This window comes from Zingiber officinale, chromosome 5A (genome assembly GCF_018446385.1).
Source record: "Zingiber officinale cultivar Zhangliang chromosome 5A, Zo_v1.1, whole genome shotgun sequence".
Classification (NCBI taxonomy): domain Eukaryota; kingdom Viridiplantae; phylum Streptophyta; class Magnoliopsida; order Zingiberales; family Zingiberaceae; genus Zingiber; species Zingiber officinale.
This window is the reverse complement of record NC_055994.1, coordinates 141,818,258-141,962,436: the sequence shown is the minus strand read 5'-3', so window position 1 is coordinate 141,962,436 and position 144,179 is coordinate 141,818,258. Positions and strand designations below refer to the sequence as shown.

Here is a 144,179-nt window from a genome sequence, read left to right as displayed (position 1 = left end):
AATCTGATCAAATACATAGCGTCACATTTCCTCAGGAACAGCCAACCTCAAATAGATAACAAATATTACAAACATAAACTCTTAGGGCACTTAGAAAATTTTGGTCCCACTAGATTCAAACTTACCATGGAGCGGAGAGGGAACTAGCCCACTTCGTCCGAGCTTGTCAAGGCGCACAAGAGGCAATATTTTGCCCGGGACAAAGAAAGCAACGAAAGACAAAGGCTCAAGGGCGATAAGAAGGGGAAACATGGATTCATTCCATCAAGGAAAAATAAGTATAGAAACCACTTCCCCTCTCAAGCCGTATGAGCTCAGCAAGTGGAGCAACCAATCTTAGCCCAAGGGTATCATGTGTTATGCCCTTCACACAACACCCCTGGGTCATTTGGCTGCCCCTCTATAAGTAGAAAAAATTTCTCTGAAGTTTCTTGAGTCCTTCAGAGCACCTACATCTTTAGATAGAAGATTTGAACTGTGAAGCTTCATCTCTTAAGACGATCCCTTGTACCCCTGGAATAACCGGAGTAAAAATCCCAATAAACTCATATATAGATCTCACCTGGTCCAACAAAAGTTGCCTCCAAAGAGGAGGATCCACGACCATGGCCTTAGCAACAAAAAGTGGCAAGGAAGAAAAAGAACTAAGAAAGGTTGTGGGTGAAGAGAAGGTTGTAGCCCTATTTAAAGGAGAAAAAGGCTTACAATATGGCCACACTTAATCTGTTAAGATAGTGGTACACAAAATCTGTGAGGTCATTTCAAAATCTGGAGCAGAGTCACGGGTAGGAAAAGACAAGATCATACTTCTGTCTAGTCAGTTGTCTACACCTCCTTCGACTAGACTTGGAGGGAAGGCTAGTGATATGGGTAGGTTTTATGGGCCTTCAGATGAGGAAAGAAAAGGAAGAAAAAGTCAAAGGAGGAAGGCCAATATCGGTCGATACATACCTGCCGAACGAAGGTAGGCCAATATCGGTCGATACATGCCTGCCGAACGAAGGTATAGTAGGCCAATATCGGTCGATACAAGCCTGCCGAACGAAGGTAGGCCAATATCGGTCGATACATGCCTGCCGAATGAAGGTAGGCCAATATCGGTCGATACATGCCTTCCGAGCGAAGGTAGGCCAATATCGGTCAATACATGTTTGTCATATGAAGGTAAGTTAATAACGACCGATGCACACTCCAGAACAAAGATAAACCAATATCGGCCGATACATGCCTTCCGAGCGAAGGTAGGCCAATATCGGTCGATACATGCCTTCCGTATAAAGGTAAATCGATATCGGTCGATATGTGCCTTCCGAGCGAAGGTAGGACAATATCGGTCGATACATGCCTGTCGTATAAAGGTAAATCAATATCGGTCGATATGTGCCTTCCGAGCGAAGGTAGGCCAATACCAGTCGATACATGCCCGCCGTATAAAGGGAAATCAATATCGGTCAATACATGCCTGCCGAGTGAAGGTAGGCTAATATCGGTCGACACATGCCTGCCGAACGAAGGTAGGCCAATAGCGGCCGATACATGATTGCCGTGTGAAGGTAAGCCAATAAAGACCGATACATTGTAACGACCCGCCTTCTACTACTAGGTTGTAAGGTCGAATTGCTACGGTTTTGCTGTGCTATACTGTGCGGAAAGCTGTGCTAATTTAAATTTTTGCTAACTAGGAGTTGTACACCTGCTAGGGGAGGTATTTACCGCTGATATCACACTCCGGATCAATCCACAGACCGATCTACTGGTACTGGTACGGTTACAAGGCCCTGGATCGGTCGGCTGTCCGACCCCGAAGCTACGTCGCTTCTGTTCCCAGCTGGATCGGTCGGCAGACCGATCCAGATAGGTCTGGATCGGTCGGTAAACCGATCCAGGAACCTAAAACTTCCTGGAACGCTACTGTATTGAGCTGGATCGGTCGGCTGACCGATCCAGGAGGATACAGTAGCATACTGTACCTGTCTGGATCGGTCGGCAGACCGATCCAGCGGCACTGTCCAGGCTCTGATCGGTCTGGAGACCGATCAGAGTTCTGATTTCACCCGGGAACTCTGATTTCAGCACTCTAGCGTGCCAAATGCTCCAGCTACATTCATGGATCTCATGAACAGGGTATTCAGGGAGTATTTAGATAAGTTTGTTATTGTGTTTATCGATGACATTCTTATCTACTCAGGAACTCAGGAAGAACACTCAGAGCACCTGAAACTAGTATTGCAGACCCTTCAGCAGAACCAGCTATACGCCAAGTTCACAAAATGTGAGTTTTGGATAAATCAGGTGTCCTTCCTGGGTCACGTAATCTCAAAGGATGGTATTATGGTAGATCCCAGCAAGATAGAAGCAGTAAGTAACTGGAGGAGACCTAGGAACGCCAGCGAGATCAGGAGCTTTCTGGGATTAGCAGGATATTACAGAAAGTTTGTAGAGGACTTCTCCAGGATAGCCTCCCCACTGACAGCTCTCACCAGAAAGAACAAGAAATTTCAGTGGACAGAGGACTGCGAGAACAGCTTCAGCGAACTCAAGAGGAGATTGACTAGTGCACCTATTCTGACACTGCCAGAAAATACAGACAGCTTCGATATATATAGTGACGCCTCTAAATTGGGATTAGGAGCAGTGCTGATGCAAGATGGCAAGGTAATCGCCTATGCCTCCAGACAACTCAAGGATTATGAGAAGAACTACCCTACTCATGATCTTGAGCTTGCAGCAGTAGTGTTCGCTCTCAAAATTTGGAGACATTACTTGTATGGAGCTCAGTGTATACAGATCATCAGAGTCTGAAGTACTTCTTCACTCAGAAGGATCTGAATATGCGACAGCGCAGGTGGCTAGAGCTAGTCAAAGATTATGACATAGACATCCTCTACCACCCAGGGAAAGCCAATAGGGTAGCAGATGCACTTAGCAGAAAATCTAGCGCTACCTTATTATCTCTAGCAGCCATGTCACCACCCCTACAGAAGGAGATCACAGATTTTGGTCTCGAATTCATCGTCGGACAGCTCTCTACTATGACCTTAGAGTCTACCTTGCTTGGTGATATTCAGTCAGCTCGGGACCAGGACCACGAAATTCAGAAAATCCTAACAGAATCAGAAAGTAGAGAATTCAGAGTGTCCAATAGCGGGGTGTTGTATTGTGGTGATAGACTCTGTGTTCCATATCAGGAGGAGCTACGGAGACAGATTTTAGATGAGGCTCACAGGACTCCCTATGCGATGCATCCAGGCTCCACCAAAATGTATCAAGACCTGAAGAAACGTTTTTGGTGGCCAGGGATGAAGCAAGACATCGCCAGATATGTTAGCACCTGCCTCACCTGTCAGAGGGTCAAGGCAGAACATCAGCGACCAGGAGGAGTTCTGCAGCCTATACAGATTCCAGAATGGAAGTGGGAGGATATCTCGATGGACTTCATAGTGGGGCTACCCAGAACCACGAATGGTTTTGATGCCATCTGGGTAATAGTCGACAGGTTGACTAAATCAGCCCACTTTTTAGCTATCAAGATATCCTACTCCATGGAGAAGCTAGCTCAGTTGTATCTTCAGGAGATCGTCAGACTACATGGAGTCCCACGAACCATCATTTCAGACAGAGACAGCAGATTCACATCACACTTCTGGGAGTGTGTACAGTCAGCATTGGGCACCAAATTGAAATTCAGCACAGCCTTCCATCCTCAGACAGATGGTCAGACGGAGCGAGTAAATCAGGTACTCGAAGATATGCTCCGAGCGTGTGCCCTAGACTTCAAGGGAAGTTGGTGCAAATATCTGAGCTTAGCAGAATTTGCATACAACAACAGTTATCAGGCCACTATCGGCATGGCACCTTATGAGGCACTCTATGGGCGGAGGTGCAGATCACCAATCTGTTGGTATGAGAGTGGTGAACAGAAGGAGCTAGAGCTTCAGACAGATCTAGTGGCAGATACCACAGCAGCCATACAACAGATTCGCCAGAGGATAGAGACAGCACAGAGCCGCCAGAAAAGCTATGCTGATACACGACGCAGACCCCTAGAGTTTTCAGTTGGGGATACAGTTTTCCTCAGAGTAGCTCCCATGAAGGGAGTCATGCGTTTTGGGAAGAAGGGCAAGCTAGCTCCCAGATATGTGGGACCATACCCTATCACGAAGAGAGTGGGCAAGGTAGCATATGAGCTAGAGCTACCTCAGGAGATGTCAGCCGTCCACAACGTATTTCATGTCTCCATGCTGAAGAAGCATATTCCAGACGCCACCCAGGTGATTGAGCCCCAGTTGGTACAGGTCCGTGATGATCTCAGCTATGACAGTCGGCCTATTCAGATAATAGACCGAGCAGTAAAGAAATTACGGAACAAGGAAGTACCATTAGTCAAAGTCAGCTGGCAAAATCACACAGCAGCAGAGGCGACTTGGGAGACAGAGGCCAGCATGAGACAGAAGTACCCAGAATTGTTTTAAGTTCGGGGACGAACTTTTTATAAGGTATGGGGGATTGTAAAGCCCGAAAATTCTCAAAACTGTTTTAGAAATATAGTATGATTTTTCTGGGATTTTTAGATATTATTCTGGAATTTTCCGAGTAGCGGAAGTAGCAAAAATAATTAGGACCGTAAAATAGCTTAGGCGGAAATCGAACCCGAGACCTATGGTTTACGGATAAGTTTAGTAACCGGTGAACCCAGTAGGGCCGTGCTGAAAGAAAGAGGAATCAGTTATATTTATATTAGAATTGGGCCTAGTTACCCACTCAATATAAATAGAAGAACTTAAGTTGGGTTGGTTTATTTTAGGATTGGTTCGGCACCTCCTCACCTCACGTCACTTTTCCCTTCCAAAACCTCACCGCCGCCTCTCCCTCCTTCTCCTCTTCCTCACGCACGGCACACCAAGGCAAGGGTCCATAGGTTCAGCTTCCGGCGACGACTCCAGCACGAAAGAGGTTCTTCTCCGCGAGAGGAACGCGAAGACGTGATCGGATCGTCGAGAGGATCATCTCCACCGGAACTCTAGCGAATAGAATCGTAAGAAATTACGATCAAGAGGTAAGAAACCCCTCACCTGCAGTATAATAGCTCCGTTTGGGATTTTCTATGCATTAGATTAGTAATATGCAGATTTTGTTGACATGTAGGGTGTTTTAACCCTCCTCTCAGATTTAGGAATTAGTTGAGCACCTTTAGATGGGCCGGACACGCCTATCCTCTTCAGTTGGGGTTGTAGACGTTGTCGGGTGCCTAAAGGTGGTCTCCCTAATAAAGAGGAGAGTTGGGGCACACTAAGTGTTCGATAAAATAACCCGATCCGTAAAAATGCAACCTAGGTATTTTAATACTACAGTTAAATGCATTAGAAGCGTTTAAAACAGTAAATCAGTTTATTTTAGCTGTATGGGATTACGGTCCAATGGGTGGGCTCCCATAGTCGCCTCTAGGTTCAGACAACCTAGCTCTAGGTTCAGATAACCTAGAAACAGCATGTTATATCAGTTAGCTATAGTTATCAGTATTTTATTTTCAGTGGCACTGTACTGGATTAGATATCCATTGGGTTGGACTCCCACAGTCGTCCCTAGGTTCAGATAGCCTAGACGACCCTGCTAAATTCGGGACTTGCAACCCCGGGTCTAGTAGGGATGCGCGCACAGCAAGTACAGTTGCCGGGCCCAACAGCATGTTTAGTATTTTCACTTATTATGTATTAGTTTTCAAAACTCAAAATCTGTTATACTAGTTGAGTTTGATTGCAGCTTCAGTTTAGTTAGCTTAGCTCAGCATTATGCTTCAGTTCAGTTTTCCATGTTAGCTCTATGTTCAGTTTATGTCTTCATGCTCAGATCACCGTATGCCATGACTAGTTTTCGATTGCTATGTAGCATGCCATGATTAGTTTTGATTGCTGTGTAGTATGCCATGTTTAGCTTAACCTGTTCATATTTTCAAATAGCATGTTTTAAAATCATATCCGCATCGTTGCATGATTTTGTGAGGTAAATGGTTTCTTACTAAGCTTTTTAGCTTACAGATACTATTTTCCTTATACTGCAGATTCAGGTAAAAGGAAAATGGACTAGCAGTGGAGGCTGGAGGACAATGCGAAGATGGTGTGTGTGTGTGGAACTGGAATAAAAGGTCTTAGGGGACTTAGCAAATTGAACCTCAGACTCTTTAGCATTTACTTTAGCATTTATTTATTGGTTTTGATTTTCATGTTCTATGCACTTGTAGTTGTGTGTTGTCATGAATTCCTAAACTATGCTCTATGTTAAGTTAGGTACTGGTTTATGTCATTAGAATGTTGCTACATGTTATTAAAATAGTTTATCAGATATTAGATAGTTGTATGAGGGATTTTGGCACGCCAGAGTGCTGAAATCAGAGTTCCCGGGTGAAATCAGAACTCTGATCGGTCTCCAGACCGATCAGAGCCTGGACAGTGCCGCTGGATCGGTCTGCCGACCGATCCAGACAGGTACAGTATGCTACTGTATCCTCCTGGATCGGTCAGCCGACCGATCCAGCTCAATACAGTAGCGTTCCAGGAAGTTTTAGGTTCCTGGATCGGTCTGCCGACCGATCCAGCCACACCTGGATCGGTCGCTAGACCGATCCAGCTGGGAACAGAAGCGACGTAGCTTCGGGGTCGGACAGCCGACCGATCCAGGGCCTTGTAACCGTACCAGTACCAGTAGATCGGTCTGTGGATTGATCCGGAGTGTGATATCAGCGGTAAATACCTCCCCTAGCAGGTGTACAACTCCTAGTTAGCAAAAATTTAAATTAGCACAGCTTTCCGCACAGTATAGCACAGCAAAACCGTAGCGATTCGACCTTACAGCCTAGTAGTAGAAGGCGGGTCGTTACATACATACTCTAAAGCAAAGATAGACCAATATCGGCCAAAAGGGTTAATGAATACCTCAGAAACATGTTAGATAGAATATTATTTTGACACAATAAAGATACAAATAGAAGTCACATGAAGAAGAATCATACATGAATATACCGAATGAAATAATTCATGATAGAGAATATATATTTTGGCGGGAAATATGCTTTCAGATTGTCTTGCAGGCATTAAACGACAAAGAAGGTACATTTGGGGTACAAAAAAGATTCCTTAAAAATCATCTTCCTCAAGTACGTAGCTGATGTCATAACGAACTCTAACAAACCGGGGTCTACTTCATGACTACGGAGGTTATATGAAGTGGTATAAAATGGGGAATCCTCTCCGTTGGCTGGGTAAGTTCACATCTCTAATTCTGGGGCTACTGTTAATCTTCTTTCTTCTTCTTTCCTCGGCATCAAGAGAGATCGCTAACTTGAGCGTCGGAGGGCCTAGCCAGGGATTCCCACCCCGGTCTTAGGTCACTGACGATAGTGTTGGTTGGTCTCTTGTGCGCAGGGAGCCTCGGGAGCTTGAAGGTTCGACTTTCTCCTATTTGGACGGGGATTTCTTCCTACTTAACAGATTTCTTTCGGTGACTCGGGTTTTCTTCCGATCCGCTTTGGGTTTCTCGGGTCGAGGTTTCACCGGCATTATTCTTCGTCATTACAGTGGGTCTCCTTCTTCCGGATCTCCTTCACGGTCAGCTTCTCAGACAGGATCAGAAAACAAAGTTAAAATGGAGTCTAAAGCCTCCAAAATGACTTGGTCGTACCTATGAGACACAACCATATAAATATCCAATTTTTCCCGAGCTCTGGTTGTGCCTCTTAGGCACATCTATGTCTAAAAAGAGTCATGGCCATGTCTGAAAAAATCATGGTCATGTGGATTTTTCTACATTGCGGATCGAAAGTAAAAAGACTATAACTTTTTTTTCAACTGGAGTTATGAGCTATTCCAAATATCAAAATGCAAATAACTCCAAGATCTATGACTTTTATGAAGTCATTAACTGAAAAAATCACGTCTAGATGGTTTAAAAGATGTTTCCATAAGATACAGCATGTTAGGGTCATGTCAGGGTCAAATTTTTTCATGGGGCCAAGAGACACGACCGTGTGAAATCACACGACAGTGCCAAAAGGCACGACCGTGATACGACTAAGTGTTATAAAAGGAGTTTTCCTCCCCTTTTCACTCATCTTTGGCTTGGGCTCCGCCTCTAATCCTTAGGGAAGGGTTTTCCCCCTTGGGTGTCCTAGATCTTCCATCTTCATCGATTCATCTATCTCCGGAGCAAGGATTGCAAGCAAGAAGACCGACACCGCATAGATAAGCATTCCTCCCTATTGGATCGTTAGTGCAAATTAAACCAACAATCTCTTCTCTATCTTGTGTTTTGGATTGTATGATGTTTCGATCACCCACTTCGATCACTTCCTACAACTTGTTAGGACGTAGCGGAAATACAAACAACACTAACAAGAATAAAGCTAATCTATAAGACAATGAACAAGAAGAAAACACACAAACGTAACACGTTTATGTAACATGATTTGGAGATAACTTACTCTTACTCTACGACTTATTCGTAAAGTGGACAATCTCGATCCGTCGGTGGATGAATCCTCGGAAAATCCCTGCTAGCTCAAACTTTCTTCTTGGTGGAGAAACCTCACCATAACCTTGATCCCCTTAGATCACAAGAAGAGCTTAGAGCACTTAGAAAACTTCTAATATACTTTAATCAAGTCTATTTCGTTGACCCAAACCAAGCTCTAAAGTCTTGGTTATATAGGTCACGGGTTGAAAAACCTCGCCTACCAGTCGACTGCCCTCTATAGAATTCGACTGTTATATACCAATGGCTTGATATCAGTCGACTAATGAAAATACTTGTCGACTACTATAGTAACTACTACAGTGCCAATTTGGCTGCTATAGTCTTATTTGATTGCTATAATACCGGTTGATTGATTTTCACAACCATCAGCCATAGAAATATTATGTGCCCTGACCCAATTGACTGGTCTAGTTGCTAGTCGACTGGTAAACCCTAAATCTATGATTTTACCCTGAGTACAATCTCTCATACACTCATCCTTGCCCGCACAACCTCGACCTTACCTTCTAGCCTTCTCCATTAACCTTGCGTCCCTCAGATGTCTCCCCATCCTTCACGTCTTGCCTTCAGGAGCTTCCTTTGGCCTTGTCCTTGTTGTTGGATCTTTCATTGCCAAGAGACTCCTCACCTTTGGGACTTCATGATTTACCAAGAGTTCCTCACTCCGAGACTTCAACTTTGCCAAGTTATAGTTGGACTTACGTTACCAAGATTATATACTTAGACTTAAACCGCCAAGAATCCACTTGAACTTTCACCATTGTCAAGATCATACTTGGACTTTTTCTTGTTATACCTGCATCCTGCACACTCACAAGCACATATTAAATACAATAATAATTCTAACTTAAATCTTTGCCCAAATATCAAAACCTAGAGGATTGCTTCAAAAATGATGTGATATATGAACTATATATTTGGACATTTTCTTATTCAATGAAGTATTTATGTCATGTTCTATGTATGTTATGTCTTCTATGTCTTTGATAAAATGTGTGAATAATGTAAACATGTAGATGTGCATTGATTGTTCCCCTTGTATAGAGGATACTCTAGATTGTATGACCGGGGGGGGCCCTAGTGACAAGGGTATCCCTTTAACCGGACATCTAGAGTATCACCTTGAAAAGGAAGGTAATTCTTCACAAGAAAACATCTAATTAGGCTTAATGGATTATCTCTAATCTTATATTAATAAGTGTCTTGTGTAATCTAGCGATTGTATGATCGAGAGATCCTAGTGACAAGGGTATCCCTTAAATCGGACTTGCTAAGTTACTTCTTCTATTTAGTGGCATCAGATACCAATATAGGTATCACTCCAAAATAACCCAAGATAGTGTCGGTATTTAGTTAGACTTCCTACATGTGCATAAGGATTGAGGTAATGAGATGAACAACGCATTGAGACATTAACTAGTATCATAGTGAAACCAAACTCCTAGAATCATTCCCCTAACCTGTTGGGACCGAAAATGGAGCTAGAGGGGGGGGGGGGGTGAATAGCTCAGCGCAATCTCGTGCTCGTTGCTTGTTTCTTCAAAAATATACAACGAAAAATACAAAGAAACAAACACACAATGCTAACTCTAGGATTTACTTGGTATCCACCTCAACAATGCTAACAAGGTGACTAATCCAAGGATCCACACACTCACGCACCCTCCACTATGAAATCACTCCTTCTCGGTAACTACTGAAGGCAGAGAAGCCTTACAACCTCACAATACAACAATGAGAAAGAAAGAAGCAAAATACAAATGAATCTTATAAGATTACAATAAAAACCCTAGCTTCTTCTTCTTCTTGTTGCAACTCGCCTCTTGACTTGGATGAGCCTCTAAGAACCTTTAAGAATTGGCGGCGAGGAAGAAAAGATCGCTGTGGAGGTTTGTTGTGATCGCTTGTGGAGAAGGAATGAAGCACTATCGAAGAAAACGCTCGCCAACGTCTATATTTACGCCAACGGTCAAATCCCAATCGATTGGATTGCTCCCAATCGATTGGGGAGGCTTTGGATCGATCGACTGATCGATCTAGAGTGCCTCTGAGCTCTCTGGAATGCCTTGAATCAATTTCCCGATCGATTCAAGGTTTCTCGAGTGATTTCCAGCGCTCCAATCGATCAACTGATCGATTGGAGGTTTCAATCGATCAATGGATCGATTCAGAAGCTCACTGTTCACTCAAAAACTCTCCCAATCGATTGACCGATCGATTGGGGAAGTTTCAATCGATTACCTAATCGATTCAGCCCATTTCTGCATGAATTCACGTCACCCAATCGATTGAACCCCCCAATCGATTGACCAATCGATTGGAAAGTAGAAAACTGGGTAGAACTTGAAATTAGCTTCGTCTCGCATCTGAGATCACCTCATTCCGATATCCGAGTCAAAAGTTATGGCCTTCGAAAGTTTACTACGTCCGAACTTCCTAGTTCCATGCCAACTTCCTATTGGACTTACGACCGCTAAGAGTTCAATCAACTTTTGACCCATCTAGACTTTCTCCTTGTGCCAAGTGTTCGGTCAACCTTGACCCACTTGGGCTTATCATCTCGTGCCAAATGTCCGGTCCTCCATGACCCACTTGGACTTCCTTCTACCAGATATCCGGTCACCCTTGACCCATCTGGATTTTCTCGTGCTTAGCTTCACTCACCGGGTCTTTCCATTGCCCGGCTTCACTCACCAGGACTTTTCCCTGCCTGGCTTCACTCACCAGGACTTTCACTTGCCTGGCTTCACTTACCAGGACTTCTACCTGCCTGGCTTCACTCACCAGGACTTTCCCAACTGCCCGACTTTACTCATCAGGACTTTCACCTAGCTTCACTCACTAGGATTTCTCAACTGTCCGGTTTCACTCACCGGGACTTGCACCTAGCTTCACTCACTAGGATTTTTATCTGCCTGACTTCACTCACCAGGACTTCCCACACGGACGATTGCACTTGCAATCTCCACGACTTGTCAGTCTCCATGTATTGTCTCAATGTATTGTCAAACATCAAGACTTAAGCTTGAGCCAACTCAAGCTTAGTCAACCAGGTCAACCTTGACCTAGGGAATATTGCACCAACATAACCAACTTCACCTTCACTCACTTACGCTTTTTACTCTCTCTCTCCCTCACTCTCTCTCTTTTCTTAATCTCTCTCTGTTTTCAAGTATTAGTGATTGAACCACCTTTCGATTGTCTAGATAACTCGCCGTGTGAAGTTAACTAGTGCTTAATTAACAACCCTTGTGGAATTGATATTTTTATTACTTAACGATAATTGTGCACTTGTAGATTGTACACATCATATGTGCAACGTAAGGTGGGTAATATATATATATATATATATATATATATATATATATATATATATATATATATATGTTGGATTGTGAGCACGTGAGAAGGGGGAGGGGTGAATCAAGTGTTTTTTAAAACCAGAATAATTTTAAAAATTTAAAATAAAATTACAGCGGAAATATTAAACTTAAAAGAACACACAAGAAAATTTAGTCGATTTTACTTGATTTAGAGCATTCAGCGACTCCTACTCCAAGACCTAAGTCCAACAAGCCTATCAATCGGTAATCCACTAAATACCTTTTTTGGAACTGCCTGAAAAGGTAATCGAATACAAAAGATAGGGACAATGTAACAACCTAACTTCCCCCTTTTAAAGCAATAGTTTAAAGAATGTAATACTCATAAAATGCTACCAACAAGTTAAAGCGCTCAGTATGTTGTTGTCGGTCTACCGAAGATGACTCATAATATATATTATGAGCACGTGAGGGGAGTGTTTTTTTAAACCCAGAATATTTTTAAAACTTAAAATAAAATTACAATGGAAATATTAAACTTAAAATAACACACAAGAAAAACTTGGTCAATTTTACTTGTTCAGAGCCTTCGGCGACTCCTACTTCAAGACCTAAGTCCAGCGGGCCTATCGATAGGTAATTCATTAAATACCTCTTTCGGAACTGCCTAAAGAAATAATCGAATACAAAAAATAGGGACAATGTAACAACCTAACTTCCCTTTTAAAGCAATAGTATACAGAATGCAACACTCATAAAATGCTACCAAAAAGTTAGAACGCTCAGTATGTTATTGTCGGTCCATCGAAGATGATCAAATGACTTGGAAAGACAATTTGGTGGCAGAACGACTTCTTTGAAGCGGCAGCAGTAAGCCAGAGTAATCAGAACTTCAAACAAATACGTAGTAGATCATAGAAGTGATGTGTGATAACCTTGGTCAAGATGCTCTTTTATTGAGCATGGAAGACGCCTCCATGTGTAAAATCTGATCCTTTATAGCTCGCTCCTTCTCATTGACGAAGTCTAATTTTATTCAATGGAAGTCGCCTTTCAAGCCTTCAAAGGGCTTACATGAATAACACCTTGGTTTGATATAGTTGGAGCATGCATGAATAGTTGCTCCAATAGATCTTGAAGTAACTTGCTAGAGGATATAAATTATCTCGTTGGATGTCTGACTTTTTCCATGTGAAAGATTATTGCGTTAGATAAATATTCCTCATAATTTACCTCTTTCCAAAAACATATGAGCATGTTTTAAAAAGGACCATTTAACTTACGACTTCACCTTTTACTCGTGAACACACTTATTATACCATATGATAGAAAAATAATTTTGTATATAAAACTAAATTTTATTATTCAATACCAACACAAAAGTAAAAAACTTTTAAAAACCGCTGGTTAAATTCAGCAAACTTTGCTTCTTTCAAAAAATGAGTATAATTCCTCTTAAATTCAGCACTTTTCATTAGAATCGAGTATATTTTCTATTAAATTGAGCATATTTTTTTTCCTATTTCCTAAACCCTAAAAATGAGTATAATTCCTATTAAATTCAGCATTTTAAAATAGAATTGAGTATATTTTCTATTAAATTGAGTACGACGTTTTTCCTATTTAATATAATTCCTCCTAGATTCAGTACCATTTGAAAAAAATGTAGTATATTTTTCATCCAATTGATTATTATTTAAAGAGAATCTAGTATATTTTTCATCAATTGAGTACCATTTAAAGAAAATCTAGTATATTTTCCATCGATGAAAAAAGAATCGTACTCAATTTGATAAAAAATATACTAGATTCTAATTTAATATACTGAATTTAAGAGGATTTATACTCATTTTTAGACTTTTTATACTTAAAATATCATGGACAATTAGGTAAGTATATTAGATTAGGGAGTGAAAATAATTTTTTTTTTCCAATGAAGAGTGCATACAAAATTGTGTTTGACAATGGAAATTACATGCAAATTTACCCAAAAGAAAAGGGTGGATAATATATATAAATATATATAATTGATTCTTTTATTTACTTGATCACTGGTCGTACATGCATCAAAAGTTTGGCGTTTAATACTGATATTTTAGCAACGAATCTATGTATTGATTTATTTCGGAAAGAACGTGTGTTCGAGTTGTTAAGAATAGGATGGATCCGTTCATCTACACTTATCGTATTTATAAAGTATTAAGGGAAAAAAAGTAAACAAATGTACTATCAATTCCTTCTCAATAAATTAAAAAATTATATACAAGAATCATAGCATTTCATGATTTACTTATAAATTCACTTTAATTCTCTATCAACTAATCAAGCGAGACCTTTAGCCATTGACATATGAAAGACTTGTAGACAATTCATATGTATATGGTTTTTGATTGAAAAATTAAATTTAAAATGATTTTCAAAATATTTTTGAAAACTTAGAAAATAGTTTTTGAGGGACAATTAGGTCACAATATTTGTATGAGGAAGTTGAAGCAAATAAAATTTTACATGTAGAGAGTGGAAATAAAATTTTTTATAAATGAGTATTGCATGCAAAATTTAAATTATGATTGAAAATTTTTCTCTATTTTCCCATTCTTTTTTAGGACTCCGATCGTCTTTTTTTTTATGGATTTCTTTGTTTTTAGATCATTTACTTAATGATATTTTGACTTATGTGATGCTTCATAACTGACGTTATAAACCAAAAGCACGCACAAAGCATCTCGCATGGTTTCTATGTATCTTAATATATAAATTAAGTTATCATAGGTTTTTTGTGAGATGCAAACAATGTAAAATCTCAAGTGATTATGTAGGTGTATAATACCTATTTTACTTACAAAACACGAACCCCTTTGTTTTTTTTTTCTTTTTTCTTTCTTTTTGGTTTCACATAGTTAAGCACTGTGTCGCTATTGCCATTAGAGGTGATGTTTCACTTTAATATGTTTTATTCTAAAGTATTGTAATTTTTTTTTTTTCAAATTGATGATGCTCACATTTTTTTGTGGTGGGTTGTAACATAGGAATTTAACATTTCTATAATTAATTAAGTATATAACTTTGCAAGGTGTGCATATCTAAGGTAATTATGGGAGACACCCACCAATAACCACGTACTCAATCCCAGTTGAGGATAGGGTAGCACAATGCTATTTCCAACTAATTCAACTAACTAGGAAAAACCTAAAAAAATCCTAGCCCCTGCTAGTATTTTTCTTATTCAATTTGCATTCCATATAATTGAAATCAGAGTAACTAACCAAATTGAGTTCCTCGATCCTTGTATATTTAGTACATTGAGGGCCCTCGAGATATCTTGAAATTCTCTTAATGTCAATCACATGAGACTCTTAGGTGAGAGAATGACCTCTTATACATGTACCTGCCGCAAATAAATATTTGGTTTATTAGAGTTACTGTCGAGCAGACACACTTCTAAACCACTAAGGTCAACTTTGTCTATCCTCTGAATCATAGTCCATCTTACTATTTGTAGCCATTGGAATGGGCAACTCTTTGACACTTTTCATACCAAACTCTTTAATGAGTTCCTTCGTATATTTGTTTTTGGTTTATTAGAATTAATGTCGAGCAGACACACTTCTAAAACACTAAGGTAAACTTTGTCTATCCTCTGAATCATAGTCCATCTTAATACTTGTAGCCATTGGAATTGGCAACTCTTTGACACCTTTCATACCAAACTCTTAAATGAGTTCCTTCGTATATTTGTTTTGATGGCCATGTATTCTCTCCTTAATTTGTTTAATTTGACATCCTAATAAATTCAATTTATCTAATAGATTTATCTCAAAATCACTATTACGTAAGAGGTAAATTTTGAGAAAATCCATGTTTATTGACCAAAAATTAATATAATCAACAGACACTTTAAAGGATCAAGAAAGTATGATAGAGGTCCCTTCAGATGGGTCTAGTGACAAGCGCATGAGGTGTTGTCATAATGAGATCTAGGGTTCGAATTTCGACAAAGCCGAGGTAAATACCTAGCTCCCTTATGTGCTAGTCACTATTCCAAAGGCTAGTAGTCGCCCATGATTTACCTCCTCCGTATTGACCTTGGGATGGATTGGCGGGGGCGCTGGGGGCGAGCGTATTCACCTTTTGCCACAAAAGAGAAAGTATGATAGATGAAGGGGGGGAAATATCACTTTTTAAAAAACTTTTTCCTTTTTAAGTGTTTAAACTAAAATACTGCAGCGTAAAATAAAGAATACGATTCGGTTACTTGGTTCGGACCGTAAGTCAACTCCTACTCCAAACTCGCGATTCTTGATCGCACCGTTGGTTAATTCACTAAAATCCTTCTTTCCAAAACCTTCGGAAAGAAGCAATTCGTACAATGAAATGTATAAGATAGTAACAACCTACTATCTTACTTAAAATAAAGTACAAAGAAATAAAAATATACCGACACTAGATGTAGGATAAAACTCGGTTGGTACTTCTTGGATGGAGTAGCAGCTTGCTTGGAGATGAGTAGTAGACTTGTTGTACGAACAGCAGCTTTGCACAGAAATAGACTCAGAACTGATGCTCAACCTCGAACTTCGAGCACCACTTTTATAAGAATCGTCAACGTTCGGTCAACCGAACTCGCTCTCTTCCTTCTTTGCTAAGATCCGATCTTAGAGCATTAATTGATCTTTAATGGTTCGATCGAACGATCCCCTTGTTCGATCGACTGAACAATGTCCTTCCTCGTTTGCTGAGATTTGCTCTTAATATGCCTTTAATGCAATGATCATTCGGTCGACCAATCCTATTGTTCGGTAGACCAATCAGTCAGGTTTCCTTCTTTGCTTTGGCTCGGTCTGATCTGTACCACATCATCAAGGTTCGCTCGACCGATCAGACTTGAATCGAACTCTACTTTGTTCTACTCTGATTTGATCTTTGGTCCGAGTCCACCTAGTTTGTTCGACCAATCTCTACGTTCGGTCGACCAATCAGGCTGGATCTGTAAAACAGTGTTAGACAATATAATCCTGCAAAATAAAGGTTAGCACAGTAATATTATATTTGATGCATGAGTAGTATTAGACAGTAGAACTATCTTGATCTCAACTTGGAAACTTTTCCGATTTCTTCAGTTTGATCAGCGACCTTAGGTTGTTCCTTTCAGGAACACGACCTTGCTATTGCTCCCCCAGTTGCTTACCTCAACCTACTTGCCAAATGTTGGTCCTTCAAATTTGTTTGGACTTTGCTGTTTAGTATTTGATCGGCCACCCAAGACTTTCTCTCCATCTTTAGTCCTTCAAACCTATCGAGCTTCCCTGCCAAGTGTCGAGTCCTTTCAACCACTTAGACTTTCCGCATGGCTTCCATGATCTGTTAAGTCCTTCCTGCTTAGCCTTCAACTAGGACTTTCCCGATTGAGTAAATAGCCTGCACACTTGGTCAACTTGTTATATCACAATAAAACTTAACTTGAACCTTTGTCAACATCAAAACTTAGGTTTGATTCTAGTACTATCTGCACCAATAATTTTTCCCTTTTTGATGTTTGACAACTTAAAGTTCACAATTAAGTATAACAAACAAAGTTAAATAAATAAACAAACATTTTAACTCTTTTCTCCCCCTGAATTATATAATTCTCCCTGAATTCATTATCTCTTTGTCTTTGACACACATCAAAACTAGGGGAAATAAGCAGACTTGACTAAAATTAGATTTCGAAATCTAGTGAAACATTAAACCAATGAAAAAGTTTTCAGATAATTAGCATAGAAAATTAATAAAAGGAAAATTTGAAATTTTGAAAATTTAAGGATAAAATTGGAAGAAGATTTAGAGAATTTAAGTAAAGACAAATTTAAAAAATTTATAAAGAAAAAATATGAAAAATTTTGTTAAGTGAATAATTGAAAGATTTTAGTAATAGCAAAATTTTGAAAAGTTGATAAAGGATAAATTTTAAAAATTCGTAAAAAATATATTTTGAAAATGTTTGTAAAGGCAAAATCTAGAAAAATTTAAAATTTTGTAAAGTAAAGAATATAATTTGAAAGTTTTCAGTAAAGGTAAAATTTTAAAAAACTTATAAAGGAAAAAAATTTGAAATTTTAAAAAGTAAAGAATTTGAAAAATATATTTTGAAAATTTTAGTAATGATAAAATTTTGAAAAAAATTTAAAAGAGAGAAAAAAAATTAAAATTTGTGAAAGATTAAGTTTGAAGCTCTCCCTGTTAGTAAAGGCAAAATTTTGAAAAATTTTAAAAGAGAAAAAAAATTAAAAATTTGTGAAAGATTAAGTTTGAAGCTTCCACTAAAATTGATAAGTACCTAAAAGTCCAGACATGAGTTTTAAAAATTAGAAAAAAAATTCTTATGATGAAATGTCTAACCTTTATACTTACCTAACTATCACAAGATATCAACTTTAGATTTAGGTTGATCAATTTGAGCATGTCATTCTAACTAAATTAATAGTTAAGTTTGGATAAAGTTTCGAGTTAAATTTAAAATAAGTTTTTAATTAAATTTTAAATAAGTTTTAAATTAAATTCTAAATAAGTTTTAAATTAATTTCAAGTTTTAAAATAAATTTTAAATAAGTTTTAAATTAAATTATAAATAAGTTTTAAATTAAATTTTAAATAAGTTTTAGATTAAATTAAATTATAAATAAGTTTTACATTAAATTTTAAATAAGTTTTACATTAAATTTAGATTCAATTTTAAATAAGTTTTAGATTAAATTAAATTATAAATAAGTTTTAAATTAAATTTTAAATAAGTTTTAGATTAAATTAAATTATAAATAAGTTTTAAATTAAATTTTAAAATAACTTTTAAGTAAGTTTTAAAATAATTATTAATTAAGTTATAAAATAAATTTTTAAAATTAAGTTCTAAAATAGTTTTTTTAATTAAGTTATAAAATAACTTTTAAGTAAGTTTAAATTTAATTAAGTTGTTAAATTAATTTTAATTCAATTTTAATTAGGTTTTAAATTAAATTTTAAAATAATTTTTATAGTCGTATAAATTAATTTTAATTAAATGTTTAATTAGGTTTTAAATTAAATTTTAAAATAGTTTTTAAGTTATAAAATAAATTTTTAATTAAGTTTTAAAATAATTTTAAGTAAGTTTTAAATAAATTTAATTAAGTTGTTAAATTAATTTTAATTAACTTTTTTAGTTAGGTTTTAAATGAAATAAGTATTTTGAAAAAGGTTGTTGAACCCATGTTAGATTCAAACTTAGTTTTTGGTTAATTATGCAACCATTCTAAGGATAAGTTTTTAGTTCAACGACGAGGTATATGACCTTCCTGTGTATCAACGGTGGACCACTTGCTGAATACTTTCTAAAATATTCTTGCCCAAAAAAACTTAATATTAAGTTTTAGTCTAACTAGCTCATGTTTGACGAAGGTGGTTTCGGTCAGATCCACTAAGTCTAGTGCAACATGTAGAATACAAAAGATTCAGCCTAGACATGCCTTCAATAAAGGTTCCTTGACATACTATCATCCCAATCCATTCTGATGTTATGTTATAGGGTTTGGTAAATATTTTTAACTAACTGTTTTAAGCAGAAAGTAAACTAATCCTAAGCATGTAAAGTTGGTTGAACCGTTTTTTAATTTGCTCCCCCTGAGTTATAGCTTAGATATGGTCTATCTAACTAATGAATTTGACTATTAGGGATCAAATAGTTGTAAGATCTGTCAGGGTTGATTTGTAGTTAGAGGGGAGGGGGTGAATAGCTTGTCGCACTTCGTTTGCTTGCTTCGGTGTTGTTGATATGCAGCGGAAAGACTCGAAATAAGACTCATAACGCTAACACGGAGATTTACTTAGTATTCACCTCAAGAAGAGGTGACTAATCTAAGGATCCGACCCTCACTCATCCACTATGAAAATAGTCATTCTCGGTAACTATCGAAGGCGGAGAAGCCTTGTACAATGCTCATAATACAATAAGAAGAACAAGGGAGGCAAATACAAGTGAAATCTTACAAGATTTACAACATGAAGTCAAAACTCTAGCTTCTTCTTCTTGCTTGAATACACTTCTTGACTTGCTTGGAAGTGTACCAACACTCCTCTCTAAGCCTCCAAGATCTGGTGTGTGTCTGTGAGTTCGGTGGAGAAAGTCGCGTGAGGTTAGGGATGAAGCTCGCGAAGAATTGCTGAAGAAATCGCTCGCTAACGACTTTAGCCTACGCAACGGTCACAACCCAATCGATCGGCTGATTGATTGGGGAGACTGAATCGTTCGGCTGATTGATTAAGCCTTCTTCTGTGCTCTTGCATCTGCACGAGAAAACTAGCCCCAATCGATTGGGGAGCCCAATCGATCGACTGATCGATTGGAGAAGCTGTTGTGTGCGCGATATAAGTTCCCAATCGATCGGTTGATCTATTGGGCTGCCATTTATCACAGTATTGTGCCTAATCGATCAGCTGATTGACTGGAATCGATCGATTGGGCTGTCATTTATCGCAGTACTGTGCCTAATCAATTAGCTGATTGACTGGGCTTGATTTAATTTGATCACTTGATCAAATTAACTTACCCTAACTTGCCCGAGTCAAGTCTAGGGCTCTCAAACCCAACATCTTGTCAACCGTGATCTTTTATGACTCCTTGTGCCTAGCATACGGTTAACATTGACCTGTTGGGACTTCTTCACGAAGTGGTTGGTCAATACTTTGACCCACTTATATTTTTCTCCTCGTGCCAAGTGTCCAGTCAACCTTGATCCACTTGGACTTACCATCTCGTGCCAAGTATACGGTCCTCCATGACCCACTTGGACTTCCACCAGATGTCTGATCACCCTTGACCCATCTGAATTTCCTCATGCTAAGTATCCGTCAATCCTTTGACCTATTTGGGCTTTCCAACACTAGGTGTCCGGTCAACCTTGACTCACCTATATCTCCATGTGTCTAGCTTCACTCACCAGGTATTTCCATCTGCCTAGCTTTACTCAGCAGAACTTTCCATCTGCCTGGTTTCATTCACCAAGACTTTCACCTAGCTTCACTCACTAGGATTTTCATCTGCCTGGCTTCACTCACCAGGACTTTTCATCTGTTTGGCTTCACTCACCAGGACTTTCACCTAGCTTCACTCACTAAGATTTTCCCACTGTCCTGCTTCACTCACTGGGACTTTCACCTGCCTAGCTTCACTCACTAGACCTTTCACATGCCTTTACTTACTCGAATTTTCAAACTGCCTACATTCACTCGCTAGGTTTTTCACCTGACTTCATTTACCAAGATTTTTCCTTACCTAACCTTCAGTTAGGACTTTTCCAGTCAAGTATCTAGTCAACCTTGACCTACTTGACTCTTCTTCACATCAAACTGGTCATCCCTTGACCAGAGGGGAATTGTATCAATAATCTCCCTAATCAAATGATTGCATCAATAATTTATTGCATCTACAATCTTCATGTATTGTCAAACATCGAAACCCAAACACCAAGACTCAAGTTTAGTCAACCAGGTCAACCTTAACCTAGGGATATTGCACCAATAGGATTGAAATGCGCTGGGGGGGGGGGAATAGCGCTCGTGATTTTTTCACGCTTTTCAAAAAACATAGAGTATCCTAGCTGAAGATAGAAATAGAGTGGAAGTAAAACAATCGCTAACCCTTTTCTTTTACTTGGTTGGGAGCCGATGATGACTTCTACTCCAAAGCCCACGATCGTCGATCACTTTCATTGGGTAATCACTATAGATTCAGAGAATTACAACTTGAAATACAATTGCTATATAAATTAAGAGCAACAATTAAACATATACCGACAACTTTTGAGGATTTTAGAAGGTCGTGCTTTCGGTCGTCGGAGTCGCGCCACTTGGTCGTTGGAGTTGTGTCAAAGAGTCACAGGATCATCTTTTAGAGCAGTGCTCTGTAGAATGATTGCAGAAGTCAATGTTTTTAAGGCTCGGCTCGAGACTGCCTTATATAGGCTGTTGAAGGTGCCTTCAAGCTCCATTGAAGGAGCCTTCAGCTTAAATTCAATCCCCAACTTTGATGTGATGATAAGCTCCACTTTCTACGAACTTCATCTGTTCGAAGGTGCCTTCAAACTCCATGGAAGACGCTTTCCATCCAGCATCCAAGGAGCCTTCAAGCTCCTTAAAGGTGCCTTCGCGCCTTGCTGCGTGAGGCCTTCAACTAAGGCACCCGAGGCACCTCCAACAGCATCAGAGGCGCCTCAGATACTATTCATCCAAGTTTTTCCTTGTACAACTCTCTCCCTATAAGGCATATTAGTCTACAAATAAAGTATACTCTGCAAAACAAAGTTAGCACAATAAAATATGAATAACATAAGTGATTGATAGTCTTCAGACTGTCTGATTCTAACTTTTGAATTTTTCAAAAAGCATAGGTCGAATTAATGTCTACTATTTTCTCTTCGGGAAACGCGTCCTCACCTACTATAAGATATGACAAATTTAATAATAAGTATTATTGGATAAATAATCTTATTAGATTTTTTGTAAATTTTTATAATTTTTTTGGAGATTTAAATGGAGTCCGTATGACACGTTTGGGAGGATGGACATATCGGGGTAGGAGAAAGCCTGTTTGAATTATCCAATAAGTGGGAGTTGATTAGGAAATAACCTAGGATTAAGTTAATTAAATCCTAAGTATTTAAGACTCCCGATTTCTTTCCTTTGCGCATCACATTTCTTCCTGATACTTTCTTCCCCGACACCGATGCCACAAGGGAACTGATTGCACTGATGTCGTTCGATCCTCCGTCGGTTGAGCATCCCTTCTCCTCCATCGATCGAGTTTGTTTGACGATCGTTCCTCCTCCTGAGTCGTCACATCTGCGTGGGTAGTCTCTTGGTCGAGGGAGGGGGAGATTTGAGCCATGCCAACCTCTCTTCCCCTCTCCTGATCCACCACCGTTGGTACTGGAGTGCCACCCAACACTGTCACCCCTTCGTGTGAGGTGAGATCGGTGACGCCACAACCACTGCTGACCCCTCATCTTTCCTTATGTCTGTGCTGCCCGATTTGGCCGATGTTGCTGACCACACCAGAGTTCACCACGGATCGCGTGCTGCTGACACTGCAGATTCATTTGATCTCAGCTGATTTCTTCCTCACGAGATCTTAGGAAATCATCCGTTGTGTCCTCTCCCTATCCTTTTCGGGCCTGAGCACGACACTGGCTATGCCTTAGTGTTGCTGTGCGGCTTTGCACATGCCACCACTGCACTATTTTCTTTATCGGAATTGGATCACTGCCACAGGCGTCAACCAGTTGTAACCTCTGTATACCCCAAGTTTTCAAGTCTTCTTCAGCCGTGAGTGCACTACAGAGTATTTGGTGTGAGTCTTGCAATAAAATGGATCAACAAGATTTGATTTCATGTTTTGTATTGGAACATTGAGCTTAATTGGTTGTCCAACCCTTTATAGTTCTGACCATTCCTGTTAAGGATGATGCACAGATTGGGCTACACGTTTTCAGTCATGGATTCTTTCAATTGTGAGCTATCAGCAACTCACTTGAATTTGGGTAAGTTGTAGTTTGGTTCATTCATGAATGTAAATTTAAATTGTATAGTGTAGCTGTTGGGATCATTGAATCTATTTTAACTATTGTTATGGATAGTTAGTTGATATTGATTAGTCTAAAGGATGAATAATTTAATTATGGATTAATTGTTTTGAATTAAGGTACAAATTGGGTTGTGGGATTGATCCGGATGATAGGTGAGGGCATAGAAGGGATTAGGGAGAAAAGAGGGGGCAGAGGCGTCATTTGGAAGGGGGAGGGTTTTAGGAGCCGGTTCGTGAAAAGTGGTGGGGGGGCGTTTTCCGCTGCCTCTAGGAAAAAACAGAGGGGGCAGCCAACCTTCTTCCTCCTCCCTCGTCGGCACCGGAGCTGGTCGTCGGCTGCTCCTCTCTTCTACCCCTTGCCCTCCGGTCTCCGAAACAGTATCGCCGTCGCGTATAGCGTCCAGCACCGCCTTCTCTTCCGGCGTCCAGCGCTGCCTCCTTTTCCGGCGGTGTATCCAACAGCAAGGAGGGCGTTTTTTTGGCTGCTGCCAGCCTCGCACAGGCGAGAGGGGTCTCCTCCTCCATGTGTTGTAGCCGCCTACATGCGCTGTAGCCGCCTCCATGCACCACAGCCGGCAGGATCCGCCATCAGCGCACGCTGTCGCCCCCAACGAGCACTGATGCCTCCTCCAGCGACCGCTGGCACCTCCGGTAGGCCGCTGGTGCCTCCCCTTCCCGCTGTACGCCAGCGACATCACCGCCTTCGCCGACCACCACTCGCCGGACATCGTCCTTGTTAGAGTGTATACTCCATGCCTTCCCGGCAGCCGCCGTCCAAGTGCTCTGGTATCATTCTATTTGTATATTCGGCTTGCGAGCCGATAGAGTATTCGGTCTTCGGGCCATTATTGTATTCCGGCCATCGTGCCCCTAGTCCGGCCTGTGAGCCGATGATGCGGTCAGACCGCGCGCCGTCTTGCGGAGTCGTATCACATTCAACTCCGAGCCATCGGATTCAGCTGCTCAGCTGGTGGACATCTATCTATTCGCCAGGGTCACGACGACTCGACCCGCATCTTGACCAGCTCACCGATCCATCCGAGGGCGCCCCCCTGGGCCAGGGTACGTCATCCTGCTCGTTCTTCTTGCATTTGTTGCACTCTTATATTATTATCTGGATACTCATATATTTGTGGAATTCGCCTCGAGCACCGAGGTACCAGAGGCCGGGGCAACCCGGTCGATGGATACAGGTACAGTTGACCGGAGGAGGACTCCGACTCGGCCGGCGTAGCGGACGATCATCCACCGTGGGGATGCGATCAACCTTCCGACATCACGCCCGGTTCGTCTTCTCGCTTCGACAGATCGAAATGGCGCCTGCGGGGAACGCTGATCCGAACGTGAAGATGGACGGCGGGAGAATTCTGCTATCCTCATAACCTAGGTCGCTCTTTCACGCCCTGTAGTCCTCGTCCGAAGAAATTTCGACAAGATCTCCCTCAGGGCCACACATGAACCAACACTATAATATATATCATATACCAATAAAACCACCACGCAATTATAATAAAACAACCACTATTATCATATAATCCAAAAGAATACGAAAATATATCTAACCTTAGCTCTGCTATACGATATGTACATACCAAATACAACTAAGAAAACAAAACCACCAGTAACTGAAATACAACCATACAAAAACAAGGGTAGCAAACCCGAACAAGTCCAAAATACAACACAATACAATATAAACAGAAAGCAAAATATAATCCAAAGAAAATCCTCGCGATAACGGGGCTAACAGATCAATCTCCGACGGCTTCAACCTGAAATGGGAATAAAATGGGTGAGTTCAACGAACTCAAAGGAATCCAATATACATGCATAATAATATATAACTACCAAGAATCATCATGCGGTATAGTTTTCTGAACAAAAGTAGGAAATGCAAACTGAAAAGGCTGAAAAAAAACTGTACTCACCAGGACCTCCTATCTGAATATAAGGGTCATCAGACTAGATACAAAATGTCACTTATATTCATGTTAAACATATGCAACCAAAAAACAAATGCAGCATCCAAAATACAGCAGTCACAAACAATAAATGCAATCTATGCATATGGTGCAAACATGACATGTGTCAGCCCTGACACCAGTCAGCCATCTCACATGCGATGGTGAGACTGAGTGGGTAGGGCTATGACAATTGTGCACTCTGTCATCACTGCTACTGAGTTACCGAGTGGACAAGATCTTGTCGGAGTACACCTATCCTCCTACCTCAAACATAATGGGGGAGCCTAAGCTCTCATCTCCCTGTATCATAGGGGAGGGATCCTTGCCCACTACACATTGCAGTCATCGCTACCCAGGAGTGGACCAATGGAGCCCTGATAGAGCAGACTGCACACACCCTGCCTGATGTACCACTAACTCATGAGTAATTGTGTGTGCAGATCATGTAACTGGCGATACACTCAACAATAATGGAGCTGACCATCGTCAGCATGTAATAATGTAAGATGGTGCATGACACTAAACATGTGGATATAGACAGTATACACCTTAATATAAAATGCACTAGAAAGAAATAAATCATACCCTGGGCTAGGTAACAAAACCTAAGTACACGAATCCGAGAGCATGCATCACACATGTAAAGCAACTAATCCAGTAGAGTAGAGCACTATAGATATGCATCTCTATGAACATATATACACATGGCAAGAGATAAACTATCCAATCCTGAAGTAAAGCAACTAGCAGATGAAGCATGTGATAGGTATCAACTAGCTAAGCCCAAGAGAGAGAATAATCTACTATCTACCACTAGTAAGTATATATAAGCTACACATATCATAAGACATTATCAAAAGATAAGTCAGAGGGTACCCGCCTCAAATAAAAGGTACAACCAAGCGATCCAAGGTCGAGACGCCCGTCTCGAATCAGAGTCCTGTGTCAACAAACAATATATATATATTTTATTTAGCTAAATCCAAATGAATAGCTAAATAAAATCCCTAAACCTAAATTAGGGCAAAGCCCTAATCACAACCTCAATCTACATAATTAAATCTAATGGTTAATTAGGATTAGTTACCTAATCTCTAATTACCAATTAGATTAAAAATCCAATGATTGACTAGGGTTAATTACCTTAACCCTAATCATTCCATTAGATCAATATAAACAAATAAATCTAAACCTAATCACTAACCATCTAGTAATCATGTAATCCAAATCATATCTAAATCTACACATAACCTAATTCAATTCTACACACGATCAAGTAATACAACCATAATCCGCATGTATCAAAATCCCTACACCTTACCTCGATCGAGCTTTTGGAATGGGGTTGCTGCCGAAACAGGAACACACCACAGAACAGAACAACCTACTGGAATCAACTCCTCTGTTCGGATCAAACTTGCTGCTGGCAACAAGGAAATTTGCTGAACCATAGAATCACCACAGAGCAAGCATATCTCTGCTAGATTCCAGTATACTATTCGGTTCAAGGTGAGATCACGGATCAGATCAAGGAATAAACATCACCAGTTAAACAATAACCTAATTCCGGAACCAAATCTTACCTCCAATCTGAGACTTCAATCGGCAACCATGAAGAAGTCCATGATCTGATTAAAGGAAAACCGATTACAAGATCCTCCTTGATCCCCCTCAAATTTCCAAATGAAGTCTTACCTCAAGTCTCCAGAAGATGTCGCACAACCCGATCGAATCTGTGAAGCAACGTACCAAAGATTCCTCCGATCCTCAAATCAACAATCAACAAGGGAATCCAAGACCTGACCTAGGATCGCCAACAATTAGGGAGGCAATCAGCAAGAATCGGGAAAGAAGACTCGATCTAGGGCACAAACCATAGAACAGGAAGATTCCGTTAGGGCTAGCTTACCCACGCCGGCAAATCGAGTGGCACAAATCCAAACTAGGGCATCACTCCAAGCTTCGGTGGAATGAGACGCGAGATTTGGCCCTTCACCGTGCCCTAGCCGCAGCATCTTCGGCCATCTACCGCAAGATCCGCCGAACCGCAACTCCTCGGCCGATTACAGTCTGGAAAGGAGAAGCATCGATCGGATCTGACCTTAGGGTGTCGACGGCGGTAGAGGAAGGTCACCGGAGCTAGAGCCTCGCTCCTGTCGGCGCCGCTCGTCTGCGAGGGAGATCAGAGAGAGGAAGAGGAAGAGGGGAGATCGGGGAAGGCAAGTAGGGATCGGCGGTTTTGGGGGAAAAGAAATAAGGAAAAAGGAATTATATAAATAACCATTTCCTCATTTAAACGGGTATCTCAACTCGGCTTTATCCGTACCCGAAACTAATCCCCGCAAAACCCGTCGTACGAGCTCCGAAAAATTCCCAGAAAATTTCTAAAAATTCCGGAAAAATTTTATAAGGCTATTTCTGCAATAACCCTATTTATTTAAATTTTCCGAGATCTCACACTTTCCGTTATCTGTTCTCGGTTAGTTATGTGATTTGTAGTAGTTCTTCGAGCCGAAGGCCCCCGAGCCGTTCGGCCGGGAGGTTTATATCCGAGCCATGGGCTCGAAGACGAAGGCCCCCGAGCCGTTCGGCCGGGAGGTTTATATCCGAGCCATGGGCTCGAAGACGAAGGCCCCCGAGCCGTTCGGCCGGGAGGTTTATATCCGACCCACAGGCTCGAAGACGAAGACCCCCGAGCCGTTCGGCCGGGAGGATTATATCGAGCCACGGGCTCGGCCCAAAGCCCCCGGCCGAGAGGTTTATATCCGAGCCACGTGCTCGATGACGAAGGCCCCGGCCGATCGGTAGGAGGTTTATATCCGAGCCACGGGCTCGATGGCGAGCCCCGAGCCGTTCGGTAGGAGGTTTATATCCGAGCCACGGGCTCGATGGCGAACCCCGAGCCGACTAGGAGGTTTATATCCGAGCCACGGGCTCGATGGCGAAGACCCCCGAGCCGATCGGTAGGGAGGTTTATATCAGCCACGGGCTCGATAACGGCCCCTTCGGTAGGAGGTTTATATCGAGCCACTCGAAGGCGAAGGCCCCGAGCCGTTCGGTAGGAGGTTTATATCCGAGCCACGGGCTCGGCCCCAAAGCCGTTCGGTAGGAGGTTTATATCCGAGCCACGGGCTCGATGGCGAACCCCGGCCGATCGGTAGGTTTATATCGAGCCACGTGCTCGATGACGAACCCCGGCCGATCGGAGGAGGTTTATATCGAGCCACGGGCTCGATGGCGAACCCCGAGCGATCGGCCGGGAGGTTTATATCCGAGCCACGGGCTCGATGGCGACCCCGTGCCGATCGGCGAGCCAAGCGCTCGACGCACGAAGGCCCCGAGCCGATCGGTAGGGAGGTTTATATCCGAGCCAGGGCACGAAGGCCCCCGAGCCGTTCGCCGGAGGTTTATATCCGAGCCACTCGAGGCGAACCCCGAGCCGTTCGGTAGGAGGTTTATATCGAGCCACGGGCTCGGCGAAACCCCGGGGAGGTTTATATCCGAGCCACGGGCTCGATGGCGAAAGCCCCCGGATCGACCAGGAGGTTTATATCCGAGCCACGTGCTCGATGGCGAAGGCCCCGCGTCGGTAGGAGGTTTATATCCGAGCCAGGGCTCGATGGCGAACCCCGAGCCGATCGGCCGGAGGTTTATATCCGAGCCACAAGCTCGATGGCGAAGGCCCCGAGCCGATCGGTAGGAGGTTTATATCCGAGCCACAGGCTGGCGAAGGCCCCCGAGCCGATCGGCCGGGAGGTTTATATCCGAGCCACGGGCTCGATGCCGAAGGCCCCCGAGCCGATCGGCCGGGAGGTTTATATCCGAGCCACGGGCTCGAAGCCGAAGGCCCCCGAGCCGTTCGGCCGGGAGGTTTATATCCGAGCCACGGGCTCGATGCCGAAGGCCCCCGAGCCGTTCGGCCGGAGGTTTATATCCGAGCCACGGGCTCGATGCCGAAGGCCCCCGAGCCGATCGGCCGGGAGGTTTATATCCGAGCCACGGGCTCGAAGCCGAAGGCCCCCGAGCCGTTCGGCCGGGAGGTTTATATCCGAGCCACGGCAAGGCCCGATCGGTAGGAGGTTTATATTCGAGCCAGGGGCTCGGCCCCCGAGTCGATCGGTAGGGAGGTTTATATCTGAGCAGGGGCTCGGCCAAAGACCCGAGCCGTCGGGAGGTTTATATCGAGCCAGGGGCTCGGCCAAGGGCCCCGAGCGATCGGAGGTTTATATCCGAGCCGGGGGCTCGAACCCGAGCCGATCGGTAGGAGGTTTATATCCGAGCCAGGGGCTCAAGCCAAGGCCCCCGAGCCGAGGTTTATATACGAGCCCGTGGCTGTCACGGGCTCGATGGCGAAGACCCAGAGCCGATCGGTAGGGTTTGAATTAGCCGGGGCCGCCGAGCTCCGACGTTAAATATCGAGAGTCGAACCGCGACTATAAAACCCGGCTTGAAGACCGTCGAGCTCGACGTAAATTCTAGAGTCGAACCGGCGACTATAAAAACCCCGGCTTGAAGACCGTCGAGCTCCGACGTTAAATATCGAGAGTCGAACCGGCGACTATAAAAACCCCGGCTTGAAGACCGTCGAGCTCCGACGTTAAATATCGAGAGTCGAACCGGTGACTATAAAAATCTCGGCTTGAAGACCGTCGAGCTCCGACGTTAAATATCGAGAGTCGAACCGGCGACTATAAAAACCCCGGCTTGAAGACCGTCGAGCTCCGATGTTAAATATCGAGAGTCGAACCGGCGACTATAAAACCCCGGCTTGAAGACCGCTGCATGGACTAGTTATCAGATATTCTATCTCCCCCGTTCGGGGTTGAGCGGCCTTCGCTGGTCACGGACCAGATTCATGATCATCTATCTCCCCCGTTCGGGGTCGAGCAGTCGTCGAGGCCAGGTATCTATTCTTCCGATCGACATTATTTCGGTCGCACGCGCGGTATCGTCTGCCCGGCATTTATCCGACCGATCGACATCATTCCGGTCGCACGCGCGGTATCGTCCGCCCCGCATCTATCCATCCGATCGGCATCATTTCGGTCGCTCGCACGACAGCGTGTCTAGCATCTATCCATCCGATCGGCATCATTTCGGTCGCTCGCACGACAGCGTTCGTCTAACATCTATCCAGCCGATCGATAGCACTTCGATCGTCCGGTCGGTATCTTCGTGGCTGCGCACTCGGCATTGGACCGATTACAGACTTGGTCCGCTCTGTATCGTTACCATCTCCTACGACACCATCATTATAGCGACCGCTCGAGCTACATTATATTATTGGTTTAGCAATTTGGCTTTGACATCGAGAGTGATTCAACTCTTTGCAATAGACTGTCCAGTCAGTCGGACTCACGCCTCCTTCAACTAGACTTGAAGGGGAGGCTTGTGATCCGGATGATAGGTGAGGGCATAGAAGGGATTAGGGAGAAAAGAGGGGGCAGAGGCGTCATTTGGAAGGGGGAGGGTTTTAGGAGCCGGTTCGTGAAAAGAGGTGGGGGGGCGTTTTCCGCTGCCTCTAGGAAAAAACAGAGGGGGCAGCCAACCTTCTTCCTCCTCCCTCGTCGGCGCCGGAGCTGGTCGTCGGCTGCTCCTCTCTTCTACCCCTTGCCCTCCGGTCTCCGAAACAGTATCGCCGTCGCGTATAGCGTCCAGCACCGCCTTCTCTTCCGGCGTCCAGCGCTGCCTCCTTTTCCGGCGGTGTATCCAACAGCCGGTGCCGCCTCCTCCAGCACTAGCTGGTGTTTTCAGTCGCCTCTGGCAACCGCCGACGTCGGCGATCAGCATCTCAGTAGCCTCCTCGAGTGTGCATCGTGGCAGCCTCAGGCAGCGCCGCCGCCGGCAGGCTCCGTCTCCAGCGGGCCTCCGTTACCAGCGGGCCCAGTCGCCAGTGAGCCTCTGCCGTGAGCGGATTGCTGCTGGTTAGCGCCCGTCGACATCTCTAGCGGTCGCCGATGGCACCTCCAGCCGTCGACGTCGTCTCCAGCCGTCGCCACCGCCGTCTTTGCTTCCAGTGACCACCACAGCCGCCTCTAGTGGTTGCCGTCACCTCTTCCGGCACACGCCGCCACCTACAGCGGCTGTCGCCGCTTCTCGTGGCTACTGCTGCCTTCGGCGGTTGCGGAGGTCGCCGCCGACACCTCCGGGCAGCCGCCGTCCAAGTGCTCTGGTATCATTCTATTTGTATATTCGGCCTGCGAGCCGATAGAGTATTCGGTCTTCGGGCCATTATTGTATTCCGGCCATCGTGCCCCTAGTCCGGCCTGTGAGCCGATGATGCGGTCAGACCGCGCGCCGTCTTGCGGAGTCGTATCACATTCAACTCCGAGCCATCGGATTTAGCTGCTCAGCTGGTGGACATCTATCTATTCGCCAGGGTCACGACGACTCGACCCGCATCTTGACCAGCTCACCGATCCATCCGAGGGCGCCCCCCTGGGCCAGGGTACGTCATCCTGCTCGTTCTTCTTGCATTTGTTGCACTCTTCTATTATTATCTGGATACTCATATATTTGTGGAATTCGCCTCGAGCACCGAGGTACCAGAGGCCGGGGCAACCCGGTCGATGGATACAGGTATAGTTGACCGGAGGAGGACTCCAGACGACTCGGTCAACGTAGCGGACAGATCATCCACCGGGTCATGGGGATGCGGTCAACCTTCCAGACACATCACGCCGGCAGGTTCGTCTTCTCAGCTTCCAGACAGGATCAGGGATAATAAGGGTTCATTAATTGAGTTAAACTTATCTGGATTAATATGATTGGTTAATTGATGAATCATGTATAGACCTAATCTAATTAGGTTATAATATGATTAAGGTTAATTAGAGAATTAATCCATAATCATGTTTGATTAGAGTTACTCTAATTAGGTGGGGAGTTTATTTAGCCATTTACTTCATATGTAATTAACTAAATACATTATGTGATTGCAGAACTTGGATTCAAGATGAGTGTCTCGAAGTGGGATTTATTTGGCACTATCAACATATAAAGGCAGGTATTACTTCCTTGGTCTCTTTAGTTCTTTGAACTTAGTGCATGATTATTTTGATTGATGGATTAGGTTGGTTTATCTTAAATCTATCTGTATTGTTATCCTGCTTGAAACTTATGCTTGACCTTTGAGATGATCTATTTATTTCATATACAGTCATAAGCTTTGAATATCTATACTATGTTGTGTATTCACATGTAATGTATGTATGGTAGGATACGTCTTATTGATTGAGTTAACATTATGGCAAAAGGCGAATACGCTCGCCCCCAGCGCCCTCGCCAACCCGTCCCAAGGCCAATACGGAGGAGATAAATCACGGGCGGCTATTAGCCTTTGGAATAGTGACTAGCACATAAGGGAAGTATTTACCTCGGCTTTGTCAAGATTCGAACCCCAGACCTCATTATGACAACACCTCATGCGCTAGCCACTAGACCTATCCGAGGGGACTTATTGATTGAGTTAACATGTTGATTATGTAAATGGTGTTATGTGCACACATGTTTGGTATGTGCCGTAGGAGTTATCATGTTGACCGTGCATTTATATATTGTATATGTACACATGTTCGGTGTTATCTATTGGAGGTTTCATGTTGATTGTATCTATATTGTGTGTTCATGTGTCTGATGTGTACTATTGGAGGATCATGTAAATAATGTCTATGTTGATGATCTTATGTGACTGGTGTGATTTGGAGGTATCATATTAATTATACATATGTTATAGGGTGCATATGTGTATATTGTGTGTGTGTCTGGTGTTGCTACTTATTATGTTTATGGTTTAGTAGACATCAGTTGGATCTACTCATACCTATAAATATAGGTGTTAGATGGATCATTGTACTGGAGATATTTATAATGATTGAGGGGTTGCTTTGATGATAATTGTGACAATATCATGATTACTACATCATGTTCATCATTGCACTGCATGCTGATGACCATTGCTCCTTTGTGGTATGAGTTAGTTGACAGTCATATATACATATGCATGCTGATGACCAGTGCTCCAATGTGGTATGGGTTGGGCCTTCGACCATTACTCCCTTTCGGTATGAGCTAGTTGTCAGTCATGTTAGCTAACCATTTGACCACTGTGGGAGCGTGGTAGCTAGGAGTGGAGCTAGTCCTGTCATGCTCACTTGACCACTTAATGTTATACTTTATCAACCTTGGTCACTCATGAGTAGTGGTATCTGAAGGGTACAATAGTCAGGGGGCTAGAGATGTGAGTAGTCAGGGACCCTGATGCTATGTAGCTAGATAGCTACTTAACGAATTGTCCGCCTCGACCACTCTATTGTGGTATCTGGAGGGTAGTACAGTTGTTATGGAACCAAGCCTCTCGGTCATACAGGGGTCGTGGTGTATAGAAAGGTGGCGGGGTGACCATGGAACATGCATGCGCATTTGCATATCATGCACAGTGCATCTTGTAGAGATATTTGCACACATGTCTAGTAGATACTGTTAGGACCCTCGGCGGGCAGCTATAGGGGGGTGAATAACCCCTGCACAAATCAAGCAAAAATACCTTCCTCGACTTATAACTTAAATAAAATAATTACTTATATAAAAGAATAATAAATAAACTAAAAAGAAAGAGGCACAACGAATTATTTGATTACAACCGGGGATGTTGTTAATCTAAGGTGAAAAAGCGCACTAAAAAATCTTCTCTGGGCTGAGAAGCGTCTTACAGTAATGAACGCACAGAAAAGAAGCTAAATAAAAAACTAATAGCGCACAAGTGTTGTTTCTTTGTATTTCTCGTTGTTTTTTTAGGTTTGGGAGCAAGACTGCTTATATAGCCTTGCTCGGGGCGCCTAGAAGGGTTCCAGGCGCCTGAAGGGGAATAAAACTTTATCCCCTTCTCAACGGATCGCGGTTAAACGCGATCTGGATAAAATTTGAATTTGGGCGCCCGGACCAAGAAAGTCAGCCAAGTTGACTTTTTCCAGTCCAGGCCTTCCGCTCCGGTTTCGCTCGCCTCGGTCCGGATCTTCCGCTTCGGTTCTTCTTGCTTGAGTGATCTCGACCATCCAGAATAGGGCTCACCAAACCCAACTTTCGGCCTTCTCGAGCAAGCTTCCACTCTTGGCTTCTCGTCCCTCGGAAACACCGTGCGCCTCCTTCTCGTCCGCCCGCGTACTCTTCCGCAGCACCTCGTCTCTCAGATGCACCGAGCCCGTCGGCTCTCTCCTGTTCCGTCCTTCTGGTTAGCTGCGTCTTTTGCTCAATATCTTATGCTCCTAAGTTCCTACACACATAGACACAAGATTAAATACAACAGGACATAACCTAACTTGTTTGATCACATCAAGACAACCTTAGGGTACCAACAATGCCCCCCTTTTTGATGTGAGCAATCCAAATTAAATTAGGGTAAACTAACATAAAGTAATAGAGATAAATTTTGCAGTAAAAGTGAAAAAAATTAAAAAAGGTTAAACTACCTCCCCCTAGACTTAATCTTCCCTTCTCCTCCTTTGATCACACAAAAAATGAGGTACGAAAAGAAATCTAAGGATAAATTTTTCAAAAAATAGAAAAGTTTTTAGTTAAAAAATAATAATTTTCAACATTTTGAAAAACTTATCAAGTTTTTGAAAAATTTGAAAATATTTTTGATAGCACTTAAAAAATTACAATAATTTTAGAAAAACTTTTCTAAGTAAAAAAAATATTTTTAATATCACCAAAAAAATTATAACAACAACAACAACCAAGATTTTTCCCACTAGGTGGGGTCGGCTGTGTGAATCCTTTTACGCCATTGAGCCCTATCTCCTATTATATCATCATCTATATTTAAATAAATTTTATCTTATTTTATTGTTGCTAACCAAGTCTTTTTTTGTCGTCCTCTTCCTCGTTTGATATGCATGTTTATCATAGTTTCACATCGCCTAACTGAAGCATTTATTGGTCGTCTAAGTACATGTACGTACCATCTTAAACGTGTCTCTCAGAGTTTATCCTCAATAGATGCAACTCCGACTTTCTCTCTAATGCTCCCATTCCTTATTTTGTCCATCTTCGTATGGTCACACATTCACCTTAACATCCTCATCTCTGCAACTCTCATCTTATGCATGTGCTCGAGTCATAGCCCAACATTCAGCTCCATATAACATAGCAGGTCTAACTGCGATTTTATAGAACTTACCTTTAAGTTTAAGAGAGACTTTACGGTCACATAAAACACCCGACGCTCCCCTCCATTTCACCCATCCTGCTTGTATTCTATGTAAGACATCTCTCTCAATCCCTCCATCATTTTGTAAAAATGATCCTAAATATTTAAATCTTCCGGTTCCGGACAACTCGTTCTCTCCTATCTTAACAATTATTTCATTACTTCTAATATTGCTAAACTTAAATTCCATATATTCTATCTTTAATCTACTAAGCTTAAAACCTTTCCCTTCTAGTGTTTCCCTCCAAGATTCTAGCTTAGCATTTACTCCTTCACGTGTCTCATCTACCAAAATATATCATCTGCAAACAACATGCACCACGGTACTGTGTCTTGAATGTGCGCAGTGAGTTCATCCATAATTAGTGTAAAAAGATAGGGACATAGGGCTGATCCTTAATATAACCCTATCTTTATTGGAAATACTTCAGTTACTCCGCCTGAAGTCTTTACTCTGGTCGTTACATCCTCATACATACCCTTAATTAGTTCAATATATGTTACGCTAACACCTCTCTTTTCTAAAATTCTCCATATAATTTCTCTTGGGACTCTATCATAAGCTTTTCTAAGTCAATGAATACCATGTGTAGATCTTGTTTTTGCTCCCGATATTTTTCAATTAATTGTCTAAGGAGATATATAGCTTCTATTGTCGACCTTCCAAGCATGAACCCAAATTGATTTTCTGTCACTGTGGTCTCCTTAATCTTTTTTTCTATTACTTTTTTTTCCAAAGTTTCATATTATGACTCATTAGTTTAATACCCTTATAGTTTGCACAATTTTGTTTGTCTCCCTTGTTCTTATATAAGGGAACTAGAGTATTTATCCTCTATTGATCAGACATTCTTTTTGTTTTCAATATCATGTTAAATAATTTTGTAAGTCATTCAATACCTTATTTCTCTAAGCACTTCCATACCTCTATCGGAATATCATCTGGTCCAACGGCTTTTTCATTGTGTATCTCATTTAAAGTTTGTTTTACTTCTGAAGTTTGAATTCTACGATAAAAATTAAAATTTCTATACTCATTTGACCTAATTAAATTACCTAAGTTAAGTTGGTCACCTAAACCTTCATTAAAAAGTTGATAAAAATACATCTTCCACCGCTCTTTTATTTCTCCATCATTTACTAATACCCTATTACATTCATCTTTAATACATTTTATTTGACTAAGATCTCTTGTTTTCCTTTTTCTCACTTTAGTTATTCTATAAATGTCTCTTTCCCCTTCTTTTGTATCTAATTTTTGATATAAGCGTTCAAAAGTTTCATTTTTTGCTTCACTCACTACTCTCTTAGCTTCTTTCTTGGCTATTGTATATTTTTTTAAGTTTTCCTCGTTCTTATAAATATATAATTCCTTATAAGCTATTCGTTTTTCTTTCACTTTCTCTTGTACTTTTTCATTCCACCACAAAGATACTTTACTTAGTGGTGCATGTCCCTTTGACTCACCGAGTACACTCTTAGCTACTATTTTCAACTTTGATACCATCTTATCCCATGTTGTATTAGAGTCATCGTATATTTCACCTAATGCTTGTACTTCTACCTTCTCCTTAAATATATTTTGTTTCCCATCCTTTAACTTCCACCACTTAATTCTAGGAATTGTATATATTTTCTTTCCATTGATACTATGTTTGAGGCGTATATCCAACACTACTACCCTATGTTGGATAGTTAAGCTTTCTCCAGGGATGACTTTGCAATCTTTACAAATCTTTCTATCCTTCTTCCTAATCATAAGAAAGTCAATTTGTGATTTATTATTCTCACTTTTGAATATGACTAAGTGTTCTTCTCTTTTCTTAAAAAACGTATTAGCTAATATAAGGTTATATGCTATCGCAAAATCTAATATAGTTTTTCCTTCCCCATTCCTCGTTCCAAACCCATAACTCCCATGTACTCTCTCATATTCCTCATTTTTCACTCCGACATGCCCATTTAGATCACCTCCTATTAAAATCACTTCATTTGGTGAATATTTTGTAGTATTTCATCTAAGTCCTCCCAAAACCTTGATTTGGTAGCTTCATCTAATCCTACTTGTGGTGCATATACGCTAATTATGTTCATAGTTTTTTTCGCCACTATTATCTTAAGGGCTATAATTCTATCCTCTTTTCTAACTACTCCTACAACTTCATCCTTTAACAAACTATCTACAATGATACCCACTTCATTTCTTGCTTTACTCTTTTCAGTGTACCATAACTTAAAACCCGAGTTCTCTATCATCTTTGCCTTCTCGCCTATTCATTTTGTCTCTTGTACACACAAAATACTAATTTTTCTCCTAATCATCATATCTACTACCTCCATTGATTTACCAGTGAGAGATCCTATATTCCATGTTTCAAATCTTAGATTATTAGTTTTTCTATCATATTTGTTCTTATCTAACCTATGGTGTGAGAACTTTTGCCTATTTAATACTACACCCAAGTTCTCATGGAGATGTAGCGTTCCTTGCTGAGATGTTACAGTCAGACCCTGTAACGCAAACTCTTGCATATTTATCACTACACCCAAGTTCTGGAGATGTAGTGATCCTTGCCGAGACGTTATAGTCAGACCCTGCAATGCGTTCCTTCCGGGGAGCAACCTAGCATTTGTACAATAGTTTAATGGATTCATTCATTGAATATTTGTCATAGTTTGGCGCTGGCTGGCAACTTAACACAACCCTCCTCCTTTATCCGGGCTTGGGATCGGCCATGATCGGTCATCATGGGCGGAGTTTCACAAAAAAAAAAATTATAACATCAATAATTTCCTAAGTTAAACAAATTTATAAAAATTAATTTTGTAGAAATAATTTTGGTAAAGTAAAGTTGATACTTCTGATACTTCCAAAATAAAACTTTAAGTCTCTTTTTTTTTTTAATTTCTAAGTTAAAAATACCAAAAAAATGTTTGAGTAACTATTTAAAGTATTATTTAATTACAATTAAATACTTTATCAGTTATTTAATTAAATATTTTATTTCATTAATTGGCTTCCAGACTGTGGCGAGACACTATGCCTTCTTGGTTATTGGAGCAACAACCACTTTTCAGACAAAGTCTATTAACGAAATTCAAACATTTAATTTTCTTATTGAAAGCCCTAAGTATAATTAAAGTTCAATTTAGACAAGACTTTGGAACTCAATATAGGTTATAGCCAACTGGGTTAATTAAACATCTCTTAGGAATATATTTCTGAGAAAATTTCTTAATTTGTCCCTTGTGGTAATTAAAATACCAGTTCAAATTATTATATTTCCTAATATTTTGATTTTTAACATTTAAGCATGCACGATTTTTCAAGTCTTCTACTTGTATTTTCAATTCACCATTTTCCAATTTTAATTTTTCAAAATCTTTTAATAAGCAAGATTTGGCTAGAATTAACTTTAATTATTTATTTTATTTTTTTAAGTTTGTAACAGTCTTTAGATAATAATTTAACAAATTTAAATAACTTATCGGGAGGAAGAGATCATACCTAACTTACCTTGTCGATCTCGTTATCCATAGCTCCCCTTGAATTGTTGCTCTCTTCTGATGTCGCTCCCCCTTCATCGATGATCTCGCTGCTCATTTCGGATGAACTTGCTTCATTTTTATTGTCTTGATAACTTGCCATTAACATAAGTCCAGCAACAACTTCAACTTCTTATTCGGACAATGTTTCATCCCACGTCGTCTTTAGCGTCTTGTACTTGTTATATTGGACAGGCTTCTTGTTCTTTCCTTTATTCTTGTCCTTGATCTTTAACTTAGAGCAGTTATCTTTAACGTGTCTTTCTTCATTACAGTGGTAGCATCTGATTATTCTGTTCTTTCTACCCTGCAGAAGGTTAGTTTTTCTAGATTTAAATTTTTTTAAAAATTGTCTTACCATCATTACCGTTTCTTCATTATCGAGAGAGGATTCTGAATCTTGTTTGTCCATCCTCGCCTTAAAGGCAATGTTGTGCTTCGACTCATTCTTCATATCTACATATCTTGTTTCATGGACTTCAAATGTTGAAAACATTTTTTCTAATGTGACAGCTTCTAAATCTTTAGAAAAATAGTAAGCATCTGCTGGGGTTGCAAGGTTGCAAACGCAATCCTATATTGAAAACACATGGGAAATATCATGGGTTTATAAGAGAAAAGATATCTCCATTGGCATGAAGCCTTTTGAAGAGAGTCCAAGAATAAAACCATGAGTGCTTAGGCCCAAAGTGGATAATATCTTACCATTGTAGAGATATTTAAATTCTTTTCGATCCTACAATTAATATAAGAGCTCAGACTGCCAGAAGGTTTAACCGCTGACTATGCACAAGAGCTATGGTATGATTGAGCCATGTGGGTATAATATTGAGCTCGAACAAAGAAAGTAGGGGCTCCTATGTTCGGATCAAGAGGACCAGACACCAAGAGGACCAGACACCAGGCAGGAAGTCCTAGTTGCTACTAGGCAAGGAAGTCCTAGTAGGTCAGGTGGATCGAGGGGCAGGAAGACCTGGTGGGTCGAGGATCGGACATGGGAAGTCTATGGTCCTTTGTTTGAGGGGGGATTGTTAGTGTTGCAAGGTTGTAAACATAGTCTCATATTGAAAATACATGGGAAATATCATGATTTTATAAGAGAAAAGATATCTCCATTGGCATGAGGCCTTTTAGGGAGAGCCCAAGAACAAAACCACGAGGGCTTAGGCCCAAAGTGGACAATATCATATCATTATGGAGATATTTAAATTCTTTTCAATCCTACAGCATCTACTAATGATACCCACTCAGTAGATCTAGGAAATGTATTAAGCACGTACCTTAGCAAATCTTGATTGCTTACCTTTTCTATGAGATTCGTTAGTCCGGTAATGAGTTCCTTCATTCTCGAGTGAAGATATGCAACGACTTCTTCTGCTTCCAATTTGATGTTACTTAACTGGTTCCTTAGCATATCCCATCTTACGAGCTTGGCTTCGGACGTCCCTTCGTATAGCTCAAGGAACTTCTCCTAAAGCTCATTTGCTGAGTCATAGGCAAATTAAGTTAGTTTTTGATTAAGTTTAATTAAGTAAGTTAGTTTAATTACGTAAGATTAAGTAAGTTTTAATTAAGTTTAATTAAGGTAGTTTAATTAAGTAAGATTAAATTTTAATTTAGTTGAATTTTAATTTAGCTTAATTAAGTTAGTTAGTTTAATTATATAAGATTAATTAAGTTTTAATTAAGTTTAATTAAGTTATCAACTAATTTAAACCTAGATCCATCTCACTTTTTTTCTAGATTATCAATCAAGGAACCTTATCTGTTTTGTAAGATGGTTAATTTTATCTTTGTTTTAAATTAAAATCTATGGATTTATTCACATTTGAGTTAAACTACGGTTTAACAGTTAGTTAATTAAATATTCATTTCAATAATTAGCTTTCATGTTGTGACGAGGCACTAGGCTTTCTTGGATATTAGATCATCAATCACTTCTTGACAAAGTCTTTTAAATAACTTAAATATTTAATTTTCTTTCTGAAAATCCTAGGTCTAACTACTTAAGTGTAAATCAAGCCAAAGTCCCTATTTATCCTAATCTAAGTATGAATAATAGAAAGCAGAAAAAACATACATCAAGCAAGTTTATCTAATGAATATGGTGTATTTATTGTTAGAGTGTATACTAAAAGCCTAACTTTTGTATAAACATTTATTTAGAAATAAAAGAATCACATTGGTCAATATTTACATTTATTTGTTAAATGTAATTGTTCAATTAATTTATATAGTAGATAACATGATGTGTGGTGTCATATATAGAAGATCATGTTGCCGGTTCTTTATGAATTATAAACAGTTGCTTACGACTAAGATGGAAAGGAACAAACCATTGAAATAGTCGTAGTGTAATTAGGTATTAGTTTATCTTGACTAATAAAATACACTAGTACACTCTAAGTGTATTGAGTAGGATCATTTAAGGTAAGTTATTTTTATACTTACTTGATAAAAGAACTATACCTTAGTTATTATGGAAGTGTGTGCTCTTAATCCTAATATAATAACAAGCCAATATATTTAGTATTTATTTCTTTGACTTATCAAAGGGTGAGATTTAGCTCGATAAATCAATAGGCCTGATAAGTTAGGAAATGATAATACTTATAGTGTGTGTTGTTGATTATAGAGGAAACTGTATCCTAGTTATCTAGGTTGAGAATGCCTCAAGAGGAGCTCATAAGGATTGTCATGTTAAACCCTGCAGGTGGACTTAGTCCGACATGACGATAAGGTTAAGTGGTACTACTCTCAGACTAAGATATTAATTAAGTGAGTTGTCAGTAACTCATTTAATTAGTGGACATTCGACATCTTAAACACAGGGAGACTAACACACTCATAATAAGAAGGGGCCCAAAACGTGATTTGGGATTGGTGCGGTAGTTCAATAATAATTCTTTAGTGGAATGAATTATTATTGATGAAATTAAGTTGTGTGTTCAGGGCGAACACGGGAAGCTTAATTTCATCGGGAGACCAAAACCAATTCTTCCTCTCGGTCCCTATCGTAGCCTCTTGTATATAGAGATTTATACCCACCACATCCCCACCTTCTTACCCACTTTTTGGTGGCCGACCAAGCTAGCTTAGAACCCAAGCTAGGGCCGGCCAAGACCCAAAGGTTGAGCCAAGTTGGTGGCCGACCAATGCTTGGAGTCCAAGCATGATGTGGCCGGCCACATCATATTAAAAAGGATTCTATTTATAATTTTTCTTTCTTATGTGGATTCCATGGTTTTAAAAGAGTTTAAAATTTAAATCTTTCCTTTTATAGCTTTCTACAAAGGATTAAGAAAAGATTTGAAATCTTTCCTTATTTATAGATTAAAAGGTGGATTTTAATTTTAAGAAAACTTTCCTTTTTTAACCATGTTCATGATTTAAAAGAGAGTTTAAAAATTAAATATTTCTTTTATAAAGCTTCTACAAAAGATTAAGAAAAGATTTGATATCTTTCCTTATTTGTAGATTAAAAGAGATTTTAATTTTTAGAGATAACTTTCTTTTTATCCACATGTTTAAAAGAAAGATTTTAATTTATAAAAATTCTTTTTTATAAACCACCATGAAGGGAAAATTTATTGGAGAATTTTTTTATAAATTTTCGGAAGCAAATTAGGAAGTTTTAATTCTTGTGTGAATTAAAATTTCCTTGATTGGGAGAAAAGGTGGCCGACCATTATTATTTAGAAAAGGAAATTGTTTTTAATTAAAATAATTTTCCTTTTTCATGGCAAAGGAATTAAGGAAATTTTTATTTAAATTTCCTTATTTGCCAAGACCAAGGATTATAAAAGAGGGGGTAGAGGTGCCTTCATGGCTAACAACTCTATTCTATTTCTTCCTCTCTTTTTCTTCCTTGGTGTGGCCGACCCTAGGGCCTCTTCTCCTTCTCTTTTCTTACTCCTTTGTGGCTAATGTATTCAACATAAGAGAAGTCCATGGTGGCCGGTTCTAGCTAGGAGAAGAAGGAAAGAAAGGAGGATTCATTTCTAGCATCCTTTAGAGCTTGGTGGTGGTGGCCGAATCTCACATCTCTTGGAGTTTATGTGGTGGCCGAAACTTGCTTGGAGAAGAAGGGCTTGGGTGGTTCTCATCTCGGTAGATCGTTGCCCACACAACGTCCGGGATAAAAAGAGGAATACGGTAGAAGATCAAGAGGTCATTGCATACAAAGGAAGGTATAATTAGAAATTAATTTCTGCATCATACTAGTTTTCAAATTTGTTTTCGAGTTTGTGTTTTTTTTTACTTTATCGAATTTGTGATTCGATTGTTCTTTTTGGTTAACCTAGAGTTATTTAAGGAAATTAAATATTAGCTTTCCTTAAAAGGCTTTGTTTAGGCGGTGGTGGTTGCTCCCATATCCAAGAAGGCCATGTGCCTTGCCATGCAGTCCTGGAAGTCAATTTTGAAAATTAATATTTAATGGAATTAATAACATAGGTGGATTTGGATCAATAGTGTTAAGTTCCGCTTGCGATCCAAATCTAAACCATCAAGAACAGATAAGTTAAATTTGGAATCAATGATGTTAAGTTCCGTCTGCGATTCCTAATTTAACTTCTAAAGAACACAATAGGTTGTTTAGGAAAGGTTCGACATGTGTACAAAATTTTTGTACAGTGGAACCAGTACGATCTTCCTAGGACCAACCAATATCTATTGGCTCCCCCTGGATCATATCCTCGATAGGATCTATCAAGATAATGGATTTGATTCTTGGGGATCCAATATTGACTAAGTCCAACTTGATTAATTAAGTTAGACTTGGGGATCCATGCTTGGACTATTCTCTTATTTGTTTGATTCACAAGTGATAAATAGGATTTAAATTTATACTTAGCCTTGTATCCAAGTCCGGATCGATTGAATACGACTCTTTGTTTTCCAAGAATCAGATCAAGATTCTTATAACCTAAAGTGAACCGTTCCAATGTATCCTTTAGTTCCTTGACTTGACTTTTCAGATTGAAATTTTCTTCCTCGAGTTTTTGGACTTGAGTTGAAGTTTCACTATGAACTGATTCTATCAAGGAGCTTGGGATAGTCACTTCCTTGAGGGCTTTCACCTCCTCTTGGAGGGACTTGACCCGGATGTTTGACTTGACTAACTTTCTTGACAGGTAAGAAATCAAGTTATGCGATCTAATTAAAGAGATACTTATATTGGTTTGGGAACCTTCTGAAATGGATACAGATCTGTGGCTTCGCTCGGACTCAACATCCGATTCTGTCTCGGACACTGATTCAGCAACTTGCTCTCGGGTCGGAAGTGTGAGAAAACTTTTTTGTTCGACATCTTCAACAGAGTCTTCTAATGATGATTCATCCTATGTTGCTTGTAGCACCTTTTTTTTTTTGTTGCTTCTTTACTTCCTTTTGATTTGGACAATTAGCCTTGATGTGCCCCTTCTTGTTGCAGCCATAGCAGGTGACTTCAAACTTCGTTTTAGAGCTTGGGCTTGGTTGCGTCGTCTTTGACTGAATCACCTTTTTAATTTCCTATTTTGTGAAGCCCTTCTTTTCCTTGTACAATTTTCGTACAAGGTTGACGAGTTCGGCGGTGATCTCGTCATCGTCCTTTGAGTCTGACTCATCTTTAGGTTCAGGTTCAGTTCGGCGCTTAACTTTTGGTTCCTTTGTTCTATTTGTACCTGCAACAAGAGCAATACTTTTCTTGACCAAAGGTGTATTAGTCTGTTCATGTAATTCAAATTCAGAAAACAATTCATCTAACTTAATTAAGGAAAGCTCCTTAGAAACTTTGTAAGCATCTACCATGGATGCCCACAACGTGTTCCTCGGAAATGTCTTGAGTGCATACCTGATGACGTCGCGATTTTCCACCTTTTGCCCAATTGCGTGGAGATCGTTGAGGAGGTCTTGAATCTGTGCATGAAGTTATTCACCTTCCTATTTTATATTATAAAGTTGATTTAAAATTAGATCTTTTTTACTTACCTTAGTATCAGAGGTCCCTTCGTGCAGCTCGATTAGTTTCTCCCACAAGTCTTTGGCTCTTAAGAAAGGGCCTACTCGATTTTTAGCTTCTCTTTTATTAATCCACATTGGAGAGTGCATGTTACTTTGGTGTCGGCCTCGATCTTCTTCATCAGTTTTGTGTCCCAATTCTAGCATGACACTGGTTTTCCAGTGCAGTCGAGAGAGAGCACGAAGCCGATTTGGATGATTATCCGCATCTTGACTTGCGTCTTGAGGTGGTCCTTCATTCGACTCTTCTAATAGCCGAAGTCTTCGCCAGAGAAGAGGGGAGGGCGCGCAGTGTTATACCCTTCTTGGTGAGCCATTTAGGAAAAGTCTCTTACAAAGACAAAAAAAAGATAAAACTTGTTCCAAGACTTAGTTTTGGATTAGCAGTACTGGAGAAGAGAAAATAAGTGTTGGTGCAATATCCCTCAGGTCAAGGCTGACCTAGTTGACCAAGCTTGAGTCTTGGTTTGAGTTTCGATGTTTGACAATGCAGTTGTGCATTTGGGGAGATTGTTTGGTGCAATTTCCCTCTGATCAGGATCTGATCAGGTTGGCTGAAGAAGAGTCAAGTAGGTTAAGGTTGACCGGATACTTGACTGGGAAGTCCTAACTGGGATGTTAGGCAGTAAGAAAATCCTAGTGAGTGAAGCTAGGTGGAAGACCTGGTGAGTGAAGCCAGGCAGAAGAGAAGTCCTAGTAAGTGAAGCTAGGCAGAATGAAAGTCCTGGTGAGTGAAGCCAGGCAGAAGGAAAGTCCTGATGAGTGAAGCTAGGCAGAAGGAAAATCTTGGTGAGTGAAGCCAGGTGAAAGTCCTAGTGAGTGAAGCTAGGTGAAAGTCCTGGTGAGTGAAGCCAAGCAGAAGAAAATCCTAGTGAGTGAAGCTAGGTGAAAGTCCTAGTGAGTGAAGTTATGCAGTTGGAAGTCCTGGTGAGTGAAGCCAGACACGGGGAAAATCCAGATGGGTCAAGGTTAACCAGATATCTGGTGAAAGTCCTAGTAGGTCAAAGGGTTTGACCGGATACTTGGCATGATGAGGAAAAGTCCAAGTAGGTCAAAGGGATTGATCGGATACTTGGCATGATGAGGAAAAGTCTAAGTGGGTCAAAGGGATTGACCGGACACTTGGTGAGGGAGTTCTAGCAGGTCAAGGATGACCGGATGCTAGGCATGATGAACCAACAGGTCATGGATTGACCGGATATTGGTTTGGGGGCTTTGGGACTTGGTTTTGGACAAAAACCAGCAGCTGGATCGATCAACCGATCGATTGGCTGGAGCCCAATTGATCGGTCGATTGATTAGGGTGTCCCCGCGAGAAGCCTTCGTCCCAATCGATCAGTGGATCGATTGGGAGGAAGTCGCGAGCGCACAGAACGCCTCTGGATCGATCTGGATCGATTGGGAAGGTGCGTCTTGTCGCGGTAAGACCTGGATCGATCAGCCGATCGATCCAGGCAAATTCCTAGAGCACAGAGGCACTCTGGATCGATTCATGGATCGATCCAAAGCCTCACCGATCGATTGGGAGCAATCCAATCGATCGGGATCCGACCGTTGGCATCGATTTAAGCCGCAGGCGTTCGTTTCCTTCGGAAGAACTTCACCGATTCATCTCAGATCACTTCAGCGCTTCCACAGCTTCTCCACAAAGATCAGATCGCCAGTTCTTGAAGGTTCTTGGAGGTTTTCCAAGTCAAGAGGCGGATCTACAGCTGAAGAAGAAAGCTAGGATTAGGGTTTCTATACTCATTGTAAGCTTTTGCTTGTATTTGTGTATCCTTTCCCTTTCTTCTTGTAGTGTGAATTTGTAGGGCTTCTCCGCCTTCGGTAGTTACCGAAAAGTAGTGTTTATTAGTGGAGGTGTGTGCGTGTGCGTGGATCCTTGGACTAGTCACCTCTTGTGAGGTGAATACCAAGTAAAATCCCAAGTGTTAGCGTTGTATGTTTTTATTTCTTATATTTCCGCTGCACATCTTCAAAGAAACAAGCAACGTCAAGCACCGAGCATGCGACGAGTTATTCCCCCCCCCCCTCTAGCTACTTTTCGGTCCCAACAATAAGGACATTTCACGAATTTTGAGAAAAAATAATAAAATAATATTTAAAAAATATTGTGACAATTTTTGTTAAATGTGATATTTCACCAATTCTAACTAATGGTGAAAATCTGAGAATAGATTTTTAAAAAAAAATTGGAGGGGAAAAAAATGAAAGACGTAAGAATTTATTTTTACCAAAAAATAAACTAAAAAGCAAAAAAAAAAATGCTCGAATGGTAGTTGTACCGATGTAGAGCAACCCCACTCTGATATCAATTGTAGGATCGAGATGCGTTAGATGGGGTGCGAATAACACTCGTGGCTTTTTCACGCTTTTCGGAAAACATAAAGTATCGTAGCGAAAGATAAAAATAGAGCAGAAGCAAAACAATCACTAAAACTTTTCTTTTACTTGATTTGGAGCCTGTGATGACTTCTACTCCAAGGCCCGCGATCGTCGATCGCTTTCGTTGGGCAATCACTATGGATTCAGAGAATTACAACTTGAAATACAATTGCTATATAAATTAAGTGCAACAATTACACATATATTGACAACTTTTGAGGATCTTAGAAGGTCGTGCTTTTGGTCGTCAAAGTCGCGTCACTCAGTCGTTGGTGTTGGGATGTATACTATAAGCCTAGCTTTTGTATGAACATCTATTTTTGAGATATTTTGAAATGAGAATCACTTTGGTCAAATGTCTGCATTTTATATTTATATATATGTCAATGCAGTTGTCCATTTAATTTATATTATAGATAACATGGTGTATGGTGCCACACAGAAGATCATGTTATTAGTTCCTTATAAATTATAAATAGTAGCTCACAACCAAGATGGATAGGGACAAACCATTGGAACGGTTGTAGTGTAATTTGGTATTAGTTTGTCTTGACTATATAATTACACTAGTACACTATGTAGGACCGTGATCGTTCGATAGAGGGGGGGTGAATATCGATTTGAAAAGTCGAGTAAAACTACGCAGCGGAAAAGTAAATAAACACAGTTGTTTTTTCTTCGTTCGGAGCCTGTGACGACTTCTACTCGAAGGCCTGTGGTCCTTGACCACTTTCGTTGGGCAATCACTAGCAATTCAAATATAATTACAAAATGAATACAGGAAATGCAAGTGAAACAAAGTAATATCGACAAAGAAATTAACTAAAAATCGAAGGAGCACTTTGTCGGAGCTTTGTTGGTGTCGCAGGCACGTAGAGCAGCAAGACCAGCAGTAGAAGAGTTCTCAGATTGATTGTTGAAGAAGCTCCATCCCTGGGGCTTCTTTTATATGCTGCTCCGGGCGCCTGGATCCCTTCCGGGCGCCCTGGTGAGACGTGGCAGGTCTAATCAGCGAACTCCACGTGGCGACGACTCGGCCTGGATAAAGTTCACCTCCGGGCGCCCGGATCCCCTCCGGGCGCCCGGATCCCTTCCAGGCGCCTGGACCTCTGGGCGCTCAGATTCCTTCCAGGCGCCCGGACCTCCTGTTTCCAGAAACTTCCTTTCCTGCAAAACAAAGTTAGTCCGAGGTACATATGTATTCTGCAACACAGATTGTTAGCACAATTTATGAAATAGAATTAACAGGAAAAATATTACTTAGATTCCGTCTTTCCGAGACCGGAATCTAGTCACGATCTCGACTTAGATATCCGAAATGGATCTAAGCCGGATCGATGCCTAATGTTCCCTTCCCGGGAACGCATCCTCGCAGTCACTCCCCTCCAGTGACTTACCTCACTTACCTGCCAGACGTCCGGTCAGCCCGTAGACCCGTCTGGACTTCTCGTCAGCTATCTAGTCAGCCCGTCGACCTAGCTGGACTTCTCGCCAAGCGTCCGGTCAGCCCGTCGACCCGCTTGGACTTCTCGCCAGCTATCCGGTCAGCCCGTCGACCTAACTGGACTTCGTGCCAGACATCCGGTCAGCCCGTCGACCTGTCTGGACTTCCCCTGCTGTAACGCCCGAAAATTCTCAAACTTGCATTAGAATTATTCTATGATTTTTCTGGAATTTTTAGATATTTTTCCGGAATTTTCCGAGTAGCGGAAGTAGCAAAAGTAATTAGATAAGCAAAATGGTTTAAGCGGGAATCGAACCCGGGACCTCTCGGGTCCGTTAAACCTTTAGTTAGCCTTAGTAACCGGTGAACCCAGCAGGGCCGTGCTGAAAGAAAGAGGAACCAATTATATTTATATTAGAGTTGGGTTCAATAATCCACTTAATATAAATTAAGAACTTAAGTTGGGGTGGTTTAATTTGGTTCGGCAGCCCTCTCCTCACAAAACCTCACGCCACTTTCTTTCTCCAAAACCTCACCGCCGCCCACACCTCTTCCTCCTCCTCTCTCGGCGCCCAAGCCCCAAGGACTCTCGGATCATCTTCCGACGACGACTCCAACACGGAAAAGGTTCTTCTCCGCGAGAAGAACGCGAAGACGTGAGCGGATCGTCGAGAAGATCATCTCCACCGGAATTCTAGCGAATAGAATCGTAAGAAATTACGAACAGGAGGTAAGAAACCCCTCACCTGCAGTATAATAGCTACCGTGTGATTTCCTGTGCATTAGTTTAGTTATATGCGTATGTTTTCGACACATAGGGTGTATTTAACCATCCTCGCAGGTTTAGAGATTTAGTGAGTACCTTTAGATGGGTCGGACACATCTTTTCTCCTTCAGTTGGAGGTTTAGATGCTGTTGGGTGCCTAAAGGTAGTCTCCCTAATAGAGAGAGGAGTTAAAGCGCACTAGGTGTTCGATTAAAGAACCAGCTTAGAAAAGAATGCAACTTAGGCATTTTTATTAGCACAATTGAATGCATTAGAAGCATCTAAATTAGTAAATCAGTTTATTCTAGCTTATATGGGACTACGGTCCAATGGGTGGGCTCCCACAGTCACCTCTAGGTTCAGACTACCTAGCTCTAGGTTCAGATAACCTAGAAACAGCAATTTAGAACAGTTTAGCTATACTCAGTATTTTACTTTTCAGTTGGCACTGTACTGGATTAGATATCCATTGGGCTGGGCTCCCATAGTTGGTCCCTAGGTTTAGATAACCTAGTAGCTCTACTAAATTCGGGACTTGCAACCCCGGGTCTAGTTAGAGATGCGCGCATAGCACGTACAGTTGCCGGGCCCTCAGCAGCATGTTTAGTATTTTCACTTACTATATGTATATGGTTTTCAACACTTCAGAAATTAGTTCGTGAATTCAGTACAGTTCTAGCAGTAGATCAGTATTAGCGTAGCTCAGTTCTTAGTATCAGCTTAGTTTTTCCCTGTGAATATGCATGATGACTTTATGTTCAGCTTTAGATATGCCATGATTGTATGCTTATATGCCATGTCATGCTTAGTTTATTCAGTATATCCAGCATATGTTTTAAACAGCATGATTTAAAATCATGTTTGCATCGTTGCATGTTTTTGTGAGGTAGATGGTTTCTTACTAAGCTTTTTAGCTTATAGATACTACTTTTCTTATACTGCAGATAAAGGTAAGGGAAAAGTGGATCAGTAGCGGAGGCTGGAGGGCAATGCTATCAAGATGTGTGTGGGCAGGAGTTGGAATAAAGATCTTTGGGATCTAAACAGTTTTACTTCAGTATTAGCACTTTGCGTTTTTAGTTTTCATTATTCAGTTTTGATTGTTAAGTGTTATGAAATAGTAAACCATGCACTATGTAGTATGCCAGGTTTAGAATGTTAGTAGTTCTATATTAGTGTGAATTGCATTGGTTTAGAGTTGTTGTGTGAGGTTTTGGCACGAACTTGAGCTCAAATCGTCTCACCCTACGGTCGATCGGTCTCGAACCGATTGGGCTCGGATGCCTGGATCGGTCGGCCGGCCGATCGAACAGATCTGATATGCTCTGTATCCTCCTTGATCGATCGGTGGCCAGACCTAGCCTGATCTGATGGCGTTCGGGAGAGTTTGGTGCTGGATCGGTCGGTGACCGATCCAGATTCACTGGATCGATCTGCCGACCGATCGACACACTGGATCGGTCTGCCGATCGATTGGGCCATGGGTGGATCGGTCTGCCGATCGATCCGTGGATCATCGGCGGTCTGTAGGTAGTTGGGAAGTTTAGTTTCTAGTCCCTAGCTCCAGTTGGGATGTTCGGTTTCCCCTCCTTAGCATGTGTACACCAGCAAAGAAGGTCTTTAGACCTTTCTTATCAGTTGTATCCGTCCTTAGTAGAGTAAAATTTTAATTAGCCCAGCTTTCCGCACAGTATAGTTAAGCATTACAGCCAGTACCCAGAAGGTGGGCCGTTACAGAGTGGTATCATAGCAGTGTTCCATACTTCCTACACACACATCAGCATTGTGCCTGCAGCTTCCAAGTAAGAATACCTCTACTCTCTTTATTGTTCTTGCGTTCTAGTTACAGTTCATGTTTATATGCCTATTGCTTGTTAGTATGTGATAGTTTTAAACATGATATCAGTAGTTATATAACTGTGATTACATTAGTTATGTTATGTTCTCTATGTCTTTAGAAATGGCACGAGGACGCCTAGCTAGAAGGGTACTAGCTCTGAGCCGACAAGGCGGGCGATTCGGTGCCTCCTCCGGACCTTACGATTAGTGGCTCGATTACAGCGGCTAGGCGAGCGACAGAAATAGCCACCTTAAAGGCTAATCAGAGAATACCCCCACGGTCACCCCGGAACCGAATTTGACGACTCTAGTGGTCTTAGAGGTTCCACCACTCCAGCCTATAGCCAGCCCCAGCAGGTGAGCCAAGAAAGGAAGCCTATCGGATCCAGTGGCAGAGAGAAGCCAGAGAACTTCTCGGGCACTAGTGAACCATGGGATGCACAAGCCTGGTTCAAAACACTGGAAACGATGGAGCTTCGGACTGGCCAGAACACGAGAAGGTGAAGTGTGCCTCCTTATGCGAGACGCGCGCATGTGGTGGGAAAGAATCGAAACGAAGCACCCAGTGAACGATGTCATGGGTGACTTGAGAAAGAATTCTTCGAGGTTCTTTCACATCTGGGTTCTGCGCCACTACGACGAGTTCAGAGTTTCGTCGGGCAACCTTTCGATTGAGGAAGCCGTGAAGAAATTCAACGGTTGGCTCGTCTATGCCCGAAGCTAGGCACAGAGAAGGAGCGAATCCGGTTGATGCTCAAGATCCCGAGGCCAGAGATAGCAGTGAGCGTGGCTGGTGGCATACATAGGCCACAAACCACGGAGGAGTTAGTGAGCGGTGCCTTGACCACGAGCATTACGAGCAGCATAAAGCGTGAGCTAGTCTCCTCGAGTCAAGGCCAAGGAAACTCCACACTCAAAAGCAGAAGGCCACAACTCTAGCGGAAGGGAACTCCAGCAGCGCAAATCGGGAGTGACCCAAAAGGAGGACCATCTAGCAAGCGACCCAGTTATCCAAAGTGTGCTACTTGTGGGAAATTCCACCCAGGGGTTTGTCGCAGGGGCACACGAGGATGCTTTGAATGTGGACAAGAAGGGCACATGGCCAAGCAGTGCCCGAACAAGACCGGTCTTCCTCAGCCACAGCAGATTCAGCATGCAGGCCAGCCAGCTCAGTTATATCAGATGCAGGCCGCTCTAGAAGGTCCACTTATCAGCCAGGGCAGATTAGAAGCCCCTCCAGCTATGGCGAATGCGAGGATCTACTCACTCACCAGAGAGGACGTAGCCAATGCCTCGACAGTTGTTACAGGTCAGCTTAGCATTTTTCAGCAAGTAGCAACTGTATTATTTGATACTGGGGCAACCCATTCTTATATAGCTAGGGCGTTCGCCGCAAAGTCAGCAATAGCTCCAGAGGTACTCAGTGGTCAGTTTCTGACGACACTACCTTCGGGAGAAGTTATGGCGTCCACGCACTGGCTCAGGGCAGTGCCAGTCATTATAGCAGACAGGGAACTCTTTTGTGATCTGATCCTGCTAGAAATGACTGACTACGACGTCATCCTTGGAATGGATTTCCTGATCAGATACGGTGCTTCCATAGAGTGTCGTAAACAGAAAGTCGTGTTCCAACCCGAAGCAGAAGCACAGTTCGAGTACATCGGAGAACCAAAGAGAAAAGCCAGAAAATTTCTCTCAGCTATGAAGGCACAGAAGTTGATGGATTCAGGATGTACGGGGTACCTAGCACATGTAGTCAATACCAGCCAGGACAGGGACCAACAGCTAGCAGAGGTCCGAGTTGTATGTGACTACCCAGCAGTCTTCCCTGAAGAGTTACCAGGCCTAGCACCAGTCAGGGAGATTGAATTTGAGATAGAGCTCTTCCCCGGCACCAATCCTATTTCCAAAGCGCCTTACCGCATGGCTCCAGCCGAGCTGAAGGAACTTCATGAGCAACTACAGGAGCTACTTGACAAGGGCTTCATACGCCCTAGTCACTCACCATGGGGAGCGCCTGTACTGTTCGTGAAGAAGAAGGATGGAAGCATGCGGCTATGCATAGACTACAGAGCACTGAATCAGGTCACGATCAAGAACAGGTATCCTCTTCCCAGGATAGATGACATGTTCGACCAGTTAAAGGGAGCAGCAGTGTTCTCTAAGATTGACCTCAGATCAGGATATCACCAACTCAGAGTCAAGGAGGGTGATATACCGAAGACAGCATTCAGGACCAGATACGGACATTACGAGTTCGTAGTCATGCCTTTTGGCGTGACAAATGCTCCAGCTACATTTATGGATCTCATGAACAGAGTATTCAGAGAGTACTTAGATAAGTTTGTTATCGTGTTCATCGATGACATCCTTATCTACTCAGGAACTCAGGAAGAACATGCAGAGCACCTGAAGACAGTACTACAGACACTTCAGCAGAATCAGCTATATGCCAAGTTCACGAAATGTGAATTCTGGCTTGATCAGGTGTCCTTCCTGGGTCACATCATCTCAAAGGATGGTGTCATGGTAGACCCCAGCAAAATAGAAGCAGTAAGTAACTGGAAAAGACTGAAGAATGCCAGTGAAGAGTGTAGAGTTATTGTAAAAAAAATAAGCACAGCTAATCTTGAAAAAATATCTGAGTTTGGTTCAAAATTCAAAGATAAAAGTACAATTTTTAAATAAAAAAAAAATCAAGTTGACTGGGGAGACAAGTTGAATTTTGAAAAGTCTAAATTTAAAGTTAGTCAAGTTTTAACTTTTCAAGCGTGTAAAATTAAATCAGGTTTTTTTTTTAATTTTCTTTTCAAAAAAAATTTTCAACTTCAATTTTTCAAAACAAAGCAAAAATTAATCAAGTAAGATTAAATTTGCCAAAATAAATTTGATAAGAGCAAAATTTGGAAATTTTAATTTTCAAGCATATGTTACAAAGCTGAATTTGCAATCAGATTTAAAAATTAGGTGGGATTAAACTTCCAAGTTTTTCAAACACTTAGTTAAATTAAACTTTTTGTAAACTAATGTTCAGACATAAGTTAGTTTTAAAAAATATTTTTCAAACACACAGAATTTTAATTAATTTCTCCCCCTAAACTTGATACTTAAATTTAAACAGCTGTCTAACCAATTAGGTACTAACTAACTATCAGAAGATAGTAGCTTTCACTTGGTTAGTCAGATTAAGGTGATTATAAACAGTCAGTGTTTGACTTGACTGATGATCTTAATCTGATTACTGTCTGATTTGTATTTAACGTCCAGACTTATGCGAAATAAGCATCTTAAGTCCAGACAGTTGGCCTATGCATCTCACCCCTTTCTATGTTTGTCAAACACAAGCAAGGTAAACCTAAGGTGTTGGTGAGATGCTCAAAAACTAGTCCTATGGGTACATGCTTTCTAAGGATTCAAAACTAGTCTAAGGCCAAAACTGTTTTTGAAAAACTAAAAATAGGAAAGTTTTGAAAACAAACAAGTTTAACTTATAATTTGAAAAAACATGTTTGAAAATATTTTTGGAAAAAAAATCCTAGTCTATCAAGATTAAACATAATCAATGCAAGTCTGAAATGTCACTAGATAGATCCAAAATATTTTACAGGTAGTGTAGCTATAGAAGTCAGTCAAAACTAGAGCTACTGAGATGATGAAGGGGGTGGTCCAGATCCCAAGGATCGGAGAAGCGCCATCAGCTCAGTGTGTCGGGTCTCTCCGGCAGCTCGTAACTCAGCAACCTCTCGCCGTATGTCCCGATGAAAACCAGAGTTCTCCTCCTGGAGACTCGCCATAGCTCTCTCTAGTCCGGTCATACGGTCGGCTAGAGTGGGCGAGGTGTGCTCGGTGGTGGTGGAGGTGGAGCGACCTCCTCGGGCTTGTGGTGGCTGAGGAGAAGTCTCTACATGTCATGGGGTGGCCCCCTCATCAGACCTTAGCCGCATCACCATCTATCGTCCAACTCAGCAATATCCGGTTTGTCCGCTTGTCCACATGTGCTTGCCTCTAGTGACATCAATGTGCAACGAGGACATATAGGCTGTCAGAATGTGACAAAATGGCATGTGGACTCGTCTATCAGTCACGAATCCAGCCGAGTAGATAATGGTGGAGAAGATATGTAGGCTGATGTCTATATCTAATCTATGACTCAGGGCATAGAGTAAGAACGAATGGAATGGGCGCATTACAGCGATGTCCCGAGTAGTCAGTGGTAAAATGCAAAGGACTAACACCCTATAAAGAGCGTAATCCTGGACCCGAAGTTCTACCGACCTAAACTGTGTCACAGTGGGATCTCGCTCTCCCCCAAAAAAATACGAATAAATCGTATCAAGAGTAATATGTGAGTAGGGATCTCCGAATGGTAGATCCCTGGGAGGATAGCACAAAAAGGAACAAGTAGATGGACGCAACTCTAAAAACTCTCGGATAGTCGTAGGGGAAAATGTGATATCAGTGCCTGCTGCCCTAGTGGTATAGGTGAGATCGTCTACTTTCACTAGGTTATTGCAAAATTCAGCACACAGACTTATGTTTATTGGACTGGTACATTCGACAAGGTTCCTTAAGTTATAGTGGTCTATAACCTCTAAAACGGAAGGACATGACCCTAGAAAGAACGATCTATCTATGCAGGCAGTCCTAATGGCCTTATAAATGGTTGACTCAAACTTAATCCTTAGTTCATCTGTGGGAAACCAAGGGTCAGTGCTAGCATTAGAGGGTCCAGCACCAGTATTTGTTCGTTTCCTACTGTTTATAAAAAATATTCTAAGAAAGGATTAAAAGATAAATTTAAAATTTTCAGATAGGGGAAGAAGATTTACCGAGGGGCCATTGACAAAATATAGATCTGACGACCTCGGTTGAACCGCAACAGCGTCTTCACCGCAAGAAAATTTGATTTAAAATACTCTCGCACTGAGGTTCGAAGTGAACCTTGGCAAAAGTGAAGTTTTTGTGGGGCAAGGATTGGGGGCGCCTGCTGCCCCCTATTTTTAGGGAACTCCGGGCGCCCGGGGTTGATTTAGGGCGGGGCGCCCGGATCCCCTTCCGGGCGCCCCGGAGGGGAATACCAGGGGCGCCCGCCCCTGGTTTTTGACCTTTTTTTGTTTTAAGTTAAGTTTTAAAATTAAAAGTTTAAAATTAAAATTTTGAAATTAAGTTTAAAATTGAAATTAATTTTTAAGTTTAAAATTAAAGTTTTGAAATTAATTTTAAGTTTAAAATTAAAGTTTTGAAATTAATTTTAAGTTAAAAATTAAAGCTTTGAAATTAATTTTAAGTTAAAAAAAAATTAATATTTTGAAATTAATTTTTAAGTTTAAACTTAAAGTTTTGAAATTAATTTTAAGTTTAAAATTAAGGCTTTGAAATTAAAAAAAAATTAATATTTTGAAATTAATTTTTAAGTTTAAAATTAAAGTTTTGAAATTACTTTTAAGTTAAATTAATATTTTGAAATTAATTTTTAAGTTTAAAATTAAAGTTTTGAAATTAATTTTAAGTTTAAATTAAATCTTTGAAATTAATTTTAAGTTAAAAAAAATTAATATTTTGAAATTAATTTTTAAGTTTAAAATTAAAGTTTTGAAATTAATTTTAAGTTTAAAATTAAAGTTTTGAAATTAATTTTAGGTTTAAAATTAAAGCTTTGAAATTAATTTTAAAAAATTAATATTTTGAAATTAATTTTTAAGTTTAAAATTAAAATTTTGAAGTTAATTTTTAAGTTTAAAATTAAAATTTTGAAGTTAATTTTTAAGTTTAAAATTAAAATTTTGAAATTAATTTTTAAGTTTAAAATTAAAATTTTGAAGTTAATTTTTAAGTTTGAAATTAAAATTTTGAAATTAAAATTTTGAAATTAATTTTAAGTTTAAAATTTTGAAATTTTAAGTTTAAAATTTTGAAATTAATTTTAAGTTTAAAATTTTGAAATTAATTTTAAGTTTAAAATTTTGAAATTTTAAGTTTAAAATTTTGAAATTAATTTTAAGTTTAAAATTTTGAAATTAATTTTAAGTTTAAAATTTTGAAATTTTAAGTTTAAAATTTTGAAATTAATTTTAAGTTTAAAATTTTGAAATTAATTTTATGTTTAAAATTTTGAAATTAATTTTAAGTTAAAAATTAAAGTTTAAGCCTTATTCATCTCACCCGATCTATATTATCAATCAGGGAATCCTATGATTTTGCGAGATGAAATTGGATTTTTAATTATGGAGTTTTGGTTTAACTTGTGTTAGATTCAGGTTTAGTTTTGGTCTCTACAAATATGCATTCTTCGGATAAACTTCTAAGCTTGGTGAGTCACACGGACGTCATTAGAAGTAACCAACCTTTCGAGGTTTTCCGAATAGTCCTATCCACGGAGCTTAGTACTAAACCTTGGTCTAACTGATTAGGATCCATTTAAGGATAGCTTCGGTCAGTTCCACTTGGCCAAATGCACCAGATTGAAACCATATCTTTCTAGACATGCGATGCCCAAGTTTTCCTAACGTACTATCATCCAAAAATTTCACCAGTATTATGATTCAAGTTAAACTTGGTTTCTAATCCTAATTACCCTGCCGGGTTAGTTTGTTTTGGGTTACCCTGTCGGGTAAGTTAGTTTTGGAGGTGCCAGTTATTCTGGAGCCTCTCCCTTAATTATTGGCCATTAATTTAAATTTTGGTTTTAGGTTTGTGTCGATTCTTTTTATAGTTATGGTTAACTTGGTGATAATTTTGTTGATTTTTAAAGTGTTTAAATTTTGAATTTGATTTAGGTTTGTATTTTGGATTTTGGTTTGGTTTATTCGATTTTATATAATATATTTTTTTCTTTAGGTATATAATATTGATTTAGTCCTATTTGCGTGGTTAAGCACGCTTTCGGAACCCAAGCTAAATTGGTTGATTTGTATTGGGTTATTAATGATTTGAAGGTTTTATTTGAATTCGACTTATATCCTAGTCCGGTTTTATTATAGCATGCTTTTTGATTATTTAGGATTAAGTCTAGATTTTTTGATCTTGTTGTGAATTTTTCTAACATCTCCTTTAAATTGTTTATTTCATTTTTTAATGATAAATTCTCCTCCTCAAGTGTTAGATTTTGAGTTGGATTCGAATTTTTCATTTGTTCCTTGAGGTCTTGATTTTCCTCAAGAAGTGATTTGTTTTTATTTTCTATTTTAATTAATTTACTATTTAAACAAGAAATAATTCTAAAAATTTTTTTGTTTAAATTAAAGTATACCTCATTCGGGCCTTCGGAAACGAGTACGGACTCGTGGCTTGTTTCGGGTTCAGACCCGTCTTCATCTTCCGACTCATCTTCTGTTTCAGCTTCGCGGGCCATCAGTGCGAGGTGGCTCTGATGTTTCTGCTCTTCTTCCTCTGATTCGTCCGAGGAGTCGTCCCATGTTGCTTTGAGGGCCTTCTTTTTGGTTGGCTTCGGTTTATCGAACTTCAGTTTTGGGCATTCGTTCTTGTAATGTCCCTTTTTGTTGCAGCCGAAGCAAGTCACGTTCTTTTGATCCGAGGAGAACTGATCTTGAAGGTCCTTTATGCTGAAGCTCCTTTTTCTCCTGGTGAACATTTTTCTTACCAGGTTCACCAGGTGTTCTTCATCTTCGGAGTCTTGGTCGGGATCTTCTTCATACTCAGGCTTGCTCTTCTTTTCTTTGGAGGAACCTGCAAATAAAGCTATACCTTTTTCGGCTCCAGCATTAGTTTGTTCATGTAATTCTAATTCACAGAAAAGCTCATCTAATTTTAATTTAGAAAGATTTTTAGAAATTTTGTAGGCATCTACAATTGATCCCCACAAACTATTACGTGGAAAAGCATTTAATGCATACCTTATTAAGTCTCTATTTTCCATCTGGTGGCCTATTGCATGAAGCCCGTTAAGGATGTCCTTGATTCTTGCGTGGAGCTGATTCGCCGTTTCACCTTCCTGCATTTTTATATTAAAAATTTTATTTAAAAGCAGGTCTCGTTTTGTTACCTTGGCGTCGCTCGTTCCCTCGTGCAGTTCGATCAATTTGTCCCATAGCTCTTTAGCGTTTTTGTGTGGACCGACTCTGTTCAGTTATTCTCTTGTCAATCCGCACTGTAGAGTGTTGATCGCTTTATTTTCTGTTGATGTCTTTTTCTTCAAGTCTGCTGTCCAGTCTTCAGGATCCAGTAGATTCCCGGAGTTGTCCACTGGAATTTTGTAGGGTCTCGTAATGCTCATCCATTGGTCGAAGTCTGTTTTGAGGTAAACCTCCATCCGCTTTTTCCAGTACGGAAAATCGTCTCCGTTGAAGAGTGGAGGTCGTACTGTGCTGAATCCTTCTGTCTGAGACATTTTAGTCCTGCGCACAGACGAAAGAGAAAAAACAAAAAAAAAATCCCAAGACTTGGTCTTGGATTAGTAGTGCGGGAAGAGAGAAAAAATAGTAGTAAAAATCTATATTCGTGTTGCACCAATTTAGATTAATTAAAAAAAATATTAAAGTAATGATACACCGGTTTTAGAATTAAGCGTCGAACTGAAAACAAAAAAGGAAAAAAAAATTCACCCCCAGTCTGGTTGTGGCAGTCCAGGCTCTGATACCACTTGTAGGACCGTGATCGTTCGATAGAGGGGGGGTGAATATCGATTCGAAAAGTCGAGTAAAACTACGCAGCGGAAAAGTAAATAAACACAATTGTTTTTACTTCGTTCGGAGCCTGTGACGACTCCTACTCGAAGGCCCGTGGTCCTTGACCACTTTCGTTGGGCAATCACTAGCAATTCGAATATAATTACAAAATGAATACAGGAAATGCAAGTGAAACAAAGTAATATCGACAAAGAAATTAACTAAAAATCGAAGGAGCACTTTGTCGGAGCTTTGTTGGCGTCGCAGGCACGTAGAGCAGCAAGACCAGCAGTAGAAGAGTTCTCAGATTGATTGTTGAAGAAGCTCCATCCCTGGGGCTTCTTTTATATGCTGCTCCGGGCGCCTGGATCCCTTCCGGGCGCCCTGGTGAGACGTGGCAGGTCTAATCAGCGAACTCCACGTGGCGACGACTTGGCCTGGATAAAGTTCACCTCCGGGCGCCCGGATCCCTTCCGGGCGCCCGGATCCCTTCCGGGCGCCTGGACCTCCGGGCGCCCGGACCTCCTGTTTCCAGAAACTTCCTTTCCTGCAAAACAGAGTTAGTCTGAGGTATATATGTATTATGCAACACAGATTGTTAGCACAATTTATGAAATAGAATTAACAGTAAAAATATGACTTAGATTCCGTCTTTTCGAGACTGGAATCTAGTCACGATCTCGACTTAGATATCCGAAATGGATCTAAGCCGGATCGACGCCTAATGTTCCCTTCCCGGGAACGCGTCCTCGCAGTCACTCCCCTCCAGTGACTTACCTCACTTACCTGCCAGACGTCCGGTCAGCCCGTCGACCCGTCTGGACTTCTCGCCAGCTATCTAGTCAGCCCATCGACCTAGCTGGACTTCTCGCCAAGCGTCCGGTCAGCCCGTCGACCCGCTTGGACTTCTCGCCAGCTATCCGGTCAGCCCGTCGACCTAGCTGGACTTCGTGCCAGACATCCGGTCAGCCCGTCGACCTGTCTGGACTTTCCCTGCACACTCGATCAAAGTGTCAGACAACAACAAAACTAACTTAACCTATTTGTCATTCATCAAAACCTAGGTTAGACCGTTAGTGCTACCCGCACCAACAAACTATGTGTGTATTGAGCAGGACCATTTGAGGTTGTTCGATTTATACTAACTATATAAAAGAATATAACCTCTATTATTATGGATGTGCGTACTCTTAATCCCGATATAATAACAAACACATATACTTAGGGGGTGTTTGGTTAAATGATGAGAATGACTATGGGTAAGAGTTTGATAGTAGGGTGGAATGAGAATAGGAATGGAAATGCAACCCATCAAGTTATATGAGTTTGGTTGATTCCCATAAATCTGGTAATCATTCCCAAAATGTGATTCCCAAACTCACAATCCAAACACTATCTTTTACTATCATTCTATTCTCTCATTCCCAAACTCATCAACCAAACACCCCCTTAGCTTTTATTTCTTTAATTTATCAATGGGTGAGATTTATTCGTTAAATCAATAGGCCCGATAAGTTGGGAGATAATACCATTTATATGGTGTGTTGTTGATTATAAAGGAAAACTGTGTCCTATTTATTTAGGTTGATGATGCCCCCTTGAGGAGCTCATAAGGATTATCATGTAAATCATGCAGGTGGATTTAGTCCGACATGATAATAAAATTAAGTGGTACTACTCTTGGAGTTAGATGTTAATTAAATGAGTTATCAGTAACTTATTTAATTAACAAACATACGATATTTTAAACACAGGGAGATTAATGCACTCATGATAAGAAGGAGACCATATTGTAATATAGGATTGGTGCGGTAGTTCAATAATAACCCTTTAGTGGTATGAGTTATTATTGATGGACTTGAGTTGGATGTTCGGGGCAAACACGGGAAACCCAAGCCCATCGGGAGACCTAAACCAATTCTTCCTCTAGGTCCCTATTGTAGCATCTATATATAAAGCCTCGCATCCACCCATCCATAATCGGGTTTGGTTTAACTTAACTTGGTTTGGTTTAACTTAACTTGGTTTGGTTTAACTTAACTTGGTTTGATCTAACTTAACTTGGTTTCGTTTAACTTAACTTTGTTTAGTTTAACATAGTTTGTTTAGATTGTTTCTAAACAAAATTTTGTTAATTTTTTTTTCCTTGTAACCGACGGCAAGTCTATAAAAAGGAATAGGATGTGGCCCCTAAAACCTAACTTTCTAATTTTCCCTTCTCCCTTGCTTGTGGTTGACTCCTCTTCTCCACCTAGGGTCGGCTCCTCTTCTCCACCAAGGGTCGGCGACACTTCCTTGTTCTCCAAGGGTCGGCGACACTTCTTTATTCTCCAAGGGCCGACGGTTCTTCTTCTTGGTGGCCAACGGCTTGAAGAAAAGGAAGAAGATGAACGCAAGGAAGAAGAGGAAGGAGAGGAAGAAGAAGAAAAAGATTAGAAGGCACCACATCCTAAAGACTCCTTTTTATGGCTGGCGGTTTTGGAAGAGAAGAGAAGGAGGGTGGTTTTGTTCTTGGTAGATCGTCACCCACACGACATCCAAGAAGAGGAGAGGAATACGGCAGAAGATCAAGAGGTCTTTAGCTACAAAGAAAATGTGCAACTAGTTCTTTAATTCCACTGCGTATCTAGTTTCGATTTTCTTTGTATCGATTTTGCGTATTGATTTTGAATATCAACACAAGAGGCCAGCGATCTTGTATTTTGATCAAGGTGTACTTTGATCATTCAAGAACTTACTTGATTGATCGAACACATCTTTGATCGAACATGCAGGTTGCTAGGAAGAGTTCTGTTCTTGTATAATTTTTTTGAATAGAGAAATTAAAACAGAACGAAATTCCAACGTCCTTCAGTTGGATTGCATCACAAATTTACAGGATCATTTTTTAGAGAAATGCATTATAATAGAATGATCGTTAAAGTCAGTGTTTTTAAGGCTCGGCTCGAGACTGCCTTATATAGGTTGTTGAAGGCGCCTTCAAGCTCCATTGAAGGTGCCTCTAGCTTGAATTCAATCCCCAACTCTGCCGTGTTGACAAGCTTTGCTTTTTGCGAACTTCATCTGTTCGAAGGCGCCTTCAAGCTCCATGGAAGGTGTCTTCCATCCAACATCCAAGGCACCTTTAATCTCCTTGAACGCCCCTTCGCGCCTTGCCACGCGAGGCCTTCGACTAAGGCACCCAAGGCACCTCCAACAGCCCTAGAGGCACCTCAGACACTGTTCATCCAAGCTTTTCCTTGTGCAACTCCCTTCTTGCAAGGCATATTAGTCTATAAATAATGTATGCTCTGGAAAACAAAGTTAGTACAATAAAATATGAATAACATAACTGATTGACAGTCTTCGAACTGTCTGATTCTGACTTTTGGATTTTTTGAAAATCTTAGGTTGAACCGACGCCTACTATTCCCTCTTCGAGGAACACGTACTCACCTACTTCTCTCAAGATAGTTACCTTTTACTAGATCGATTTTTCAGACCGACTAGACTTTTGCTCAGCGTCCAAGACTTCAAGACTTTCCCGTTGGACGCCCAATCTCTGACTCACCTAGTCTTTCACTTGGTCTGTGACTACCAAGATTTTCACCTAGAGTCCTTGATTCTAGGATTTCATTCAAAGTGCTCAACTGCTAAAACTTTTCACCTAGGGTCATCACCCTCTAAGACCTGGAGTTACCTCCCCCTATGACCTAGGGTTACCTCCGCCTAAGGTTTTTCCACCTGCCTAGAATACACTAGGACTTTTGCCTAAGAACACTTAGGACTTTCCTACAAACTCATTCACACTTGCTAGATAACAAGACATCTTAACTTTGGACCCTTTGCCATAATCAAAACTTAGATTTGATCGTCTAGTGCTCCCTGCACAAACAATAGTGATTTGGTTTGGATTTGTAACTTAGATATAGATTTTGTGAGTTGATAAAATTATTAATAATATTTTCTAGTTTATTAATTTTATTTTTTAAAAGATTATTTTGCTCTTCTAGTTTTCTAAAATTTAATTTTGTATTTAATTTTAAATTTTTACAGTTTGGTTTCTTATTTTTATTTTTAAAAATTTTCATTAAATTTTGTTTATTATTAATTAACTTTAGATAATTATTATTTTGATTTAAATTTAAATTATCTTGAGTTAATAAATTTTAATTAACTAGATCTAGGTCTTGATTAAGGTTTGAGTTGATTTGATCAATTTTAGTAACATTTAACATTTTATTACTTAAATTATTTTTGTTAAGTAATATTATTGTAGGATTTTCAGGTTTGTTCATAGTACAACAGGAAAGATGTAAAGCATGCAAATTTTCAAGTAAAATAAATTGATTTACCTTAATTGCTCCCCATAAATCCTTAGGTATTCTCTTCCGGCATTAAAATTTGTAATGTCTCATTCTTTTGCACTTGAAGCATTTGATATGGTCCATCCTTTTCTAGATTCTAAGCATTGGTTCCTCCTTTGCCTCCGGTTATGTGGATCGATTCATAAAACATTTACATTTGTAGTGCCCTTCTTTACTGCACTTAAAACAAGTTATGTGATTTTTAAATTTTGAATTGACAATGTTACTTTTTGAATCCTCAATAGGATTCTGCCCCTTGATTGCTTCCATCTCAGATTTGGGCTTGGACACTTGTTCTGACAAGAGTTTGGATCCATCTGCTTCCTCCTCAGTCATTAGCGCAATGAAGTTAATTTGATCTTGCTCTTCTGTATCTGACTATGAGGATAGCTCTCCAAATTTGAACTCTGGTTCGAACTCACTTTTACCGTGATTTTCTAGTTTTGATAGAGTCTCGTGAAGCTCAATCACTTTGGTCCACAACTCAAATGCATTCTTGTAATTTTCTAATTGACACAAATTTCATTAGGAAAAATATTTATTAATATATCCATTACCTTTATGTTCGCTTCTGAGTTTCGAGATGATTATTTCATTGCAATCCAGCTATCAAAATTATTGCTTCCCACAAAACATTCCATCATTTGCTTCCAGGAATTGAAATAGACTTGATCGTACAATGGACGTTCATATATGCTTCACCCTTCTTGATATGTCAATGACATTCTTGCACAAGAAAATTAATAAAAGAAATATCCAAGACTTTCATCTTGGGATTAGCAGTGCGAGATAAAAAATTAAAAACGAAAAAAATCTTTAGAAGAAAAGAAAAAGTTTTTTAAAAATTGCTTTGAAAAATGATTAAATCTTTTCAGAGCTACCAGACTCTGATACCAATTGAAGGATCGAGAAAGTACGATAGAGGGGGGGTGAATATCACTTTTTTAAAAACTTTTTTCTTTTTAAGTGTTTAAACCAAAGTAGTGCAGCGGAAAATAAAGAACACGATTCAGTTACTTGGTTTGGAGCGTAAGTCGACTCCTACTCTAAGACCCGTAATCCTTGATCGCACCGTTGGGCAATTCACTAAAATTCTTCTTTCCGAAACCTTCAAAAAAAAGTAATTCGTATAATGAAATGTGTAAGATAGTAACAGTCTACTATCTTACTTGAAATAAAGTATAAAACAAGCTAAATAAAAATATACTGACATTAGATGTAGGATGAAGCTCGGTCGGTACTTCTTAGATGGAGCAGCAGCTTGCTTGGAGATGAGTAGTAGACTTGTCGCACGAATAGCAGCTTTGTACAGAAATGAACTCAGAATCGATGCTTAGCCTCGAACCTCGAGCACCACTTTTATAAGAATTATCAACGTCCAGTCGACCGATCCTTGGGTTCAGTCGACCAAACCCGCTCTCTTCTTTTTTTCGTCGAGATCCGATCTTCGAGCATTAATTGATCTTTAATGGTTCGGTAGATTGAACAATGTCGTTCCCAATTCGTCGAGATTCACACTTAATACACCTTTAATGCAATGATCATTCGGACGACCTATCCTATTGTTTGGTTGACTAATCAGCCAGGTTTGCTTCTCTGCTTTGGTTCGGTCTAATCTGTGCCACATCATCAAGGTTCGATCGACCAATGCACTTGTTCGATCAACCGATCAAACTTGAATCGAACTCTGCTTTGTTCTGCTATGATTTTTGGTTTGAGTCCACCTGGTTCGGTCGACCGATCCTTACGTTTAGTGGACCGATCAGGCCGAATCTCGATCCCTGCGTTTGGTCAATCGATCAGGTCGGATCTATAAAATAGTGTTAGACAATATAATCCTGCAAAATAAAGGTTAGCACAGTAATATTATATTTGATGCATGAGTAGTATTAGATAGTAGAACTATCTTGATCTCAACTTGGAAACTTTCCAGATTTCTTCAGTTAGATCAGTGACATTAAGTTGTTCTTTTCAGGAATACGACCTCATTGTCTCTCCTCTAGTTGCTTACCTCAACCTACCTGCTAAACCTTGGTCCTCCAAACTGTTTGGACTTTACCGCTTAGCATTGGATCAACCGTCCAGGACTTTCCCTCGATCTTTGATCCTCCAAACCTATCGAGCTTCTCTGCCAAGTGTCGAGTCCTTTCGACTCACTTAGACTTTCCGCCTGGCTTTCACGATCTTCTAAGTCTTTTCTGCGTAGTCTCCAATTAGGACTTTTCCGGTTGAGTAAACAACCTGTACACTTGGTCAACTTGTTAGATCACAACAAAACTTAACTTGAACCTTTGACAAAATCAAAACTTATGTTTGATTCTGGTGCTACCTGCACCAACACACTTAACTTAAATGTATCATTTCCACTAGGCTTTATAAATAAGGCAAGTGTTCTAAAAATAGACTTAAGTGGCTGCTTAGGCACTAGACATTAGCCAGTCGTATTAAAAATATACTAGTCGGCCAGTTTAGGCGGCCTTGGTGCCTAGGTGGGATTAGGTAGTCTTAGGTTCTGACTAATCAATTGAATAATTTAGGCATGGTGGAAATAGTGTAGAGTTTTCATAATTTTTTTTAGTTTGAGCTTTTAAATTTAAAGTCGAATTAGAAAAATATTGTTAGAGTTTGTGACCCAAATTCTATTTGAGTTCGACTCAATTCGTATTCCATTTGGATCCGACCTGATTCGTTACCCTATTATTATTATTATTATATATATATATATATATATATATATATATAGTGAAAGTTTCTCCTCTTCTTGTGATTTTTTACCCACAAGGATTTTTCACGTAAAATCTTGGTGTTCTATTCGCTCTATATTTCGTTAAGTTTTTTGTTAGATTCTATCAAACTAGTATCAGAGCCTGGTTTATTTTATTTTCTTTCGAATTAATGGCAACTATGAAGTACGATATTCCGCTATTGGATTGAAACACCAGATTCTCGTTATGGCAGGTGAAAATGAGAGTTGTTCTGGCGCAGAAGGATTTAGATGATGCGCTATTAGGGATTGATAATATGCCATCATTATGGACTGTTAAGGAGAAGAGTCGCAAAGATCACAAAGTTCTCTCTCAGATTCATTTGCATCTATCAAACCAGATTCTTCAACACTGCTTGAAAGAAACATCAGCTGCAGCACCGTGGAGAAAATTGGAGCAATTATGTATGACAAAAAGTCTCACCAGCAAGTTGCATTTGAAGCAACTCTAGAAGATCACATCGAATGTCATAAGGTACAATTCTAGAAGATCACTTGACAATGTTTAAGGAAATCATCTCTAATTTGGAATCCATGGAAGTGAAGTATGATGAGGAGGACTTGCCTTGATTTTACTATGTTCGCTATCTACTTTGTATGCGATTTTCAAGATACAATTTTATACACTTGTGATTCCTTAACATTGGATGAGGTGTATGATGCTTTGCTATCTAAGGAGAAGATGGATGAACTTGTAGGTGGATCAGAGGCAAAGAGCGAGAGTCTAGTTGCTTGAGGGAGACCTCATGAGAGAAGTTCAGGTGGTGATTCCTAGGGTAGGTCGAAGTCCAGGAACAACAAGGATAAGATGTATTGATATTACAAGAAGAAGGGTCACATTAAGTCAGGTTGTTACAAGCTGCAAAATAAGAATAACAAATCTAAGCAAAAGGGAAAAACAACTAGAGAAATCTGGCGTTGCTGATATTGTTGAGGACTATAGTGATGGAGAACTTCTAGTCGCATCTGACGGTGACCCTAGATCTAGTGAGGAATGGATTCTGGATTCTGATTGTACGTTTCACATGAGTCCCAATCGGGACTGGTTTACTACATATGAAACTGTCTCAAAAGGCATTGTGTTGATGGGAAACAATTCCTCTTGTAAGATTGCTGGTATTGGATCAGTCAGGGTAAAGGTGTTTGATGGAGCCATTCGAACCTTAGCTGATGTAAGGCCCCTTCCAGATATGAAGAGAAATATGATCTCTCTGAGTACCCTTGATTCTAAAAGGTATAAGTACACCGGTGAAGGTTGAGTTCTAAAGGTCAGTAGAGGATCTCTTGTAGTAATGAAGTGGATCAGAAGAACTGCTAGTTTATACGATCTTCATGGCTGCACAATTATAGGCGATGCTGCTGTTGCTAGTTCATCTATGTCTGATTTTGATGTCATGAGACTTTGGCATATGTGTCTCGGTCACATGAGTGAGAATCGAATGATGAATTGAGCAAAAGAGGACTTCTTGACGAGCATAGTATTATGAAGCTGAAGTTCTGTGAGCAGTGTGTTCTTAGGAAGCATAAGAGAGTTAAGTTTTCAGCGGGCATCCACAACACAAAGGGGACGCTTAGACTACATACATTTTGATCTTTGGGGGCCATCGAGAGTGCCATCTAAGGGTGACGCACTTTACATGTTGATGATTATTGATGATTTCTCCAAGAAGGTTTGGGCATTTTTCTTGAAAAAGAAGAGTGGCGTTTTTACTACTTTAAAGGTGTGGAATATCATGATTGAGAAGCAGACAGGGAGACAAGTGAAGCGTCTTCAAACTGATAATGTCTTGGAGTTTTGTTTTGATGAGTTCAATGCCTTATGTAGAGCTACGAGAATTGTAAGACACAACATAGTGTGTAGCAATCCTCAACAAAACAGCGTAGCAGAGAGGATGAATCGAACTTTGATGGAGAATGTGCATTGTATGCATCTCAATGCTCGTTTACCAAAGTCTTTCTGGGTCGAGACAGCTGCCTATGCATGTCATCTTGTCAACCGCTCTCCCTCAACTGCGATCGATAAGAAAACTCCACAAGAGGTATGGTCCAATTTTCCTTCAAGTTATTCTTACTTGAAGATTTTTGGATGTCCAGCGTATGCTCATGTTGATAATGAAAAGTTGGAGCCTCATTCAATGAAGTGTATGATCATTGGCTTTAAGCAAGGAATGAAGGGATACAAGCTTTGGTGTCCAGAGACTGGAAAGGTCATCATTAGTAGAGATGTCATTTTTGATGAGATTAATATGCTTCATGATTCTCCGTCCAAAACCCCATCATAAACAAGCAAACTTCAGTCGAGCATGCAGCTGGAGCTTGAGGTTGAATCAGAATCTGCAGTAGAGCCTACCTCAGATTCTATGGATGTTGCTAGTTCCTCCTCGCAAGCACCTCCACCATATTCCATTGCAAGAGATAGACCTCGAAGGGAAAATATCAAGGCTCCATAGAGATTTGCAGAAGTTGATTTGGTAGCTTACGCTTTGAATGTGGCTGAAGAAATCAATTCTAGTGATGAACTTGTGACGTATTCAGAGCCACTTAGCAGCAACAACTTTGATAAGTGGATGATTACTATGCAGGAAGAAATGGAATAACTTCACAAGAATGGTACATGAGATCTAGTGAAAATACCCAAGGATAAGAAGGCTGTGAGATGAAAGTATATGTTTAAGATGAAAGAAGCCACACCAGGTGTCGAAGATGTTAGGTACAAGGCGAGACTTATTTAAAAGGCTGTAGCCATATTCTAGGTATTAACTTCACTAACATGTTCTCCCCTGTTGTGAAGCATGGTTCAATTCGTGCTTTACTTTGTATTGTGGCCCTGCATGATCTTGAGCTTGAATAGTTGGATGTGAAAATTGTGTTTTTACACGGAGAACTCGAGGAAGACATCTACACGAAACAACTAGAGGGTTTCGTAGTTTCAGGAAAGGAAGATTGTGTTTGTCAGCTGAAGAAGTCCCTTTACGGCTTGAAATAGTCACCGAGACAGTGGTACAAGAGGTTCGATGCTTTTATAACCAGTCATGATTTCACGAGGAGCAATTTTAACAGTTGTGTTTACTTTAGAAGAGATGGGTCGCTTGTTTATCTACTCTTGTACATGGATGATATGTTGATTGCAGCCAAGGATTTGAGAGAGGTCAAAAAGGTGAAGGCACAACTCAATAAAGAGTTTGAGATGAAAGATTTAGGTGCAACAAAGAAGATACTTGGTATGGAGATTAGAATAGATAGAGTAGCAAGGAAATTGCATCTAAGTAAGAAAGGGTACATTGAAAAGGTTCTTCGCCGTTTCAATATGCAGAGTGCAAGCTTGTGAGCACTCTTCTAACTGTTCATTTGAGACTCTCGTCTTCTTTGTCACCAAAGTCAGATGCAGATGATGAGCACATGTCCAGAGTTTCATATTATAACGTGGTCGATTTCTGATGTATCAGTAGGGGTGTAAATGAATCGAATCGAGCCGAATATGTAGAAAAATTTAAGTCTCTAATTCGGCTCGAAATAGGTATATTCGAGTTCGATCTCGATTCGAAGCTTGAAAAATTCAAAATGTTTGGTTTGAGTTTGGTTCGAATTAGGGCTCGGGTTCGAGTTCGGCTCAAAATATTCGAACATGTTCGCGAACTATTCGAATTATTAGTCAAAAATAGGTTCGAAAGGCTTGAAATTTATTTATTTAATATATATTTAACTTATATTAATAAATATTAAGGCTCGTGATCGGCTTAAACAATATAATTTGGGCTTGAGTTCGACTTGAATTTGATAAATTCGAATACGAATCGAATATTTTTCGAGCTGGCTCGAAAAGCTTGCAAACCGGCTCAATTCATTTGCATCCCTAGATGTATGCCATAGTCTGTTCATGCCCTAAATTAGCTTATGTAGTGAGTTCCGTTAGCAGATATATGGCAAATCCTGGTAATGAGCATTGGAAGGTAGTTAAGTAGATTTTTAGATACTTGTGAGGTGTTGCTGATGTGTGTCTGCATTTTGGGAGGACTAGAGATGGAGTTGTTGGATATGTCGATTCTGATTTCACCGGAGATCTAGATAAGAGAAGATCACGGGTTATGTTTTCAGTGTTGGTGGTTGTGCTATTAGTTGGAAGGCAACATTACAAGCTACAATTGCATTGTCAACCACAGAGGTCGAATACATGGCAATTTAGAACATTGCAAAGAAGCTATTTGGTTGAAGGAATTATTTGGTGAACTTAGTAAAGACCTGCAGATTACTACGGTCCTTTGCGATAGTCAGAGTGCTATTTTTCTCGCAGAGGATCGGATGTTTCATGAGAGGACCAAACACATTGATGTGCGGTATCCCTTTGTGCGTGATGTGATTGCTCGTGGAGATATTTTATTGTGCAAAGTCAGTACGCATAATAATCCTGTAGATATGATGACCAAGTCACTTCCTCATTTCAAGTTTGAGCATTGCTTGAACTTAATTGGTCTTCATTGTTGAGTGATACCCCTAAAGGAGGTTTTGAGGAAGATATGGAGTTTCTTTTGCTTTCTTGTGCTATCGAAGATTATAATTAGTGTCAAGGTGGAGATTGTTAGAGTCTGTAACCCGAATTCCATTTGGATCCGACATGATTCCTATTCCATTTGGATTATATATATATATATATTGTAATGTAGGGTTTTGTGGCGTGAGGTGTTTTTGAAGATTCTACCATCTTTATTTTTCGGCCACCATTATATCAATTTTGATATAGTGACACTACAAGAAAAAATATCTATTATGACATTTTCTTTATGACACTTATTAAAAAGTGTCATAAATATTGTATAATAACACTCTTTGCATCTAATTAATTTTTTATAAAAATCATCATATTAGACGTTTTACTGTGACATATTTTATAAATGTCATTACATTATAAACATATTAATCAAACCTTTTCCTTTGACCCTATCATTTCCTTCCCTCTCCCATTTCTTCTTCATTCCTTTTCTTTATCGTTGCTAGGTTTCTTCCATCTCCCACCTCTTCTTTTCTTCCCTCTCCACAGCGCAGCCAGGTTTTTCCCTCTCCGTAGCAAGCAAGTAGTGGCTCAAAGGTAACCCTATTTCTCACTTCTTCCTTTTCCGCAACACCGCGCACAACCTCGCCAGGCGACGAGCAACCATTTTACAAGCGATCACACTCGAGAGGGCTGCAACCTCGCCAGGCCGCTGGTTCACTAGCGGCATATTCGCGAATGGCTACACGCGAAGGGGTCGATGCCTCACTAGGTAACCCATTCACAAATAGGCACATACGAGGGGGACGATGCCGGGCAGTGACCTATAGCGAGGTAGCGACATTGCTATCTTCTTCTGAAACTCTCACCCTTTTCCATCTCCATATACTAGTAGGAAGCTTGCCCTTTTCCTCACGCAGCACCGAGTCGAATTGATCGGTATTTCCTTTCCCGACATTCATCTTCTCACAGGTTTGTGTCTTAATCCTCGATTGCCCCTCCCCGCTTTTCAATTCTTCCCCTCATGGCACGGTCTCGTAGCGCTCTTGCTGGAGCACGTCCGAAGGATATGTTGCGAGCACTGTATTCTTCTCTTTTTCTAACTATTTTCCTTGTTTGTTAGTTGGCACATGTTCCCCTCCCCTTTTCAATTTCTCCTCTCACGGCATAGTTGTGATGGCGGGTGTTGGTCTTGATGCTTGTTGTCATTGCGCTCATGTTGGTGCACAGTTGAAGGATCAATTTTCTTCTTTAGACGTGTTCTTCAAAGATCTGAAATCCTTGAAGAAGGTATGATGCTCAATTTTGTTTTGTTTTTTCTATCTCCTTGGCTTTAGAAATGTTTGAGTAATTAAATTGTGCTATAGAAGACATGAATGGAAGAATGAGAATGAAATAAATCAGTCTGCATGCAATACCAGTAGATTTACCACCAATAAGCACATCTCCCATATTAAACTATCAATTCAATTTTATATAAAGGAGTGTGAAGAGGCATTGGTTTTGGATCCTGCTTTCAGGCATGCACAGCAAAGGTTGGCATCGTTGCTTATAAGGTTATAACACTTTAAAAATGTTCCATTCTTTCTAATTCAAGTTTGCAAATTGATTGCTATTGGTCCTAGTGTTATGCTGAGATATTGATATTGCTTAATTGCATATGATTCATTTCCTTGGAGCTAGTCACCCACTACTGTTATTAATTATGACATGTAATTTATTTATGAATACTTCTATTACATAATTAATAGGAATAATCGAAGAACTATCTCAATTTTATCAAATTTTATTCTGATTGATAAGGTTGCATCTTTTTTTTATGGTAGAGTTGTCTTATGATTTTTGCATTGTTTATATTTGTTATTCAAAGTTGCAACATCAATCCCTTGTCCTTACTACAGTCATTTTGCTTGATCACAATTCTAAATTGTAAAAGAGATCTTTTTGTAGAATTGTGATGGAACAACTTTAAATAAATTACTACCCATATATTTGTCTTACATTCTTCTGTTTTAACTCACAATATTGGTAGATAGCCTTGGAGTGCCATTAATTGCAGTAATTAAAATGCATCCTTGTGTTGCTCAATAAGAAAGCAAAAAAAATAACATTGTTATTGCCATATATTAATGTTGCTCCGGATGCACTTATATATGATTAATTGAATTCTAGACATACAATCAAGTGTATGTTTTGTTTACTATGATTAGTATACCACACTACAACAAATATTGTGATCAGAAATAAATAATAACACGTGAAGTTTTTTATCATGTTATATGAACTCAAGAACTTGAGAAGAAAAAGAAATTGTTGTTTTTTGTGCTTAGTTTGTTTTAGCTTTTAAATTTCATTGTTCTTTCTTTTGACTCATTGTGATAAATGATGTTGATGAGTAAATCTTATACTAAAATATGCATTCTTCTAAATAAACTGTTTATTTTGGTCAATAGGTTAGGTTAAGTTGAGAATGCTAGGAAACATCTCTTGCTAGGTTAAGTTTACATTATGTTGAATTTAGGGAGCTTCAAGCAGTGGAAAGACATTTGGACATGTGTGCAGAAGCCCGAAAGGTTGTAGATTGGAAGAGTGACCTTAAGGAGAGTGATGCTGCCTTCATTGAAGGAGCAAATGCTTCATCATTTGTAAATTCATACTAGCACTTAATCTCATTAGTTTAGATGTCATGTTAATGTTATTATAAGAGAATACAATAATGTATTCTTATAATGCCCACAATTACAGGTAATGGCTTCAAAATGTGAAGCGTAACTTTAACTTCATCAACTTGAAGAAGCTGATATGGTCATATCCAATGTATTTAAACTTGATAGTGTAAATTCACCATCCTCAAATACTAAGTTTTTTGGTATGCTGGCAAATTCATACTTGTATGCTGTCAATGTCGAAGTTGACATGGCTCGAGGAAGGTAATGTTAAAGTGTTATATTGCATATTAAGGTAGTTTTCAATATTTTTATGTTCATTGAAAATGTGTAATGAATAATTTTCAGGTTTGAAAATGTCTTCACAATAAGCAAAGCAGATTTATCCTAGAAATGTGGAGATATATACATTATTGAACAACACAAGAGCTATATCTCGAGCACGAGCATTAGGCAATGAACTCTTTAACTCAAGAAAATTTATGGAAGCAAGCTTAGCTTACGGGAAGGACTCAAGTATGACCCTGCAAACCTTGTTCTTTACTGCAACTTGGATAATACGAAAAGACTGTTGAGGATTGCAACAAAGCTTAGTATTCAAGTCAACTACATGAATGCCCTTCTTAGTTGTGCTACCTCATATTCAGAGGTGATATGATTCCCTTCTAAAATTTAATATTTTGAGTATAGTGTATAACTAGTTTTGGATGTAAAAGACTCATCATTAGTTTGCATTTGTAATTTTGACCCAAATATTTATAGGATGAATTTAGATGATCTACTTGCATTTTAAATTATATTTTATAATTTTTTTTCTATTTTAAATGGTGGATGAATTGTGATGATATATAAATATTGAAGTCATATTATATATTCTAAATTTATATTAGTGATTATTTTAAATATATTTATAAATTATTATTGATCCTGTCCGAATGCTGAACCAATGGACGCTGGACACGTGGCACGTGGCGCTCCCCGGTTGCTAGTGTGGATCTTCGACTGGTTGCACGAAGCTCCGGCGAACCTGCACAGAAGTCGGGCCGGGAAGGGGTTCCCGGCGGCGACCCTCCGACGTTCAAGTCAGGCAAGCAAGCAGTGAAAAGTGGCTCTCGAAATATTAGAACGCGTACCTCCGGCGAAGGATGAGGGCCTTTATATAGGGCAGCGGAGAAGCGAGTGCACACATATCGAGGTGTACACGTGTCCGGAGCCCATACCCCAGTAAGGGCTTGTCAGTGAGCTTACCTGACCCATACTGCTACAGTCCAAGCATGTCCTCGATGGGACAGCGGAACCTCACGTCGCGTGATTTGGAGTATGATCATATCACGAAGCATGCCAGCTGTCAGAAGATGTCCCTTGTCTTTTTCCCTGAACTCCTGCCGGGCGTCCGATCGGCCCACGTCCGCCTTCCGTCCGACCGGTCATATATGATGGTCCACTTGGGAAATTATCGGTAATGTGTTTTGTGGCGACTGTTAGCAGTATGCTTCATGTCTTCGGCCGAGCCTGTTGTCCGCTCGGCCCTACGATCTTGCCCAATGAGCGTCGGAACCCCGACTTCCATAGGGGTGCCTTTTGCCATCGGCTAAACACCGGGCGACCGCCCGGTCGGTCAGACCCCTTTCTCCGGTCGGCCTAGCTGGTCCGACCTTCTTCGATGGACCGCCCGGCTCTTTTACTTTCACGTGGCGTTGACCCCTTACAACGAGGGTCCCCTGTTCTTATCGCCGGATCAATTATAATGATATTTATTAATGTTATTATAGATTAGTTAATGTGATATTTTAAAATGATTTTATAAATTATTTTTATTGACACTTTTTATTGTCCTTATAAAAAATATAAATGTCATAATAAATGAGTTTTGGTGACATTTAACTTTGTCCCTATTATAATCATAACAAGACAAATATAAATATCCTTAAAATATGATTTTTCTTGACATTTTAGAGTGTCATTATATTTTAAAATTGTGACACTTTTGACGTTAGCATTGATATTGTATAACGACATTATAAAATGTCAGGAATGTGAGGAAGGTCTAAGACGACATCACTATATAGGGCATTTTTTGGAGATGTCACTAAAACGTTAGTGTCACCATAAATATACTATAAGGACATTTATGTGTGTCATAATAGATTATTATTCTTGTAGTGTGAAAATTTCTCCTCTTCTCGTAATATTTTATCCACAAGGGTTTTCTACGTAAAATCTTGGTGTTCTATTCGCTTTATATTTCATTAAGTTTTTGGTTGGATTCTATCAAATATAAACGTAACCTTTTTTTATTGGGCTTAAGTTTTATAAGCCCTAAACTTTGGTCTAACGAGAAAATCAATTTGTTGGCTTATCCTAGTGATTAACACCAAATTTTATCTTCATCGTACTGAGTAACTAGAGCTGGAGAAATCAGAGCAAATGAAGAAGCTCACATTTATAAGAAATCAGAGAGCTAAAAGGCTCAAGAAATTGATTTGGAAAAAAAAAATTATTGTTTGATTTTTTCTAATTGAGCGACTTGAAAGTAGAATTGAAGATTGGCTAAAGCCTTATCCTTTGGAAACATCATTTCATTAGACAACTCCCCTGAAACTATAGAGTGAGAGAAGTTCACGAGGATGATTTTGCATTCGAAGAAGAAGAAGAAGAAGAAGAGGATCATAGTGATGATATTGAGTTTGTATCCGACGAATAATAAGTTGTTGAAAATTATAGAGAATAAGTAGAATAAATTTATGATATTTTAGTAGTTGTGTAATTTTGAACTCATTTTAAATTTGATGTTATTGTGTTAGAGTTATACAATATGATTTATTATGTAATTTATGTTGATATCGTGGAATCCGCACGTTTAGCGGCGCCCAGTCTCCGCCTAAGCGGTTTAAGTGTTGATTTCGTACCCGACTAGCTTCTAATGATTTTTAGAATTTTGAATAAGTATTTGGACATGCGGAAGGTTAGGAACCTTTCATACCAAGTCCATAGTACTTATTTCTTTTTTATCGCCATACTATACTAATCTTGTCCGAAATTAGTAAAGGTGGTTGGCTGGGAACATTACTTTATATTGACCAAACGAAGACTCCTCGCTGTCTTGTGTAAGACAAAAAAAAGTCAGTGCCGAGCTAGGGAATGAGTCTCTGGTGTTGTCCCTTTGATGCTTAAGTCAGTGATCGAGTTGTGTAGATGAATAGTAGCAGCAAGCGTGTAAAATTACAAAGCATCGCATACCCTCGCCCGAAAATAGAGCTCCTTTTTATAGTGTCATTATTGTGTTTATGCATGTATCCCAAAATATTCCTAAGAAATGATAAATCATAAAGTGTCTTTGACATATATCCCTAAAATGAGCTTGCAAGTCTCTATGATTTGACAAGTTGAAAACTTTGAACGTGCTATTTGTCTGCAAGATATTCTCTGTCCTTTGTGACACAAATCTCCAAAAAAAAGAGTACGAAATCACGTGCCCTTAGGACCCACATTAGGCCGGCCGACCATCACTCAAAGGGGCCGCTAGCTCGGCCTCACCGAATGTAGGTAGTGAGCCAGTGCACATTCAACCATTTTATTTGTCATAAAGGAGTGACCTATTCGACCGGCCTATCCGATCGACCTAGAGATCCGATCAACCTACAACCTCGACCAGCTGAGGCAATCTGTCAATTTACTTAGTACACAACAATGAGGTTTATCTGCTTATCCTGGGATGTGACACGAAATTCGATCGGTGGCTCCAGACCCGATTAGGCATATTGTCGATTTGAGCATGCCTTTACTTTTATTGATAATTTTAACCGTTTCTTGATTTTGATCGCCATGTTAAGAGATCTTCCATGCTTTGACTCGTCTTTTAGGAGTACACCTTTATCCATTTACTATAGGATTTCAACCTAGTCATTATAATTTCAATACATAGTCGAGGTTATATGAGATGAGAGAGGTGAAGAAAAAAAACAGGAGATAGTTGTTCTAATATTTCTCAAACTATATTAAAGTTTAGCACTTGTTTAATTTGAGGATGCCTTCATTTTAATCTACACTGTATTTATATTTCTAGACTCATCTCTGGTCATCAAAACTTCGTGAACAAATTAAAACACAACTTCGTGAACAAATTAAAACACAGGCGATTTTTTTAAGGTGTCTTAAAGAAAATTACTAAAAAAATAGCAAAAAGATATAGGACTAAAGAGCTTATTAATATTTGGTGTAATATGTTTATTCTTAAAATTATTAGCTACATTAAATTTATCACAAAATGACTAATTGTGGGTTGAAGTATAACTAAATGTCTAATGTAACATTTATATATTTTATTATCTTTTCCCTAACATATTTTAATAATGTCACGAGGACCTTATAGCTATGGTACCGTAATAGAACATTCAAATTATCATCTAGATATTCACAGTTTAATCTCAGTCATGATGTATCTGTAGAAATTTTTCTTTTAAATGAGGTGCGCAATAAAAAATATTAGACTTTTAGATTGACCACCACGCGAGCTTTCCGCAAGAATAAACACATAGATGATTTGAAAAAATTTTATGAGACCGGATTAATCATCATACAATTAGTAAATGAATTTAACAATGCCACGAGACTAAATGTAGTATAATAATGTATTGTATTACTCTTAAACTAGTTTTTTTAATATTTATATTGATATGTGCTAAATTGAAAGAATATATGTCAGATAGAACATATTTATTTTTTATTGTGTTTGTTTAATAATCTAGATTAATTGAATATTTCAGTATATGTTGTACTAAACATTTAAATTTTGTTATCAGATTTTGAAAAATTAATGTCTGTGCTAGGTGGATTGCAAGGAATAATTCGTGAATTAATAAATACATTTAAAACTTTTATCAGATTTTAAAAAATTAAAATTGTGCTAGGTTGATTTATTATTTTATTCGCCCCTAGGGAAGAATAATTTATGGATTAATAAATATTTATATTTATTTAAACTATTTTTATTGAAAATTTCTGAAATTGCACAACGATGATATACAACCGCACGATTTGCCGATGAAGCAGCGGTAAGTCGGTCGGACTGCTGCTGACCTCCTCAGACGTAACCTAAACTTTCTACCGTTACCCGACGATCGCATGCCCCTTCTCCTACCTCTCTCAGGCCGCCGTCTCCCGTCTCTCTGCTTTGAGTTCAGCAAGTACTTTGAGGTAAGTTGACGTATTATGCGAATTGCAACTGTCGGTTTGTTCGAAGAGCATCAAAGTTTGGCTTTGTGATTCTTTGGAAATACACGAAATCTTTGATCGAACACTTTCTGAGTTTTTGAAGAGGTTTATGTGGATATTTATTTATTTATTTTTACTTTCCCGTTATTTTGTTGTTGAGTTGGAACTGTATAGTTATCCGATTTATTGCTTTCCTCAAATCGGGAAAAACAAGATATATCATTGCCGATGGAACCTTAAAAATGTTTCATCTGGCAGGACAGATGCCTTGTACGCACTTTTCACGACGTTCCTTCTAATATGCTGGGAAAATTCCTATTGTCTAACTTTGCGCCCATGTTCGCTATATAATCGCTGTTCTTTCTCCTCTGTTTTCCTGCGCCATTGTTGAGGAAGTAAGGATTTTTATCTCACATTGCCTTTGTTTTTCTGTTTTATAGCTTGTTGGTTGTTTTCCTTGCGTTTCTTGATCCTCACTGGGCCTATTTTATACATGCGTTGCACGAGCCATTTATAATTGTGTAAGTTGGGTTGTCAATGTGACGAGGAAACTTTTGTCATTTTGGAAAACAAGAAATTTATGTTTATTTGGCAAACGTTTCTATTCTACTTAGTAAGGATGACCTACTATGTTTATTTATGTATTTTTGAATTTCCATGTTCAGGTTTCGTCCCCAGAGCTTTTGATTAATATTGATGTACAATAGAGTTTGTGATCACATTTAGGTTTGTACCCATAGAATAACATCACAATGTTTTCAAGGAGATTAAAATTTAGCATACACAAACAGGGTTCTTTAGGACAAGAATATTGGTATTTGTTCAGGTTAATAAGAAGGTGTAATGACAGATGTAACATTTGTACCTATCCACTACTGAGTGATTCTTTTGTTAGACGGTTTAGCTCAGTTTCACTTCCTGACACAACTTCGCTTTCCTCATGGAGAAGAGAGGTCAGAATAAGCAATAAGCTTAGTCCTAGCATGCCATATGCATGTTGTAGATTTTACAGTTCTGAAGGCGATGGAAATAATGCCAGCAGGGGCAAACATGTGCCTGTTAAAAGTGCCACTAGCTTTGATAAGGAAAAAGTGAGCAAGGAAGAGTCTATTTCTGTTTCACGTCGCCATGCTGAACATGCTTGGCTTGGGGAACAGGACCAACTTGATTGGCTTAGCTGTGAGAAAATGTCAATTGATAGTCAAATCAAAGAATCCCTTTTTCTAACTAAGCGACAGCGATTCAAGAATGAATTCATGAGGAGGGTTGTTCCATGGGAAAAAATCAAGGTGTCATGGGATAAGTTCCCGTATCATATTCGGTAAGGCTTTTTGAGATTCTTTTAGGTGATATCTTTTGAGCTTTAACATATTTTATTTTATCCCACCAGGGAGCACACAAAAAATTTGTTGGTTGAATGTGCTGCTTCTCATCTGAGACACAAAAAATTTGCATTGTCTTATGGTGCTCGGCTGATTTCTTCAACTGGAAGGATACTGTTACAGGGTTTTCCAGGTTTTTTGATTCAGTAAAATAACAATGCATGGACAATTTTGCTCTTTTCTTCATCAATAACAATTTGTGAATGCAGAATGATTGAAGTCTGGTTAATGCTTCCAGGAACTGAGCTCCTGAGAGAAAGAATGGTAAGAGCTCTAGCTCGGGATTTGCAGGTCCCACTACTGGTGCTCGACAGCAATATTCTCACTCCATATGTAAGAGCTGCATATATTATATATTTTCACACCATTCAATCAAGATTTTGATGATTGATGAGAGATCGAACAACTCTTGTTTCTCATTCAGGACTTTGGTCAAGAATTTGCTTCTGAAAGGGAAACAGATGATAGTCATGTGGAATCAGGAGAAGAATGCACATCTGAGTCTGATGCTGAAGATGAAAATGCAGAAAGCAATGATGAATGGACTAGTAGTAATGAAAACAGATCAAGTGAAAGTGATAGCGATGATATACCAGCTTCTGTTGAGACTTTCGAGAAGCTTGAACCACGTAGCCTTGAGGAATTTGCAAAGGTAAGTGAACCACAACAGACTGCATGCTGTCATGCAGGATTGCTGATCGTCTGAAAAACAGAAGTTTATTTTTTTTCCTTTCTCTCCAATGAATGTTTGGATGGTAACATTTTGTAGCATTCATTTTATACTAGACTATGTAATTCAGAATAAAAACCTTCCCAGAAGTAGAGGAAGGTTTCTGTTGTGTTTGCTGCAATATTCTTTGATAACAAATCAGTCAATGATCAGTTGACGCTTTAGTAAAATGCATCTATTGTCAAATTAGATGAAAAGCAACACAATTAAAAAACTGTATACCTCCTGTATAATAGAAACATTCGCTTGCCAACTTATTGATCTAAACTGTGATGGTCGTATCCCTAGACTGCATCATTGATTTTCAAAAATGTCATATTTAAACATCCTTTTCCCCTCCTTTATTTTGTTCTTTTTCTTGCTAAGCACGTGTTAGCAAGTTAATGTTTTGACCCTAGGTCTATGATTCATTGAACCAAGTGATTAAGTAAAATGGTGGGGCATAGAACTACATATTGAAACACTTAATATTCGTATAAAAATTTGATCCTTGCTTAAATGACTGTTATTGCTGTCACTTTCTGACAATTTTTTGTTGGTGCTATAATCCGTCTTCTCATTTGTGATTTTCCAACATAGTACCTGTTAAGATAAAAATAGACACAAAGTTTCTAAAGGGATTAATTTGGTGGACTGAAGTATGAGATTTATATAATTCTTTATCTATCATTCATAGATATTTCACATGTTTTACCGCCTAAAGAATATATATGTGTCTTTAGTTTCTAATTTACGAACTATCTGGCTTTACTTGATCTTGGAGTACATAGTTCTAGGTGGTTCATCAAATTTTTGACTTTAGATCTTTATCCTTTTTATAAACTGCAGAGAGTTGCTGGAGAAGTCGAGAGTGCCTCTACATCAAAAGATTCAGGTGCTGCTACACCACCTGAACAATCAAAAAGGCCACTTAGTAAAGGCAATAATCCTATCTTTGGCTATGTTTATTACTTCTAGCCTTTTTGAAGTTTCTTTATTAGATCTCTAGCTTGCATCTTTTTGTGGTTTTCTTTACTGTGTGTCCATTCTTCATATCTTCTGAGTTCTGAGGCTCTAACCTGGTAAAGTGGATTATTTTCCTCTACAAAAGTAGTCTAATTATGCCATTTCTTGATGTACTCTTCAACTTAAGAATGATGCAAAAAGTAGTCATGGCTAATGTATGTCATGCTCTAGTGACTAGTCCTAAAACATGAACAAAACACAAACAATAAAAAAATCCTCAACGGTAAAGGAAAAACAGACTATTGCAGATAAAGATATGTGAAGGGACTTCTACCACTAAATTACACACAAAGGAATAGATTTAATAAGATATTGCAAGGTAGAAGCATCATTGTTCATGCATCAAGAAGAAAGATGAATTGGACAATGATCTATTTTACCGATAGTTGGTTCTTGTGCTTGACAACATAATTTTGCTGCAATACAAGCATAGATGTTTTTGATAATTGATGTCTCGTTAAACATAGAAACAAATGGATAACTGAGACAACAATGCCAATAGTGGTTATATAAGTGGTATAGAACATTAGAAGAAATCAATCAATTAGGTAATAGACTCCATCAGACTCATGATTGCGACTAATCATTGCTATCAATCACAAATCTTAAAAATGTACATTTATTACTATAAAGCATGATATTTCCCTTAGTATTTTGATAATACTAAGGGAAATTAGTGACAAAAAGTGGACGAAGCTGAGTACTTTGAATTGGCCTACAAATAAAACAAGATTTGGAGCAGGGTTAGAGGAAGTTGGAGTGACATGGATTTTGTTGTAAATTGCCATCCAAATTTATCACAATAACCGATGGTTGATGTGTCCACAATGAACCATGTCCATGTCCATTTCCTTGATGTCATCCAATACCATGAACAACTTTGGAAGTATACATGGAATTTACATGTATACATGGAGGTTATAAGACCATATGCAAATGTGGCTGAATGGCATTGTGGGAATATGCAAGTTCACACAAAAAATTTAACAATCTAAAACTCTTCATTTTGGTGTTTTTGGTCCATGCCCATTTTAAATTTAACAATCCTCTTAGAAATAGAGAGAAACATCACGGAACCAATCTTGATATGTTACTTTATGAAAAACCATGTAAAGTTTGTACTCTCCATTATGAATAAGTAGCATCCTTCTAGTTTGGAGCTAGAATTGTGAAATGAATTTCCTTTCCACGAGAGGCAACATGAATTTCAGATGTCCTTGCTTATAGGAGATCATTGGGACTATTAAGTTTGGCGTTGCTTTAGATGACACCATTATATCCGATAATGTTAAAAGAGAATGCAACAATGATAAGGTGATAAGAAGGATTAATAGCCTATGGTTTAGTCGACCTAAAGATTAAGAAGTAAGCTTACGATGAATATAAAAGAATAGCGTAAGGATTAGGAAAAAGAAACTTGCATATAAAGGGTAGCTCGGTATATGAAACTCCTGCCAATGCGGGATCAAGGGTCTATTATATGCAGTCTTATCCTACTTTGCAAGTGACTCTTTCCAAGACTCGAACCCGTGACCTCTCGGTCACACGACAACAACTTTACCATTGGGAATAAGAAACTTGCATATCCAAACCTTATAAATATGAGGAGAAAATGGTTAGATAAAAAGTGAGATGCAAATAGAATAAACACATACAAAATGAGTGTGTATCTTCTCAAATGCTCTAGAAGTGTTGTGGACTTGGACGAAATTGATAAAACGAAGGGCATAATCATCTCATAAAGCGAAAATCTCACTTGGAGTATATTAAAGAAGAAATCTTTTTAATTAAAACTTACTTACAGAGGGGGTTGGGTCTTTTTAAAGGCTCTAACCTAATCAAAATTGGAAATTTGAATAAAAAAGTTGGATAAGAAATACCCACTTAATCAGACTCAACAAATTAGAAAATAAATGATATTCCTATCAAATTAAAATATATCAAGTTTTACCAAAATTGACTACAATTTAAAATTTAAAAGGAAAAACAATTCCTAATTTGCATCAATCTTGGTCTTCTAGTTTACAAGGAGCAATCTCATATCTGTCGCCGGGGCTCCTTTATTTGTCTTCTTAATTCAATTCGGAAATCAAATGTCAGATTAAAGAAATAACAAACTATTATCCTATTGACTTTTGTCAAGTATGACTAAATAGATATCTGTTTTATAATTGTTTTGTTCAGGCTGCTATTTGTTATATTCCTTTATATCTACCTAAGTCAGGTAACTTGAGATCTTGATTTCTGGAAGCATTTTCGCTAGAATTTAGTACATTGTATCTGGACTATTTACTAAACTAGGATTTATTGCTAGCTTTTATTATTCCTTCAAGAATATTGGTAAGCTTAGCCAATTTATTTAATGGGGCTTTGATGGGAGTAATAGATTTTTGTGCATGACTAGTATATTTTGCTATTTTTTATTTCAGGAGATCGTGTGAAGTATGTTGGTGCTTCGGTTCAAGTCAATTGCGGGTGCTTATTAAATTTCTTAGCCTTTTTTCTATTATTGAAATATGTGTAAAATGCAACTTTTCTAGTCTTAGATGGATTGTCTGAAATAACTTGGTTGTTTTTGGTTTTCATTGGATTATGGTTGGACGTCAGTTAACTCGACATCGGTATAAACTACTGTGCCATGCTAGTCGGCATGGGAGGAATTTTCCATTCCGCCTACCGACACACACCAGCACAACCTCGTGAGGATGTGGAGGAAGCTACGACCTTGGAGCATTACAGAGGATGCCATGAGGTCGTAACTTCCTTAGTTTTAAAATTATTTTTATTTTTAATTTAAGACATTTAATTTAAATTCCTTTCTCATTTTTTTCCTCTTGATTTGTTCTTTTTTCCTTCTTTATGGTTAATTTTTTTCCCTTCTTCATCTGTCCATGAGGGTTAGCAGAGGAAAAAATCTCTTTACCGCTTTAATGTGGTTAATTTCTTCCCTCTTTCATCTGTCCATGGGATAAACAAAGAAGAAAAAATCCTTCTTAAAGGATGCCTAATTTTTTTCCCTCCATCTGTTCATGAGGTAAAAAGAAAAAAATAAACCTCTTTAAGAGAACAAATTGTTAGAAAAAATTAAAAATTAAATATAATATAATTTCTAACCTTATAAAATATACTACTATGAATTAAATTATCGTATATGTAAATTTAGTTTAATTTTTAACTAATCAAAATAAATCCAAATTTAATCCAGTTTAAACCTACTTGATCCTACCATGTTTATTTGGTGAACTTTAGTTAACTCTGAATTGACTTTTAGCATCAAACATTTATAATATTAAAACTTGAACTCAACATAACCTCTAAAGTATAGCTCAATAGTAAGCATCCATAACAATTAAATTAGTAAAAATATTTTTTAATTAATATATTTATATTTAAAAAAGTATCGAAACCATATCGACACAACAAAATATAGAACTGAAATCATATCATTCTAGTCATAAATTGAAATTTCGGCACAACTCGAAATTTTAAACCTTGCATGACATTTTGTAATATGGGGAGCTTTGGTGCAGCAGTAAAGTTGTTGCCGTGTGACTGGTGGTCACAGATTCGAGTTACTGAAACAATCTTTTGCAATGCAGGGTAAGTTGCGTATAACCCCGCATTGTTGGGAACTTTGTGCACTGAGCTTGACATTTTGTAATATGCTTTCTTCAAGGTTTTGATAATCTTCAAGCTTTAATTAACTTTACCTTTATCTAAGGAAACCAATTTTATATTAACTGATCATCAGATATCTGGAAAACATCTAGGTAACTTAGATGGAGAGGATATTAATGACAAAAAATTGTTTCTACTGGAGCCTGTACTGCTACTCCTGTATTGAGTTTGATTAAAACACACATTATTTTAGAAGATATCAACTGACATATTGTTTTAAGTTGGCCGAAGAAACTAAATCTGTTTGATGTAGGAATTTGTACAATTAGGAATTTGCTGGTTGAGATTATGAATCTGATTGAAAGAAGACACAATAAATAATTGGGTGGTTTCTGTTTTTTTTTAAGTTTGTTGACTTTATTTTTCATTTTGTTCTTGTGGTTTGTAACATGGGAATACAACTCTAAGTTTGACATGGTTTGAACTTTGAACCAAATACCAGTAGCACTTAATGTTAAATTCTGCAATGCATATCGAAAGTTCATATATGCATCCATAAATAGGGCAAAAGTACTAGTTTTATGAATGATTTTAATAGCCCTTTTTAATTTTTCTCCATTTATATTTGGTCCCTATGTTCATTGGCACCTCTTTCCTCAGTTTACTTGTAATTGCTGTTTACACAATTTTTCTTTATTAACATTTTTACATTGTTTAGATAATTGTTTTTGTACCGATCTGGTAGAGTTTTTATAGTTGACATCTGGATGTAAAATTTTTGATTCTTTTTTTGATCATTGTGATCTTGTGAAAGAATGCCAGTCTGGCTACTGCATTCATTTTTTAAAATTGTGTATATGATGATGGCAATGGTAATGCCAAGAGTATTAACAATATATGTAGTTTGAGGTGCTAATTCATTTTCTTCTCCCTTTTGATGTGATAATTATCACACTTGTCTTTGTCTCTATTAGTAATTGAATGTAGAAAATGTTACATGCATCTTTAACATCTTCATGCAAAAACCGTGGAGATGAACTTCATTTATTTCCAGGAACGGGTATTTAAAATCCCCTCCTTTGGTACTGCATCAATACTAAAGGGTCTCAGGAAATTGCCTTATAGAATGTAAATAGCATTCCTATGTGTTAAAAATAAAGAAGGGAAAGTGCTACTATTTTTAGAGAGGATGGTATTTAATTGTCTACATGTTTGAAATGAAATCATTTCTTCATAAATGTCTTTTGTTGACTGTCTTGTTTGTTCCTGCAAATTGAGTTTGAAAATTTATAATGCTTTCAGAAGGTCAACTACCTCTCACTAGAGAGTATTGCTTAATGTGAGAATATGTTTTTCATTGGAGATATAGGAAGAACTAGTTATATTGGATAGGTCCTTATAAATAAATATACTCAAATTCGTATTTTCCAGGTGTAAACTCAGATCATTTAACCTCTTTTATTTCCTAAATCATATTGTTTTCTTCCAACCTTTTAAATATTCATCCCACCTCAACGAGCTACATCTTTCTAAGATTCTAATCCTAGCAATATATTTGGTCACAGGGTGTTACTGGGGGATGTACCAACTTCTGATGGCTCAACAAATGTCTTTACTTTTCTTAGTGGCACGTCAGTGGGTAAGTCTTTCCCATATAGCTTAGGTTAACTACTGGACTTCGTCTAGGTGAACCCTGTAATAGTCATATTTATACAACTATGCCATGACTGCTGCCTCATTGTAGTTTTCCATGAATTGTTCATGGTAGAATGCTAAATATCTTCCTTTTATCTATTATCCTTGTCCTCAATTAAACCATCAATTCTTCTTGGTCATTCGTTATTCTTATGCTGCCAAATAGTTTCCATAATTTATCATAAATTCATCATTTAAAAATAGGATTTGAAATGAAGAGCGGACCATTAAAATGCAGTATCACTTTTGAAGTCATATATGGTCATTATATGCCCCATAGGCCAAGAACTATCAAGGAAGAATCTGTAAGTCACTTTTATATTTCTCTATTCTTCATGGTTTAGAGTATTGAGCTATAAGTAAGTTCTATATCTCTCTATGCTTCATGGTTTAGAGTATTGAGCTGTTAGGAAATAACTCGTACAAAAATTAATATATCAAAGATGAGAATGTTAAGATGAACATGTATGTTTACTAGAAAAATAATAAATAAAAAATAGTATCTCAAAGCAAATTATGTAGAGCTTGATATTACTACTATGAGTGATATTACCTTGCATAGAGATGAAGGGAGAGATTGGATCCATGTTGCTGATCCTAAATACTTGGAATAGACACAACTTGATGATGATCATAATAGTGATTAATTAGTTTTTTGGAAGCCTTTGATGCTTGAATTTGACAATTCCCTCTCTCATACCCGTGCCATCATGACACAAGGAAAGGTAGAAAATACTAGTTTGACAAACCAAACTTGTTAATGAGCAAAGAAACAATCTGAGGATTGGAGGGGAAGAAATGGGGAAGTAGAAAAAGCGGAGAAGGAAGAAAAGAGGAACAAGTGAATGAGAAGCCTTGCTAGTTACCTTTGTTGTTGATACTTCGAGTTACCTCCGTGGTATCGCAGTGGAAGAAGGGATAAGCGAGTAGTGCACCTGGTTGTAGATGTTGCTGAGTCATGTAGGAGGATTTGGATAGCCAAAGGCATGGTTGGCTAGAATGTGTTAGGATCTGGATAGTTGTTCACAGTGGTTGGGAGGGCTGGAACATTGCAGGCCGATTTGGATCACAGTTCAAAAAAGGTGAGGGAGTTTGGAATCAAGCTCTCTTTTGGTGAAGTAGATGGGCTAATAATAAATTAGAAGAGTTTTGGGCCTCCAGCATTGAAGAATGTGTCTACCTGTGTCCTAAATTTGGTCTCTTTTCAGCAGAACCACGCCTTCATCTCACTTTGAGAAAATCAATTGTCCAAAGATTCATATCCTTGTTGGACACACCTACCTAAATTTGAGTGGCGTAGTTGGAAACTGATATTTTTAACTTGTAAGTGCTCAACCCAAACACGGTATATTTCTTTTTCTTCCTCATTTTAAACATTGCATTAGCAATATCTCATAGACAACCAACATGAATTAGGAACCTACTGTTCACTATACATGATACGATCTCATATCAGATAGTTCTTGAACGACTGATAGTTTTGTTTAACACTACATATAGTATGTCCTGAATCAATTGGCAATATTTCACTGGATTTTGTGGTAACTGCACCACTTTTTGATGCTTATGAGGTTCTTATATATATAGGCTACTCTGGAATGGACTCTACATTGGCTGGAGATTCCCTAAAAGACATACTTATAGACATAGGATTCTTGTCCTTGTTTGGAATGAAATCCATATTGATCTGGGATCCCCTAAAACAATGGATAGTAGCTTTTGGCCTTAAAGTCTCAAATTTTTTTCTTCTGTTTTTAAAACTTACCAATGTGGTACCTAAGTATGTATGAAGACAAGGTTGGGAACTGCCTCATGCTCTGACAAATAATATATTGTTAAGAATCTTACAAGCATGATTCTTAACAGTAGTTAATGACATGATGTTCAATACAGTGGAACCATTAATGGATTGTTTGTTTGTTATGTTTTACCTTTTTTTTTTGTTGATTTCTATCACTATTATTATTATTATTATTATTATTATTTTTGTAACAGTTAAATGTTTCTACCTATAAAAGATTCTGATTTTAAGTTGCAAGGTATTAATTGTTGTCTGATCTTCTTTGTGAGCTAAGGCACAAATACTTCAACTGGAAGTCCCTCACTTGCCTTTAACAATGTATTAGGTAAGTGCCTTACCTAGGCAACTTTTCAAAGCCCTGCTATCCCACAGTGTTTAAAATACCAATCTGATGTCCATCTCAATGACTTGCACCAACTATTTTAATCATTGTGACTTGTAGTGTGACGTGTTGTTGCTTTTGACATGTTGAAAGTGATTGATAGATTCTATTGTCAAATTATTGAATCAATTAAGGAGTTGAGGGTGAGTGGATTAAATGGAATTGACATGGTATTTACTTCTCTAGAAATTGGGGGAGATAAAATCAAAGTAGAAAAGTATCTTATTTTCTTTCTAGATGAAAAAATGTCGAAAGAAAGGAAAGGAAATTTGGACTAGTTTTCCATTGGAAGTTTTCTTCTGAAAAGTGGGTGAAAACAAATGGAACAACTTAATGTGCCATCTTTGTTACTGTAAAGACGCAGGTCTTCTGTTTCCACATCTAGAACTTGTTCTTGATCTCACCATATAGCATAGAGTTACTGTGTTACAGTTTTCACTGATGCTGCATAGTTCAGAATGATATGGCAGAGCTCATTCTATGTTGCACTACTCACATGGCCCTACATATCTAGCCACAACTAACAAAGCTCTTGTGAGGGAGCTCACCACAGTGGTACTTATGCTAATGTTGCATAGTTTGCCACAACTAGCAAGGGTTGCAACAATCAAAGATCTTGTGGTGCAATGGAGAATTGACATGGTGTGGGAGGAAGGTTTTAAAGTCGAAAATGATTGATTAGGTAGGATATCAAGGTATTCTAGTAAACTTATTTTCAAAGGTCTAAAATTTTGTAATGGACCTAGCAATGCAATCAAGATTCACTACTTTGAGAGATGACTGTTGGTTGGACTGCCTTTTCAGGCAATAGATCTTGTATATGCAGTACACTGTCTTTACTACACAGTATAGGTCATTTGTCTTTTTTATTTGGCATCTTTTGTTATTTCTATTTTTGGATACAAGTGATATGGTAAGCAAGGTACTGCAAGTGCAAACACCATTTTTTTATACACACATTCCTTTGATCTTTCTATTGTCCAAAGTAACTAAACAACACCAGAAACTTCTCTGTCATTCCTCCATTCCCTTGCAGCTTATTTTGTATCCTCATGCAAATTGTAAACCTAAAGATTTATATTATGACAGGCTATTGTTGAACTCCTTTTTCTAAAATTTTCATCTTTAGAAGATCTTGCTTGATCTGAGATTCCTCATTTTTGTTTCTGAACATGTGCAATTACTTGGTCCTTTTTCTTTTTTGGTTTGTACATTGTGATTCATGCTGTTTGTTTATTCATTGGGTGATTATTAGACAAGCTATATTAATGTACATTTGTTATTTAATTTTTATCTTAAGAATTTGGCATATATGCTAATATGAGTAGCAACTATTAATTGCTAATCAATGCTTAATTGTTGCTGTTATATGTGATTATCAATGCTTAGTTGCCAATGCAGATGGAGTAGCAACTATTAGCAAATGAATTGAATATTAATTTATTGCTGTTTACTAAAAATTTGAGGTGATATAATTTTTTGTAGTGTTTTTATTTTTAAGTGAGGCTATGTTATTCATCCAGCAAAATTGGATAAATGGTTTTCTTTATTTAAAAGCAGCATCTTGACATTCAAGTAGTAAATGCCTATTAGGATTGATTCTTTGGTTTATTCTATATTCAACAATTTTGTATCCTGCAATTTGATTTTAGGTTTTTTGATATTTGTCTTTTGACATTTCATTTTTTTTTTGTACATTAGGATTTTAGTTTAGGTCCCCAAGATTTCATCTTTAACCACTTTATTTTGCAGGTCTCTATCCACTGGAAAACGTGGAGAAGTGTATGAGATCAATGGTGACCAGGTGGCTGTTATTTTTGACAATGCTGAAAGCAAAGTGGAGGAACTAAATGTTTATGTTGCTAAGGAAGAAGATGCAAAACCATCTATTTATTGGATTAACAGTATGTTTTATTCCACTTCATGTCTTCAACATAAAGTCTGCTACTCTGCTTAGTGATGATTATCAATTGTTCTTGCATTGTGTATAAGCTTGCATTTTTTGATATTTTTTCAAATTTTTTATCCATTAATTGGACCAAAATACTTGAATGATTTTAGAGACAAAATATCCAAATTCCACGTGCAATAACCTGCAATAGTTAAAAATTAAAATAGTTTGAGCCTTAGTGGTTACACTCAAATGAAATAATGCACAATGAACAATTAAAAAACTTGTAGGGATGCCCATTTTTGAGTGTTGATGCCCTGTATGGGAGATGTATCAAATTATAAATATTGGTCTGACAGTGAACCTGTCATGGTCGGATTGGTATACTGCCACTTGTGGATGCACCATGCTAAAGTTTAACGCCACCTGGCCCTGAATCTGCCAATATGAATTGCCCTCTTCAGACAAACCTCACAACTCATTGTCCTTTAGAACAGACTTGATTAGTTTGAGGCTAATTAAGGAGTTAAATTACAATCAAATGAAATAAGGACCAATAGAGCAGTTAATTCAAACAATGTGTCTAAGTAGATTATCATGTTTTTTATTTTTTTACAAATTTATTATTGTTAAGATGGGGAAATTATTGGCATTATTCCTTAGGTAGTCCCCTCTACCATCTGAAGTACCTTGAATGTGATTTTAAATTTACATGCATTTTTACTACTAGGTTCCTACATTTTGCTGAGTAAGGCTATGTTCCTAGCAAAGAAATGCAACAGATAGGGAAAGGAAAAGAGAGGTGAAATTTATAAGAAAATAATTGTGAAATGTGAAGAGAGGTAAAAAAAAAATATAAGAAAAGAATTGAAAAATATATTTTGTCTAATCCTTCCCTTACGCTCTATTTACTTCGAGGGGTGGATTGAAGAAGGAAAGGAAATCAAGTTTGAAAAAGATCTTTAGGGAAAAGAAAAGGAAAAGAAGGGAAAGACGAAGGAAAGGAGAGGGGAAGAAAAAAGGGAAAAAAAAAAATGAATTCAAGGAACCTCATGGCCGCGAGGGAGGCTCGTAGCCTTGCGGTTGCCTGTGTGCCCACTAGTGGCTCCACAGCTGTGAGCGAGGCCTCGCGGCCTTTGGAGCTACGAGGGAGGCATGTAGCTGCTCGTGACTCCTTGGCCACCCACGACGTCCTTGGTCTCATGGATGCAAGCAAGGCCTCGCGGCTTCGCGATTGTGAGCACAACCTCTCACAGCTTCACAATCGGACTTGAGGCCGTGAGCAAGGCCTCCCTTGGCCAAGAGCTATCTGTCTTGAGGCCATGAGCAAGGCCTCTCTTGGCTGAGAGCTATCTCTCTACTAGCTGCCTCCAACATGTGGGAGAGATTCAAGACGAATGGAAGGAAATATTGTTCTATTCGATTTGGGTGGACAAAAAATACTCAAAAAATGATCCACGAATGGATTTGTTAATCCGTTCGCCCATTATTTTACAATAGGTAAACAAGAGAAAAGGATATGTAAATTTGTCCATCTATTATTTTATAATGGGTAAACAGAAGAAGGGATATGTAATCCATCCTTTGTTTAGGCACCACCAAGTAAATAGGGGGTTAGAGGGAAAGGAGAGAAGCTTAAATTTTTAACAATTAAAAATAAAAAAAATCCAAAATAATTTTATGAAATAATTTTGAATTTCGTAAGGTGGGATTTTAGATTAATTGCATGTGAAAAATGAGTTTTCTCCTCTTGACTCAACAAAATCAATACTGTGGGGGAAAATGTTGTTGGGAAATCTATCTCTGCCCAAGGTTCCTTACTTTATAGGAAACATGCCTTAATATTTTCTTGAAAATGGTTTAAACATATTGAAAAGGCTAAGCTTGTTATACCAACTTTAGGACCATGTTGGGATTTGCTTAGTTAATGGATCTCCCAATTGACCTTTGAAGCTTATTAATAAGTGATGTCTCCTTGAATTAACCCTTTTTCTTGACAAAATGACAATCATCTATATTTGTTTAGTCTCTCACGAATACTATGTTTGAATATTTATAGCAATATGCATGATAATTTGACTATCATCGAATAATTTTATTGGCTCGGTTGGAGTATGTCTCAACTTAGCTATCAATTGCTCGAAGCAGATTAAGCTTGCATGGAGCAAGAGCCATTAACCCAACTACCTAAGGTTTGAAATACCGAGCCGTGCTGTCCGAAATGGGAGATATTTACCATTTTGACGCAGGACTAGCACCAACACCGCGACCACAAGGCGGTTGCGACCTCGCAAGATCATGGATGGTGTCATGACCTTGTGCCGACCTTCGAGTGGGTGCGACAACTGCGATTTTTTTGAGTTAAATTTTTTATTTTTTAAATATGTATTTTTTATTATAAATAAATTGATATATATAATAGTTATAATTTTTATTAATAATGATTTAAATAATTTTAAAAATTAATTTTTTTATAAAATAATTAATTTTTTAATATATATTGAAATTCTAATGTAAATTTAAAATATTTTATTTTTTTCTTCAAAATATAATTCTTAAACATTTCAAATAAAGCTTAAAAAATTAAAAATTTACAAATGCATTCAAAAAATAATTTAAGACCTTCAAATAATTTTAAAATTATCTTTAAGTTTTTCAAATGATTTTATAATTTTAAATTTAATTTTGAATTTTAAGAATTATTTATTTTTTAAAATAAATTTGGTAAAAATTTAATCAACATTATATTATAAGAAAATATTGGAATATGAACTCAACACCTTAAAATATAATATCAATAGTGACCCTATTTAATAATCAAATATTAATAAATTAATATATGCTTATATTTAAAATTTTAAAAAATAACAAAATTGTATGGGCACGATACGGTAGCCAAACCGTATCATTCCTGTCTTGGACTGAAACTCCAGAATGGATCGAAATATTAAACCTTGCATTAACCTATATTCTTCTGCATTTGCAATTGACTTGGACACTATTTTGCCTCTTGGTTTTTCTCGGATTATTCATGTAGATCACCTATCCATGGGAGTCTGTCCAATCATGATCATATAGTCTACATTTTGGAATGGCCATAACCTTGATATATAAGAGCTTTCAACTGAACACTTTTCATATATCATAGGATTCTCAAATCTACATCCTAGTCCGAGGAATCATGCCATGAAGTTGTAAAAGTTAACTAACCACACTCGTAGAAAATTCATTGTCATGTTTGATGTAACAATGAGATACTTTAACTCTCCAACTAGCCTTTGATAGTTCAATGTGTTAAATAATAACTTTCCCTTGTCTTGGTATCAATGTGATATTAGAATCCATCTAAGCATCAAGTGGCTTAGCTTCTTGTATACCGACTTCCTTAAGCATGTCAAATACATGTCTGTGTGAGATTAATCTCTCCCCTTGAGTGAGCAACCGAAGAAATTGATGATCTTCCTTATTTTCTCATCCTCCAAGGAAAAAATTTACATCCTATATATATATAGAGAGAGAGTAAATATATACATCTACTAAACTGGGAAACTAAATATCTACAAATTAGGAAGACAATCAATTAGTTGATTGTAATTTCCTAAATTCAATACTACCAAAGATAAATAAATCTTAATATTTTCTAAATACAGAAATTAAATCTCCTATTTCTACACTCCCCTTCAAACTGAGTTGTATATGTTATACAAACCAAGCTTGGAATTCAACTCATTGAAACTGACTCTTGGAAGTGCCTTGGCGAGGACATCAACAATCTGCTGTCTTGTAGGAATGTAGCTAAGTTGAATGATTCCAATGTTGACCATTTTTGAGATAAAATGACGATCAATCTTGATATGTTTCGTCCTATCATGATGCACTGGGTTTTTAGCTATACTGATGGCTACCTGGCTGCTAGTAAACATCTCCGCCAGGGCTTGAACTTTAATATTAAGTTCCCTTAGCAATCTTTGTAACCACATTCCTTCGCATATACCAAGAGCTCGATATTCCGATTTTGCTCTACTGCAAGAAACCACAGCTTGTTTCTTGCTTCTCCACGTGACAAGATTCCCCCAAACATAGGAGTAGTAACCCGTAGTTGACCTTCTATCAGTCTGTTCTCCTGCCCAACTTGCATCTGTGTAAATCTCAACTACATGACTTCTACTCTTTCTGAAGAGTAATCCATGACCAGGAGTCATCTTCAAGTATCTCAAAATTCTGGTCACACTGCATCTAAATGATCCTTAGTTGGATTATTCATATGTTGGCGGACTACACTCACCGAATAAGCAATGTCAGGTCGAGTGTGTAATAGGTAAATGAGCTTTCCAATCAGCCTTTGATACCTACCCTTGTCAACTGGCTTGCCTTCTTCACTTCGATTTAGTTTCTTTGTAGAATCCATAGGTGTATCAGCAGGTTTGTAGTCAAGAAGGCCGGTTTCATTCAACAAGTCTAGTATATACTTCCTTTGTGATATAATAATACCCTCCTTTGATTGAGCCACCTCTATTCTGAGAAAGTTTCTCAGTGTCCCGAGGTCTTTGATTTCGAATTCGGTTGCCAGCAATTTTTTCAGCACAAGAATTTCCTCTGAATCATCTCCAGTAAGAATGATATCATCCACATAGACTATAAGAATTGCCATTTCCCCCCCTATTAACCTTTAACAAACAACGTGTGATCTGCCTGATACTGTGAATACCCATTGGCTGTCAAAGTCTTAACAAATCTCTCAAACCATATGCGAGGAGACTGCTTTAAGTCATACAATGACTTAATTTGCACACCAAGTTTCGGTTTCACCTATTTTCTAGTAGGTATGATCATGTAGACTTCCTCTTCGAGATTTCCATTCGAGAATGTGTTTTTGACATCAAGTTGATATAATGGCCAATCTTGATTTACTGCTAAGGACAGTTAACACTCGAACTGTGTTTAGTTTGGCCACTATTGCGAAGGTCTCTTGATAGTCAATTCTGTAGGATTGAGTGATCCCTTAGCTACAAGTCTTGCCTTGAACTTGTCTATACTCCCATCAGCTTTGTACTTGACAGTAAAAATCCACTTACATCCAACCTGATTTTTTCCCAAGTGGTAATGTTGTCAAGACCCAGGTGTTGTTTTTTCTAATGCCCGAACCTCTTCTTCTACCGCTTTCTTCCATTCTGGTCTTATGAGAACCTCCTGAATAGATAGGGGCACTTTAAAACTGTGCAGATTTGTGACAAATGCCTTGTAAGATGGAGACAACTTTTCATATGCAACATATCTATGAATTGGATGTTCAGTGCATCCACATATTCCTTTCCTATGAACAATGGGTAAATCTGAATCATCAATTATAGCAGGAGTATAATGAAGAGAGGAATCCATACCATCGTGTCAGATACAGTGGGATTTGGTTCTTGTGTTTGAGAGTACTGAGTTTGCATAAGTTCTCCAATTTGCTTGGTTGTTCTCCTTCTGTAGACACGAAGCTCAGTGTTATTGGTATCAAGTTGCAACGGATTTTGGGCTTCTGTCAGGGATGGTTTGAAGAGGTGTAAGGACAGGAGTAGTACTGGAATCAGGTGTAGTACTGGAACTTAAAGGCTAATCGAATGGAACAAAAACCGATTCAGTATCTTCAAGTAGATCCCAAATTTGATATTCTTTGGAACTATTCTTCCCTTGAATGTCGGTTTTGGAAAAGTAGGATTGACTCTTGAAGAAGGAACATCCATGGAATTGTAGACTTTCTTGGTAATAACATTTATAACCTTTTTGATGAGAAGAGTACCCTAAAAAGATACACTTGAGTGATTTTGGATTGAGTTTGGTATGATGACTATGATGAATATGGACGAAGGCGGTGCACCCAAAGATTCGAAGAGGAAGATCAGAGGTGAAAGCAAGAATTTGAGGATGTGTTGTGGTGAGAACATGATGAGGTATTTTGAATATTAAAACACGACTTGACATCCGGTTGATGAGATATGTGGCTATAAGTATAGCCTCCCTCCAAAATGTTTAGGAACATTATTAGTGAACATATTAGCACAGGTGACTTCAAGCAAGTGCCTATTTTCTGTTCAGCCACTCCGTTTTGTTGTGGAGTGCCTACACAAGAACTTATATGAACAATTCCATGTTTTGACAAGGACGGAGAATGGAGTTGAAATAGTCCTTTGTGTTATTAGTTTTGAGAACTTGGATTTGACTTCTAAACTTGGTTGAAATTATGGTATGAAAGGATTGAAAAATTGTGGCCGTTTAAGATTTTTCTTTGTGAGAAATGTCCATGTGGTTCTTGTGTGATCATCGATAAATGTTACAAACCACCAACCTCATTGATATTTTTTCACATGTGATGACCCCCAAATATAACTGTGAATGACTGAAAATGGATGTGACGGTTTGTATGGTAAACTTTAGTATACATGTCGTGTATGCTTTGCTAATTGACAAATATCACACTGATAATAACTGAAATCCTTATTGATGAACAAATGAGGGAACAATATAAGCAAAGTTTGGATGACCAAGGTGATAGTGCCACAACATGGCTTGACTCTCTACTGTGACAAACTTAGAATTGGGAACAGACAGACTTTGGACTTTGACTCGGAATCAGAACTTGATTGATAAACTTGTCTTCTTGGGAGGTTCTTTGTTGGAGCAAATGAAGTCCTCCATGCATATTAGCACTGCCAATCACCTTCCCTGAATCCAGTCTGAAAAACACAAGAATTGGAATGAAACTTAGTGAAGCAATTGAGATCCCGAGTGATCTGACTGATAGAAAGTAAATTGCAATTCAACTTTGGAACAAAAACAACAGATGAAAGATGTAAGTCTTCTGTAATATGTATAGATCCTGTTCTTGCAGCTGAAGAAATTGTGTCATCTGCAATTTTTACTCCTATTTTTACTCCTAAGTGACTAGAACAAGTTTGAAAGTTTGCGAGAATGCTAGAATCTCCCGTCATATGGTCTGAGCCTCCTGAATCAACAATCCACATCCTTGGTTGATCAGTTCGAACACAAAAAACAGGAGACAGAGTACCTTGTTGTGCAAAAAAGCTAATATGTTGCTTGACCGGAGAAGCATATTTTTGGTTGGAACTAGGAGTCTGACTAAACATCTTTTATAGTGCTTCAATTTGCTCCCTTGTAAACGGAATATTTTCTGCACTCGTTTCTGTTGATGTAGTAGCATTGACATGGGAATCTCTGTCCTGACTATTGAAGGACTTCCAATCAGTGGGTCTTCCATGCAATTTCCAACAAGTTGCCTTAACGTGTCCAAGTTTTTTGCAATAATCACACCATGGACAACCTTTTCCAGCCCTATTGTTCTGTGAAGGGCTATGAGTAAATAGGGTTGAACCTTCAACTGCAGGGGTGATCGTGGCTTCGGGCAACATTAATTTCTTCCTGCTTTCCTCCCTTTGAACCTCTGCAAAAGCTTCCTGAATCATTAAGGTTTCATCCCCATAACTCTCCCCCTCACTTCATCTAAGACTCTGTTCAGGCAAAGAAGAAACCTTATAGTTTGTTTTTATTCAACAATTTGCCGATAGATGGATGAATCATTAGCACACTTTCACAGATGTGTCTCATACAAATCCAATTGCAGCCACCAGCGAGCAAGCATGTTAAAGTACTGTGTCACATTTAGGTCTCCTTGCTTTAGATTGTATAGCCGTGTCTCAACTTCAAATAATTTTGAGGTATTCTTTGTGCTGGAATAAGTCTCACGGGCAACGCCCCATATCTCCTTGGCTGTTTTATGAAGCAGATAATTCTCTCCAACTTTAGTGGTCATAGAGTTTATTAACCACGACATCACTAGATGATCATTAGTTTTCCATGAGCGAAATTTTGGATGGCTTATGGAGTAACGATTTCACTGGTGAGATGTCCATCCTTGCCTCTGCCACACATGAACACAGACAGGGACCATTATAGAAAGTTTTGGCCATTCAGTTTGTGATTGGTAACGTGTAGAGAAAAATCGAGAATGGTGGAAACCACAGTAGTGGACTCTGATTTGGAAGTCACTTCCGAAAAAGTCGAGGGAGACGCCATGCTGCCAGAAAACAAAAGGTACAAAAAATTTGCCCAGAAAAAAAACGAACGAGGAATTCTTACTCTGATACTAGGAAGAAATTGATGATCTTACTATATATACGGGTAGACTTTTAATGTTCATTAAATTAAAGTTTTCTCCTTTTTTTTCCTCGTGAGAAGTAGAGGATTGATAGTCATTAAATCTGACTATTGTTTTTCCATATCTATTTTTGTACATAATAGATTCATTTGGTCTTAGCGTTCTTTGTTGTGTATTGAGATCTAGATTTAGATCCCAATCTAGTCCTGCTAGGCTTTCAGAAGAGAAATCCTTTGGTTCCAAAAAGGATATCCCTTTTGATGTTAAGGTTTTTACGATGACTTAAACGAATACTATGTATACCCCAACCGGATTAACATCCTATAAAAATACAGATGAACTGTTAGAATTTGAACACAACGAAAAAATATTGCATAGATTAGAATGGGATTGGGAGCTATATTTTGATTATGAACAAAATATAATTGCTAGAAAACAACTCCCACAAATAAATCTTATGAATCCAGCAGAATCAACAGGGACATCCAGACCATCTGGACCAATACCCTTAAATATACCTCCATTAGCCACACATTATCCTGAAAGTTTTATGGGAACAAGGGACTATGACCAAGGGCATCCCCCTAGAACTAGGATTGCTCCATACACCAACAATAATCCATTACTTAGAACAATAGGAAAAAGAAGATCATCAGAAATTACTTACTGTGGAAAAAACTCTGTACTATTAAATATAGCAAAATGTGATGATCCCCAAATGTATGACACATATCTTGAACAATGGATTGTCTCAGTCCAAAGGGACTATCAAGCCAAAAATGAACTTGACATTGAATCAGGCGAAGCTATGATGCGGATAGGAGAAAATTACTTAGGAGATGTAGCAAGAGCAGCATGGGAAGCATATAAACAAAAATTTCCAGAAGATATTGCTAGAATAGCAGCTCAAGGAAATAATATCCTAAATTTTTGTTATACTATACACCGTCTGTTAACAGCTAAAGATGCTAACACAGGCCTAGACCTAAGACAGAGAAGCAATGAGAGATTTAGAGCAATTACAACTTCTAAGTTAGAACTGGATCAAATCATTTTGTAATGATTTTTTTGGCCCTAACAGTAATCTCAGGAAATTATTGTAACCTTGAATTAGGAGAAAGATCGTTTAGTAAATTACCAGGGGATTTAGGAAAAGAAATCCATAAAGCATGGGCAGACATGAAAGTACCCCCACAATACGATAACATAGGAATAAGAATACAACACATTATAGCAGTATTGAAAGAAAAATGTACATATATATAAATACAAAAATAACTTAAAAACCAACATTATGGTTTTTGTAGCCAAATTTACACTCCACAGCAATATGGAGCCATTCCTCATAAACAAAATAAAAGAAAAGGAAAATAACCCCCTAGACCTATTATACAAACACAACATAGGGGAAAACCAAATAAAACATATTTTGTTCGAAAAAGTAATGAAAGGAAATCTTACTTAAACAAAGACAAACATGTAAGAAAATATAAACCTAAGAAAACATATGCAAACACCATTACATGTTTCGCCTGCCACGAAGCAGGACATCTTTCTTCAGCCTATCCTACAAAGAAAAACCTTTACACAAGAGAAGCCCAATTAATAAATAGTACAAACATGGATTTAGTAGAAATCCAACCAGACGTTTCAGACACATCTTCAATATACTCAATAATATCCATTGACAACATAGAAGAAGTCTCATCTTCCTCAGACTATACATTAATAAATTCCTTCTTACAGCCACCAAGACAAATTGATAAATATAATTTCCCGATAGATATATTACAAGAAGATTTAAATGACTTAGAAGAACAATGGGAAGGTATATATCAACCATTTGATATGATGCTACGACGGGTATTATCACCTACTTTGGATACATATCAGTGGACTTTAAAATCAGGAACCACTAATGTACCTTGTTTTCTCTGTGGTTATTATCCTTCTATAGACAAAAGAGGAAGGTGTACCTTCTGTAAACAACAATGTTGTACACTTTGCCTAGAGCAAAATTTCGGTACTTCTATACCAACATCTATAAGTTCAGGACCCTAAGAAACCTACTTCTTGAGACAAGAATCGCAGTATTAGAAACTAGACTTAACAACCTAGAAGATGAAGTCAAATTAATTAGGCCAAAGGCCCAACCACATAAGATGCACCAAGTAGATAAAGGTAAAGAAATAGTCGTCACAGAACCTCAACAAAACTAAGACATGGTATTTATTAAAACACCCCGTTTTGCAATACCGGTTGCACCATGGACATCCGCGTCTGCTGTTTGGCTAATATCCATGGTCATGAATTTACTCTTCATGCCTTTTTGGATGGTGGAGCTACAAACTCCACAATTGACGAAAATACTCTTCTAGCAGTCCTGCCCTCTATATTCATCAAGACTACTACTCATCCAATGGTGACTACTCAGTTTGATGGCCAAACCCTAACTAGTACAAAGTTTTTACAAATATACACCTCCGCTTTTATAATAACTGTCACACTTTTAGTCCACCCCTATCCCTATCCAAACTCTGTATGATACCTTTACTACACTCAGATATCCACTTAATACTTGGACTCAATTTTCTAGTCCAACCCGACCGTGCCCTCCTATTGACCAAAGATTATGCTCTTTTCCTCTCCACTCCTATTGTATCTCCTATTGTCTCTGACTATTCAGCTATCAATACAAAAGTAGAGGTACCTCCAAAGTATAATTGTCATTGCAAAAGCCAAAATACTTGTAAAGGCTCCTGCCTAATATACCAACAACCCATTTATAACTTAGCTTTCCAAGAATTTCAAGAAGATAACCTTTTTGATAACTTATTAGATGAGGATCTTTTCAATTCTCTAGAAATACCAAAAGACTTTTTAGCACAAAAAACATTACTTCAGTTTATCTCAAAACAAGAAAATCTAGAAGATATAATTTCTAGGCTAGAAAAGCTAGTATTGGGATAGAGATAAGACATACTGTCACTTATCAATAATAAACCCAAACTTAACCATAAAAGCACAAGAATTGCAATATACAAACGGAGAAGCTAAAGAATGTAAAACCCACATTCAACAACTATTAAAAATTGGAGGTATCCAACGTTCTACCTCTAGACATAGGAGCCTTGCTTTTATAGTAAACAAAAGAGCTGAACAAAAATGAGGGCAATCCAGAATGTTCTTTAACTACAAACGGCTTAATGATAACTGTCAAGAAGATGGTTATAAAATCCCAGACAAAGATCAACTATTAAATAAAATACAAGGCTCAAAGTAGTATTCTAAGTTTGATATGAAATCTGGATTCTGGCAAGTAAAAATGCATCCAGACTCGGTACAATAGACAACCTTCTCCTGTCTTGAAGGGCATTTTGAATGGCTAGTAATGTCTTCTGGTTTAAAAGTAGTACCACAAATATTCCAAAGAAAAATGGATAATATATTTACAAATTTATCCAACTGTACATGTGTATATATAGATGATATCTTAGTATTTTATAAAACAAAAGAAGAACATTATGCACATTTACATCTTCCTTTTAACTTATTTGAAACTCACGGATGTAAATGTGGTTGTAGAGATATCTTCCCTTGTCCAATTTCGGCTTCTAAGAATTCAATATGGTTTGCCGCTAGTTTCATTTTACTTCTAGAGATAATTAATCCGTGAGTTTCAAATAAGTTAAAAGGAAGATGTAAATGTGCATAATGTTCTTCTTTTGTTTTATAAAATACTAAGATATCATCTATATATACACATGTACAGTTGGATAAATTTGTAAATATATTATCCATTTTTCTTTGGAATATTTGTGGTGCTACTTTTAAACCAGAAGACATTACTAGCCATTCAAAATGCCCTTCAAGACAGGAGAAGGTTGTCTATTCTACCGAGTCTGGATGCATTTTTATTTGCCAGAATCCAGATTTCATATCAAACTTAGAATACTACTTTGAGCCTTATATTTTATTTAATAGTTGATCTTTGTCTGGGATTTTATAACCATCTTCTTGACAGTTATCATTAAGTCGTTTGTAGTTAAAGAACATTCTGGATTGCCCTCATTTTTGTCCAGCTCCTTTGTTTACTATAAAAGCAAGGCTCCTATGTCTAGAGGTAGAACGTTGGATACCTCCAATTTTTAATAGTTGTTGAATGTGGGTTTTACATTCTTTAGCTTCTCCGTTTGTATATTGCAATTCTTGTGCTTTTATGGTTAAGTCTGAGTTTATTATTGATAAGTGACAGTATGTCTTATCTCTATCCCAATACCTAGTGGGGTTGTCTCCTATAATTGCTAGCTTTTCTAGCCTAGAAATTATATCTTCTAGATTTTCTTGTTTTGAGATAAACTGAAGTAATGTTTTTTTGTGCTAAAAAGTCTTTTGGTATTTCTAGATAATTGAAAAGATCCTCATCTAATAAGTTATCAAAAAGGTTATCTTCTTGAAATTCTTGGAAAGCTAAGTTATAAATGGGTTGTTGGTATATTAGGCAGGAGCCTTTACAAGTATTTTGGCTTTTGCAATGACAATTTGTTTGACTATGTATTTTTGGAGGTACTACTTTAGGTGGAGGTAATGTTGATAAGGCAGGAACAGTTTGAGGGGTGACAATAGGAGATACAATAGGAGTGGAGAGGAAAAGAGCATAATCTTTGGTCAATAGGAGGGCATGGTCGGGTTGGACTAGAAAATTGAGTCCAAGTATTAAGTGGATATCTGAGTGTAGTAAAGGTATTATCCAGAGTTTGGATAGGGATAGGGGTGGACTAAAAGTGTCACAGTTATTATAAAAGCGGAGGTGTATATTTGTAAAAACTTTGTACTAGTTAGGGTTTGGCCATCAAACTGAGTAGTCACCATTGGATGAGTAGCAGTCTTGATGAATGTAGAGGGCAAGACTGCTAGAAGAGTTTTTTCGTCAATTGTGGAGTTTGTAGCTCCACCATCCAAAAAGGCATGAAGAGTAAATTCATGACTATGGATATTAGCCAAACAGCGGATGCGGATGTCCATGGTGCGACCGGTATTGCAAACACGTCTAAGTTTTGTTGAGGTTCTGTGACGACTATTTCTTTACCTTTATCTACTTGGTGCATCTTATATGGCTGGGCCTTTGACCTAATTAATTTGATTTCGTTGTTAAGTCTAGTTTCTAATACTGCGATTCTTGTCTCAAGAAGTAGGTTTCTTGGGACCTGAACTTATAGATGTTGGTATAGAAGTACCAAAATTTTGCTCTAGGCAAAGTGTACAACATTGTTGTTTACCGAAGGTACACCTTCCTCTTTTGTCTATAGAAGGATAATAACCACAGAGAACAAGGTACATTAGTGGTTCCTGATTTTAAAGTCCACTGATGTGGACAGTCGGGCTATGTATCCAAAGTAGGTGATAATACCCGTCGTAGCATCATATCAAATGGTTGATATATATCTTCCCATTGTTCTTCTAAGTCATTTAAATCTTCTTGTAATATATCTATCGGGAAATTATATTTATCAATTTGTCTTGGTGGCTGTAAGAAGGAATTTATTAATGTATAGTTTGAGGAAGATGAGACTTCTTCTATGTCGTCAATGGATACTATTGAGTATATTGAAGATGTGTCTGAAACGTCTGGTTGGATTTCTACTAAATCCATGTTTGTACTGTTTATTAATTGGGCTTCTCTTGTGTAAAGGTTTTTCTTTGTAGGACAGGCTGAAGAAAGATGTCCTGCTTCGTGGCAGGTGAAACATGTAATGGTGTTTGCATATGTTTTCTTAGGTTTATATTTTCTTACATGTTTGTCTTTGTTTAAGTAAGGTTTCCTTTTATTACTTTTTCGAACAAAATATGTTTTCTTTGGTTTTCCCCTATCTCGTGTTTGTATAATAGGTCTAGGGGGTTGTTTTCCTTTTCTTTTATTTTGTTTATGAGGAATGACTCCATATTGCTGTGGAGTATAAATTTGGCTAGAATGTGTTGTATATATGTATATTTTTCTTTGAGTTGTTTTTGTATTTGTATATATGTACATTTTTCTTTGAATACTGGTATAATGTGTTGTATTGTTTTTCCTATGTTATCGTATTGTGGGGGTACTTTCATGTCCGCCATGCTTTATGGATTTCTTTGCCTAAATCCCCTGGTAATTTACTAAACAATCTTTCTCCTAATTCATGGTTACAATAATTTCCTGAGATTGCTGTTAGGGCCAAAATATCATTACAAAATGATTTGATCCAGTTCTAACTTAGAAGCTGTAATTGCTCTAAGTCTCTCATTGCTTCTCTGTCTTAGGTCTAGGCCTGTGTTAGCATCTTTAACTGTTAACAGGCGGTGTATAGTATAACAAAAATTTAGGATATTATTTCCTTGAGCTGCTATTCTAGCAATATCTTCTGGAAATTTTTGTTTATATGCTTCCCATGCTGCTCTTGCTACATCTCCTAAGTAATTTTCTCCTATCCGCATCATAGCTTCGCCTGATTCAATGTCAAGTTCATTTTTAGCTTGATAGTCCCTTTGGACCGAGACAATCCATTGTTCTAGATATGTGTCATACATTTGGGGATCATCACATTCTGTTATATTTTATAAGTACAGAGTTTTTTCCAAAGTAAGTAATTTTTGGTGGTCTTCTTTTTCCTATTGTTCTAAGTAATGGATTATTGTTGGTGTATGGAGCAATCCTAGTTCTAGGGGGATGCCCTTGGTCATAGTCCCTTGTTCCCATGGAACTTTCAGGATAATGTGTGGCTAATGGAGGTATATTTAAGGGTATTGGTCCAGATGGTCTGGATGTCCCTGTTGATTCTGCTGGATTCTTAAGATTTATAAGTGGGAGTTGTTTTCTAGCTATTATATTCTGATCATCATCAAATTATAGCTCCCAATCCCATTCTAATCTATGCAATATTTTTTCGTTGTGTTTAAATTCTAACAGTTCTTCTGTATTTTTATAGGATGTTAATCCGGTTGGGGTATACATGTATTCGTCTAAGTCATCATAAAAACCTTGAAATTTTTTATTATAGGTTTCATCGGGTAGACTTTTAATGTTCATTAAATTAAAGTTTTCTCCTTTTTTTTCCTCGTGAGAAGTAGAGGATTGATAGTCATTAAATCTGACTATTGTTTTTCCATATCTATTTTTGTACATAATAGATTCATTTGTTCTTAGCGTTCTTTGTTGTGTATTGAGATCTAGATTTAGATCCCAATCTAGTCCTGCTAGGCTTTCAGAAGAGAAATCCTTTGGTTCCAAAAAGGATATCCCTTTTGATGTTAAGGCTTTTATGATAGAATTGATTTGGACTTTGTAACTATTATTAATTTGTGTCATTATTTTTTCCAAAAAGATTATATCTATTTGTATGTTGTTTCTTAAAAAATTTCCATATCCTTTTGCCTGAATGTTTATTTTGATATGTTTAATAAAATCTTCTATAGTCATATTAAAATTCGGATAGAAATATGTTATTCCAAGATTGTTATTCATATATACTTCTATAAGGCCAATATTTGCCTGTTCTGTTTTTGAAAAATGAGAATCATAGAGGACTAAGAATACTTTAGCCCCTATCCTTTTTCTTGTTAGTCCTCTAAGTCCTATTACCAATAATAGTCCTAGATGGATATAGTTATGCCTTCTCTGTGATAGTGCTTTTGCTGATTCTGTGGTCATGAGAGTCAAGTGTTTCTCTCTTCCATCTGGTAAATGTAGTGGTTGTGTCCTATGATGCCTATAAAGTGCTGTTGAGAAGTTTAATAATCCTTGGTTATGTAATCATTTTGGATTTAATGTCGTTAATTGTTTGTCTGAGAAAGTAACCATATTACTTTCTACATCTATTAAGTCTTCTAATTGATGTGTACTTGTTGAGGTACTATTTCTCCCTTGCGTTATGATATTATCTAACCAGGAATTTGTATTGGTTTCCATTTGTCCTCTTATTGTTTGTCAGACACCTGAAAAAGAGTGTGTTCTAGATTGTGTTTGACTCATTGTAGGTTAAAAATTTATATTTTTCTGGTTTCTTTCGAGAGATTATGGCTCCTGTGGAGAGTTTACTTAAATCTTTTGTTATAGTGTTGATACTTTGGTATAAATATGTAGTCTTAGGTGTATTTTTAATTTGAGCTTCTAATTGTAGTAGTTTGTTATCTATTATTGTGAGTCTGTGATGTAGGGATGTAAGTAAGGCTAATATGGTGTTATTTTGTTGAATAAGAACTTGGTCACCTGTTCCTACTACTTCAAGTTTACAATAGCCTGTTTTTGATGTCTTAGCAAATTGTTTGGAGAATTCTAAAGCCTCTTCGTAGTAATTATTATATTATTATTATTATTATATATATATATATATATATATATATATATATAGTTACTAAACTAGGAAACTGAATATTTACAAATTAGGAAGACCATCAAATAGTTAATTGTAATTTCCTAAATTCTGTACTACCAAAAATAAATAAATCTTAATCTTTTCTAAATACAGAAACTAAATCTCCTATTTCTACAGCAACTAATGTGTACAAAAAGTTTTGAAGTGCTGATGAGGCTGTACTTTTAGCTTTATGATTCTTGTATGGTGACCGAGCAATAATGATATTATCCACAAAAACAATAAAGAGGATATGTTATCTAGAAAGAGAAGTATGGTGAAATATCAAGTGACTTGTGCTCCGGATTGATGAACTGTGAAGCTGAACTCACTAAACATTATGCTAGGCAGTTACTTCCTCCCATTTCCTCCCATAAAGAGACTTTTCAGTTTTCGCATATGACTATCCATTGAACAATATATCCAGGACTAGGATGTTGCTATATGTATACCTTTCTTTTAATACTCTATAAAGGAAATCATTCTTTGTTTTTTGGATAACTAAAAGTGATATATCATGTATTCAAAATGTACAAAATGAGATTTTAGGGTCTATTCATGTTGGATGTAGTATCAAATCTAAATAGATACCTAAAGACCTGTATACATGTATCTGCATGCTCTTGATTATCCTTTCTACATCTAATCGACCCTCACCAAAAAATCTACGATTTAATGTATCAGCAACGACAGCTAAATGACGAGCTTTTATCACCATCCCGTTCCTTCGTAATACCATCCAAAGACACGGATCAGACATCTCTAGACACATATACAACTAACCTCAAATCCTCTGCCATAGGTTCGGTCTTTGGTAGGGTGCCTCCTTTGCTGTACTAGCATCCAGAATTTAATTGCATGACTTGGCTAAACATAAGGCTTCCACACTGTCCGGGCCCATGGCACTCGGGGACTAAGGATTTCGGAAGAAATCATAAGCCTAGGCGACTCTGTCATCCGATGAAAACCATTTTGCCAGCTCTGTCTAGCAGCCTTAGGTGACCTAGTAGCCTCAAGGATGAGATCTCATATGTGTAGTAAATGCTTGATCAACTGGGAGTTTGAATGAGTTGCATGTCAGGATCACAAAGCAAGGAAATCATTTTTGATATTTAGTTGGTGAGGTGGCCGTCAGAATATGGCTGCCAAAGAGAGGAAGAATCACACTGAAACAATCTTAGGTATAAGCGCAGCCTGGTGCACTAAGTTACCCTATTTTGCAAGAGGTTGTTTCCAAGACTCGAACATGTGACCTCTAGGTCACACGACAACAAATTTACCGTTGTGCCAAGGTTCCCCTTCGATTGAAGCAATCTTCGGCATATGTTAACTCCATAAATTTGAGCATATCCTTTACCAATTGAGCTTCAGTTGATCCACAATTTGTTTAGAAGAAGTTTTCTCAAAGAATACCCACTTTCATCCAATTGTGAATTTGTTAGTTGGAATAAGAACCAACTCCCAAGTGTCATCAGAATGCAACATTGTCATCTGAACAACATTAGCATGTTGCCATCTTGAATTAGAAAGATCTTTTGTGACATTTGTAGGGTTTGATTGTTAATCCAAAGTAGAAAGGTAGGAAACAAAGTTAATTGACAAAGAAAGACGAGGTATATTGAGAAAGATGATGTGGAGTAGCAAGGTTTAATATATCATTCAATGGTGGAGTTTTAGCATCCGGACATAACAGTACGATCATTCAGCACGCTTTGGTACACTACATGGTGTGCCAAGATCAGTTTATGAATTTTAATCCTGTGTTAATTCTTTTATCTTAGCTTGTATACCACCAAGGTGATCCACCAAAGCTTATTTAAGTGCTATTCAGATATTAAGAGTCCTGAGCTAGAGAATAAGATTGCTGAGACAAACTAATTTGGAATTTTTTTGTTTAACAAGTTGCATATCAGGGCTGCCAAAGCATTGCCATGTAACTTGTGGCACTTCCAAATGCATTTGGCATTATGCAGTTTGCTCCTTTGGTTGCATGCATTAATAGTTAATGCACCTTAATATCAACCAAGTAAAGCACCCCTTTTTTCTGTTCCTTTTCAGTTCAGGATCTTGTGCACGACCTTGATGCTCAGGCAGCAGACTGGTACATAGCTATGGAGTCACTTTGTGAGGTGTGTTATTGTTGGTTAAAACATTTTAGTTAATCTGTCTTCATTGTGTCTGTTTACAGCACATGCATGCCTTTTTTGGCTGTCGTGGTTTAATTTTGATTAATTGGATTTAATTTATAGCTCATGGTACCATTGTGGCCACTATATGCTTGATAAAGTATTTTACCAGCTATTAACATCTTGTGATTGACTATATTTGTTTGCAGATTTTGCCATCTCTACAACCAATTATTCTTTACTTTCCAGACTGTTCCCCGTGGTTGTCACGGGCAGTTCCTAAGTCTAACCGAAAAGAGTTTATCAAGAAGGTGGAAGAAATGCTTCAAGTAATTCCAGGTCCTGTTGTTTTCATCTGTGGTCAAAACATAATGGAATCAGGGTTTAAGGAGAAGGAAAATCTGGTATATTCATCGAGTTGTGCACATTAAGAGAGCATTTGCTTCTGCAATTTATTATAATGATTATGTCTTTGGTTATTGTGAATATTGATATGCTTAGAAACTTCTGCAGACAATGTTGCTCAGCTGGTAATTGTTCAACTTTTACTTGCTTATATTGTGTATGTTTGAAGTTAAAACTTTCTTATTTGAGTAGGGACATTGTTGAAGTCTAACTTTGATCTGCAGGTTCGTCAATTATGTACATTAATTACCCCAACCTTGCTGAGTTTGTTTGTCACTTGTAAAGCTTGATGATTCTTGTTGCCCATGTCATCACAGAATGTATTACAGTTCAGATATTTTAAAATTAGCAGAACTGCAAAAATAGCTCTAGAAATAATTTGTTAGAATTGCAGACATGCCAAAAGTGGAGCCACAAGAATTTTTTTAGAGAATCCCACATCAGTTAGGTTAAAGAGTTAAGGACAAATGCAATAATATATTTGTTTATGATTTCCAACGATCAAGTTCTTCAAATTAGCGTAGTTTTATACACTAAAGATGTAATGCTACTTAGGCTTTCAAGTCTCGTGCAGTTTAGGTTGGCATTGGTGAAACTTTGGTTTCATTGGTCAACTGAAGTTTGTACTACACTGAAATGGCCTTGTACTGTCACCCATGGCAACATGGTACTGGCAGAGCTGAGATGATAAGGTGTGGTGTTGATACGATTTGTTGCTTGACAAAATTATGAGATGGAAAAAGAGAGGAGGGAGAAAGTATATTCAAGAGGAATCTGAGGAATGTGGTCAGAGTCTGAAAACAAGTATTTGTTGTTAAAGGGAAGACTTTTATCTAGATAGGGTGGAAGTAGCTCCATTGCTAGTAGGGTTAATAGGTGCAGGTATTGATGAATTTGGCAGGGAGTAGGGATGTTTGATATATATATATATATATAACAGCATTTTTGTCTTGAAAGAAAAAAGATAGGTGGATAGTAATCAATTTCATGGTTAAATGGTAAATATGCCTCACCAATTAGTATACATAATATGTTATTTAATTGCATACATGCTATGATACCCTTATGTTTGTCTACTTGGAAGAAAGGAAAGGGCAAGGAAGGGGAGGAAAGGAGTGCAAGGTGGAGGGGAAGAGGTGAGGAAGGGGTACTATAATATGTTTATTTGGAAGGAAAAAATATGAAGGAATTAGTATGAGTTTTTGACTCCTTTGTATACTTGGATAGGAAAGGAAAGACAGAAAGGACAAAAGCTCATCTGCCCAAGTTTGATTGTTGCAAGGTTTTTATCTCGATGCACACTATTGAAACAATATCGTTCCAATCAAAATTCTAAACTCCGATATGGCTCGAGTTTTTGAAGCTTGATATGTTTTGAAGCTGAAGGGGAGTCTTGGTGCAACGGTAAAGTTATTGCTATATGATTAAAAAGGTCACGGGTTCGAATCCTGGAACAACCTCTTGTAAAAAATAGGGTAAAACTGCATACAATGGATCCTTCCCCGACACCTCGCATGATGGGAGCTTCGTGCACCGGACTGTCTGAGGCCATTATCCTTTGTATTGATATTTGACATTATTGTTAAAATTTCCAAATGTATTTGAAAATCAATATTTTAGAAATAACTGAAAGAACATATAATCACTATATTAATAGTTATTTTATATAACACATCTAGACATTGTAAGAAATTCAGAATTAAATTTAATTGTATATACAATCTTAAAAATGCAGAAATAATTTAAAAATACTCAACGTTTTAACATGAATAAATCAGAAGTATGTGACGGTTAATTACTAGCGTTGATTACAGAGTATGGGTATATATGAATACATAAATACCATATTGAATGGGTTTTTTGTAATGAGAAATAAAATATAATTCGAAGAATGCATTTAAGCAATCGTGCAAATATTGATTTTCATTTTCTTTTATATCACCTCTTGATGGTCTTAGTAGTTTGCATTGATTTGGAGTTAATGATATTAGCAATTGTGTTGAAATAAATTTAATGAGAATGGTACTATGAAGATTTAGGAAAATGTAAATAAGGAAAATATTTATGATCTATTTTTTAATATGTTTATCATGTTGCCTTTCTCTTTTAATACCTTTTGTATTTAAATTACTTTTTAGCTGACTCCAATATCTCTAATCCTTCTTGCCTGTTGGTGGTTCAGGTTCATATTTATTTGTTGCAATGTGATACCTATGATGGTTTTGATTTTGCAATCTGTGATTTAATGATTCCTACAATTGGCAACATGGAGACAATTGCGACTATGCTATAGCTATTCTTTTAGTTGAATATTTGCTCAATTAAAGAATGTCTCATGTTCTTGTTAAATACAATTTGTTTGGTTATTCCTAACAATTGTGATGGACTATTCTTTTTGCAGCCCCTTACATTGAAGCGGGTAGCTGAGGGATTGGGAGTCAGCAAATCATTGAATGAAAAAGACATATACAGACTATTTACTAATACTCTATACATCCATCCACCTGAGGTTTGTAGCTTTTTGTTGTACTTATGCTGTCTTTTATTTCAAAAAAATAATACACTACATGCTAGTATTTCTAAGAAAAGAGTTAGCCGACGAGATATGTAGTGTATATTTAAAATAGTTAAAGTCCAGCTAATTATGTTTTACATGAGAATTCATACCTATAATTTTATGATTGTTGTTAATTATTCTGATTGCCTGTAAGAATTTGATATAAGATAGAGTGATCTGTGCTAATGCAATACAAGCCAATGCAATTTTATGTGATTAAAATAATAGCAAACCCATGTTATTAATTGTATGGTAGCTGCATTGATCTTATCTCTCCATTTTTTATGACGGGGAATTTCCTTATTTGGGCAATGATTGAAAATTGAAAGGGATGCTGGTCGTGTGTACATTTCCCTTCCATTTAGAGACATCTGATGGGATGCCACATTGGTGATAAAGCTGGCACCATGTATATGACATCATGGCTATATGTATAAGCATACTTTCAACCATTTGTCTTGCAGAAATATGATTCAGTTCTTTTGCTTGCAGGAAGACGAACAACTTAGAATATTTAACAAAAAGATTGAAGAGGACCGGAGAATTATTATATCAAGGAACAATCTTATTGAACTGCATAAGGTTGTATTTACTTTTAGTTTTTCTGATTAATTCAATATATCCTAAATTTGTGAGTGGTCACTTGTCATTGTAATGCCATGATTGTTGATGAACCTTTTTATTCTATAGGTGCTAGGAGAGCATCAATTGTCATGCACGTATCTTTTGCATGTAAAGACTGATGGTGTGTTCTTAACAAAGCAGAGTAAGACTGAACATGTCTAGGAAATGTTGTGTTTTGCTATCATCCTTATGATCGATTTATTTATGATTTGATAAGACTAGTGTGTCTTTCGATGCCTTTAAACAATGCCAGAACAACCAAACTATTATTATTGGTACTTTGTCTCTACAAATATTACTCTTGCTATTCATTATCCCTATCTACTTAATCATTAATGTAGTAAGTTTATATTTATGTTATAACTAAAAGCCTTTTATGGATATGAATTTGGACTATAATTTGTATGTGTGGAATGTAGGATCGAAAAGAATATAGATATCTCCACAATGGTATGATATTGTCCACTTTGGGCCTAAGCCCTCATGGTTTTGCTCTTGGGCTCTACCCAAAAGGCCTCATGCCAATGGAGTTATCTTTCTCTTATAAACCCATGATCTTTTCCATGTGTTTTCAATATGGGACTATGTTTGCAACCTTGCAACCCCAACAATCCCCCCCTCAAACAAAGGACCATGGGCTTCCCACGTCCGATCCTTGACCCACCAGGTCTTCCTGCCCCTCGGTCTACCCGACCTACTAGGACTTCCTGCCCCTCGGTCCACCCGACCTACTAGGACTTCCTTGCCTAGCCGCAACTAGGACTTCCTGCCTGGTGTCTGGTCCTCTTGATCCGAACATAGGAGCCACCACTTTCTTTGTTCGAGGTCAATATTGTACTCACATGGTTCAATCAGACCATAGCTCTTGTGCACAGTCGGCGGTTAAACCTTCTGGCAGTCCGGGCTCTGATACCAATTGTAGGATCGAAAAGAATATAGATATCTCCACAATGGTATGATATTGTCCACTTTGGGCCTAAGCCCTCATGGTTTTGCTCTTGGGCTATACCCAAAAGGCCTCATGCCAATGGAGTTATCTTTCTCTTATAAACCCATGATCGTTTCCATGTGTTTTCAATATGGGACTATGTTTGCAACCTTGTAACCCCAACATGGAAGAGAGTTATTTTCCCTAATCAGTCTTCCTTCCCTTGATGCTTGTACTCTTCATCTACTCTTTCTATATTGTGTCAAATACGGACATTTGAACATTGACACTATGAACACCTAAGGCCGGCCTTTGTTGATCATGTATAAAATTTTTTAGAATGAAATTTTTAGTGGACTTCAGCCATTGTCCATGTGTATACGTATATCCACATCTTTGTTAAACACTTGTACTTAAGAGTCCGAGTAAAATGGGCTCCCTCTATCTATATATGATATGTCATTTATCATTTTTATGTACATCCTTCTTAGTTGTATGTTTACAACTAGGCCTCATTTATGGTTTAAAAAATTTCGTCATTTTGTTTGGCATGGACAAAATTTATCATTTCACCTACTAATTGAAATTGATGGCTAGTTGGCATGAAAAATTGGCGATACATGTTGAGATGATGGTGGTACTTGGTACTACCTACTTGGTTTCAGTTGGTACCAATTGAGACATGAATTTTGGCTTTGAACGGGATACAAGGTAGATTGCTTGTGCTGTTGAACCTATATGTCGGGCCAATTGGAATTGCAAGCATGAAGAAAAGGTGGGAGTTGTGTGGAAAATGGTGTGTTGTTGAGGAAGGGGACTATGGCTATTGTTGTTACAGGGAAAGGTATTAGCATCGTAGATCTTGGAGTGGAGATGATGTACCATGTTAGGGGGAAAGCAACACCATGTAAGAGAAGTATGGGTTGGCTATTGAGGTTTAGAAATTAGGTTTTGGCAATAAGTTATACTAAAAAAACTTGTATTAGTTATCAAGGTTATAATATGGATTCTCCTACGCCATTAGACTCAATCCTCTATTAGATCCTCATCTATATTTAATGAATTTTATCCCGTTTTATTGTTACTAACCAAGACTTATTTGGCTTCCCTTTTCCTCAATTAATGCATATATTTATCATAATCTCACATTGCCTAACTAACATTTATTGATCGCCTAAATACATGTCCATAATATTATTCTTAGAGTTTTCCTTTTACGCAATCCTGACTCTTTAATATTCTTATTTCTTATATTGTCTATTCTCAAATGCTCACACATTCACCTTTACATCCTGATCTCTGCGACTTTCATTTTCAATTTTAAGCTTTAGAGGTAATTTATGATCACAAAGAACGCCTGAGGCCCTTTGTAAAAATGATACTAGATACTTAAAACTTTACAAGTAACTCATCATCACCTATCTTAACAATTGTCTTGCTATGCTTACTACTACTAAACATAAATTCTATATATTATTTCTTTACTAAGCCTAAAACCTTTCAATATTTCTTTCTAAGATTTGAGTTTAGCAATTACTCTGTGTAACTCATTAAACAAATTAATATAACATATTATAAATTTATACCGATTAAACAATTTAATAATATTCTTTTGTGTCAATCGATTTAGATACAAAATTATCGCTTACCAAGTAATTAATAATTATATATACATATATATATATATATATATATAGAGTTTTGATACTGTTTTTGTTTTTTTTTTTATTTTTTATTTTTGTTTTTTGAATTTTAAAAATTCAACATTTCCTTATTTAAAATTTAATATATAGATATATCCCTTAAACACATTACAATACTCAATAAATACTTAAATTAATTTTATTTTATTTTTTATTTTTAAACTAAACACTATAACCTAATTAGAAGGTCTAAACCCTATAGGTAAAATCTAAAAAAAAAAAAAGCTTTAACACTATACCCAAAGCCTGAACCCTATAAATAAAATCGTAAAGAAATTTTTTAATCATTTTTTAATTTAAAACAAAAAAAAATAAAAAAAAAACAAAAAAAGCGCTGATACTGTGCGCGTCGCGCACAGTATCAAGTCTGTATATATATATATATATATATATATATATATATATATATTTTATAAATTGGCAACACAGTTATGGTGCCTATTATATTTTGTATGTTTTGCTTCTAATAAATTTTATACCAATTGACTATCTAAATATTATAATTTTATTTTTAGTAATGGACAATCTAATTGAAAGGAGATTAAGGAATTAAAATAGTAAAACACATCAAAATTGTCTTAGCCTGCTTCAATGCTTATTGAAGCCAGCCAAGTGTCACCATGGTGGGATATTGACTGTATCATTCCATCTAATATTGAACTTACAATGATACTTTAAACCAAGGTTTAAAATTTCGACCCGTGTCGAGATTTTGGTCCTGGATAAAAACGATACGATTGGTACTGTATCGTCCTATGCCGATATAGTTTCAGTATTTTTTAAATATAAAATATATTAATTAAAAAAATAAAATATTTAACATAAATATTTAAAAAATAAACAATATACAAAATAATCTTTAAGAAAAGGAAAAGATATGAAAATAGATAAATAAATAAATAAAAATTTTATTATAAATTTTAAATTAAAATAAATGAAATATAAAATTAATTAGATAATTTTATTAGGGTTTAATAAAGTCTCTTTAGATTATCTCCATCATAGCTCCTAGTTGATTAAAACAATTAACATAAGTTTAATTAAAAAAAATCTGAAATCTGACACCACTCACGTGCTCACACGACTTTGGCGCTGCCGCGGGTTGCGTGACCCCGGGGTCGAGCGACCCCTTAGCTGCTGTTGCGGGATCAAGCGACCCCTCCGCTGTTGTTGCAGGATCAAGTGACCCCTCCGTTGCTGCCACGGGCTCACGTAACACGTCGCAGTTGTCACGGGTTTGGTGTCGGAGTCGTGCCGGTGTCAATCGTCGGGTGGAACGAGATGTTTTGCCTGTTTCAACCGTCTCGGCACGCCACTTTAAACTATGCTTTAAACCTTCCAGCATAAAATATATCATTCTTATTTTTTTATGTACTCCTTTTGTTATTTCATGCAACAAACTTATTTTCTTTTTTTTCTTTTTTTTTTGTATATATTTTCACTTTATTTAATATTTTGACCAATTCTGGTATTGCTTAATCTTCTTTATCCAATCTGATTAATACCTTCATTTCTGGGATGTCCAACATTGATACCAATATCAATTTTGATAACCATGATGATAAATTTGGGTGACTCTTATGTAGTTTACTTTTCCAACTAATCTTTCGTACCTTTTTGAGTCAGGTAATAACTCATCCATACTGGCATCGATATGACATTAGGATGCATGAGACTATCGACTAACTTAGTGCTGCCATCTTTGCATAATCAAACATATGAATCACATATTTCTGTTATATGATAGGAATTATCTTTTTCTCAATGATAACCTCTATGTTGAGGAAGTTCATTAAGAAAACTCATGTCATTCTGGAATAGCCATTAATAAAGGTTATAAAATAGTAAAAATCAAGTTTTGAGTAGACACCACTTTGGATCCCAAATATTAGATCTGCACCGAAGAAAAGCATGCAGATACATGTTTATGACATTGTTAGGAAATGAAGCCCAAATATGTTTTCTAATTAACTACACTCAAGATATTGAATATTTGATAAACTAGGAACCAGCTTGTATAAATTTGGTAGCCTAGGATGACCTAGACAACTATGTATGTGAAGTGGAGACGATTCAGTCACAAGTGAAGATGAAGGTGAGGGCACAAACGTCTAGTAGAACCTTGATTATGCCTTATGACCACCTTTCTGGTCTTCAAATCCTGAATGGAAACATAATTCTCTGTAAATATTATTGAACAGATCAATGGTATAGTGAGTTTACCCGCTGAAATTAGATTCTAAGGAAAACACAATATATAAAATACCAAGTGATAAAGATAGAGTGGAAACCCACCCAATGCTCTGACCAAGGAGCATTGCTGCAGAAATGAACACTTCAGACTTTGAATTAGTGAGAGATGTGGCATTGGGCTACCTGTTATTACTTGAAAGTTATTTCTCATTGATTTTACATATGAGGACCGAGCCAACGTGGATCTAGTGTGGGTAGTTGCCCACATTGGGCCACAAAAAAAATTACATATATTTTTACACGTAATTATTTATAATAATTATATATATTTTTTCTATTAAGAAATAAACGACTATATATGATCCTCATTATCAATAAAGAGAGCAAGTGAGGCACGGAGTGGGGATGGCCACCAGCCACATTGCCTTGGGCAAGGTCCACCTAGAGACATCTCACATGTCTAGTTCCCTAGTTTCCATGTCGTCGGGCAACGCCCACTCGAAGTGGTGGACCATCTGTGTAGAGCGGTAAACAAGCTGGGCTGAGCCAAATTGTGGGGTGTTCAAGCTTATTTGATAAGGTAATCGAGCTAAAGCCGAGTCTAAAATAAACCAAGCTTTTGAAATGATTGTTTAAGTTTGACTTGGTTTATTTTTGATGAGCTTGGCTTGAACTTGGTTCATTTAGATGTTATCAAACTTTTAATTCAAGTTTGGCTTGAGCTTGGTTCATTTAGATGTTATTGAGCTTTCAATTCAAACTTGTTTGATTGTTTGAAACTTTTGCTTGTTTGATTGGTTATTGAGCTTGATAATTCAAACTTGATTGTTCATTTTAAAAGTTTTTTTTTTGTTTATTTAGCGTATTGATAAGAGTTTTATTAACGAACATAGTTCACGAATGTTGTTCACGAACTTTAACGAGCCGAACACATATGCGTTCAAGCTTGTTTGTTTAGTTTAACGATTTATTCAAGCTTGTTCATGAACGTTTGATTCATTTACTGCCCTACATCTGCTCCACCGCCAGCTCCACCCCGTAAAGCCCCAACTTCATTCTCGGGCAAGACTGTTGCCTCGACTCGAAGGGCAGGAACTTGAAGAAGTTCCCCCTGAACTCGCCGCCTTGCCGCCTCACGTCTCGCCGCCTGGGATGAACCGTGTGGGACGGAATGCCCCTGCCTCCTCCACACCGACACCTACCGTCCGATCGCCTTCACGTTGGTCATCACTCGAGACCGCGCCAGAAACAAGTTCCCTATCACCTGGCTCTCCTCTGTTGTCTCATGGAGTAGTAGTGGGATATGTAGGTCCAGGCGGAGCGCCTCCTTCTCTGAACACTTGAGGTAGGGGAGCTTCTCGAGGTTGCTCTTTTGGATCAGCCGGTCTAAGCCGATGACGGCGGCCAATTCTTCTAATATGTGCCTCATCTCATCGGGGTTCTTCATCAGCTCCGCCAATGCCCATTCGATCGCCGACGCAACCATCTCCGCTTTGCAAGGCGGCCTCTGGCCTCTGCCTTGCACTGCCACATCGCTGCCTCGTCAGATTGCACGAGCGCCTGCACTGAACTAATATCCTAGCTCCGCCCTTGTTTGACAAAGTAGATCCACTATAATTGCATCCATATATAGTTGCGTTTTATTTTTCTTCTATGTCTAATTGCCCCTGATTATTTGCAGACAAGTACCTTGCTGCTTATAAATAATATATATTTCTGAGATCAGTATCAGTCATTGGCTATACCAATACGATTCAATGGGATCCTGCATTTTATTAGGCCATGATGACATGAATCTTTCTGTCTCAAAAGAAAGAAGTAATAAAAACAAATAGTTGGGGGGTATGCTTTTGAGTTTTGACCTTTTTTCTCACTAAAAACATGTAATACTTTTATGCATTATATTCCATCATTGATACTTTTTAATATCATGTATGTTGTACTTGAATTGAGTCAAGATATTAACAAAGTATTAGCTTCATATTGATTGACCTAATTTGCTTCTTAATAGGTATTTTTCTGATTTTTTTCTCCGACACTCAGTTTTTATTTTTGAATATTCTTAGAAGCTGAGAAAGTCATTGGTTGGGCTAAGAGTCACTATCTATCCTCATCTCTTCTACCCACTGTAAAAGGTGATAGGTTGATGATACCTTCCGGAAGGTAACCCCTAATTCTTATGTTTATGATTCTTAATTTTTCTTCAGATTTTTTTTTAATCTGACTTGTTTCTCCTTGAGATGTAGTTTGGACATTGCAATTGCAAGATTAAAGGACGAGGAGTCAATTTTAAAAAAAAACTCTGAGAGTCTAGTGGTATACATGCTACTATCCGTTCATTTTATTTCTCTGTACTTTAACCAGACCAAACAGTTTTTTATTGTATTTATTTGTTCATATTGTGCATGACTTTGTTTTCACTACAAATATATTTGTTGCAGACAATTACCAAAGATGAATTTGAGAAAAATTTTGTCTCAGCATTAATTCCCCCAGATGAAATAGGTGTGAGGTTTGATGATGTCGGTGCTCTTGAAGATGTGAAGAGGACATTGAATGAACTTGTCTCACTGCCTATGCGGAGACCTGAACTTTTTTCTCATGGCAATCTCTTACGAGTAATGTCCTTTCACTGAAAAAATTACGTTTCTTTGTTTTCTGTACTCTATTTAGCTATTTCCTCCTAATGTGCATAAAGCAAGCATGTTATGCCTCTTTTTTGCCTTGCAATCAAGTCATTTTTGTTTCTGTTAAATGGTCATATTTGAGTGTCTTACTTACAGCCAAGTTATAATGGTAAACTTTCAGCCTTGCAAGGGAGTCCTTCTCTTTGGCCCTCCTGGAACGGGTAAAACTCTTCTTGCAAAAGCACTTGCAACAGAGGCTGGGGCAAATTTTATCAACATAACGAGTTCATCACTTACATCAAAGGTAATTTCTTTTTCTTTTCATTAAGCTTCATTCATTCCAGTATTGTTTGGTTTATAAGCTATGGACCAGGTAATCCATATTTCATGTGACATGCTAATCAGTAATCATTAACTTAATTCTGCCATCAAATATCTACTAAAGTTCATCACAATCACGCACAGTATTTCTTGTTAACTTGAAAAGGAAAAGAAAAATTGCACGTCGAGTTTGGAATGTGATCTTTTAGTTTTTCTATGGTTTTTATTTTTTGGATATAATTTATCTGAGTCAGTACATTATTGGTTTGCAATTTTTGCTCAGATTTTCAGAAGTCGTTTAGGCATGAGGTTCAGAAGTAATTTTTTTTAGGGAAAATGCAGTTGTAGTTTTCTATTTTTTAAAATTTTTTTATGGAGATTTAAATTTATTTGACTTGATTCTTCCAAAATTTGCATGCCAATATTGATTCAAAGCTTGTGCTCCATGTTATTCATGGAGAGATAGCAGAATGACATCTAATTAACTGCTGATTTGCTTTTATTGTGTCTTCTAACTCTAATTTTCTTGGGTTTTTGCCTTCATTTTGTTTCAGCATTGAGTAATTAACTTGAGACATTGATACCTAGGTCATTTGAGTTATTATGCTTCTCGACGAATCTTTATTTATCATTTTTTGTTACTGTTATGGATCATTTTCCTCTTTTTTTAGCTAAGCATTATGTTGTCTTGTCATACCTACCATTTTTTCCCTAAAATTTGTTTATTTAATTTATTATATTTTTTTTTCTCACCTTTGGATTGGCATTGTCAATTTTTGTCGACCCTAGCTTTCCATGCTTTTCAATATGCATTTCAAAATATTAACCATTCTAGATTTTAAGGGGAAGAAACTGATGTAGTTTCAAGTTATTGTCAAGTATGGATGAGAGCAACAAATTGTGTTATGAAATGACGTCTATTTAATTTTTATATATGTAAAATAGTCGAGAAGTTAAATTCTGTTCCAAAAGTTAGGGGTTTATATGATCTATGAAATCATGTTTTCATTGGGACACCAAATGACTTTTACATTGGATTTTGGGAATTGACGGTGCTTGAGAAAGGTTTCTTATGCCTCAACTGGTGATCTCTTGGGACTTGACGTAGTGCAAGGACAAAGCTGTGTGCCAAAACAATCTCACAGGGTTTGATCTCACAGGAGACTTGAAAATCTTTAAATGAAATACTGTTGTTTCAATGACGAAAACAATGAAGGGAGACCTCATTTAGAAGCACAATAATTTAGTCTCGTAGCATTGCTTGTAACAATAACTAAGTCTGATGAAAGTAGAGATATAAATTGTTTTATTAGTAGAGATAAATTACATTTAGAAACTGCTAAAGTTTTATGTCATTATTTTGGGCCAATTTCTTTTAAGAGAATCTATTTTATTGCGTCATTCTTCTCCATTAAAAAAAAAAGAATTTCACTTCTGATGAGTTGAAGTATTACCGTGTCTTCTTGGAATTTTACTTCATCATCTTCTTGTTTGGCAGGAACTGTAGTGGGTCGACTATGTGTTTCATGTCTAAAAATGACAAGAGTCGACGATGAGAATCTTGTCATTGAGATTGAAGAAGCACAATATAAGGCGTCTAAGGGTTGAATCCCAGCTGCGGCGCACTCAGGGATTTTCCCCGTGGGATGACAACTCTAAGAACGTTGGCCGCTTGAATAGGCCTCCGCGAGCACTTCCTAATTTATCCTGGTGGTGGGAAACTTCCGTGGGGCCGGGCCGGTCACCTCCAGGATTAGTTGGTTCGATGAGCTAGATATATGGATTACCAAAAAAAAAAAATCTGAAACATGATCAATTACATGGAAAGAGAAGTATGCCACCTCAATGGATATGTCCTGTACTGACCTCCAACTCCCCTTAATATTGTCATCTGCTTCAACTGAAACAATTGTGAATTCAGTTAGACCATATAAAGAATTAGTCACTTCAAATATAATAAATTGGTAAAAATGGAGAGAGAATTTAGGTGATACAGTCAAAAACTATGATTCTAGTGCCCTAAAATTGATAAAGGGTGAAGCTATTGAGAAAGAGAATGGGTATAAGTTTGACAGATATTGACAGCGGAGTAAATGACGAGAAAATTAGTCCTGATATCTATGAGAGAGAAGAGAATAAATATTCTGTATCTGAATCTTGCATCTAAAGAAGACTGAGGATGGAAGATGAAGTATTGCATATGGATATGAGAGTAGCCTTCAACATCTATCTTTCACAGCAAACTATTATAGCCGATCTCTTAGCTTCTCAGATTGCCTTGTATTATATCTTAAACGATTGCTTTCCACTACTATGTTGTTTTATATGATTCTTTTCTTCCTGTTAAAAGAGCAGCTACATATTGTGTTCAGATTAAGCCCAGGTTACAACTTTGTTGTTTGCTTGACTGGACAAGCAAAACTTCAGCACTATCCTTCTGTTTTTGTTCTTAGTTATTGTGATTGCAGTTGATTTCTTTATTCTGATAGTTTCTTTTTGTTTTCCTTTAAATGCAGTGGTTTGGTGATGCTGAGAAGCTTACTAAGGCTCTTTTCTCTTTTGCCAGCCGGCTCACACCTGTGATCATATTCATTGATGAGGTAGGCACTGTTGGTAGGTACTTATTTTCTGTATGTTGTATTTTCTATCTTTTCCTAAGTTTGAACTCAATGGTATCAGTTCCCTTGCCTGGCATGCTTGTTCTACTTGGAAACTCTTGACTTTTCTATAATAGGTTGATAGTCTACTCGGAGCTCGAGGTGGCACTTTTGAACATGAAGCAACAAGAAGAATCAGAAATGAATTTATGGCAGCTTGGGATGGACTAAAGACCAAGGACAGCCAGAGGATCCTAGTCCTTGCTGCTACAAATCGTCCATTTGATTTGGATGATGCAGTAATACGTCGCTTGCCAAGAAGGTAATGAGAGAGAAGCCTCAACATATCTCATTATCTTGTTTGTTTCAAGTTTTTTTCTTTTTCATGTCAGTATTTCATTAATGGAGGATTTACTTGCAGGATTTATATTGGTCTTCCTGATGCAGATAATAGGACAAAAATACTTAAGGTACTTCTTGCTCGAGAGAATCTGGAACCTGACTTCAGATTTGATAAACTTGCCATTGCTACTGATGGGTATTCAGGAAGCGATTTGAAGGTCTACTTACAATCTTTGAAATTATTTCATCATTACCAAACCACTTCATTTCTGACATCTTAAAATGCAGAATCTGTGCATAGCAGCTGCTTATAGGCCAGTTGAAGAACTTTTGGAAGCAGAAAAGGAGGTATGAATCTCTTTCTTTTCTGCCCCCTCAAGTATCTTTTAGTCCTTGCTTCAGTCTGATTTCATGTCAAAATGAGTCATTTTCTTTTTCAAGGGCATGTACTGCCCCTTTTGAACTATTTGCAGTATTTTTTTTTCCCTTTGATTATTCTGTTATCCATCCAAATTTTGTAGTCATATTCTTTCTTCTTTAGTATTTAAGAATTTCTGTCCTTGTTCCTTCACAGTAACTTTTCTGTGATCAGAGAGGTCAAAGTGTTGTTATGCCTTCTTTAAGACTGTTGCAGTTGGATGATTTTATCAAAGCAAAATCTAAGGTACTAAAAATACCACAGGTTGCTTGCTACATTTGATGCTATTTTTCATCTACTTGGAATTTCCATCTCTTCACTTGTTTTGCGAATAGGTTGGTGCCTCAATTGCATACGATGCTACCAGTATGAATGAACTAAGACAATGGAATGATCAATATGGAGAAGGTGGGAGCCGAGCAAGATCACCTTTTGGGTTTGGGAACAGTGGACGATGAAAAAACAGGCTTCTGATCTCTTACACCAAAATTTTGGTTGTATAATTATCCTTAGTCTATTGATAACCAGCCATCCCAATAGATTAAAGAATCCCATATTCAACTCGCCCTTCTTTCTTCGGTATGATTGTTTCGTAATGCTGGGGCCTGGGGTAGCGCATATAGTTCTTATTTAGATGGAGCTCTTTTTTCTCCAACAAGCAGCAACGAAGCATCATGTATATAGAAGGCCTTTTGTCTCATATAACTTAAATCTTTATTTTCTTTACTTTCCATTTGAAATTTAAAAAGGCTACAAGGAATTTATATTCCAAGAACTTCTGATCCTTCCCATCTCATTGTCAAGTTAAAATAAGATCACTACTTCATAGTGTTGTCGGTGAGGTGTCACATGGGCTTGTTGGGCCTGATTTATTCTGTTGTACTCGGACCACATGGCTCTTTTGAGAATGGTTTGGAAACTATGTTAACCTCGTCTGCCTAATGCCTAGGCACTTTTGAGGATGGTTTGGAAATCAAAGTTGACTTAGTCTGGCTAATGCCTAGGCACATGAGCACTGTGCTAACGACTAGTGGTTCAAATGCATTTGAAAATACTTGGTGCGAGATTTAAAACCTCGTTGTTTGCTCTTACCACCGCATCGTGCTCCAAGCAACTCCAATGTTATTATAATTATTTTTTCTGTTTTATATAAGGTATTCAGATCTAGTAATTTGATTAATTTTACGATAGACGGTTCAACTCTATATCCTGTTTATTAAGTAAATTCAGGAAGTATGGTAGCTCCTTATGTGTGGCACCCATGCAATCAAAATTTTGATCATCACAAGTGCGCAAGAATCGAATCCATACTGTTTGGGAGAAATGCCAAAGGTGTCACCTTGGTGGTCCTCTTATGACTACTTTACACTATTAAGAGAGAGTAAATCAAGTACCGAACAGACTTTGATATGGAAGGATATTTTCACATCTTTTCTAGGATTCGATCCTTATTCAATTTTATAAATTAACACATGATTATGGGCTCGGCTACACCCTAAGAGCGCTCCGATATTATTGTATTGTAATAAAAAAAAAAATTATACTTGCCCTCGTTCCAATGTTATTGTGAACACTAGAAGTGGTAGTACAACATAAGCCATGATCCATTAGACATTTTTTTCTATCAACCTAATACACTAATAAATTCACAATTCTTGAGACGATGATAATAATAACAATAACCAAACCTTTTTTCACTAGGTAGGGTCAACTATATGAATCATTTTACATCATTGAGCTCTATCTCCTATTATATCATCATCTATATTTAAATAAGTTTTATCTTATTTTATTGTTGCTAACCAAGTCTTTTTTGGTCTTCCTCTTCCTCGTTTGATATGTATGTTTATCATAGTTTCACATCGCCTAACTGGAGCATTTATTGGTCTAAATACATATCCGTACCATGTTAAACGTGTCTCTCGAAGTTTTTCCTCAATAGATGTAACTTCGACTTTCTCTCAAATGTTCTCATTTCTTATTTTGTTCATCCTCGTATGTCCACACATCCACCTTAACATCCTCATCTCTGCAACTCTTATCTTCTACTCATGTACTTGAGTTATAGCCCAACATTCAGCTCCATATAACATAGCAGGTCTAACTGTGATTTTATGAAACTTATCTTTAAGTTTAAGAGGTACTTTACGGTCACATAAAATACTCGACGCTCCCCTCCATTTCACTCATCCTACTTGTATTCTATTTAAGACATCTCTCTCAATCCCTCCATCATTTTGTATAAATGATCCTAAATATTTAAATCTCTCGGTTCCGGGCAACTCGTTCTCTCCTATCTTAACAATTGTTTCATTACTTCTAATATTGCTAAACTTAAATTTTATATATTCTGTCTTTAATCTACTAAGCTTAAAACATTTCCCTTCTAGTGTTTCCCTCCAAGATTCTAGTTTAGCATTTACTCCTTCACGTGTCTCATCTACCAAAATAATATCATCTGCAAACAACATGTACCACGGTACTGTGTCTTGAATGTGCACAGTGAGTTCGTCCATAATTAGTGTAAAAAGATAGAGACTTAGAGATGATCCTTGATGTAACCATGTTTTTATTGGAAATGCTTCAGTTACTCCGCCTAAAGTCTTTACCCTAGTCGGTACATCTTCATATATATCCTTAATTAGTTCAATATATGTTACGATAACACATCTCTTTTCTAAAATTCTCTATATAATTTATCTTGAGACTCTATCATAAACTTTTTCTAAGTCAATATACTATGTGTAGATCTTATTTTTGCTCTCGATATTTTTCAATTAATTATCTAAGAAGATGTATAGTTTCTATTATCGACCTTCCAGGCATGAACCCAAATTGATTTTCTGTCACTGTGTCTCCTTCCTTAATATTTTTTCTATTACTTTCTCTCAAAGTTCCATAGTATGACTTATTAGTTTAATACCCCTATAGTTTGCATAATTTTGTACGTCTCTCTTGTTCTTATATAAGGGAACTAGAGTACTTATCCTCCATTGATCAGGTATTTTTTTCATTTTCAATATCATGTTAATTAATTTTGTAAGTCATTCAATATCTTGTTTCCTTAAGCACTTTCATACCTCTATCGGAATATCATCTGGTCCAACGGCTTTTCCATTGTGCATCTCATTTAAAGTTTGTTTTACTTCTGAAGTTTGAATTCTACGATAAAAATTTAAATTTCTATGCTCATTTGACCTACTTAAATTACCTAAGTTAAGTTGGTCACCTAAACCTTCATTAAAAAGTTAATGAAAATATCTCTTCCACCGCTCTTTTATTTCTCCATCGTTTACTAATATTCTATTACATTCATCTTTAATACATTTTATTTGGCTAAGATCTCTTGTTGTCCTTTCTTTCACTTTAGCTATTCTATAAATGTCTCTTTCCCCTTCTTTTGTATCCAATTTTTGATATAACCATTCAAAAGTTTCATTTTTTGCTTCACTTACTACTTTTTTAGTTTCTTTCTTGGCTATTGTATATTTTTTTAAGTTTTTCTCGTTCTTACAAATATATAATTCCTTATAAGCTATTCGTTTTCCCTTCACTTTCTTTTGTACTTTCTTATTCCACCACCAAGATTCTTTACTCAGTGGTGCATATCCCTTTGACTCACCGAGTACACTCTTAGCTACTATTTTCAACTTTGATATCATCTTATCCCATGTTGTATTAGAGTCATCGTATATTTCACCTAATGCTTGTACTTCTACCTTTTCCTTAAATATATATTGCTTCTCATTATTTAACTTCCACCACTTAATTCTAGGAATTATATATATTTTCTTTCTATTGATATTATGTTTGAGGCATATATCCAACACTACTAACCTATGTTGGATAGTTAAGCTTTCTCCAGGGATGACTTTGTAATCTTTACAAATCTTTTTATCCTTCTTCCTAACTATAAGAAAGTCAATTTGCGATTTGTTTTTCCCACTTTTGAATGTGACTAAGTGTTATTCTCTTTTCTTAAAAAATGTATTAACTAATATAAGGTCATATGCTATTGCAAAATCTAATATAGTTTTCCCTTCCTCATTCCTCATTCCAAACCCATAACTCCCATGTACTCTCTTATATTCCTCATTTTTCACTCTGACATGCTCATTTAGATCACCTCCTATTAAAATCATTTCATTTGATGGAATATTTTATAATATTTCATCTAAGTCCTCCCAAAATCTTCATTTATTAGCTTCATCTAATCCTACTTGTGATGCATATACGCTAATTATGTTTATAGTTTCTTTCGCCACTATTATCTTAAGGGATATAATTCTATTCCCTTTTCTAACTACTCCTACAACTTCATCCTTTAACAAACTATTTACAATAATACCCACTTCATTTCTTGCTTTACTTTTTCCAGTGTACCATAACTTAAAACTCGAGTTCTTTATTGTCTTTGCCTTCTCTCCTGTCCATTTTGTCTTTTGTACACACAAAATACTAATTCTTCTCCTAATCATCATATCTACTACCTCCATTGATTTACCAGTGAGAGTTCCTATGTTCCATATTCCAAATCTTAGATTATTAGTTTTCCTATCATATTTGTTCTTATCCAACCTATGGTGTGAGAACTCTTGTCTATTTAACACTACACTCAAGTTCTCATGGAGATGTAGCGGTCCTTGCTGAGATGTTACAGTCGGACCCTGTAACACGAACTCTTGCATATTTAGCACTATAGCACTACACCCAAATTCTGGAGATGTAGCGGTCCTTGCCGAGACGTTACAGTCATACCCTGCAATGCGTTCCTTCCGAGGAACAACCTAGCATTAGCACAATAGTTTAATGGATTCATTCATTGAATATTTGTCATAGTTTGACGTTGACTGACAACCTAACGCAACCCTTCTCCTTTATCCGAGCTTAGGACCGGCCATGATCGATCGTCATGGGCGGAGTGCCCCGCTTTAGAATTTATGTAAAAAACTATAATTTGCTTATCTGAAGATCAATGTTTATGCCCCGCTTGCTTGACAAGGAAGGACACTAGCAAATGCATTATCAAAGTGAATAGTCATGTGAAAGTGAATGACCATACTCGTGAAAAAGTGAATACATTTAGTGACTCCATATTTTTATAGTATTCAGTTATAACATTAAAAAAAATCTATCATGTTTAATTCTATGATTATATATACACAAATAATATCAGAGACGCCTTGTGTTCCTTACACTGACTATTATTCATACTGCTATTTGGCTTACCGTTTGTTTCATTGGTGTACAGGACAAGTGTGTTTAAGTTTCTGCGATTCACCGAGACTTCTTCTGCTTGCTTGCCTGCCATTCTTTGCGGTCTACTTCAATCTTCGCACGGACGTTGGCATGGAAACCAGGATACGGTTCGTACCCGATAAGATTAAGTGCCTGGATGAAAACTAGGCAATTATTCTGTGTCAAATCCTGCTTAGTTCAAGGAGTTGGATAAGTAATTACCTCAAGCAGGACAAAGAATGGAGCCATCAAGAAGGCCTGAGAAAGGTTATCGAGAAGAGCCGGTGCTCGTTTCTGTCATTATATACTATTAATAAAGAATTTATGGCTAATAATCAAATTTATTAATTCAATGGCTAGAATGTACCTCAAATACTCCATGGCCTATAAATTGGGAAGTCCAGCAAAATAACTGAGCTGCCAAAACAAACTGTGCAAAATGCACATGAGATAAAGCATTCATTCATCTTGTATAAAATCAAGTGCGATAGATACTCGTCTGCAGTTTAGATCCAAAGATGATTTAAGAATTTGTGATAAAAGTTTCCTATGTACAACAAAAATTTAACCGATCCGAATACAATCAATCGGGAGGAATACAGTGTCGATAAGTTCAAGATACAAACTGACATGAAGCTTGACCATATATGCACAAACTATAAACCCAACCACTTGGATTGAAGATTCCCTACCGAAATGGTTATTGGCTTCACTTGCTCTGGTAGCACGTTAAAAGTAAAGAAATATTATTTTATCCGAAAACATAATCTTACAGCGACATATAAGGTTCCAACATATTACTTGATGATTAACAATAGTAGTAATAAACTAATAGTGAGTTAACAAATAGTAGTAATTGTAGAAAATAGAGAGGATCACCAATGCCCAAGGCAACATGAAACAAGGAAGAAAGATCAAACAAGTCTAAAAGAAACACCACAATTTGTGGCTTAGCTAAGGCCCATATCTACAAGTGGTCAATTGTCATTCATAAGAACAAGAAGAGGGCAAACAACAAAGTTCCAATATGGTATTTTAACAAACACATCAAATTCAAATTTACATAGAGAAAAGTATATGCCAATCATATGGTGCAAATCACACAAAATGTAACAATCAATAGAAATCAACAAACAAGAATATAATGATATACATACAAGTAATATTCATATATTAAATAATTTAATATTTAAAGTGCTTATGACTTCTAAAACAACACTTAAGAATAAGATAAAATATTTTTCTTTTATTGTAATTATTTAGGGGGTGCTTGGTTGGATGGAATGGGAGTGGGGAATGGGAAAGGGATTGAAAGTTGGTGCTTGGTTTGGGGAATTGGTGATGAATTCCACGGGTTCAATCCCCCAAACATGGGAATGGGCCATTACTGAGCAAAATGGGGGGAATGGAAACCCCCGTTACCATTCTCCACTTCTATCAATCCCATTCTCATTCCCATTCCCTTCCGGGAACCAAGCGCACCCTTTAGTAAAAAATCAATTACAATTTAATTAACGGAGGATGTAGAGATTGGAAAAAACTTAATATTAAGCTTAGAAGTCATGAAGCAAGAAATAAACATATTAAAAACATCAATATTTGGGTTGATGTTGAAATTAGATTACTTTAAAATAAAACACTTAATCACAATTTACAAGAACAGACAAATAAGGAGAATGCTTATGGGAGGAATGCATTAATAATAATTACTGTTATAGTTACAAAGCTTGTTGAAAATAATTTGGCATTTCGTAATACAAATGAGAATATTTATAAAGATAAAGTGCGAATATTTAAGCTTAATTGGAATGAATACAAAATTTGATCTTGTAATCCAAAAACTCTTAACATATTCAACATGGTAAAACTCATAATTGTTATCTTAGCCATAACATACAAAAATGTGTTAATAAATATTTTAGGATTAGAAATAAAAATTATTATTATCCAAGAAATCAAAAAAGCAAAATAGGTTTAAGTTATACTTTATTGTACCTAGATATAAGTCATCCAGAATAAATGTCTTATATTGATATTTCAACAAGTACAATAAAACATAGGAGTATATTTTAGAAATTTTAAAAGTAGACAATATATCAATAATTTTTTTTATGTGCTTCTGGGTATAATAAACCAACTCCACTTAGTAAAATAATACTTGGTTGTTGTTAAAGGTATAATAAAAAAAGTTTAAACTTGATATAGAGGATAAGGATATGAAAATAGGACTAATATGAAAGTTAAATACAAAGTTTACAAAAGATATTATCAGCTATAAATTCAAGATCCCAGACATCTGGGCTGATAAATGATAAATTTTATACACCTTATGATTGAAATAGTCTTAATTTAGTATTTTATGATATGCCTAAGCTGTCCTAGTGCTATATAGCCTATGTTGATGTGACAAAACATATATGCTCATTGTTTTCTTCTTCTATAAAAAGATGGAAAATTTTATAGAATTATGTTTCTAATTTAGCTCTTAAGCCATTGTAAGAAAAAGTCATATTAAGACTTAAGAGTGTGAAAGCAATAAAATTTCAAACTCCAAAAATAAAAGATGCTTTATGTCTAATTGATTCTAGTGATGAGATTTTTGAATTTTTATTGGGTAAAATTATTTGGTACTATATATTATTTTTAGTTACTACTGTTAGTATAAAAATAAGGACATTGATATTGCAATTGTTAGTTAAAATGTGCTATTTATTTTTCTAAGAAATACAGAGTGAATGAGTTCACATCTTTTATAATTTCAACTGAAGAGATTGCAAATGAAATGAATGTAAAAGTAAATTTTCATGAAAAACACGTAATGAAAAGGAAAAATAATTTGATGAGAATGAAATAAGACTTTCAATTGAAAAATCTTTTTAAACTAATTATTTCAACTATATAGTTAATCATGTCATTCGTTCACTTTAACGTTAATTCAAAGAATTTAAGATATAAGAAGATAATTTTAATTTTTTGTAAGATGACATTTTTGAATCTTAAAACATTTTAAAACATGACATTTTTGTAATATTGATGGTCTCGAAAACCAATATGCACTTAAGATACTAAATTTTATAAAAAAAAGTTTGAATTCTTTTCCTTATGCATAGATAGTTTATAGAATATCACCGACAATACGATTTAGTACGACTCGAGCAGCAAAAGGTATCTCAAATTATGATTAATAAAAGTTTATTTACGTTCAATCATGTCTTAAGGAAAAAGTAAACAGCTTAGCAACTTTGTCAATTAAAAAGATTTTTACAAAGAGAATTGAATTAGTAATTATGCACAAAACAATAGATTTTATATTAAAAAATATTTTATAGTTATAATTATCATAAAATATTGTTTTTTTGTTTAGGGCTTTGGTCGAAACAGAGTGATTGAGATCAATTTCATTGACGGAGAGTGATATTAAGAACGAATCAAATTACAACAAACTTAGAAAACTTACCTTCCAGGCGAGGGAAAATCCAAGACGAAGAGCGAGGGCATGGCTGCCGATCCAGCAGAGGAAGCAGAGGGCGGCGGCGAGGGAGCCGACCTTCCGGTCCATGAGAACGTAGAAGAGGGCGTAGACAAGGGCGAAGACGAAGGCAAAATTAAGGGGTAGCGTCTGGCTATTGGCGAAATGGAAGGGAAGGCGGAACAAGGGCGGAGTGAATTGGAAGAGAAGGAGCGCGGTGTAGAAGATCGGCCAGACGAAGATCATATGGATAAGGACGTTGATGGGGTCGCTGTGGTAGGCACCATAGAAGGCGAAGTGGCGCTCGAGATCAAACAGACTCTGCTTCGCCATTGCTACTGCTATTCCCCTTCCGGTAGATCGATTGAAGGGGTGGGTGATAAGTAAGGCAATCAGGAAGGCAGGAAGGAAAGACGGAGCTTTCCGACTTTGACAACGAACAAGAAGAAGCATCGTGCGTAACGCGCACGCGACGGCTTTTATTTTCTTTTCCGACTTCAAAGGCAACGCGGGCTTATTTAGTTAATATTTTATAAGAAATTGACTGTTTACCTTGTTTGGATTTGTTAGCCACGGATGGGATGAGGAAGATTTATCAACAATAAACCTCTCAAAATTATGAGTTATAATGGTAACAGTTATAATTTAATAATGGTTAATGATAACTTAAAGTTTAAGAAATCATAACTTTTAGCTTCATTGAACTATGAGATATATAATATATTAAATTAAAGATTTTAATTTTTGATTTGATATATTGTACGTTCATGGTTAAATCTAAGCTAAAATTTATGACCTCTGAAAATTTATTTAGTGATCCTGTCCGAATACTGAATCAGCGGACGCTGGGCACGTGGCGCTCCCCGGTTGCTGGTGTGGATCTTCGACTGGTTGCACGAAGCTCCGGCGAACCTGCACAGAAGCCGGACCGGGAAGAGGTTCCCGGCGGCGACCCTCCGACGCTCAAGTCAGGCAAGCAAGCAGTGGCAAGTGGCTCTCGAAAAATCAGAATACGTACCTCCGGCGAAGGATGAGGGCCTTTATATAGGGCAGCGGAGAAGCGAGTGCACACATACCGAGGTGTACACGTGTTCGTAGCCCATACCCCAGTAAGGGCTTGTCAGTGAGCTTACCTGACCCATACTGCTACAGTCCAAGCATGTCCTCGATGGGACAGCGGAACCCCCTGTCGCGTGATTTGGAGTATAACCATATCACGAAGCATGCAAGCTGTCAGAAGATGTCCCTTGTCTGTTTCCCCGAACTCCTGCCGGGCACCCGACCGACCCACGTCCGCCTTCCGTCCGACCGGTCTTATATGATGGTCCACTTGGGAAGTTTTTGGTAATGTGTTTTGTGGCGACCGTTAGCAGTATGCTTCATGCCTTCGGCCGAGCGTACCGTCCGCTCGGCCCTACGATCTTGTTCAATGAGCACCGGAACCCCGGCTTCCATAGGGGTGCTTTTTGCCATCGGCTAAACACCGGGCGGCCGCCCGGTCGGTTAGACCCCTTTCTCCGGTCGGCCTGGTTGGTCCGACCCTCTTCGATGAACCACCCGGCTATTTGACTTCCACGTGGCGTTGACCTGGTCCCCTGTTCTTACCGCCGGATCACTTGCCTCCCCTTCAAGTCTAGTCGGAGGCGATTAGTCCAACTGACTGGACTACGAGTCTGGCCGGGCGGCTCCGTCGTGCTAATATCCCCTCGTGGCCGATCGGCCTGCCGCAGAGATGGCTTGATTCAATGGCATTCGCTGGATCCCCTCGTGTTCTGCGCCAATCTTCGACATTAAAGCGGAGCATGCGTTCATTAAATGCTTCGAATGGTCGAATGCCACGTGGCGTAATGCCATCATCGTACGGTGGCGGTGGCATGGTGCTTTGATGTGATCGAAGCGATTCGAAATGGACGGCCTGATGCACGCCTTGATTCCCGTGACCTGGATCCGACGGTGGAGGCCGCCCCGGCCTCCACCCTATAAATTCTTCGTTTCTTCTCCTTCTCTTATCTGCCTTTGCGATTTCAACCCTTGCCCCCAACGTTTTAGAGCTCCGACGGTTGCGTTCTCCTGCTTCCGGCGATCTCTGGTGTCTCCCTTCGATCTTCCTTCTTTTTCGTAAGGTTCTCCTCCTGCCTTTCTTGTTTCCGGTGCTTTCTTTACATTTCTTTCTCCCGTTTTTGCTCCCGGATACTGTTCCGGCGATCTCTTCTTGTTTCTGTCCTCTTTCCTAGCCCCCTTCGCTCGGCTAATGGCTAGTTCTTCGCACCCTGAAGACCAGCCCCTCGACCCATGGTACACCACCATGCAGTCCCGATTCGACCAGCGTGATTTTGATATCCTGACAGACAATTTCGAAATTCCCGAAGATTTTGAACTTCTTTTGGCTGGTCCTTCCGCTCGGCCGCACAGGCCGCCACGCGGAGCCTTCTGTGTCTTCCGCGACCAATTTACCGCCGGTCTACGGTTCCCTGTACATCCTTTCATCCTAGATGTTTGTAATTATTTCGGTGTGCCGCTTGACAGTCTAGTACCCAACACCTTTCGTCTCCTTTGCGGTGTTGTTGTTTTGTTCAAGATTCACAACATCTCCCTCCGACCGGAGGTCTTCTTTTATTTCTACTACCCTAAGCAAGCCGAGCCGGGCACCTTCATGTTCCAAGCTCGACCTGGCTTAGTCTTCTTCAACAAGCTACCTACTTCCAATAAACATTAGAAGGATTATTTTTTCTACATCCGCATGCCCGCTCGGGCCAACTTCCCGACCCAGTGGCAGGTCAGCCTACCCCCCACTCCCGAGTTGAAGAAGTTCAAGACCCGACTGGACTATCTCCACGCTGCAAATATACTAGCCGGTCTGCGACTTGACATCAACAAGCTTCTTCACGAAGGAGTGATGTACATCTTCGGCCTGAGTCCCATACGGACTCCTCTTCCGACCGGCTTCGGTAAGAACTTTGCTTGGGCATTTGCTTTAATTGCTAACTGATTTCTTTTCTTTCCCTTGCAGCGGATATCATCATGGATTCGGTGATGGCCGGCGTTTTGAAGAGAAAGGCGGCAGCTCTGGAAGCCGCAGCGGCCAGAGAAATGGAAGCGTTGGGTATCCAGCCGGTCGGATCCCACGAAGGAGAGAGCGGGACTCAAGCTGAGTCGGCCGCTCCAGCTTCTCAGCAAAACGTGGCCAGCGAAGCCACCCCTCCTGGAGAACCAACTGCCCCCGAGGAAGGTTCCGCTCGGGAGGAGGAGCAGCCTCTACAAAAGAGGCGCCGAGTGGAGACTCCCCTGCGGTCGGCTACCTCCGCGGTCCAACCATCCGAGCGGGTCACTGCGATTGCTCGGGGCAAGGCGCCAGAGACCGAAACCATTTCGTCTGACCGGACGCCTTCTGACTGGGACGAGCCAACTGCTCCAGTTGAGGCTACTCCAATCAGCACCCTTCCGCCCGCTCGCCACTCAGTCCAGCGCTCGACCATTCATTCCTAGTTTTCTGCGCCGGCTTCTGATCCCCTTCCGACCACCGGTCGGTCGACCCCCTGGTCATGGCCCACGATTCGTGTCACTCTTCATCTCCCGACTGAAGAGCTGCTTTCAGAGGCCGATCGCCCAACCGCGCCCGAGCACACCATCACCTTGAAAGGACCCCTAGCTGAGATGTGGGCCAATACTCGGGCACGCACTGCGCTGATCCCCCTCCGAAACTTGACCAATAGCCACATGCGGGAGGCCACGGGGGTAAGTTCGCTCTATTCGAAGTTTTGTATGCATTATTTCCGATCGGCCGATAACAACTCTAATTTTCTTTTGCCAGAGATGGGTGGAGGAGATTGCAGTCTCCAACCGCCTAGCCTTGGTGGATGAAGAGCTGCGTCAACTGAAGGCAACAGTTGGTCCGTCCGGCCCTCAGAGCCCTTCATATTCCGAGCTGCAAAAGGAGCTGAAGAAAACTCAAAATATACTGGCGGCCGAGTAGAAAAAGACAGTCGATCAGGCCCACGCCTTGGCCAAGTCCGAGTGACAAGTCAAGTCGCTCGACACAAAAATAACCCTGGCCACCACTCGGAAAAATACAGCTATCTCCGATCTGGAGAAAAAGAACGTGGAGGCTCGGGGCCTGGAGCTGAAGATAAAGGAGTTGACAGAGCAGCTCGACAGGGAGAAGGCGGGCCGCTCGGCTGACGCGGAAAAGCTTCAGAATCTGAATGAGGCCCTCACTGGCTCCCAGGCGACTTTCAAAGAATATTAAGATGCCGAGCCGAGTCGAGTCGCTGCCTTGAGACATGGCTACATCCGCTCGCCCGAATTCTTGGAGAAAATTTGTGAGCGGATGTACACAGCCTTCGACTTGGCTATGACCGCTACCATGACATATCTGAAGTCCAAGGGCCTTCTTCCAGAGTCCACTAATATTCCGGCCGGTGATCAGGTGGCGCTTCTGGATAACATCCCCAAGACCCTCTACGATTATATCGAGTAACTTTTGTAATTCGGCCACTCGGCTAGATATGATCCCTTTTGTACTTAGGCCGCTCGGCCTGAAATTTTAATTTTAATGCAATGCTTTCCTTGTATTTGCTGTCTTTTTCCCTAACCAAAATGTGTGCTTATCCGCTTGCCCATTATTACTTCTCGTGCTCCCCAAAAGGGATTGTAACAAAGTAATCGTCGTGATTTCCCCGCTCGGCGAAATATACCATGTTCTTTGATGATAGAGCTCGTTTACCAAATGCCAAGTACTTTTGGATACTGGGCCAATCGGAGCGTAGAGACGATCGAACGGTATCGAAATCGTGTGCTTCGGGACATTGGTCGTACTTTTTATTGTTTCAATCCGCTCGGATTGTTTATAGACGCCGGCTCGTCTCTCGATATTTAACGTCGGAGCTCGACTGTCTTCCGCTCGGATCGTTTATAGACGCCGGCTCGTCTCTCGATATTTAACGTCGGAGCTCGACGGTCTTCCGCTCGGACGTTTATAGACACCGGCTCGTCTCTCGATATTTAACGTCGGAGCTCGACGGTTTTCCGCTCGGACGTTTATAGACGTCGGCTCGTCTCTCGATATTTAACGTCGGAGCTCAACGGTCTTCCGCTCGGACGTTTATAGATATCGGCTCGTCTCTCGATATTTAACGTCGGAGCTTGACGGTAACGTCGGAGCTCGACGGTCTTCCGCTCGGACGTTTATAGACGCCGGCTCGTGTCTCGATATTTAACGTCGGAGCTCGACAGACTTCCACTCGGACGTTTATAGACGCCGGCTCGTCTCTCGATATTTAACGTCGGAGCTCGACGGTCTTCCGCTCGGACGTTTATAGACGCCGGCTCGTCTCTCGATATTTAACGTCGGAGCTCGACAGTCTTAACGACTAATCTTTAACACAGCCGCTCGGCGGGCATACTAGCCATCCTTTAATTCATTTCTGCTTCCTGCATTACAAGGACATGGGCGACTATAATATACACAAAAATGAATTACATCAGTGCACTTTTCACCCAGCTCTATAAGGCTGGAGATGATTTGCACTCCATGGCCGATCCAGCTGCCGTCCGTCTTCATCCTCCAAATAGTAAGCGCCCGAGCGGAGCTTTTCGATGATTTTGAAAGGACCCGCCCACGGAGCTTCTAGCTTACCAACGTCGCCGACCGGCTTCACTTTCTTCCAGACAAGATCACCGACCTGGAATGATCTTGGGATTACTCGCCGGTTGTAATTCTGCTTCATCCTTTGACGGTACGCCATCAGCCGGACGGATGCCTTGGCTCTCTCTTCTTCGACCAAATCCAGCTCCATGTTCCTCCGCTTGGCGTTGTTGTCATCGTAATTCTGGATCCGGACGGATTCGACACCGACTTCGACGGGAATCACCGCTTCGCCGCCGTATACCAGATGAAAAGGCGTGATACCCGTTCCTTCCTTTGAAGTCGTTCGGATGGCCCATAGGACGCCCGACACTTCATCCACCCAACTTCCTCCCAAATGGTCGAGCCGAGCACGCAGAATGCGAAGAATTTCCCGATTGGCTACTTCGACTTGACCATTGCTTTGGGGATAGGCTACAGATGTGAAGTGTTGCTCAATGTCATAGCTTTTGCACCAATCTTCAAGCAATGTTCCTGTGAACTGCCGCCCGTTATCGAAAATAAGTCGTCGGGGGATGCCGAACCGACAAATGATGTTCTGCCAAATAAATTTCTTGACCATTTGTTCGGTGATCCTGGCTAGCGGCTCGGCCTCCACCCACTTGGAAAAATAATCGACCGCCACTAGCAGAAATTTCCGCTGCCCGGTCGCCATAGGAAATGGACCCACGATATCCATTCCCCACTGATCGAACAGACATGAGACTGTTGATGCCTTCATTTCCTCTGCCGGCCGGTGGTAGAAGTTATGGTACTTCTGGCACGAAAGGCACGTCGACACGGTCCGAACGACGTCTGCTTGTAAGGTTGGCCAGAAGTACCCGGCCAACAAGATCTTCTTAGCCAGCGATCGTCCGCCCGGATGCCCTCCGCATGATCCTTGATGTACTTCTTGGAGGATGTAAGCCGAGTCCTCAGAACTCACGCATTTCAACAGCGGGCGTGAGAAAGCCTTCTTGTAAAGCTGATCGCCGATGAGTGTGAACCGACCGGCTCTCCTCCTTAGCAGCTGGGCTTCATTCTGATCGGACGGTGTGGCGCCCGAGCGCAGAAACTCCGTGATGGGTGTCCTCCAGTCGCTCGGAAACGTGAGGGCCTCCATCCGGTCGACGTGCGCCACCAAAGATACTTGTTCAATTGGTTGCTGGATGGCGATCGACGTTATTGAGCTTGCAAGTTTGGCTAACTCGTCAGCCGCTTGGTTCTCCGCTCGGGGTATCTTCTGGATAATAACTTCTCTAAAGTCGGCCTTGAGTTTCTCAAAGGCTTGAGCGTAAAGCTTGAGCCGAGCGTTGTTGATTTCAAAAGTACCTGTGAGCTGCTGAGCGGCCAACTGGGAATCCGAATGAAGTGTTACCCGACCGGCACCCACATGCCGTGCTGCCTGCAAGCCGGCTATGAGGGCCTCATATTCTGCTTCATTGTTCGTAGCTTTATAATCCAGCCGGACGGATAAGTGCATCTTTTCTTCTTGTGGGGAGAGCAACAGTATTCTAATCCCGCTTCCAAGCCGAGTGGATGATCCGTCCACAAATATTTTCCACATAACTTCTGGCTCCGAATTCTGCACCTTAGTCACAAAATCAGCCAAGGACTGCGCTTTGATTGCCGAGCGAGGCTGGTATTAGATGTCAAATTCACTTAACTCCGTCGTCCATTTGATGAGCTACCCGGACGCTTCTGGATTCAATAATACACGCCCGAGCGGGTTATTGGTTTTGACAATGATGGTATGCACCAGGAAGTATGGACGAAGACGCCGAGCGGCGAGGACCAGAGTGAAAGCCAGCTTCTCAAGCCCAGTGTAGCGAGATTCAGCATCTTTTAAAATATGACTAAGGAAATACACGGGCTCTTCTCCGCTCGCCCTCACTAATGCCGAGCCGATTGCTTACTCGGTTGAAGACAAGTAAATACATAATGGCTCACCCGCAGCCGGCTTGGCTAATATCGGGAGGGAGTTCAAATATGCCTTCAAGTCTTCGAACGCCCGATCGCATTCTTTATCCCAGTGAAACTTAGTGGCCTTGCGCAAGATTTTGAAAAAAGGAAAGCTCCGGTCGGCAGTTTTGGAGATGAATCTGGACAGAGCAGTCTTGTAGAGCTTTCACCTTGCTGGGATTTGCTTCGATGCCCCGCTCGGTCACTATGTACCCCAAGAAACGCCCTCCTTTTGCTCCGAACAGGCACTTCTGGGGATTTAGCTTGACTCCATATTTGCGTAGCGTTCGGAAGGTCTCCTCCATGTCTTTGAAGAGATCGGCCGCTCGGACGGACTTGATGAGAATGTCGTCCACATAAACTTCCAGATTCCGCCCGATCTGCTCCTTGAACACTTTGTTCATTAAGCGTTGATAAGTGGCTCCCGCGTTCTTCAATCCGAACGACATCACATTATAGCAGTAGGTGCCGTCGGCTGTCACGAAGCTGACGTTTTCTTGATCTTCACTGGCGAGTGGCACTTGATGATAGCCTTGGTAAGAGTCGAGGATACATATTAATTCGTAGCCGGCCGTAGAGTCCACCAGCTGATCTATCCGGGGCAGAGGATAAAAGTCTTTCGGGCAAGCTTTGTTGAGATCCCGAAAATCTATGCATACTCTCCACTTGTTGCTGTTGGTGCAACATCCCTCAGGTCAAGGTTGACCTAGTTGACCAAGCTTGAGTCTTGGTTTGGGTTTCGATGTTTGACAATGCAAGGTTGATTGAAGAAGAGTCAAGTAGGTCAAGGATGACCGGATACTTGACTGGGAAGTCCTAACTGGGATGTTAGGCAGGAGGAAAATCCTGGTGAGTGAAGCCAGGTGAAAGACCTAGTGAGTGAAGCTAGACAATTGGGAAGTCCTAGTGAGTGAAGCTAGGCAGGAGAAAAATCCTGGTGAGTGAAGCCAGGTGAAAGACCTAGTGAGTGAAGCTAGGCAATTGGGAAAGTCCTGGTGAGTGAAGCCAGGCAAGAGAAATCCAGATGGGTCAAGGTTGACCAGACATCTGGTGAGAGTCCAAGTAGGTCAAAGGGATTGACCGGATACTTGGCACGAGAAAGAAAAGTCCAAGTAGGTCAGAGGGACTGACCGGATACTTGGCAAGAAGAGAAAAGTCCAAGTGGGTCAAAGGGATTGACCAGACACTTGGTGAGAGAGTCCTACCTGGTCAAGGGTGACCGGATGCTAGGTCTTATGTACCAACAAGTCATGGTTGACTAGATGTTGGTTTAGGGGGCTTTGGACTTGGTTTTGGGCAAAAACCAAGGTTTGGATTGATCCGTGGATTGATCCAGCAGGTTTGGATTGATCCGTGGATTGATCCAGCAGCTTTGGATTGATCCGTGGATCGATCCAGCAGATCTGGATCGATCAGTGGATCGATCCAGAAGATTTGGATCGATCCGCCGATCGATCCGGTGAGTCCCCGCGAACAGAACCCCTCTGGATCGATCCGTGGATCGATCCAGAGGTCCCAATCGATCAGTGGATCGATTGGGACGCTGCTGCTTCGCGCGATAAGCGCTGGATCGATCCGTGGATCGATCCAGGCATGTTTCCAGAGCACAGAGGCGCTCTGGATCGATCCGTGGATCGATCCAAAGCCTCCCCGATCGATTGGGAGCAATCCAATCGATTGGGATTCGACCGTTGGCGTCGTTTATAGCTGTTGGCGTGCGATTCCTTCAGCATCTCTTCACCGATTCAACTCAGATCTTCACCAGCTCCTCCACAGCTCTCTCCAAGCTCGAGATCACCAGTTCTTGAAGGATCTTGGAAGTTCTCCAAGTCAAGAGGCGGATCTATTGCAAGAGGAAGAAGTTAGGGTTAAGGTTTTTATTGCATATCTTGTAAGCTTTTGCTTATCTTGTATTTCCCTTTCTTCTTCTTGTATTGAGAGGGTTGTAGGGCTTCTCCGCCTTTGGTAGTTACCATAAAGGAGTGTTATTCATAGTGGAGGGTGTGTGTGTTGGTGTGGATCCTTGGATTAGTCACCTCTTGTGAGGTGGATACCAAGTAAACCAACCGTGTTAGCGTTGTGTGATTGTTTCTTTGTATTTCCGCTGCACATCTTTGAAGGAACAAGCACCGCCGAGCAACGCGAAGCTCCCCCCCCTCTAGCTACTTTTGGTCCTAACAAGTGGTATCAGAGCGAGGCCGCTCTTCACCGGAATCATCGCCGGAAGGGTCAAGTATAACAAGAAAAGCTAGAGGGTGAAGAAGTTGGAGCAAATTCTTCAAGTTCAAGACTTTATCA

The 144,179-nt window shown here is 38.7% G+C and overlaps 3 protein-coding genes and 1 long non-coding RNA gene across 22 annotated transcripts; 2 read left to right on the top strand and 2 right to left on the bottom strand.

The window, feature by feature from the left end:
- Window positions 1-26,288: 26,288 nt before the first annotated feature.
- LOC121983330 lies at window positions 26,289-27,667 on the bottom strand. 2 transcript variants are annotated; one of them, XR_006112459.1, is made up of 5 exons: window positions 27,319-27,667; window positions 27,105-27,208; window positions 26,993-27,037; window positions 26,731-26,904; window positions 26,289-26,349 (listed from the first exon to the last, which is right to left on the bottom strand). It is a non-coding gene; the product is annotated as an uncharacterized LOC121983330 (long non-coding RNA). The 2 variants fall into 2 exon arrangements; XR_006112458.1 differs by having other exon boundaries at window positions 27,105-27,213; window positions 27,319-27,666.
- A 44,606-nt stretch (window positions 27,668-72,273) lies between these two features.
- Window positions 72,274-75,282, top strand: LOC121982164 (inactive TPR repeat-containing thioredoxin TTL3-like). Of its 6 annotated transcripts, none has more exons than XM_042535106.1 (6): window positions 72,274-72,419; window positions 72,946-73,112; window positions 73,305-73,378; window positions 74,344-74,467; window positions 74,568-74,752; window positions 74,837-75,282. In XM_042535106.1, exons 2-5 carry the CDS (start codon window positions 72,999-73,001, stop codon window positions 74,592-74,594), a joined length of 339 nt encoding a protein of 112 aa, XP_042391040.1. In that variant the 5' UTR covers window positions 72,274-72,419; window positions 72,946-72,998; the 3' UTR covers window positions 74,595-74,752; window positions 74,837-75,282. The 6 variants fall into 6 exon arrangements, 2 of the variants coding, with proteins under 2 accessions (XP_042391040.1, XP_042391039.1); XM_042535105.1 differs by having other exon boundaries at window positions 72,274-72,794; XR_006112019.1 differs by lacking the exon at window positions 73,305-73,378 and having other exon boundaries at window positions 72,274-73,112.
- A 4,222-nt stretch (window positions 75,283-79,504) lies between these two features.
- On the top strand, window positions 79,505-126,380 carry LOC121982163 (spastin-like). Of its 13 annotated transcripts, XM_042535098.1 has the most exons (25): window positions 79,506-79,684; window positions 79,961-80,097; window positions 80,368-80,428; window positions 80,529-81,023; window positions 81,093-81,217; window positions 81,323-81,417; window positions 81,509-81,736; window positions 82,643-82,733; window positions 85,249-85,294; window positions 92,068-92,219; window positions 110,807-110,877; window positions 111,084-111,278; window positions 113,681-113,788; window positions 114,329-114,418; window positions 114,527-114,602; window positions 121,351-121,447; window positions 121,531-121,600; window positions 121,726-121,902; window positions 122,093-122,215; window positions 124,749-124,832; window positions 124,967-125,151; window positions 125,251-125,389; window positions 125,460-125,519; window positions 125,764-125,835; window positions 125,925-126,380. In XM_042535098.1, the coding sequence occupies exons 4-25, from the start codon at window positions 80,686-80,688 to the stop codon at window positions 126,045-126,047; spliced, it is 2,745 nt and encodes a 914-aa protein (XP_042391032.1). In that variant the 5' UTR covers window positions 79,506-79,684; window positions 79,961-80,097; window positions 80,368-80,428; window positions 80,529-80,685; the 3' UTR covers window positions 126,048-126,380. The 13 variants fall into 13 exon arrangements, 11 of the variants coding, with proteins under 11 accessions (XP_042391038.1, XP_042391032.1, XP_042391033.1 ...); XM_042535099.1 differs by lacking the exon at window positions 79,961-80,097; XM_042535096.1 differs by having other exon boundaries at window positions 79,966-80,097; window positions 80,368-81,023.
- Window positions 126,381-130,632: 4,252 nt separating this feature from the next.
- On the bottom strand, window positions 130,633-134,781 carry LOC121982162 (2-hydroxy-palmitic acid dioxygenase mpo1-like). The gene is made up of 4 exons (XM_042535092.1): window positions 134,285-134,781; window positions 131,195-131,257; window positions 131,050-131,121; window positions 130,633-130,980 (listed from the first exon to the last, which is right to left on the bottom strand). The coding sequence occupies exons 1-4, from the start codon at window positions 134,747-134,749 to the stop codon at window positions 130,867-130,869; spliced, it is 714 nt and encodes a 237-aa protein (XP_042391026.1). The 5' UTR covers window positions 134,750-134,781; the 3' UTR covers window positions 130,633-130,866.
- Between the last annotated feature and the right edge of the window lie 9,398 nt (window positions 134,782-144,179).

Excerpts from the sequence above, each read along its gene's own strand:
- LOC121982162 (XM_042535092.1), bottom strand. The coding sequence starts at position 134,749 with ATGCTTCTTCTTGTTCGTTGTCAAAGTCGGAAAGCTCCGTCTTTCCTT. Across the intron at positions 131,258-134,284 it reads GATTTTCCCTCGCCTGGAAG|TTTGTTTTGGCAGCTCAGTT; the intron begins GTAAGTTTTCTA and ends CATTTTGCACAG. Across the intron at positions 131,122-131,194 it reads TAGGCCATGGAGTATTTGAG|AAACGAGCACCGGCTCTTCT; the intron begins GTACATTCTAGC and ends ATATAATGACAG.
- LOC121982163 (XM_042535093.1), top strand. The coding sequence starts at position 80,455 with ATGTTTTCAAGGAGATTAAAATTTAGCATACACAAACAGGGTTCTTTA. Across the intron at positions 121,903-122,092 it reads CTCATGGCAATCTCTTACGA|CCTTGCAAGGGAGTCCTTCT; the intron begins GTAATGTCCTTT and ends GTAAACTTTCAG. Across the intron at positions 125,390-125,459 it reads ATTCAGGAAGCGATTTGAAG|AATCTGTGCATAGCAGCTGC; the intron begins GTCTACTTACAA and ends CTTAAAATGCAG.
- LOC121982164 (XM_042535106.1), top strand. The coding sequence starts at position 72,999 with ATGGCGGGTGTTGGTCTTGATGCTTGTTGTCATTGCGCTCATGTTGGT. Across the intron at positions 73,379-74,343 it reads TTGGCATCGTTGCTTATAAG|GGAGCTTCAAGCAGTGGAAA; the intron begins GTTATAACACTT and ends TGTTGAATTTAG. Across the intron at positions 74,468-74,567 it reads GAGCAAATGCTTCATCATTT|GTAATGGCTTCAAAATGTGA; the intron begins GTAAATTCATAC and ends CCACAATTACAG.